The following is a 121,896-nucleotide window of genomic DNA, read 5'->3' on the forward strand; positions in this document are numbered from 1 at the left end:
CCAGGTTTCAGTGATGGCAAGAAGATTTAGAGAGTTGGAGATGAAGAGGTCATGGACAGAGGATAGTTTGTTACGGATGGACCTGGAATTCCAGAGGGCACATGAGAAAGGGAGGGTGGGAGCGGTGGAGATTCGTATGAGATTGTCTGGGTTAGTGGAGCGGGGGGGAGGGTGAGAGGAGGGGTAGTGAGAGTAGGGAGAGAGGGGGGGCTGGGGGAGAGGATAGGTATAGGAAAGGAGCGGGGCGGCATTGTACAGTGCAATATCAAAGATAATGGCAAAGACAATATGAAATATAAATTGCAATAAGAATAAGAATGCAGTAAAATACGATGCAGTAAAATTAAGATAAAGTGCAGATGGATGAAATAAATAAATGAAGATGAGATTAAATGAACTAAAAGCGAATAAAATTAAAATAAAAATAAAATAAAATAAAATAAGGTAATAAATTAAAATAATACTAAATAGTAATAAATAGGATAAAATAAAATTACAGTGCAAATAACATTAAAATAAAATACAGAACAATAGTATAAAATAGAATACAATACAATGCAATACCAGTTGTGGAAAACGGGAGAGTCCAGGTAGGAGAGTCCAGGTAGGAGCGTCCAGAGACCAGGGAAGGGGAGAGTCCAGAGATAGGTCGCTGTAGCCGTCCAGAGGGACCGGAGAACAGGAAACAGGCAGCGGGAGACACGGCAGGCAAGCAGGCCAGTAGCGGTGGACAGGAAGAAGACCAGGCAGCAGGAAGATGAGATAGCGGCAGACTAGGCGGCTGGAGTCCAGAGGAAATGGCCAGCAGCAGGCAGCAGGAAGATGAGATGGCGGCAGACTAGGCGGCTGGAGTCCAGAGGAAATGGCCGGAAGACCGGGCGGTGGAAGAAACAAGGACGTGGCCGGCAGCAGGAGGATGTGTGAGCAAATGAGGAATGCCACAGAACTAGTAGCCGTTAATGGAGCCAGGGATCCGAGCAGGGGAGCCTCCAAGCGGGACACAGCTGGCGGCGCCGAGACATCTGGAGCCAGGGATGGCAGAAGGCAGCAGACTGGAGGTGAGAAGCAAAGCAGGACGGGTGGTCGGAGGTCAGAGGTCGACGGCTGGACCGGAGGTAGGCCCAAGCTGCGGCCTGTAGTAGGTGGACGTGGCGGCGGCGGCGGCCGGGAGCAGAGTCAGTGATGAGCAGCTGGGCCAGGGCCGAAGCCGGACGGTGAGCCAGGTAGGAGCAGCGGGCCAGAGCAGAGGGCTCGATTAGGAGGCACCGCGGGAGGCAGCCGTTCAGAGGATCGCCGACGGGGCTGGAACCAGGAGTTAGTGGAGGTAAGTGAGGCGGGTGGAGGAGGGAAGGAAAACGGAGAGGCGCCGGGCTGCTCACGGGAAATCAGGAGCCAGGTGTAAGACCCCAGTGGAGCGCTCGCGTGGCACGTCCGTCCTCCTCCACAGCCGGATGTGTATCCAGTGTATATATATATATATATATATGTACAAATATATAATTATATATATATATATAATTGTAAAGCGCTACGGAATTTGCTGGCGCTATATAAATAAATGATGATGATGATGATATATATATATATATATATAACCAAGTATCGGGGGATGTTGGCATTACATTGAGGGACTTGAATTTGATTTTGGAAGCTGTACAAGTGTTGCTGGGCAATGGAGCAAACAGCTCATAGTCAAGTTGCTGGATAGTGACTGTGCAACACTCGGTGGCATTGAACCACTCCAAAATCATTTTGAGTAATTTCGAGGCAGATATAATTATAAAGCAACCTGAAATTTATTGTAAGATGTCCTGGAGGTTTTTCCATTTCCACAAAAAAGCCAGAATTTAATTTGTACATTCTTTTGTTTCCTAACAGGTAACATTTGTATTGGATACATGATGTCCAGTGCTTGAGGGATTTACTTTGCAAAATCAATTTAATTCAATTTATATAGATTATGTAGACTTGAGGACACAACATTTCTTAAACATTTAATTTTCTGCTGCATCAATTTAAAGTTTGAGCAGTGACAGGGTCTCGGGTAATGCATTCTGCTTCTTAATAAAGCAGGAAGTGAAGTATCAGACTTAGAGACAATAATATATTATCCTTGAAATTGACATTCCTGTCAACTCACTTTAATGTTTAAAGGTTCAAGGGCAAGAGAAAATAGCAAAGTGGCCAATGGGCAACCGTAAGCCTCTGAAGATCTGCAATGGGCTCTGACAGAAACACATTGTCACTCACCGGACCGTGAGTGCCTCTTCCCGGACATTTAGGAACCGTGGTCGTCCACCATCCTGAGGGTCTGCGCATGCGCAGCCCTTTTCTATACTTCAGTGTATACCCCTTTAACTCAATTGGCAGATCAGGCAACCTCCCTATATTAAGCACCTGTGGTCAACACCACGTGGCCTGATCTTGGAATCTCATTCCTCATGAGTCTCTGAAGGTGTTCCTGTATTCCTCGTGTATTCAGCGCTGCTGATTCCTGTGGTTTCCAAACCACTTCTATTCCTGTGGTTTCCATACCACTTCTACCATCAACTGTATCATCAGGACTGTTTGCTGATTCCTATCCGCTGCCTCCGTGCACTACAGTCTTCTAAACCACTTCTACCATCAACTGTATCATCATGACTGTTGCTGATTCCTATCCGCTGCCTCCGTGCACTACAGTCTTCTAAACCACTTCAACGTTATTGTATATCAATGTGACTGTTTGCTCATTGCTATCCGTTGTCTCCGTGCACTCCAGCTTTTACTTCACTCACCTGCTTCTCATCAAGTCTGTTTGCTGATTCCTATCCGCTGCCTCCGTGCACTACAGTCTCCTGCTTGCAACTCGCCTGTGTTCATCATCGTGACTGCCAGCTGACTACTATCCGCTGCCTCCGTGCACTACGGGCTCCTGCTTGCAACTCGCCTGTGTTCATCATCGTGACTGCCAGCTGACTACTATCCGCTGCCTCCGTGCACTACAGCCTCCTGCTTGCAACTCGCCTGTGTTCATCATCGTGACTGCCAGCTGACTACTATCCGCTGCCTCCGTGCACTACAGTCTCCTGCTTGCAACTCGCCTGTGTTCAACATCGTGACTGCCAGCTGATTACTATCCGCTGCCTCCGTGCACTACAGTCTCATCTCATCTTTGCTGTGACTTCCTCGAGACTGCCGCTTTCATTACCATCTGCTACACTTCGTGATCTACAGCTCCTGCCCTGCGCTGCACTCCTGTTTCCCATCGCTGTTGGTTCCTGTGGTTGCTACTGGTTACCTCCGTGAGCCGCTGAGTCCTGCCGCTGTGGTCAGCGCTATCGTCCATCTCCTGCTGATCCACTCTCCACGCCTTCACGTGTTCCACTGGCCTCTACCCTCCTGTCAGCATTGGATTTGTATTTCATCTACTACCCTCTGCTGGATCATCTCCATTCTCCTGGGTCCCCTATGAGTCCAGTTCCACGTGTTGCTGACTCCTGTGGATTCGTGTCCCTGTCGGTCTACTCACCTGTGCGCTGCACCTACTAGACCGCTGCCTCACCTATCCAGGGACTTCCTATCCAGTCGGTCTCCAGCCGCTCAGGTACCGCTGCAATCCCATCTGACTGCTACTGCTGAACCACGGTATGCATACTTCTCATTGACTGTGCTGTGTATTGCATATTTTGCTGGACTGTGTTTGGTTCTCTCTGGAGTCTGCTATCCGCTGAGTCTATTGCCATCATTGACTGTGTTATCATTGTGCTGGACTACTTCAAGAGACTTTCTAGATTGCAGACCTGCTCAGTCATTTATATCCATATATATATCTATATTGTGCATATTACTGTGGATCGTGTATAAGGTGCCTGTGTATATCCTGTGTTGCAGTCTTCCCCTGTGCACCTCCTCACATATATATTCAGTGGTACAACTTGCTGATGTCAGACCACTGATCCCTGTTTCCGGTATCACCTGTTCCATCATTCTCTCACATAGCAGTGGTACAACTTGCTACCGCAGACCACTGACTACCTGGATACCTCCACTTGGATTCCATTCCTTCACTCAGACAGCGGTGCAACTTGCTACCCGCAGACCGCTGACTCTCATCACCTCCTTGTTTCTGTTGGACATTCCTCCTCACTATAGCAGTGGTACAACTTGCTATCGCAGACCACTGACTACCTTCACGTGTCCTTGTCCATACAGTTCCTTGTGTATTATTACCTCATTATTACCAGTGTTGCTAGTCATAGACTTTCCTGAGCATCTCATCGGCCATCATTTCATGTTCCGTGATCACCCAGCTACCAGAGTACTCTATTACCATCCACATTGCTCTGGTAAGCCTACCATCTGGTGATCCCTGGGTAAAGACTCCTAGTGCCCGTGACAGTAAGATCAGGCCATGACAGACCCAGATACGGAACCTACAGCCAAAGAGATGCTGCGGCATCTGGTTACCCGTATTGAGCAACAGGAGGTTCGCCAACGGCATTTACTGCGGTGTTACCAGGCGTTAGCTTCCCAAAGAACGTCCGTGCAAGATGCCACAACTACTGTTGATGCTCCTGTGCCTTCCTCCGTTTCCCCAGTGCCATCCCAGGTGTTTACGGCTTCCACGCTTCACCTGCCTACTCCGTCAATATACGATGGAGACCCCAAAACTTGTAGGGGTTTTCTTACTCAATGCTCAGTTCATTTTGAGCTCCAGCCTCAAAATTTTTCTACCCATCGTTCCAGAGTGGCCTATCTTATTTCATTGTTTTCTGGACAAGCTCTCGCATGGGCTTCCCCTCTGTGGGAAAGAAACGATCCATTGTTACAGGATAGTGCCGAATTTATTTCCACGTTCCGAAGTGTATTCGATGAACCAGGTCGTGTTATTTCCGCTGCATCCAGCATTCTCCGTCTTCGCCAAGGATCTCGCACTGTGGCTCAGTACATCATTCAATTTAGGATCTTAGCCTCTGAACTTCAATGGAACACTGAAGCATTAATTGCCGCCTTCTGGCAGGGGCTTTCCGATAAAATTAAAAACGCACTGACTTCACAAGAACTACCCTCCTCTTTAGAAGATTTGATCTCTCTTTGCCATCGTGTAGACCTGAGGTTTCGTGAAAGAGAACCTGAGAAAACAACTTCGGTTAAAACACCTCTTCTCTCAAATCCTCAATTTCACCCAGCTTCATCTCCGGTGATACCCATGGAGATAGGTCGCTCCAAATTAACTTTAGAGGAGAGGGACCGAAGAATAAAGAATAGACTTTGTATCTATTGTGCCGATTCTACGCATATGCTCAATTCTTGTCCCAGGAAATGTCGGGCTCCAACCAATACTGGGGAGATAAGGTTAGGGTTCCTGGAGTCCTCTCCATCTTCTACGAAATTAAAAGCCTGCGCTTTTGATGTTACGATTTCCTTTGCTACCAAATCCTTTGAGTCACAGGCATTGATTGATTCTGGAGCAGCAGGAAATTTCATTTCTAAATCTCTAGTGAATCAATGGTCTCTACCAGTGATCACTTTAAAAACACCGATTACTGTGACTGCTATGGATGGATCACGTCTCATCAATGGTCTCATCACCCAGAGTACGTCTCCAGTAACGCTTCAGATTGGTGGGCTACACCATGAAAAGATTTCGTTTTTAATTCTTCCTGTTACGACAAGTCCGATTGTCTTAGGCCTTCCATGGCTTCAATGTCATTCTCCCCAGATTGACTGGCGCACTTCTCAAGTTACATCTTGGGGAGCTGAATGTCATCATCGTTGTCTCTCTCAAATGGTTTCATTCAAAAGACAGCATTCGTCTATTCCACCAGGTTCTCCTCCACAGGATCCTTCATCTACGGATCTGTGTGATAAGGTTCAGTCTGAACGCCTTCCTCTTCATCGGGCGTTCGGGACGTCATCGGACGTTGAAGATGGATCTCAGGAGTCATCTTCAAAAAGTCAAGTGCTGGTGGTTCACGGTCACCATCCGTCTTTTCCGGAATTTCCTGCCCTCCCTCCCACCCAAGTTCCTGCTGTGGAGACTGTTTGTCAGACCTTCAAAAATATCTGGTCTCAGGTCAAAACCTGTTTAAAGAAGACATCTAACAAATATAAGTCTTTTGCAGATAAGAAGAGGCGGGCTATTCCACCACTAAAAATTGGAGATCGTGTCTGGTTATCTACTAAAAACATTCGTTTGAAGGTCCCATCTATGAAATTCGCTCCTCGTTTTATTGGTCCATATAGGATCATTCAAGTAATCAATCCAGTATGTGTGAGACTTCTTCTTCCTAAGAATCTTCGGATTTCTAATGCCTTCCATGTGTCCTTACTCAAGCCTCTTATTATCAACCGTTTTTCAAAACCTCCCTCAGCTCCGCAGCCAGTTCAAGTTCATCAGGAGGAGGATTTCGAAATTACTGAGGTACTAGACGCAAAAGTTTCGCGAGGAGTACTTCGTTTCCTCGTTCATTGGAAGGGCTTTGGTCCTGAGGAGCGCTCTTGGATCAAAGCTGAAGATCTTAATGCTCCTGCCCTTTTGAAGAAGTTTTACTCCAAAAATCCGGACAAGCCCGGTTTCAGGCGTTCTGTGCCCACCTTTAAAAGGGGGGGTACTGTCACTCACCGGACCGTGAGTGCCTCTTCCCGGACATTTAGGAACCGTGGTCGTCCACCATCCTGAGGGTCTGCGCATGCGCAGCCCTTTTCTATACTTCAGTGTATACCCCTTTAACTCAATTGGCAGATCAGGCAACCTCCCTATATTAAGCACCTGTGGTCAACACCACGTGGCCTGATCTTGGAGTCTCATTCCTCATGAGTCTCTGAAGGTGTTCCTGTATTCCTCGTGTATTCAGCGCTGCTGATTCCTGTGGTTTCCAAACCACTTCTATTCCTGTGGTTTCCATACCACTTCTACCATCAACTGTATCATCAGGACTGTTTGCTGATTCCTATCCGCTGCCTCCGTGCACTACAGTCTTCTAAACCACTTCTACCATCAACTGTATCATCATGACTGTTGCTGATTCCTATCCGCTGCCTCCGTGCACTACAGTCTTCTAAACCACTTCAACGTTATTGTATATCAATGTGACTGTTTGCTCATTGCTATCCGTTGCCTCCGTGCACTCCAGCTTTTACTTCACTCACCTGCTTCTCATCAAGTCTGTTTGCTGATTCCTATCCGCTGCCTCCGTGCACTACAGTCTCCTGCTTGCAACTCGCCTGTGTTCATCATCGTGACTGCCAGCTGACTACTATCCGCTGCCTCCGTGCACTACGGGCTCCTGCTTGCAACTCGCCTGTGTTCATCATCGTGACTGCCAGCTGACTACTATCCGCTGCCTCCGTGCACTACAGCCTCCTGCTTGCAACTCGCCTGTGTTCATCATCGTGACTGCCAGCTGACTACTATCCGCTGCCTCCGTGCACTACAGTCTCCTGCTTGCAACTCGCCTGTGTTCAACATCGTGACTGCCAGCTGATTACTATCCGCTGCCTCCGTGCACTACAGTCTCATCTCATCTTTGCTGTGACTTCCTCGAGACTGCCGCTTTCATTACCATCTGCTACACTTCGTGATCTACAGCTCCTGCCCTGCGCTGCACTCCTGTTTCCCATCGCTGTTGGTTCCTGTGGTTGCTACTGGTTACCTCCGTGAGCCGCTGAGTCCTGCCGCTGTGGTCAGCGCTATCGTCCATCTCCTGCTGATCCACTCTCCACGCCTTCACGTGTTCCACTGGCCTCTACCCTCCTGTCAGCATTGGATTTGTATTTCATCTACTACCCTCTGCTGGATCATCTCCATTCTCCTGGGTCCCCTATGAGTCCAGTTCCACGTGTTGCTGACTCCTGTGGATTCGTGTCCCTGTCGGTCTACTCACCTGTGCGCTGCACCTACTAGACCGCTGCCTCACCTATCCAGGGACTTCCTATCCAGTCGGTCTCCAGCCGCTCAGGTACCGCTGCAATCCCATCTGACTGCTACTGCTGAACCACGGTATGCATACTTCTCATTGACTGTGCTGTGTATTGCATATTTTGCTGGACTGTGTTTGGTTCTCTCTGGAGTCTGCTATCCGCTGAGTCTATTGCCATCATTGACTGTGTTATCATTGTGCTGGACTACTTCAAGAGACTTTCTAGATTGCAGACCTGCTCAGTCATTTATATCCATATATATATCTATATTGTGCATATTACTGTGGATCGTGTATAAGGTGCCTGTGTATATCCTGTGTTGCAGTCTTCCCCTGTGCACCTCCTCACATATATATTCAGTGGTACAACTTGCTGATGTCAGACCACTGATCCCTGTTTCCGGTATCACCTGTTCCATCATTCTCTCACATAGCAGTGGTACAACTTGCTACCGCAGACCACTGACTACCTGGATACCTCCACTTGGATTCCATTCCTTCACTCAGACAGCGGTGCAACTTGCTACCCGCAGACCGCTGACTCTCATCACCTCCTTGTTTCTGTTGGACATTCCTCCTCACTATAGCAGTGGTACAACTTGCTATCGCAGACCACTGACTACCTTCACGTGTCCTTGTCCATACAGTTCCTTGTGTATTATTACCTCATTATTACCAGTGTTGCTAGTCATAGACTTTCCTGAGCATCTCATCGGCCATCATTTCATGTTCCGTGATCACCCAGCTACCAGAGTACTCTATTACCATCCACATTGCTCTGGTAAGCCTACCATCTGGTGATCCCTGGGTAAAGACTCCTAGTGCCCGTGACACACATTTTCCTACACTTGAGTCATTGGAGAGCAAGAAATCCCATTAAAAATGTATATCATTTTCTCAGGAAGGCCAAACCTTTTTAAAGTTTCAAACAAGTGATCCCAGATTAAAGATCAAAGGTATTTTCTACATCTAGAACGTACGTGCCTACTATCCTGGAATCCCGGAAGAGTAGGCAAACCTCCAAGATCCTAAAAAATGTCGAAATTCAAGGCATTGAATAGCGGGGGGAGGGGCTTAATTGCACCATTAAGCCTCCCCCTACTATTCAATACCTTGAATTGCTGTAATTTTAGTGGGGGCGGGGCTATAGTAATGCAATGAAGTCCCTATACACCTGAGATCCCGGAGTACAGATTTAAAAAGTAGGCAAGTATGATCTAGAGGCAAGATAAAACTGTGTCCAAGATCTTTAACATTAAAACCCTATATCTGTGCTCAAACCTCACTTCCCTATAGAGATTGGTGTAAGTAAGGTGGGACAGCCCGATAGGCTATACCACTTTCTTACTCAGACCCACACAAATTTTAATACTGAAAGTAGTCTAGTTAGAGCTTTCCAGCATTCTCTCCTGGGAGTTCTTTTTGAGCTCTTCAAGGAGACAATGTCACTGTAGTACTGTCAGGATTTGCCTGCAAGCTTATGCATTACATGCTGCTTTGCCTGGCAGCTCCTGCCTTTTGTCCTTATTATTGTATTGCAGCAGTACCTCTTATTACCAGAGGTGCTGCTATTGTGCCTTTCTTGTTTGCCTTAGGGGTTAACCTGTTCACCAATTATCCCATGCACCTGGGTGTGTTCTCATTTCCCCTATATATACTTGTCACTCCCAGCATTCATTGCTGGTTATTGATGTTACACTCTGTGGTCGCTTCCTCCTGCTGTGCTCCTGGGTTTATGCTGCTTGAGATCTCTACTTACATTCTGCTGACCTGTTTCATCTGTGAACCTGGTATTTACCTCTGCATTTCCCTGTACTTGCTGCCTGGAAACTTTCCACACCTCCTGTTTACCTGCAACTGCTGTATACCTGGTAATTACTGCAAGCTCATTATTACATCATCTATTCAGACTCTTCAGCAATAAACTTGAATGTTTTTTCACCTTATTCATGGCTCCTTATCTGTATTCCTGCATTGATTCGTGACAAGTACCAATATTTTTCAATTGATGCCCCAGAATGCAGTATATGCAGTTTATTCAATAGCGCAAATTATATTCGTGCTCCGATAGAGTATGTATAACCACATTCACTCTCTGAGCATAGTGGGAGGAGCATGGCCTGTGGAATAATCAGGACTGGATTATGGTATGGCGTGGCAGAGGTCAGTGGGGGTACGGGAGGCGTTACAGGAGGCTGATCATAAAGTGGGAATAGGGAGAGAAGCAATAAGAATAAGGCAGGAGAGAGGCAATAAGACATGGCAGGGGGCAAAAAGAATGTCAAAGAATGATGGAAGGGGGCAATGAGGATGGCAATGTCAGATATGACCGGTGGTAATCAGTGTCAGTGTGATATTAGGGAGACTGAGTCTGACTGTAATATGGAAAAGGGTATAACAAATATTAAATGGGGTTGGAATGTAATTAGAAGGCTAAGATCATTTAAAGTATGTCCCCTTTCTCTGCAATGCTGGGAAGCACAAAGTGTGAGCTGGCTGCAACAAACAGTGGTTTGTGCAGCATCACAAAAGAAAATGTAGGTTGCTGGAGGCAGACTAGCACTTGTTAAATACTAGACAGACCTTTTCCATTGGATGGTTACATCCTCTTCCATTGGATGGTCACACCCCAATCAAATCTTTGGAAACCTCCCCTTAGACAGCCTGCATTTGCCCCTGAATGGAGTTGTTTGGAAACATTGTCAATCCCTATTTTAGCTTTCATGTCTGGTTAGGTGTTATATCCTTTTCTAGTTAGAATTGGGGGGACTACAATTGGAAAATTTGCCAGTGAGAATTACATTTTTATTCAATGGTGATAGATTTTTTAGCCCCCTAGTGTGAGATACAATACTTACTATAAACATTAGGAGCATAATTATTGCAAATATCACAAACTTTGTTAACTTTGCATATCAACAATGAAATATGTGGCTTCCCTAACTGCTTCCAGGAAAGCATATAATATCAAATACCCTTGGCTGATTAGATATTTGCAGTAAATAGCAGGTGTTCAGGTATACCTAATAAAATGGACAGTGAATGTTTATATATTTAGATCAGTATAGATACATAAAATAGACAGAGTATTTATATATATATATATTTATACATAGATTCAAGTTTGTTTGTTTTTTATTATTTTTCTTAAGTTTTCAGCACCCTGTAGTTTGTTCACTGCTAATAATCTGAACATTAGCATTTTTCATGTATGTTTCTGTTAAAGCACTTTATAAATAAAAATAATCAGCCATTGTTTGTCTTCAATGGTCAATATAATAACATACCTTTACCTCTCAACTGTCCCGATTCCATCAGGATAGTCCTGATGTTATGGGACCATGTCCTGACATGAGGGACCGCTCGCTGGTACTTGCCACACCCACACACAGCTGGCCACACCTGCACATCACTGGCCACACCTTTGGTGGGATGGCACTTCTCACATTAGGGTCCAGAGGGGGGCAATCGAGGAAATTGTTCCCCCTAGCAGCAATCTTCATACCTTAAACTTGCTGCTGAGAGGTCCGATCATTGGGAAGAAAAGGGGCGAGGCCAGCCGGGCCAACCAAAGTAAACGAGGGGCGTAGCTACGTGACATCGCCCCTCCCCCCCAAAAAAAATTGTAGGTCCACCCCTGCCCCAGGCCATTGTGGCGCTATACTGGCCCTAACTCCGTTGATGAATAAGGGTCTAGGTCAGCTCTGCTCTAACAGACAATACACTGCAGGATACGTCCAATAGATATGTAGAATATAAAGTCATGCACAGAAAAAAAAATAATTCAATTAATGTGACCTGTTATAGTTATAAATGACAAAACATTAAAGCAATAAAAAAAAAATACATTTTTTTTCTCTCCATAAAATACATTTATTAGGCTGTTATTAATTTCTTCTGCACTTAAAATGCAGTTTTATAGTTGCTCCTGATTGCAAACACATGTTCTACCATGAATATGCAACCATCACCGCTAGTAATCGGCACTTACACCAGTCCTGTAGCTGGTGCAAGTGATATGACAGAAATACATGTACCTTTTAGATGCCCAATGCTTGAACCAGACGTTGCTGATTGCGCTCGAACCCTTACTGTACATTGACTACATGCATATCTCCATTTAACTCCCAGATCCGTCCTGGAAATTGTAGTCTGTAGTAGGGTCCTTTGCACTCAAGATTTATTTCTAGGCATGCGCAGAGCGACATGTATTGGCATTTATGTTCCCCAATGAATCAGGCCCTTTTTGTCTATTTTAGCAATATCCAAAATTCATCACACAGTAAGGTATTTTCTGGTTTGTGTCTAACTTAGTTATAACATCATTGTACCTAACTTAAATATTTGTCTCTCTCACTAACTGCCCAAAGTGTGTGGAAGCCCCAAAGGTGTCTCTTTAACAACTACCACAAACTGCCCCCAGCCGCAATGTGTCTGTTGGAGATGTGAGCCACACCAAAATCATCATCATCACACCACATATCACAGGCCCCTTTCCCCTTCATATAGTCATTGACATGTACAAACCCCACCACAGAGGAGAATGATTTGACACCATTGTATCAAAGCTTTAAAGGTTCCTGTGATATGATTCCTAGCGAATTCAGGAAGCAGCAACAGAAGTATAGAAACCAAGCATCTTTATTTAGGCAAAATATGCGAACAAGAATTCAGTTTGTTTAATATGCAGATTTTCAGGTAGCAGAATAAACAGGTATACTCCAATACACAAATATGAACAGGTGTAATGAATGGCAGGAATAGTCCACATAGCTACAGGTTCCAAGCAATGACAAATACAGTTTAAATACAGGAACAAATATATTGAGTTACACAATTGCCAGGATGCACGAGTCTCCAGACTAAGGAGGCAGGGAACAGGATTCCAGATTGCCAGAGGCATGAGGCACTCCAGGGAAACAGACAGATTAGCGGAGTCTAGTGACCAGGCAGAGGTCAGGGCAACAAGAGTTCAAGCAGAATGCAGTAGCCAGGCATAGGTCAGGGAAACAGGCAAACATGCAGGGTCCGGTAATCAGGCAAAGGGTCACAATGGAATATCAAACAGCAATAAAGCAGAACTGGAACAGGGATAAATAAGAGCCAAGCTGCAGCCAGGTATAAACGATGAACTGCACAGAGCACAGATTGAGGCAGGTATATGAAGCTGTGAGACAGGTGCAGTTCTAATCAGGTAAGGAGATTAACTCCTACAGGCAAGGTGTAAAGTTCAAGGGCAGAACAACAGCACTTCTGGTGGAACTGAGGTACTGCTGCCACATACAAAGTATAGGCAGAGTATATATGTAGAAATATAAGATAATCAAATATCAAAGGCTTTTGCAGTCAGAGAAATAGAGGATTCCAGTTGTGGTTGGACTCTCTCCACTGATGGTCAAACAGAGGTTTATTGAGTTTGCTAGGACTTACAGTTCAGAAACATGGCCCATTCCTGGGTCATTGACAACAGTGAAAAAAGTGTCTCACATTTCTTAAAGGAGGAAATGGCTCAGCTGGCTGGTAGCCAGGTTATTTAATTGCAGTGATAGAGGAGGCTCTTGTTTGAATCCCCTGTCTGGTTACGTTTTAGTACATTGAATGTTCCAGCAGGCTGATTGATAAAAGTATAAGTTAGCTTGGTTGACTAGTAATGAGTGGCTTCCTTTTTAGCACACTTCATGTTGCAACAGGTTTGATGAAATCCATGAGAAAAGTCTCTCAAACCTTCAACAAATGTTCTGGCTTTGTGGCCCAGTAGATAGCAGATCTGTTTAGAGTATAAATGGACTTCCTTGTTCGAATCCCCAGCCAGTTATCTTTTACAGATGTTTTGATTTTGCTCCAGGCCCCTTGATGGCATTGATTAAAGTCTCACTGCTGCTGACATCAGGTACTGGCTCAGTTGACTAGTAGCCAGATTGCTAATTGTGGTGGTGGAGGTCCCAGTTTCAATCCCCAAACAGACTTGATGGTCTATCCTATGTCATTAGCCTGCTCAGTGGGCTGGTTGTTGGGTTCTCTCCTGGTAGTGATGATGTGTTAACTTGTTTATCTAGCATTCTTTAATAAACTTGGCTGTTGTGCCCAAAAGTGACACAGACAATGTATGAAAGACAACTTTTTTTTTTTACATTATTACCTTTTCACTAGACTACTCTTTTCTCAAAACTGATAGGAACTCTTCCGTCAGTTGAGTACTTTACTGCTTGCCCACTAACTTATGCCCACAATGTGAATAAGACCACCCTTCAGGTAAGTCGGAAGGCTCTTCGCAATATCATGAACCAGCCAGGTCCAGCAACCAATGTACAATGGGCATCTGAACCAGGACCTCAGCCATCTAATGTCAGCAGAGCACCTGGCTACTAGTCATCTGAGCCAACATATAGTGTAAGCAAGCAGGGAGACTTTTCTCAATGTCTTCAACAAGTTAGGTGCAAAATCCAAGGTACAGAAGCTAAAGCTGTTTGTGGATTTGAACTAAGACTTCAATAATCTCTACAAGCAAAGAACCTGGTTACTAGTGCTATGAGCAATCTTAAGCATACATAAGTGATCTGCCTCAGTGTCATAAATCATTCTGATGCATTAGGCAAGGTCGTTAAGAGAAGACTGTCTTGGTGTTCAAACCACAGGCTCCACCATTAGCTGTGAACTGAGACTTCTGTAAATGTCACCAAGCATGTGCAGTATTCTAAGTACTAAAATAATACCTGTCTGCAGATTCAAAACTGGGGCTCTAACATCAGTGGCGGTGACCTGCTGGCCGGCTCATTGACTTGTCTTAATTTCACAAACCAGCCTGGTGGAACATTCGGTAGTAAGAGAGAACACACCTAGGTATTCAGGTAACAAGATCCACCATCACAGCCAAATGAGAACCTGGCTTCTAGATATCTCCTCCATCATAGCCATGTAAGTACTGGGCTTCTAGACAACTAAGCTAGCATTTGCCATCAGTGTTTCTGGATATTTCTCTCAATGTTATCAACCAGGTGCAACTTTCAAATACCTAAAAACGAAACCTGCCTTAGGACTCAAACCAAGAACTCTTCCATTGCTGTCAGTAGAGCACCAAGCCACTAATACACCAAACCCGCTTGTTTGTTATGTTAGTGCAGAGACTTTTGTCAAGGCCATCAATGAGCCTAGCTTCTCAATGTTATCAGAGACTAGTGCAACATCCAAGATACTAAAAGAAAGTTTACTTGCAAAATCAAACTAGAGCCTCTATTACTGTCTATGTATTCAGACCTGGACAGAGTTATCTTACTCCTTTCTGCTATTCAGCTAGTAGCTCTCCTATCCCCAGCAGAGATATGGCTGTGTCAGACACAGTTCACTGTTATAAAGAACAAGAGTACCCAATTATACGGGACCAGCCGGTACGAGATACAAATTCAACACCTTGAACTCTTTGGGCTAGATTTACTAAGCTGCAGGTTTGAAAAAGTGGGGATGTTGCCTATAGCAACCAATCAGATTCTAGCTGTCATTTTGTAGAAGGTACTGAATAAATGAAAGCTAGAATGTGATTGGTTGCTATTGGCAACATCCCCACTTTTTCAAACCCGCAGCTTAGTAAATCTAGCCCTTTGTCATGTTCCTCAAACAATTAAAGAACAATTTTTGCAGTGTGGCAGGGCTCATTATTCTACTGGAAGAGGCCATTGCTAACGGGCAATTCCGTTGCCATGAAGGGGTGTGATTGGTCTGCAACAATGTTTATGTAGGTGGTATGTGTCAAAGTAGCATCCACATGAATGTCATGACCCAAAGTTTCCCAGCAGAACATTGCCCAGAGAATAACACTGTCTCTGCTGGCTTGCCTTCTTCCCATACTGCATCCTGGTGCCATCTCTTCCCCATGTAAATGACACACTTGCACCGGGCCGTCCACATGATGCAAAAGAAAATGTGATTCATCAGACCAGGCCACCTACTTCCATAACTCCATGGCTGTCATAAGTTTCCTTTGCGCTCCAAGGTGAATTGGAAGCTGCTGTGTTCTCTGGTGTATGATCTGGTTCTGGGCATGCTCAGAGTAAATGTGCACATTATACACAATGAATCGCAAGTTGCACTCCTTGATGAATGAGACCCTATATGTTCAATGAGTATGATAAATATTGAGGGACGATGCAATATATGTGCTTAGATTATTGAACAGTTAATTGCCCTAAGAATAGTCAACAGGAACGTTTGTGGAAAGAAGGGTAAGGAAATCAGGGTTTTCAATTAAAATTAGTTTCTGCACCAGCTTGCGTAAGCAGAAGGGAAAATCAAAAAGCTGAGAAATGGTTTCAAGCGCTTGGAACAAGATAATGTTTTTTTCAGCATAAGATGACAAATTTATCCCTTAAGGTTATAACAATGTCTAAGGTTTATGCAAATGTTCTGAAAGTTGTATATAATGAAGACATGGGGCTAGATTTACTAAACTGCGGGTTTGAAAAAGTGGAGATGTTGCCTATAGCAACCAATCAGATTCTAGCTGTCATCTTGTAGAATGTACTAAATAAATGACAACTAGAATCTGATTGGTTGCTATAGGCAACACCTCCACTTTTTCAAATCCGCAGTTTAGTAAATCTAGCCCATGGGGTGAAAAAAGAGGTGGTTAACTTCATATAGAACTTCAATTTACATAATGTCCAGATTACTGCTTAGACTTTTTTTGCCAGGGAGAAAGAGTGAGAAGTCTAAAGCCCTTAGAGTAAGCAGTATGAGAGTGGGATAAAGCAAATCCCCATTACTCTGTTAGGTGACAAAGGATCTGATATATGTCATTAGAAAGGCTGCAACACTACATAATTAATAAGTCATAAATCACTGTAAAATCTAGTTAAATTGTAAGGTTAGAATAAATAATATATAGAGATTTAATCCCTGGAAGTCCCCAATGCCACGTGGACCCGCCTTCTACATTATGGTTGATCCATAGTGTAGGAGGCGGGTCCACCAGTCGTCCTATTGTTTTGCCACCGCAGATTGTAATGATCTGTATTCTCCCCTACTGTCCTCTTTCAGTGATCTCATCAAGTCTCGGCTAATCCCGCACCAGCGCACATTTGAAGAAGGGGAGGAAAGTAAGAAGTCCCGGCTTGCGCAGTGCCAGATGAATGAAGGTCAGAGTAAATAGTGAGGGCGCCACTCGAAAAACTTATTTCTTCATCACACAATACTGATACGGCATCTATAAATGCATTAAAGTTTTGCAAGAGGGGACTTTCTTGTTCCATGTGGCGTGGTGACAGGGACTCATCTTTAGGAAAAGAGATATTACTACATGCTATGCTACAATATGGCACTAGTCATGTCCTCTGTGGGCTGGCCCACTAGTCACACACTCAGGTGGCTGTCCACATCCCCTCTGGTGGGCCCCTACCATTGCATCCTCCTGTGGGCCCTTCATGTCCCAGTCCGACACTGGGTAGCATGCACTTGTGTCCTTGTGCATGCTGAATGCCACAATAATTTAATAAATAAATAAAAATTCCCTTACATATAATCATTAATGAAATTCATAATATAATTTGACCCCCGTCAGATAATTAATAATAATTTTTGCCTGCTAACAAGAAATCATGTTTACCCTCATAATTAAAACTTGTATTGTGCCTCCTGTTGTGTTAACATTGGCCTGCAGTGGAAAGTCGATGTATTTGCTAATCTCGCTCATTTAAATCATGTTGTTGATTCTTGTGATTTTCACAGCAGTCTTTCGGGCGAGTTTGCCTAAACACGCGTTGAACCTCTTGGTGGCAGACAAATGCATTGTATGGAATTTCAATTTTACTCTTTGGGAGACACACTTGACATATATATGGAAGCATGTGGAAGATTAAGAAAGTCACTCGGCATTAGAAGCCAATTTGACACATGCTACATCTGTACTCTTGAACAAGGGATGATCCTATTCACCCCACTCTGTCTAAAATATTCTATTTTGTTTGTCCCCCTTAAATTGTTCTGAAAAGCAGATGTCAAAATTTGGAAAATAGCAAAACACATCCAAGAGAAAGGTCCCTACATAAGTTCTCTCCCCTAACAGGACCCTCTAAAAGCCAGAATTTGAATAAAACGCTGCACAATGATTGCATAGCTTTAATTCTTATGTTGTAATAATTTCAGGTCAGTGTGGATTGCTGCTAGAATTTAATAATAATTCTCTACAACTGGTGATAAATCTATTTGACTTTTTAAGCTGTTCTAAAATCATAAAACATTTGAAAAATAAATAACGAAGGAAAGGCACAAAGTTGTTTTGTATATTTAATTTTTGAAGTCATGTTTGTGTTAAAACACTGTGCTGAAGAAAGTATTGGCACTAGGGATAATCTGATTATCAGAAAAATCAATCCGATGTGCACAAACAGTTCTACCGCAGCCTGATAAACTATTATTTATTTCTTTGTATGCAGTAATAATGACAGCAGTGAAACGGATGTGGGTGGATTGTTTTCAGTTACTGAATATGAAGAAGAACCCCTTCGTGGCTCTGGATCTGAATAAGATTCCTCAGGTCGGCAGCCATCTTTGTTGTGGGGAGAACGGTGTCTTCTGCTGGATTTGGTATTATGAAGTTGAAAGAGTTTTTCTCCTCTTTGCTTAACTGCTTGATTTTCTTCTTGTAAATTAACAAATGATCCATAGAATGTAAACTGCAAGAACAGAGAGGGACACCGTATAACTGAAACATTCCACAGAGATTAGTAATAACTCAGAGAAAAGAGGGGTCTTAGATTTGTCGACAGAGGTGCAAAGCTTGAAAATACCAGGATGTACTGTAAAAGAGAGCGTCAGTGGCAGATCATTTTCATACATACCTGAAAGGGTGAACACTATCCTACAGAGCTCACATTCTAAAGTTTAGCAAGTTGCAGAGATCATTTTTGGACATTCATATTTACCAGCTGTGCTCAGTGATGTACAATGTGCACATTCTGTACATATTTTATGTATATCTGTACTGTGATTTCTTACTGTGAATGCAAACCTTTCCCTGCAAAGTCACAGTTCCTCATTCACATGGGAAATTTCATACAAACTTTGTTTGAATTGCGGAATTGGTAGAATTGTTTATGACTGAGGTAAATCAGTGTACATTGATTTTATTCTCTATAATCAGTCAAGTTCTTACACTTGAAATTGAACACAATCTTATTTGTATACTCAGCCTGCTTCTCTGCAGCACAATTAAGCTGCATTTCTACTGTTATAAGCACCTGTGATTTTTGCAATGGTAAACTAGTACTTAACCAAAATGTAGTCAAAGGGGTATATTTACTAAACTGCGGGCTTGAAAAAGTGTAGATGTTACCTATAGCAACCAATCAGATTCTAGTTATCATTTATTTAGTACATTCTACAAAATGACAGCTAGAATCTGATTGGTTGCTCTAGGCAACATCCCACAGTTTAGTAAAATACCCCATAGAGAGAATCTAAACAATGGCTTTTTAGATTAAAATGACTTTAAAGGGATATTAAAAGTTGGTCATTTTTTTTAATCGTTAGAAAGTAAACTTTTGGTTATTGACCATCTTAAAGTTAAGTGAACTTACTCAAAGTCTTTCCCTCTCAGTTGCTGAATTGTTTCCTGGTCCATGTTGCGACACGGGATTATGTTGTCAGTCCACTTCAGGCTGTGCCCCTTGAGTTCTCCTGGAATAAATCCCCTGGTGCATTTCCCATTAATTTCTGAGTTCTGCATCACGGCCAGCGCTGGGATTGGCTGCTCAGGATAAGAATTGAATATGTGCAGGATTAATACCTTTCCGCTAGGTCTAGGCATGCCTATTATACATTCTTTATCAATCTGTAGGGCCTATGCACCTTTAAAGCTTGCAATTATTTCCTAAACAGGTAGATATTTAAATCACTGTTTTATTCTCTCATCTGTGTTAGAATAAGGCATAACCGCTACATATGTGCACACGTTATCTTGCAACTGAACACAGTTGCTTCTAAAGACACCGTACATAGAATTCTTTCAGGCTATGTCTGCTGTCCGAATTCATCACAGACTGGTATCTATATTAATAAAAGGCTAAGTCCCAAATGTTAGATGTGTATGCCAGAAGGGAATGGTTGAGCATATTCCTGACACCTATTGGCTGCTAGAAGGATTAAGCAACACTGTCATTCTTTTTCCATGTGTTCCCAAATAATTTCTCACTGTTGGTAATGCTGAATTAATAACCTTTGGCTGCTTAGGTCCAAATGACTTACAGTCCAAATCAACAAAATAAAGTTTTCAGGTTTTCAAATGTGAAACTGCCTCAGCTAACATGCCACAGGCAGCAAGACAATCTGACCCAAGCCTATCACTCCCTGTAACTTGTGTCAGCTGCAGTCCGCTCCCCTTCATTTCCCAGGCCACATTCAAAGCACAACTTGCGCTTCATACATATGATAATAAAAGGTGTGTCCACCTATACTTTAAAAAAAATGGTTGACCCACCTATAAGCTACAATGAAAAATGGTTTAACTGCATTTTGTTTGTAACGTAACTTTGTAAGTGTCCTGATTCTGAGACTAATGGTTCAAAGCCAGTGTATATTTTTAAACACACCTTTTTGAGGACTGTGCAATAAAAAGAGCAGTGTTCCCTCACTTTGTAGAAGTCAAAGCTGAATAAAAGTACATTTGCCAGCACGCAGTGGGGCACCAAGTGTCTGGTGCACATGCAAAGTGCAATCGCAACAGAAGACAGTCTTAAGGAAGTTCCTCACAACCTTACATTCCACATTGTTCGTTCAGATTTTTGTTGAGTTTCCAGAAACAGGTATTTCTGGAGAAGGAGAATCTAGTAAATGTTAATTTGCAAACTCTCCATGGAAATATCAAAAAATAATTTCACTAGTTTCAGGTAGTCGAAATTGCCTGAACACCAGTGAGCTAAGTGACTTTTCCCATTCATTTCAATGGACAATGCATTTGGATGGGTGCAGAAAGCCAATATAAGTAGTGCATTGTCAATCGAAGTGAATGAGAAAATGCTCTTGAAATATTTATTTTTAAAGGGTTAACAAAAAGAAAAAATTACTATAGTTGAACTTCAAGTCCCTGCTTTGTCAACTTGGGCAAGTTGGAACAATTGTATTGATTTACCGCTAATGCCATTGTTTTCAATGGTCCTGCAGATCAATACTTGCTCAGCCAACCATAAGTGGCCTGCATGTAAACATTGCTTGCAATTGGCTGAGCTTTTCCCATTAATTTCTATGGGAAATGCATTTCAATGGGCTTTCATAGACAATCATTGTCTATTCAAATGAAAAGGAAAAATGGTGATTTTGAGTTTAGTCGCCCAAATTTGCCTGAATTTAAAATAAATCAAATTTTAATAGATTGGAGAATTTTAGTAATTAATTAATTAATTAATTAATTGATGGCGATGTTTGGAGATTTTAATTTCTGTACAAGACTGCACATTAATAGCAGTTCTCCTTCCTACACCAAACATATGTGTGGACAACACCTTTACAATCACCAATGTTCCTTTTCAAAATCTAGCTGTGTATATCCTGAGGAAAGCAAAACAAACTCTGAGTGATGCAGCTGTTGGTTTATCTTCACTGCGGGAGAAAAATAAAAGGAGAAAAATCCTTCTTGACCTCTATATATATCAACTAGATGTAGTCCATGGAATAATCACCCCAATTATTCAATTTGTACATATAGCTAGAAATACAATTTAATGTTTAATAAGAGAAAAATAAGTTCCGTTCACATGTTGGTTATTTCCCTTTGTAAAACAAATTACATTAAAGTATCCCTTTCTGTGCTGATAGTGAAATAGTATTTCTTCCAGTCACAGTGGAAATCCCCTTGTCATCTGCATCACTCATATATTTATACATAATAAGGTGCCTTAGAATTGAAATTTCCCATGTGAAGGAACCCACTAACGTTTAACATTTCTTTATAAAGTAATTTCTTTATAAAGTAATTGCCCCACTTTTTTAATATTGATTGAATATTGCTTTCCTCTGAACCATCTCAACCTCTCCTGTGTCCTTTTTATAGACATGAGCCTAGAATGATACAACATATTTAAGATATGGTGTGACTAGTCATTTATACAGTGGAAAAATGATGTTTGCATCAAATGCATTTATCTAGCATTCCACAATTTTATTAAACATTGCTGCAGCTGCCTGGCACTGAGTGCAACATTCAGCTTACGTCTACTAATATTCTTACATCCTTCTTCATCATCAATTGCTGCCGACTTTGTCTCCAATTGATAAAATAACCAGAGCTTCTAAGGAGGAACTGAAGTTAAGAATGGCTTATAGCAAACTCGGTCGCAACTCATCCTCCTGGATAACCAGGCTGCAGTTGAATAAGTCAAGTCCAGTGTGGGCTCGTACAAAGCTTTGTGTGTAACTGCATACCATCTGGACAACCTGAACAATCAGCAGGTGTAGTAATATTCCCATCAAGGGTCTTCCCGAAGGTGTCCAACATATGTATCTCTATCCTAGTATCACACGCCATCCCAGTGTCTTCTCCACTGCACAGGGACAGATGCCTTCCTCCTGCCGGCAGGTTGTGCCCGTTGCTTAACAAAGGGAAGCAACTTCCTCCGACTGGCTGCTGCTGGGTTCTGTGCATGATTCTCCTCTCTCTGTTGGCGGTCAATCACATCACCTCAGATTCTGTTTTGGCTTCAGAATCTCTCTGGCTCTGACCTTTGGTTATCACTCTTTGGATTTTGATCTGCTACTATATACCCGTTTGGCCTTGACCTCGGATTGCCTGATCATACTACTCACCTACCTGCTTCCCCAACTACTGAGTCCGAGGACCGCAACTTGCACTTCCCACGCAGCAAAGCCCATGACTCCTTGTTGGGATCCCTGGTGAACACTGGGAGCGTGTTTGACTTTGCGCCTCTTTGCTCAGTTGCGCCAACTACTGGCAAGCAGCAACCATCTCTTTCTTAGCTCATGACACCTTGTAGTAGCAGAGGATTCAGACTTCATTATAGCATTAGTCCATCCGGCTTTGAGTCTTTATTAGCTTCGATTTGAAAAAACAGCAGATATTATCTGTAGGATCCACTATTACATACTCAAAGTAGATTGGCTAAGGCCCAAAATATCAAAACATAGAACTTCAGATGTGTCAGGACCTAGTGTGGTTCAGATTAATGCAACATTGCCAGCTTGAAATGCCTATAGCTTTTCTCTGGTTCATGGGGGTCAAAAATGAGTGTGGCTTTCCCTTTAGGCTTCAAGAAACACATGAAGGTCATCGAAACATCCTCCTGGAACTTAAAGATCTGGGGTCTTTCAGAAGTTGAAAACTGATTACTCCCCCACTGTGGGGGCCTTTTCCTATGCGATTAATGGACCACAGTACTTCAAAGTGGAAGATGGGTCTTTAATGACAACCTAAGTGATAACCCGCATAGGTTGTCATAATTATCCCCTAACCACAGAGGGAGCCGATACTCTCTTTCCCTCTGACTTGTTTGGAGGCTGGCATTCTCCCAGGCCTACATACACTAGATATATTCTGTCCAGAGCCGTAGCGAGGGTGGTGCGGGCGGTGCCGCCGCCCAGGGCGCAAAGTCTAGGGGGCGCCACGCCCCCCCCTGTTATTAAACAAGTCACAGCCCCAGGTACACATCTGGGGCTGATGCAGAGTCAGCGCCGCAGATCGCGATATAAGCAGTGCGGGGAGGTGGGAGGCGCCATGCTGCAGAGGCACTCCAGCCTCTATTGCCACCTTACAGTCAAAATACACTAAGGAGCTCCTGTGCAGTTCAACACAGGACGCTCCTACAAGAAGCCGATCTGCCCGCCCACTTTGTGTTGAGTGACAGCAAGCTGAAAGAGGCGCCCCTCCCCCGTGGTCAGCCCTTCAGCTTGTCCAGCACAGCAAGCTGCCTGCTACAAGTATCGTGACTGCTCAGCAGAGGACCCTCCGCCCCCTGGACAGCCCACAAGCTTCTGTTGCATTTTTCACCAGCCTGTACTCCAGCTATGTAGGTAAGTAATAATCAGCATGTGTTTCTTACCCTGTCTCTCTCTTTGTATTTGAATCTCTCTCTCTCTCCCCTTCCCCCTATCTCCCCCTCAGCCTGTGTGTGTGTGTGTCTCCCCCTCAGCCTGTGTGTGTGTGTGTGTGTGTGTGTGTGTGTGTGTGTGTGTGTGTGTGTCTCTCTCTCCCCATCAGCCTGTGTGTGTATGTCTCCCCCTCAGCCTGTGTCTCACCCCCCCCTGAGCCAGTGTGTGTCTCACCCCCCCCTGAGCCAGTGTGTGTCTCACCCCCCCCTGAGCCAGTGTGTGTCTCACCCCCCCCTGAGCCAGTGTGTGTCTCACCCCCCCCTGAGCCAGTGTGTGTCTCACCCCCCCCTGAGCCAGTGTGTGTCTCACCCCCCCCTGAGCCAGTGTGTGTCTCACCCCCCCCCCCCTGAGCCAGTGTGTGTCTCACCCCCCCCCCCCTGAGCCAGTGTGTGTCTCACCCCCCCCCCCCTGAGCCAGTGTGTGTCTCACCCCCCCCCCCCTGAGCCAGTGTGTGTCTCACCCCCCCCCCCTGAGCCAGTGTGTGTCTTACCCCCCCCCTGAGCCAGTGTGTGTCTCACCCCCCCCTGAGCCAGTGTGTCTCCTCTTTCCCCTTCCCCCCCCCCTCAGCCTGTGTGTCTCCTCTTTCCCCTCCCCCCCCCTCAGCCTGTGTGTCTCCTCTTTCCCCTTTCCCCCCCCCTCAGCCTGTGTGTCTCCTCTTTCCCCTTCCCCCCCCCTCCCTCAGCCTGTGTGTCTCCTCTTCCCCCTGCCCCCCCAGCCTGTGTGTCTCCTCTCCCCCCTGCCCCCCCCCCTCAGCCTGTGTGTATATTAATTTAACAGGAGTAGGACTATTCATTTATTGGTGACTATTAATTTAATGGGAATAAGGGTTATTAATTTATTGGTGGGGCTATTCTTATACTTGTGGGATGATTGTGGTGGTGGGGGCTATTAATTTAATTTATTACTGGGGATTTTGGGGTGTGTTTTCATTGAATGTGGAACAGAGTTGGTGTTGAATAGGGCCTATTTGTGAAATGGGAGTGCTCTTAATTTAATGTTGGTTGGTAAGACTGGAAATATGCCTTTTTTAATGTAATTTTGAGAAGGAGACCTGATTATAAAACATGGGTACTTTTATTTCATGTCAGGGCTGGTTAGAGGAAGGAGGCCTGGACTATTCACTTGTTGCTTTGCTTTCCTTTCCTTGTGGTGAATATTAAAAATATTTTTTCCAAACAGGGCCCCAGCAGGATCCGGACAAGCATCAAGTGAGCGGAAGATGACAGCAGCAGCTCCATGTGGTCATACTACAAGAACAGGTACGAGAAAGTTGTACAGGATTGGAGACCAGTCCAGTACTTGTAAAGTGCTAGGCGTATTCTCCCCCACACAGGGCGTAACGAGGGTGGTACAGGCGGTGCCGTTGCCCAGGGCGCAAGGCCAAGGGGGCGCAGCTGCCGCCCGGTACCTGACTCCATACCTTGAAGAGAGAGAGACTAACTTACAAGAGCTTGGTGCTTCTGCCCTTAAGTTCCGCAGTGGAACGCATGTGCGTTCCACCGACAGGAAGCTCGTCATTTGGAACGCAAGTTTGCATTCCACTGTGGGCAGAAGCACCAAGCTCTTCTTTCTCACAGACCCACAGACTGGATACTATAAAAGACTGAAAACACAGATGGACGTAAGAAAGACAAAGGAATATACTCGTAAATATAGATCGGCACGTACGAAACAGGGGATAGTCATTTTAAGTTGGAAACACACTTTGAATTTTTTTTCCTAAGTGCTTACTTTTCTTTAGTTATTTACTGTTATAATTGTACAATAATCCCACCGTTTCTCTTGCTGAGTGAGACCCCCGCCTTAATGCCAGATGCATTCTGTATAAAAAAAGAGAGAGGGGATCATTTTAATGGACACTCATGCAGTCTGAAAACAAAGATGGTCTCTTTGGATTTATAGCGCAAACCAACTACACAAATCCTTATTTTAACTACGCTAAAGTGATTTAATGTGGAGATGCCAAATATAAAGGCATCATTCAGTCTCTCTTGTTGCCCTTTATCCTTGTCTAGTTTTAAAAGAACACCTCAGTGTTTTGTTTTCAGTATTCACATCAGCGATAGCAAACCAGTATTTCATGATCTCTTTAAACTTGTTTTCAGCATCTTTGCTGCTTTATAAATTAACAATTGTAAAGGGCAACAGAACTCTATCTATCTATCTATCTCTCCCTCCCTCCCTCTCTCTCTCATCACTCCCTCTCATCACTCCCTGCCCCATTGGGGCTTACAGTCTACAATTCCTTAAGACACAGTTTTGCTGCTCTTATTTCAGTATTAAGTGCATAAAAATTAGAATACCTATTGCTATATATTTTTTGCATACTTTAAATGGTCGTATTATATATATATATATATATATATATATATATATATATATATATATATATATGAATTGTTTCAGTAAAGTGCTAGCCACACCCACACATTATGTTTGCCACTCCCACTTAGATGGGGGGCGCCGGTGCCTTGTCTCGCCCAGGGCACCAAGATGTCTAGTTACGGCACTGATTCTGTCTGAATAATGAGTGTTGAAAATGCTAATACTAAGACAACTCATGGTTGTCATTATATTAATGAATGCAGATACACTTAGGTGAATATGATAAGTTGTGTTATACAATTTCAAGTGTAAGTATACTCCACACTAGTGCTCCCAAACTTTGGAGTTGCTGTCTACCCCAGTGGCGGATCCAGGGGGGGGGAGGGATCGGGGCATTCGCCCCCCTAGCAGCAAAAAGCTAGGTCCCAGCCGCCGATTAAAATGGGAGGGGCGGGGCTAAGTGCGAGCGGGGGCGGGGCTAAATGTGGGCCAGCCAATCAGAGTGGTCCCAGCCGGCGACCACAATGGGAGGGGGCGGGGCCAGTCACGGGCAGAGGGCGGGGTTAACGCAGGCCAGCCAATCAGAGCAAAGGAGGGGCGCGATTATGCAAAATCGCCCCCCTCCCTAAACATAAAGTCTAGATCCGCCCCTGGTCTACCCACTACAAGGGTACCACTACACCCAAATGACATCAATATACTTTGCAGCATAGGCGTGCAGGTACAGACTCCCACACAAAACAAAGCATTCAAAAATAAAATCTTATAGGTTGCAGAAGAGAAAGGGCATCACTATAAAAGTAAACATTCAATGGCAAAAGGAATGTCCTTGCTGTATCATACACTTTTCCCCTTTATACGACAGTCCAAAGTCCAGCAATACAACAGTCATGTAAAAGTAATGTCTCTAGTCCTCTTCAAGTTGGAGAATTTCGAAAGTCACAAAATACACAAGAATCGAAGGTAAATGTATCAAGGTCCTATTTTTTTCAGCGTTTTAAAATCACGGGAAATCGGAGGTGATAACCCGCGATTTTAGTCCTAAACTCGCCAGATTAATTAAACTGCGATTTTTACTCTGATCTTAAAAATTGCTGGTCATCTCTGGCCATGTTGACATTTGTGGTTCTACAAGTGCCAGCATGTCTTGGCTGCCATGGGTATGCTGGTGCTTGTAGTTATACAAGCATCAGCATGCCCACACTGGGTATGGCTGGGACTTGTAGTTCCATAAAACAAAATGGCGTCTATTTGCTTTTTTAACTATATAATCGCCGTTAATTACCCTACACCCACCGCCCAGGGGTGTAGGAAGAGCCCTAGTGCTTTCAGCACTGGGCTGGTTATTCCTAGAGGGGGGACCCGATCATTTTTTCGGCGGACCCCACTCCCTAGGAAATCCAGCCCAGTGCTGAACAGCCTGGGGTTGGTTTGTCATTATGGCAGGGGGACCCCTGCTGCATGTCCCCCTGCTATAGTGCCACCCACCCCGGCTGGTTTTCCTAATGCTGGTTATGTGAAAATCGAGGGGACCCCACGCAAATTTTTTCCCTGGTTTTCACATAATCATCAGTAGGCTGGCAGCACAAGGGTTAATGGTGGCCCGGCGGGGGGACCCCACGCTTGTTTTTCGGAAAACTTGTATCTATTTTTAAACATTTGACAGCTCCTGTACCTCCGGCTCTATAGGCAGAACAGTGTAGCAGTGATGTGTTTAGTAAACACGCTGCTAGTAAGCAGCGTGTTGTATGTAGCGATTTTTAAAGCAAACTCAGGAGAGTTTGCTTAATCGCAGCTTCATACATTTGAGACTTGTATAGCTAGAGAGGCAAACAGGTGGAACTTTGATCTCTATCGATTTTGGAAATAGCGATTTTGACAGAAACACAACTTTGTCGGTTTTACATGAAATCTCAGCTTCATACATCAGCGACTTTCAACTCTCCCGAGAAAATCGCTGGATTTGCAAAATCGCACCTTGATAAATTTACACCATGGTGTATTAGTTAGTGGCAAAGATCAAATATATCTTTTACCAGTCCACTACTGGCTATGACCATGAATGGAATTCCTTAAAATCATATGATTTTTATATTGCTGGACTTTTGACTCCGTTTCTACCTTACAAGAGGCATAACTGTAAGTATGATACCGATATCCTTTTTTCACTGAATATTTAGTTTATAGTGATGCCCTTTCTCTTCTGCAACCTATAAGATTTTATTTAAGATTGCTTTGTTTGAGAGTGTGTGCCTGTACCCCTATGCTGCAAAGTATATGTTATGTAATTTACCTGTCTTTTTGAGTGTTAGCCCACAGATGTAATCTTAATAATTACCTTTAGCCTATAGAGATTGCATAGTTATAATCTACTGTGTCCATAGTAGCAACTGTTCTTTATTTACCTGTCATTTATGGCTTTTAACAGAAGCTGGCTCTCATGTAAGTTAACAATCAGTCAACCTCTCAAACACAAATGTGTTTTAAATGCGATCTTATTAGCTAATCCATGGTTATCATTATGTTAATGCAGATTCACGTAGCTGAGTTTGGGATGCTACACAGTTTATCTTGTCTGTTCCAAGACTTATACCCTTACCAGTCCAAAAACATACTAGTAGGCTAATTGGCTGCTATCAAATTGACCCTAGTCTCTCTCTCTCTCTCTCTGCCTGTCTGTGTATGTATGATAGGGAATTTAGACTTTAACAAAAACAGAGAAACATTGTGTCTTTAGACTGTAAGCTCCAATGGGACAGGGACTGATGTGAGTGTGTTCTCTGTACAGCGCTGTGGATTTGTTGGTGCTATATAAAGAGCTGCTACTGCAGCTGATGATGCCATCCAGTCCTCACTGTAGAGCCTGTAGCTGATAGAGAAATTGTCCCGGTGATACAGGAACCCAAATCAAATCTCTCTACGCGGTCAAGCCTGGACAAAGTGCTCTATAATTTAGGAGCCTGGCCAAAAAGAAGCCAACAATTGTGTGCAAGGCAATGCCAATAGGTGGGTATCATTATGCAATTGTCAATGCCTGATTTTTTCCTACATGAAGGTACATTTATACATTATGCAGCATACTTACATTCTAACTAACAATAAGCAACATACTTGATTTTTCTCCATTGGACTCTTGCTGCTCTGCTGCCATCCCCTTGTGCTGTTTTGCTGTGTTTTGTGTCTTACTCGATTATGGGTGTTCTGATCCACTATACTTTTCCATTGTTACATGAGACAATTTCTCTTGTCCATATCTTTTTTTTTTTTTAACTGTTAGATAAAAATTTCTGGCTATACATATGGAGCATCGCAGGGTGGTTTCTTTGTTTTTTTTTAGGTTATGTGTATGTTATTAGCTAGTATTCAGTTTTAGGATGTCTGATGTTATGTTTTGTTTTGTTTTCTTCTGTTGTTTTGTATTGTAAAACTTTCAATAAAAAATACATGATTTGAAAAAAAAGTAAGCCACATACAAATCTCCCAAAATGTTTTATATTGTAATATTTACACAAAGCAATGTACAGCATATACCATCCTTATGTCTCCTACATCCTTACGCCTTGCTGATGCTCTCTGCAGACGCATACAGTATGCCAGACTTCACCTCCCTCAGTATAACAGAGTGTACCACACACACAGTATAACAAGCCTGATGCCCCACAGCCACAGTATGCCAGACTTCACCTCCCTCAGTATAACAAAGTGTACCACACACACAGTATAACAAGCCTGATGCCCCACAGCCACAGTATGCCAGACTGCGCCTCCCTCAGTATAAGAGTGTACCACACACACAGTATAACAAGCCTGATGCCCCAAACCCACAGTATACCAGAATGTGCCTCCCTTAGTATAACAGAGTGTACCACACACATACACACACAGTATGATAAGCCCGATACCCCCACACCCACAGTATGCCAGACTGCGCCTCCCTCAGTATAACAGAGTGTACCACACACACAGTATAATAAGCCAGATGCCCCACACCCACAGTATGCCAGACTGCGCCTCCCTCAGTATAACAGAGTGTACCACACACACACACAGTATAACAAGCCAGATGCCCCACAACCACAGTATGCCAGACTGAGCCTCCCTCAGTATAACAGAGTGTACCACACACACACAGTATAACAAGCCTGATGCCCCACAACCACAGTATGCCAGACTGCGCCTCCCTCAGTATAACAGAGTGTACCACACACCACAGTATAACAAGCCTGATACCCCACAACCACAGTTTGCCAGACTGCGCCTCCCTCAGTATAACAGAGTGTACCACACACACACAGTATAACAAGCCAGATGCCCCACACCCACAGTATGCCAGACTGAGCCTCCCTCAGTATAACAGAGTGTACCACACACATACACACACAGTATGATAAGCCCGATACCCCCACACCCACAGTATGCCAGACTGCGCCTCCCTCAGTATAACAGAGTGTACCACACACACAGTATAACAAGCCTGATACCCCACAACCACAGTATGCCAGACTGCGCCTCCCTCAGTATAACAGAGTGTACCACACACACAGTATAACAAGCCTAATACCCCACAACCACAGTATGCCAGACTGCGCCTCCCTCAGTATAACAGAGTGTACCACACACACAGTATAACAAGCCTGATACCCCACAATCACAGTATGCCAGACTGCGCCTCCCTCAGTATAACAGAGTGTACCACACACACACAGTATAACAAGCCTGATACCCCACAACCACAGTATGCCAGACTGCGCCTCCCTCAGTATAACAGAGTGTACCACACACACACAGTATAACAAGCCAGATGCCCCACACCCAAAGTATGCCAGACTGCGCCTCCCTCAGTATAACAGAGTGTACCACACACACAGTATAACAAGCCTGATGCCCCACACCCACAGTATGCCAGACTGCGCCTCCCTCAGTATAACAGAGTGTGCCACACACACAGTATAACAAGCCAGATGCCCCACACCCACAGTATGCCAGACTGCGCCTCCCTCAGTATAACAGAGTGTACCACACACACAGTATAATAAGCCAGATGCCCCACACCCACAGTATGCCAGACTGAGCCTCCCTCAGTATAACAGAGTGTACCACACATATACACAGTATAACAAGCCAGATGTCCCACACCCACAGTATACCAGCATAATGACTCACACACAGTATCAAAGTATGCTATCAAACATTTAATGATAACCACGTCACCAGACGGTATGCCCCACCCCCACTCTATATGAGCTTGTATCACCCCCTCAACCCCACCCCTCCCCACATTATTATCAACCCCTACTCTTAACGCATCAGCCAGTAGCCTCTTGTGCGTATTCCTGGTGATTATAATTATCAGACACAGTGTAATAAGACACTCTGCTATAATGTTTAAACTTGTAGTCAACAGAAATCCTGATGACATTGAGACCAGGGTTTCCTCTTACCAGTGCAGTTCTAGCCAGAGTGATAGCACAGTGTCTCACTATATATGTGACTTGTAAGTGTGACTGTCACATTGAGACAGGAGCCAGATTTACTAAGAATCGAGTTTGGTGGTGGTTTAAAAACCACCGGAAAAATAACCAAAAAGCGGCGGTTTGACCAAACCGCCCTTTAGTAAATATAGCCCAGGGTGTATTCAGAAGATGGAGTCATAGAATGTAATCTGCTCTAATTGCCAGGTCTAGATTATTAGTTTCTATGGCAAATTGTATTTTTCCCTCTCTGCTCTAGGCAGATGATCATCTGATTAGCGATAGCAGCACGGAAATGCTACCAGGAGGTTTAATTTAAATATTCAGTTATTTAATGGTTACAATATTTCTCACCTTTAGGGATACACCAGCCTTTCGCAGACTCAGTTTGGCTCCTTTATCTTTTAACAGGCCTTGGAGTCTGCTCTGCTGGTTACTTGCATGAGGTCCCTGCGAGATCAGCTCTGTCTGCGGCAAACAGCGGTGGAATCGCATATCTGACTTATTGTCTACCGTCTGGAGCATAGCTTTCTGTTCTCCCTGCAAAATATCATCTGCAAGAAACATTACATCAGTTGAAGGATGACAACATAAATATACATGTCCTAGTTCTTTTCTTACATGCCCAGAGGAGAAATGAAGACATGCCTTCATCTTCACAGTCAATAACCTAATGAGGACAAAAGTGGTTGCAGAAAACAGAAGTCTTTATAGGTTTTTTTTTTACAGAAGGAGAGAGAAACCAGGAACAGGGAAAACACTAGGAAGGCTAGAAATCAGGTAGACATGGAGATAAGACTAGGGGGTAAATGTATCAAGCTGAGAGTTTTCCGGCGGGTTTGAAAAACCAATCAGATTCTAGCTTTCATTTATTTAGTACATTCTACAAAACGATAGCTTGAATCTGATTGGTTGCTATAGGCAACATCTCCACTTTTCAAACCCGCCGGAAAATTCTCACCTTGATACATTTAGCCCTAGATTGTAATCACAAATGCCTCCTGGTTGTCACTACTTCCTAGTGAATTGATAGCCTACCCCAATACATACTGGATCAGTCAACAAGGTCACTTGCTCCACAGTGTGTATGCGACTTGTTTAAATACACTAAAAATTATTGGGCATTAAAGATCACCCATCTAGATGTCATATATATGAAAGTAAAACACACCTGTCATATATTGAGTGTTGCCTTTAAACCCATTGCTGTTTTAAATTATGCCGGCAATTGCAATTTGCTAGAACCGCTACTTAATACATTAACCCCTGGTATGCTTTAAGATGACTTTTCTGCTGTGCAGTAAGGATGACAAAGCATAACTTTTTTGTACACCAGGATCTACAAATACACATTAAATGCAGATGATAGAAAGCAACAACGTCCTTTCTTACCTCTGCCAGTATAAGGCTGCATGCTCTTTATTATCTCTCGTTTGTGTACAGTTCTCCCCTCCAGTCATTTCACAGTTACTCCACAATCTCATAGATTTTATTCATTTGCACATTGATGCTCCAGGGAGGTTTAGCCACGGCTAAATATACCAGCTCAGCTGGGGAAATGATAGCTGTGTTTTTGGCTTAATCTTACACAGCACATTTAATTACATGAGAGCAGCAATAAGGCATATTGATTATATCACTCCTGCGGGAAGTTAGCTGTGGTTATATTTCTATCGAGTTATGAATGTAATTAGGTACTAGTTTCACAGCGGAAGTGAGGGATTTAAATTTACCTGTAATGTGGACAGTAACTGGGGCCGACAGAGAACACCTCTCCGGGGGATTCCCGTACAGGTCAAAGTCAATGAAACGCTCTGCCCAGCTCCAGCGGTCCCGGGAGAGGGTGGGCTGCAGGGTGTTCGCGTGAAGGATATTTTCCTTCCAGACCTTTAATAAAAACGTACATATGTATTTACTTTCTCAGACTGACCTTTCTGAAATCGAGGTGCAAGATGACATGTGTACTTTAAAACCTAATTAAACTTATACAGAAACTATGTGGCTGTCAACGCTGACCTTTCCGTTTTGCGGGTTTTAAGGAAATAACTTTTTATTGTTTTGATCTGACATTTTTTTTTTAGTCACAGGGAAGTAAAAATCTGTAAAGCATTTGTAAAGCATCATCTGTACTTGAGTTCCTAAAGCAACAGCATTTAGTGGCAGTTTGATATCACAATTAACTTTACAAGGGCAAAATTTGGATGGGTACGGTATGCGTCTGTCAGAAGTCGAAGGCGGTTCAGTTCGGATAGTTGGGGAAGGACAGTTATGGATGTCAGCAGCTGTCTTAAGATTTCTATGATGACTAGTTCATGTTTCAGCTCTCCACTACTCCATAATGTCTCTCCTAATTCCAACAGAACCACACTACAGAAATGCCATGGTCAATGGCCGTTTTATTATTTTTGGCTCATAATACTGCTGCCATACAAGAAGCCTGTGCACCATCAGACCTTATGTATCAAGTGTTTACACGCCTCTTTGATTGTAAGCTCTTTGGGTCTCTTACTTCTGAATTATGTTTTTGTATGTAATTTGTTTGTGTCATAATTCCCTCAAGCAGTGTAACATGTTATAAATAAAAGATAATAAAAATAATAATGATGGGCCTGATTCATTAAGGAACTTAAACTAAGAAGTTTCTTATTTAAGTCTCCTGGACAAAACCATGTTACAATGCAAGGGGTGCAAATTAGTTTTCTGTTTTGCACATAAGTTAAATACTGACTATTTTTTCATGTAGCACACAAATACTTGATAGCTTATTTGTACACTGAAATTTAAAGTTGATATCGGACATGCCCTCCCCAATTGTGTGCTACATGAGAAAAAACCCAGTATTTAACTTATATGCAAAATAGAAAACTAATTTGCACTCCTTGCATTGTAACATGGTTTAGTCCAGGAGACTTAAATAAGAAACTTCTTAATTTAAGTTCCTTAATGAGTCAGGCTCGATATGTGGAAATTATATATTTCTCCAAATCGATGTACATTCTTGGGGACACATCTCTGAGAAATTCTGCATCGGCCCCAAATATTTGACAAAAGGTGTAAGCAATCCTAATTTACATAGTTTGTCCTTGGTTGACCTGTGTTGGAATGTTACTGGCTAATTTGGATAATATATCTTGAAAATGATTGAGATTCAGCCTGAGGAGTTTCTGGACCATTTTGAGCCCTGTGTTCTTTGTATTTGTTTTAATTAAATGTAGCACAGGCATAGATTAGTACAACCAGACCAGTCTTCCCCAGTGATCTGGTAATATATTAAGTTAATACATTCTAGAACAGCATCTGAGAGCATATAACACAAAAAGTACAGAAGTAGCCTATGATAACACACTTTTGTTAGTTCCAGTATCCGGGAATCATCTGGCTTTTTGGGATGTTTGTTGGCATCAATGTTGCTTTTGAATCCTGGAAACAGGAATCCGCTTGGTGTCATCCATTCCTCTCTGGACTTTGCAGCATTGTTCTGCAATTCTTGTTTAATGTTTACTGGACTCACAGTAGCTGATTGGAAGTCTTGAGAATATGTGTATCGGTGGTTTGGTTTCTGTGAGGCACATTTAATTAAGAAACAAATTATAGAAATAATAGCCAATAGTTTGAGTAAAATCATCAAGATACACTATTTAAAATGTACCCATTGCCTATACATAGTGAAGGAAGCTGAATTGCAGGCTGAATATATATTCATGAAAATGGAGTCTATCAATTCTCTAGGAATTGATTCATGCCTCAGAGAGATCACTCATGCCTAGTTAATTCACAAGAGGCATTCTCATGTTTAACGAACCTGTCATCATCATCATTTATTATTCATAAAGTACAACAAATCTCTGCAGCCCTGGACTGTCAAGTACAACAAATCATAAAAAAACCCAAATCATACATACAAAGAGAACAAGAATATAAGAGCTTGAAAGAGAAGGTATGAACATCAGACAGAAGGTAGGGAGTACCATGCTCTAACAGCTTACAATAAACCACTATCCGGTGGGTTGGATAGGCTCTAGTGAAGAGGTGGGTTGATCCCTTGAAAGAATGAAGGATGGGAAAAGAATCAGGTTGGGCGGGGTAGAACTAAGGAGTTACATAATATGAAAGTAGAGAGAAATCTTGGAAGTGGGAGTGAGAGGTGGCAGTCAAGAGGAGGTGAGGTGCACATCAGAGACAGATCTAAGAGGGCACGATGGAGAGTATCTTGTGATGAGGGGGAGAGGTATGAGGGGGGAGGTGAAGGCCAGTAGCTTGTTTTAGAATCTGGAGGTAGTGGGCAGATTATAGGAGAGGGCCAAGAACTTTTTCAGTTCAAGGCACCCTTAGGGTCTCCAAAATTTTTTCAAGGCACCCTTAAGCCAAAATAATTACCAAGTAGTCCCCTGCCTTGCTTACCACTGGCCCTGGCCTAGGCACCCCTGTGAGATCTCCAAGGCACCCCAGGGAGCCTAGGTGCACAGTTTGGGAACCACTGGCTCAGGGCCTTAAAGAACAGACTGACACATAGTGGGAGTTGAGGGGAGGTTGTACGTCTAGTAGAGACACTGAAGGTGCGTTCAGAAAGGTAGGTGAACCAGGACAACACTGAGCCGCAAAGGCCAAGGGAGTGAAGTGTGATTTCACAAGCCGTATATCACTCTATACATCATGGGTGTACCGCTGCGAGTAGCACTGCTATCAACCCCCGTCAGCAGCAAGAGTCATGCATGGGGAAGCCTATTTAACAAGGATGCTTCTTCTGTTACCACCATCTCAGGATGGCAATAACAGAAGAAGTTCAATGAAACTTCTTGAATAAAGCATTTTTTCAATAGATAATATTTTTCAAATATATCATTACTTTTCATATTTTTATATATTTTTTAAGAATGTATTTAATTATTATTTCTTATTTAATAGTGGAACTGAAAGTCAGAGTCTGGGCTTTCAGTTGCACCGCACGAGCCGGCTAGTTACCGCTCCAGGCTAGTATCACTAAGCAAGCTGAGTATCACCCAGCTAATAAAGAGGTGATGTTCCAGGGGCACAGGACTACAAACGGCATCAGGGCAAGAGAGTGGTGCTATGGAAGGTGAGAGGGAGAGATCCATTGAGTGGGGGATGCTGTGAATAGTATCCTCATCTTTGGCATGTTCTGTTGTTGGAATGTGCTGAATATAAGGATATACTTCACAATAGGCGCATTATAATATTTTATAGTTTTCCTTTATTAAGCATATGCTCTGTAGAATATGTGTAAAGCTTGACCTACTGGGATCTCAAAATTAAAGACATTGTTTTTCATTAATTAGCATTGTATTTTGTGGGTAAAGCAATACATGACTGCATCTTCCTCCAGTGTCACTCATGTGCATGACAGTGAACCCAAAACACTATGTATAAAGCGATCTTATAGTGATAATGGGCAGAGTGCAGCAAAACTATTTGACCCCAAGAAACAGAATGGGGCCTGAATAATCAAGGACCGCAAAACGAACATAATGTAAATGTAAAAAAACGCACATACATTGGGCATACACACGTCTGTATTCAACAAGGAGCGCATGTAAAAATATGCCTGTCGATGAATAGTGGTCTAGGTCCGCTCTGCTCTAACAGACAATATACTGCAGGATACATCCAATACATTTGTGGCATATGAAGTCACAAAAGAACGCACAGTAAAATACATTTATTAGGATGTTATGAATGTCTGCTGTATATAAAAAGCATTTTTACAGTTGCTCCAAATTGCAAACACATGTTCTAGCATACATACACAGCTGCCACCACTAGTAATCAGCACTTACACCAGACCTATAGCTGGTGCAAGTGATACAACTGAAAAATACATACCTTAGAGATGCCCAAATCTTAAATAGGATGTTGCTTACTGTACACTGATTACATGCATATGTTCATTCCGGCCCTGCTTCGGTTCTGGACATGAACAGTGCAATTTTACACAAAATACAGCATGTATCGGCATTTACGTTCCTTGATGATTCATGCCCTATATGTTTATCCCGTGTTATATTAGTTTCTGTCTGAAGATTAATAACAGTCCCCAATCCCAGACTTGCTGATAAAATGACCCCAATTTGACCTAAATGTTTTCTAGTGTAAGAAAGTCAATAATCTTCTTCCTGTTCAATATTAGATTTCTTGGAACTTGTACAAAATAAAAACAATATAACAAAGACAGAAATATCTACCTATAAAGTCACTTGGTAAGTAACTAGCTATTGTCACGGGCACTAGGAGTCTTTGCCCAGGATATCACCAGATGATGTTCTTACCAGAGTAATATAGTTGGTACTATGGTCCTCTGGTAGCAGGGTGACAACGGAACAGGAGAATCAGCAGATGGTGAGAGAATGCTCAATGAAAGTCTATGACTAGCAGCAACTCGTAATGACTTAGATGTATGAACACGAGGAACCAGATGGACAAGTAAACGTGAGGAGAGTCAGTGGTCTGCGTACAGCAAGTTGTACCACTGCTATAGTGAGGAGGAATGTCCAGGAGTAGAGAGGAGGTAGTGAAAGTCAGTGGTCTGCGTATAGCAAGTTGTACCACTGTCTATAGTGAAGGAATGGGTTCCAGGTGCAAGTAGGTAACGGGGAAGTCAGTGGTCTGCGTACAGCAAGTTGTACCACTGCTTATGTGAGAGGATACTTGAAACTGGTGCCAATGGGAAACAGGAGTCAGTGGTCTGCGTTCAGCAAGTTGTACCACTGCTATATATATGTGAGGAGGGGCACGAGGAGATGAATGGAATACAGAGGATACACGGGCGGCACACGGAACTTGATCCCACGATGATAACCACAATACAATAATAACTGACAAGCGCTGCTTGAAGTATACAAAGTCACTATAGAGATCCAGGTAATAGGAAACAAAGTCAATAGTAACAATAGCTTCAGTAGATGGAAGACTCCGGAGATGAACACAACACAGTCCAGACGGATATGCAATACAATAGCAAAGTCAATGGAAAGTATGCATACCGCGGTTCAGGAGAGCAGGCTGTCAAGGAGAAGTGCAGGGATACCTGAACGGCTGAACGCCGGCAGGAGGAGAGACCACTGGAGGATGGAAGCGGTAATCAGGTTGGTGCAGTGCACAAAAGGTAACCGGTAATCAAAGGAGCAATACTCAGGAAGCAGTAGTAAGTAAAACTGGAAACATGATGAACACAGGAGAGTTGAGGCTGTCTGGTATCCGGCAGTAGTAGCGGAGGCAGCGGAGGGAAGGCACGCTGAACACGGGAGAGTAGAAGTGGTCTGGAATCCGGCAGTAGTAGCGAAGGCAGCGGAGGGGAGACACGCTGAACACAGGAGAGTAGAGATGGTCTGGAATCCGGCAGTAGTAACGGAGGCAGCGGAGAGCAGACACGCTGAACACAGGAGAGTTGAAGCGGTCTGGAATCCGGCAGCAGTAGCAGATAGGAATCAGCTGAGTGCAGACACGATGAACACAGGAGAGTTGAAGTGGTCTGGAAACCACAATCGTAGTAGACAGGAATCAGCTGGAGCTGAATACACGAGGAAACACAGGAACACCTTCAGAGGCTCATGGGGAATGAGACTCCAAGATCAGGCAACTAGGTAATGATCACAGGTGGTTTAAATAGGGAGGGTTGCCTGATCATCCAATTAATTAAAAGCAACAGGTACTGAAGGTTTCATAAGGGCTGCACATGCGCAGACCCTCAGGATGGCGGACGGCCACGGTTCCTGAACACAGGAGAAATGGCACTCACAGTCCGGTGAGTGACAGCTATAAACCACATGAATGATACATTAGGTGATGTCTGACAATATGTAGCCGCTACCAGACCTTATGACAAACACCCTTCATGTGAGACTGCCTAGACAGCCTCTCTGCCACAAGAAACCTAGCATGTAATTCTATGTATCTAACATAAAAATGTACAATACACAATATAGTTAGGAGGTGATTAGAGATACTTCTTTGGAAAACGTGTGGGTTTACTCACCTCAGCCATTTTCTGTCGTAAAATCTTTTGTGCCAGTTCTGTGGAATTGAATGTCTGAGCGCTGTAGTTGTGAATAGCCATCCCATCCACAGGAACAATCTCTACATACTCCACTTTGGGTTTTATCACCTTTATGCTCATCTGGTGAACTTGCCCAATGTTTTTCTGTATGTGAAACAGTTGTAATTAAAGCTTAGTGGGTCTAGAAACATGTAGAAGATACACAGTGGGCACCAAAACCCTTTAGAGTAATGCCATGCACACAGCGATACTGTAGCTGGAATTGGGCAACAGACCAGATTTTGCAGTGTGTGTAGCCTCAAACTATGATGCTAAATAATAACCTGATCAAAATCAACTGGAGGATGGACACAGAAAACCATTATCAGTCAAATGGGCTAATTTGGCCACTATATGGTGTAGGCAAATCGGACACCAGTTCTGTTGCTCGATGTGGCCATCTTTATATGGACAGAAATTATCCAGAAAAAAATAGCAAAATGGCACTCTTGGAGGCTGAAAAAGAGGGTACTGCAGCCTATTAACAGAATGCCTTACCAATGGTTTTACTTTGTGGTTACCTCTCACTAGGACTAAAAGTATAAAATATGTTCTCTATGACATTCTCAAAGGAAGAAACGTCTTAAAGGAAGACTCCATCAGCAGGGATTAACAACTACCATACTACAGGTTCAAGGCAGGCAAAGTAGAGGGTAAAGGATGATGTTGTGGGGGTCAGTGGCATGTGATGAGTAACGCCCACACCTAATGACTCACATTACACCATGTGCTGCCAACCCCCAAAACGTCAAATCCCTTCCTTTCAAATATCTATCTTGCGCAAAATAACACTGAGGATATTAAATCCTGATGAGTTCGCCTTTAGGTCAAGAAGGTTCTCATGCTCTTGACTAGTACAAGACCAACATTTCCACATGGAACCAGCAGATGCAAGATTAAATTCAAGGACTGGAACCCTGTCATTCAAGGATTATTCTCTGTAATGGATGGCTCTCCTTTAAATTTCAGCTCTGCTAAAACCTTATGCGTCCAGAGCACCTAAGAAGATGCAGTAGCGAAAACAATACAGAGCATTCGATTAACTACTACATGTCAGTGAGAAACTATTTGTAGTGTCAGAAATTCGCTCCCCCGGTCCTCCACTCACCTGAATGTAGTCTTTGTTCTTGCACCTCATGCTCATCCCCCATTTCCACTGAAAGTATTCTCCATTGAAATTATCTAGAGTGTTGTGCAAATGACATCTCTTGTCCTCCTTTTCTGTAATAATCAATTGTTTACTGAATGAGTCCTCAGTATCAGCCAACAAATCTCCAAGGTAACTCGGAACTCCAAATTCACGACTCAGAAGGTGAATCATTTCCACAGAGGGCAGCAGGTTGCTATGGATGATGTCTCGTAATTTTTTGGCAGTGCAGATATAGTCTAACCTGAAAAAATATTTTAATACATACACAAGCATCTTGGAGTTATACACACCATCCAAACAGTTACACCACTTATAGGAGATATCAACTAGATTGTGTAGACAGAAGTAAGCTACATTTCTTTGTATGTGTGTAGTAGCTGCCACTTGCTTTGTGTGTGAACACTCTGGATGTGAGGATGAAAGATAGCAGCATTTCTGGTAAGCTAGATGCTCTCAGTGTGGAAAGAAGCTGACTTCAGTTTACTCTCTGGAATGTATTTACCTGCGTGTGTGGGAAGATATCTACACCCTGCCCAGACACGGAAGCTGTGACTACTCTGAGTGTACTGACCACTGTAGCAGCCACAGAATAGTAATCAAGAGGGAGGTTCATCTACCTGGACAAAGCCTGAAAGCACAGCTGAGGAACCATATCCCTGATGTAGAGAAGTGGCTGATTCAATAAGGAGGAGAGAGGCTCACGCAGATGGACATGACACACCAAAACTCCAAGGTCTTTGTAAAGACGCTCGTGAAAAGCCATTTCCGAGTTGTACAGAACCTCCAGCTTTCCCTCATCTCCTGCTGGTCTGAAACAAATTGTTAAGATTTTAATTCGACTCTACAAATCTTTATTCCATTTTATATAACTGTACAGCTCTATAAATATTTGCATATCTGTTTTAGTATTTGTGCATTCCCTGTAAACCAAAGGACAGATACAAGTGAGACATTTACTCTACATCTACATCAAACATCTTACATTGATATTGCAGAGTGTTTATTTTCACCTGATTGGTACTGTTTCCCATAGTTCCTTGATAGCTCCTTGCTTCAATCCTTCTAAAATAAAGAGATGAATTGCTCCATCCATAATATGAATTCCAGTTAGGATATTCAGAATAGTGTCATCTTTCTGATCATCTGACAAACCAACTCTGGAGAGAGCATCCAAACTAATATTAACAGGGTTAGGATCCAGGCCAAGAGTTCGTGAGTTGATTTCTGTAATCTTCACAATAACATCATGTAACAATTGTTTGTTCTTGCAATCGAATATGTAGACAATGCGCCCAAAGGGACACTCATGAGTCTCAGCCTCTGAAGAAAGTGGCACTGATAGGTCTACTCTTATTTTAAGATGTGATTGGGCATCTAAATAATGTCCTACTGGAAGGGGAGAATCCTGGGGGCCATCAACTGATCCTATTAATCCAACTATTCTCCCATTTTTGCTATCAGAGTTATACCCAGTAGGATCTGGTCTCTCACAACTGTGAATAGGAACACAGACATTCAAGTACGTTGCACCATAGACCAGTTCAGATAAGTTTATCTTTGCAATCCCGTATGGATCCCACAACCTGTCCCTTTCCGTGAAGGGGTTGTGAACAGTACGTTTAGAAGTCACAAGACCAACATTACTTAGTTTTTCATCTTCAGGCTCCATACCAAAAAGTGACGGCTTACTGACAATCTCTTTTATTTTCTGGTCTCGATCATGTACCTCAATCTCTATTGGAGGGCCAAGAAGAACCTCACGCAGTTTGCCAGGACTTATGGTTCCTGCAAAAACAACATTGACATCCCTAAAGAAAACATGTGTTCCATGTGTCTGTTCATGCGTCTGGTGAAAAGGATGATCCTGGAATCTGTATCTGCAGTACACTGGCATACATTTCTCCTGGAAATATAGAGATATTTCACATTTACTGTTGTAGAAACTACATGTAAAATATTTCAATGTATTGTGAAAACAGAAAACAAAAGTATGATGCATGCATTACAATGGAATCTCTTTTCTAGGCTTGGTTACTTTTTTAACAGTGGTCCTCTGTCACTTTCCTCATTTACTGACCATCTTTCAGGTCTATACTCTCAAGAAATGCATACATTTATACTTTCACACATGCAAATATGAATATTGCTTTTATAATTAAATATAAAGTATATTAAAAGAAGTATAGCACTCAATACTGTGCAGGATGATGCCCCTTTACCAGTACCCATACATAGGGGTATTGTCACGATCTTACCTGTTCATGTTCCAGCACTGTCCCTCACTGACAGCACGCCAGTTGGAACTCAGAAGTATCAGCATCACCTGACCACAAGCCAGGAGGGGGGAATTCAAACCTGCTCTGACACTGTAGCAGTGTGAGAGCAACAAGTGTCTCAGCTTGTCTGATTTACTGTACTTGTTCGGCTCCTGTGCTCTTGCTTCCCCGAGTTGCTATCCTGTTCATTGACTGCTTGTGTACCAAACCCTGGCTCTGTCTCCATCTGCCTCCTGATTCTGCTATCCCGTTATCCGCCTGTGTACCATATCCCGGCTCTGTTCTGAAACTCCACCTTCCACCAGTACCTATTACTTCATTAACCATCCGTGTACCAATTCAGACTCATTTACTCTGACTACTGTCAGTTGCTTCCTTCCATCTCCTTCTGTGTCCATATCGTGTGCTACACCTAGTGGCAGGTCAGGGGACCGCAACATGCAGCTTCTTTTGGCAGCTAAGTCCATCCTGCCTTGCGGAAGTTCTTAATAAATACTGGGGAATCCGTTAGACTTCACACCCCTGGTCGGCCAGTGCCAATCTAGGTTAACACAAGGAATCCTACCACTCAGTCTGTTACAGGTATGTCTGTCTTATATAACTGAGGCTTACTAACCTCAGTTATATAAGGACGCTGCTGCATGCGCTCAAGCTTGGCGCACCCTTACTGTACATTGATTACATGCATACGCCCTAAAATCATAGGCTGTAGTAAGGGTCCCTTATGCTCAAAGATGAATTGGACATTGCTTCGTTGTATGGAATATGGTTTGTCTCTGGGCATGCACAGTGCAATTTTACGCAAAATACGGCATGGACCGGTATTTTTGTGCTTTAATGAATCAGCCCTATAACTAGAAAAGAGAAGGAGTAAAGGTGGGGAAATGAATTAGAGCAAGCTGGACATGTGCTCGTGGCACTATTAACAGGATCAGAACCAGTGATTGAGGTGCGAATGTAAAGGGAATGTCGAGACCAAGGGCATAGAGCACAAGGAGGGGGTGAAAAATATAGCTGGGCTGCAGAAGGCAAAGTAACGAGAGGAGGAGGACAGGGGAGAAGAGGGACCTGTTCGTGAGAGCTTACAATCTAAAGGAGAAGGGGAGGACAAACGGGGTTACAGATAGGGGCGAATCAGTGTAAGGGAACTAGAAATCAGATTGGAAGGGATGGAAGAAGAGTGAGTGAAAAAAAGAGGGGATGATGATTTAGAGTGAGGTACACTTTCTGTTAGTAAAAAAAGACACACAAAGAGAGGAGATAAAGGAAGTGGTTAAACAGCGGAATAGTAAGCTTTAATGAACAGGTGGGTTTTAAGGGAGCATTTAAAGCTTTGCAGGTTAGAGGATAGTCTGAATGGACGAGGGAGATCGTTCCAGAGGTGGGGGGCAACACATAAGAAATCTTGGATGCGGGAGTATTTCCTAGTAGAAAGAACAGACATATGGGTCAAGTGATTGGGGAGAACAACCCTAACATTTTGAATCTTACAAGTTCTTGTTAATCAATGTGACATCCAGGCTAGCCCTCTTATGGGCTGGGCAATATGCACAGTAGTTGTCTCATGGCCAACACTACCAGACACTGACAGAATGCTCTGTAGCACAATCACCATCTAGTATCCTGGGGGGCAAGAGGCCAAGGGACACCTGGACCTTTACACCCCATCTCAGTCAGAACCTATGAGACTGCAGTTCCTGCGCCACTGTGCATGCAATAAGGTACTACCCAAAATAATGAAGGAGTATTATAATAAAACATTTAATATAATTTTAACAGACTCATTCTTTCCAATTATAATCAAATTGCAACAATTTAATTTTATAATTTTCAATAGCATAATAAAATATTTTCATGATACTTCTCCCTTTGTAAATCAGTTTATGTATTGTCAGGTCATTATAGATCATCATATCAGTACTTCAGTATCAGACCAGAAACACATAACCTCTTTATTGATGAGTTATCAGGCATAACAAGCTAACATCACAAGTAATTATAATGAAACAAAAACAGTCACATACAGATCTTATGCAACTAATTAGGGAATGTTAGGGGCATGTAAGTAAATCTAGACTTGGCATGTTTGTATACTTAACAATAGATCTATTACCTGTAAAACACTGATTGGAGTTGGAGTTGTGGGGAGCGATGTAGCGGAGAGGATGCGAATAACCATTGGATTGAGATCCTGCCTCTGTTGTTCTGACAGCAAAGGGGAGTTTATGGCCAAAGTCATATAACAATCCAAAATTTTATCTGAGCACTTTTGTAGACGACCCGTGACTGACAAATCTCCTGAGAGGAAAGACAAAACAAAACACTGATCTACTTTTAATGTTATCAGAATATTTTTTGCTAACCCACAGTCCAAACTGGCATTTACAGTGATGCATACCCATTTTAATCAGCGCTGTCCATAATAATAAAAAAGTAAATAAAATAATGTCTAAAAACTTTTGTATTATTTTATCTATGTGAAATATCTCAATTTGGAAGAATCCAAATAGATATTAAATATTAAATCATGTTTTGTTAGCCAAAGTCCAGTTAGGCTCAACGATACCTTAATTATACAATTTTTTTCTGTAGCAGATTTTTATTATGCAATATGTAATGTTGTGTTAAATGTTCCATGTGGATTTCAATAAAACAAAGCTAATAAATACACAGTAAGCATATGTTGCAGTAGCTCTTAACTCTTGATCTTCCCACATTAAACCAGCTTACAATCCTTTGTTTTACAGAGTTGGGGGCATGTCACATCCCCAGGGCATGCCAATGCGCTTGGATGAACCCAGCTTACCTCCCCTCCATTAAAACAGCTTTGAACCGCTGCACGCACCAATGGCAGATATGCACAGCACCCACTGACCATGGTGAGCGGGGACAGTTCACCCTACATCCCGTGAATCAGGACAAATGTGTCAACTGGAGGGACAGTCTCCTCAAACTGTGCAATGTTTACACCTTTTCACATGATGTGTCATGTGAAAAGGTGTATACACTGCTTGTCTAACAAGAGAAGCATGGTCAGGCTGGGCTGGCGGGCAGGGGGTCATCTGCAACCCGGCCGGTCCCATAGTGAGCTACCTTGGGCTGGGTCACTGAGTCACCTGCATGTTTTTTCCTTTAAAATGTTCTTAATATGCTGATGAGTCGAGTCTTGCCCCCCCCCCCCCACACCCCCCAGGTTAAAATGCTCCAGCCCTCCTCTGAAGAGAAGGGTTTTGTATTTAGAATCTCATACATTTGTACCTCTGTTGTGGCCAATTTTTCAATTCAAAGTAACTTTAGTATTGCTGTGCTGGGAATGCTTTTGCAGTAGTTGTGTATTATGTAGATGAACTATGATATGCAATGGCGGGCGTGTAGGAATACCTTGAGACAGCTGTGTAGATACTTTATTTTATTAAGCATGCATAGTGTAGATAGAATAGTTAGTTTGTTAGTATAACACAGGTTAGAACTGTTATAACATTGGTTAAGTTATTTGTTAAATTTAGTTAGCAAATGACATTAGTGTTTAATTAGGTAAGGCATAGGTTAGTTAAGTTATATTAGAGTATAGTTTTAATAAAGGCTAAGGGCACGAGCTAGGCTGGCAATCAGTTGGTTAATGTTCCTTGAGGCCAGTGTTCCAAACTGTTGGGGAGTTACAGTTCCGTTTATCCGTTATTTTAGTCAGTTAAGATCTGGGCTCTCATGCTGTATAGCTCTGATCTGTTGACTTCATAATAAAATTGTGATGTACCATAATCCTGGTGTCAGTCGAAATATCAAAGTACCACAACTCCCAATATGTCTGTCCCCGGTAGTGGAACAGGGGGCGTGGCAGAGTCTCACCATGGGCGGCCCCAGAGGGATGGCTAGCGCTGTAAAGCACTAAGCTACTCATTACATACCTCCCTGCCCTCAACATTCCCACCCGCGGTACAAACATGTCCCTGGGCGGGACAGTGGGACAGAGCCCTAAAATCGGGACTGTCCTGCTGAAATCAGGACAGTTGGGAGGTATGACGCACCCATATAGTCATAGTGGGTACTGAGCATGCCAAAATAAAATAAATAAATAAATAAATACATTGATTTACTTATTATGTAAAAAAAACAGAGACATGTCTTTACTTACCTGCAATGAGTGGCATGAAACTAATGTCCAAAGACAAACACTTTCTTTCTCTTTGGAGCAAATGAGCAGTTGCGTCTTTTTCATGTTTTTCTGTTTCTGAATTTTTCCGGACTAGAGAAATAAAATAATAAATAAGTGATATGAAAACAACGTGAGGTTGAGCTTAAATGGCCTAAAAACAGACTCACATAATTTTGTGCCAAGATATTTCTTGTAAAGCTGCTTGTGTGGAGTAAGAGAGCAAACTTGTGCAATTATCTTTTCAGTTTTTAATAAAACAAATCACATAAATAACAACTGGATGTTTATAATGTATAAGTAAATGCTGCCTAAATGGCTCTAAGCCAATTCAAAGAGTTGCAGCGTGCGGTTAGGCAACGGGTCGGATATTCAAACATAGAGACCAAGGGATGTATTTATCTTAGGACGAAAACTTCTACAGGAGGTTAAAACGGGTGTTTCATGTTGTAGTATATAGTATATAGGTCTATGCTCCTACTTTCACGTTGGAGGGTTTGTTATGTTACAGAACATAATGCTCACACTTTGAAGACAACCTACCGGTTTTCTGACCTTTTGAAGATTGTGTGTCCACTTGGCGTTTTTGTAAATCAGCTTTCCCATCTTTATGGCTCCTCGACGATTTCTGCCTCTGTCCTGCTGGCAGGTTTTCTTTCCGATTCGCGGTAGATAAGTTAGTATTAGATATTTCTGACCTGTCCGAAAGAAAATAGAGGAACATTGGGTAAAGTGTAAACTCTTGAAAAGAAGCCCATGCATTGTGTCTTCTGTAGCTGGCGCTTGTTGTCATGAAGCTTTTCAAACAACAATAATATGTTCTATGCAGTCTTGGAATGCAGTAGTTTATTTCAACCATATTTAAGCTACTGTATATTCTGATCTCCAGGTCAGAAAAGCCTGAAAACAGCTCACTACAAGTCATGTGTGCAAACAGAATAAAACACAATCATGCATATAGATTTTTTGTAAAAATAAAATTATTATAGTACACAATAAACTTATTATATAAAAATAGAAGGGGTGATGATAATGACGCTGCTAAACACAGTGTTGTATATGGGTCAAAGCCCAGCAGGTAATTTTACTAAAGAGGCCCAATGATAACTCAATACTAAGTTGTATATATATAGTAACATCCTGCTTACAGGGACCTTTTTACCTAAAAGTCCCAGTCCGTGTGCCGTGATAATTGTTTTCCACCTATTAACATTTTAGAATGGAAATTGGGGGAAATTACCATTTATTTGAGTTAAAATATGTGTAAATGCTTTTTGTTACAAATTATAAAACAAAGATACAAAAAAATCAATAATTACAGGATGGATGCCATGTATCGGTCACAGTTCTTGTTTAATAGGTTTACCTGTGCTTTGCTTTTGGAAGGATATCGCCGAACAAAGCCGGCGAATCTTAGCAGTACTATCGACATGTTAACCCTTTGATAGATGGGGAGGAGCCATATCTACAGCGAAAACACCAGTTTTCATTGTATATACGGCTTTTTTCTTTTTGATAAATAGGCCCCTTAAAGAGGACCTGTCACCAGGTCCGATGATCTTATTTTTTTTATGTGCTAAACAGTATCTTGTGCACTATCAAAAAAGGGGTTCCCCTGGAACCTCTGAAGAGAGTATTTTGCAATCAAAAATATCAAAGGACCTTGTGACAAATCATCTTTAAAACATGTTCATGTAAGTGGCCCTGTTACTCTGTTACTATCACATTATAAGAAACATAAAATTTTGTAGCACTATGAAACCTCAGCTACCATATAACAATATAAGTACATACATGTGCAGTTAGAGGTCCAAGAGACCCAAAAATGAAAGTTTCAGCTATGTACCATGAAGGTAAAATACATTGTTCAGTGTTACCCTGTCATTTACATTGAAGCTCTGTTCAAAAGTAAAGTATTACCTCCCCACTCCACTAGAGGCCGCTCCAGCTCCTCTCAGATCTTTAGGACAGTGTTCTAATGAGATCTCATGCAAACCAAAAAAGCTGATTCTGCAGCCATTTACATTAATGTGATATCACTGGCCCTGCCCCTTGGTATAAATCAACCAATGCGCACAATGCATTTCTTAGTTAGATAACCAATTACCTTCTAACGCCACAACCTGCAGCCAAGTGATGGAAGAAAGGATGACAAACAAAAAATAAATAAAAATTGAATGTATATTCTGCTCATTAATATGCTATTTTTGCTATATATTAATGGAAATAGTGGCTTTACTTGATCTGTATACAATACTCTTTTGACGTATGAAAATAAAGTTACTTATATAGCATACTCCAAGTATACAGCAAAGTTTCTTGCACAGCAGTGCATCAACATGTATTACAGAGAAAGGTCCTTGTGGCATCCGTATTATGAACCACAAAATCTCACAAAAGAGCAACGTGATGAACGGGTGATTCCTACACTGCAAGTCTGCCATCAAGCCTGATGTTGTGCTAGGCCTTTTCAAAGCGGCATGGCCCTATATACTATGTCATATACTATTTATGACTAATATGAGTATACAGTTTGCCCATAGGCAATATAAATTTAATTAAAAAAAACATGAATGATATAATTGCGGGATATTATTAGAGTACTTTGTGGAAAAATAAATCTTTTGCTACAGTGCTAAATATACCTGCAATCAATTTTTCAATCCCATACAGACAGGTTTACATCAAAGGAGCCTGTAGACACAAAACACTTAGCCCCTAAACACCTTCACACTATGCTCTAGCTTTGTCAGTCCAAACATAAGGCAGAATAATCTAACAGTTTCTTACCCACTCAGAATTTTTTTTTCACTGAAAAAAATAGTTTCAGATATGTGCTACATAAAGACTAGAGATGCTCAGGCTCGGTTCCCAGAGAACTAAACACACCCGAACTTAGCAGATCTGAGTTCGGCTCGGTACTTTCACGCTCCCTCGGAAATTGAAAACGAGGCAAAACATCATTGTTAAGTCGTCGGATCTCGGATCTCGTGATTTTTGGATTCTATAAGTACTGCCCTCCACAGCCATCGAGTGCCATTTTACAGAGGGACTCAGAAGGGGTAGCACAGTTCTTGGTAGTGTGTAGAGCAGTTGGGCAGCGTCATAGTTAGAATAGAAAGAGGAGGGGTAGCAGTGTTCTTCAAAGTCTCCAGTGACATTCAGGAGAGCTCCATTGCTCCATTGCTAATTGTCATTGCTGAAATACAAATACTAGGGCTGTCAGGCTTGGTGTAAATCTACAGTCAAATTGTACTGTGTTATATAGGTAACACACAAAGAGGAGAGTTCCATTGATCCATTGCTAATTATACCACTTTTCTTTACTGCCACTGCTGTGTGCCAATGTGTCCTAGATGTGCTAAGAACTGCCATGTGTTTGAGTCATTGCTCTGTCGCTTAGCATCCAGCCAGGAGCTGCAGTCTTTGTCCGAAAGTGTATGAAAATAATATTGTGACCTGTGAGGTAGTCAAAATTGACTGCAAATGACTTGAAATTAGTGTTATTGAGGTTAATAAAAATGTAGGGGGAAAAAAAGGAGCAAAATTATGTGATTTTAGCATATTTTATGATACATCCACAGTATGCTCTCTCCGCACTGTGTCTGTGTCATAATGCATGCATGATGCTTTACAATCAATAACAATAGCAATTGTGTTGTTTTACCATATGGTGCTCAATGTTTTGGTTTAGGATTTTAATTTCCAGACACTCCTCTGTCACTGTGTTAATGTTAAATACAATGCGTGATATTAACTGAGCAGTCCAGGCAGTGCTGCGTACTCCTGACCATCACCACCCAACCCAGACACTACCCAACCCAGACACGGTAAGAAACGTAAAGGCTGTAGCGCAGCGGTGGCCAACCCGAGGCTCTCGAGCCGCATGCTGCTCTTTGAGCTTTAAGATGTGACTCCCGGCCAGGAGCATCACTGAAGCATGATGCCCAGGCGCCTGCAGGTTCATACCAGAAAACATTCAGCTGTTCAACTGACTGAGAACAGCTGCATCAAGTGATCTCCTCTGCACAACGCTGGGAGGCCGGAGTGTTGCAGCCAATTAGGAGGAGGTGTGGGATCCAGTGGCTAAGTGTGGTAAGTGTGAGAGTTCAGTAATAGGGCGTTTGTGATCTGATGGGCATGCTTGTCCACCCCTGCTGTAGTGTGTAACAAGGTAACTGAAAGGTACTGGAATGTCTTACAGGGGAAATTGTTCTGAAACATGATGGGTAAAATACTGGTAATGCTTCATAAGATGTCTTTATTAACACCAGACTGATCAGATTGTTAAGGTCTAAGAAATCTTAAAACTGCAACAAAAGATTCTCCTATGACATGTGCACTTCATATGGCCATTATCCTCACCATGCATCAAACGGGAGTAAAATAAAACAGATCTGCATTGTGAGAATGCTATTTTATGGCATGTTTCAATCTGCATGTGCTCTGCAGGTGAGGAAACATTACTGTGAATGTCTAAGTACCACATGAACGTTACTGAGTACAGTCTATTTGTTCTATATAAAAATACATTTGAACAAAACACAGGTTGACCAGGTTGTTGTTTCCAGTCTCCTCTAGGTTCCCCTTGAACAGAAAGGAGCTAATAACTCAACAATGACAATTCTACAAAACATGGAATCCTCAGTGTCGTGAACATAGAGAGCTTGCAGTTATTTATAAGGGATAATTCATAACTGCAGTGTAAATAGGTTGTATCAAATGAATCCATTGATAAGTTAGTATAACAGTTAAAGACGCAGAGTCGGATGTAAATGTGTTTGATGGCTTTGCACACACCAGTGTGAACAGATATAAATGTGCCCTGGGGGCAGTTCAAAGGACTCCCGGGGTGAGATCTAGACTATTTGTGACATGTGAATAGACTTTTAGGTACCGCTCAGCATGTGGTCTGGCTCAATGAGGCCATGGGCTAATATAGCCTATATGTAATACTGTATAGACAACAGGAATTCAGTTTTAAAATATGCCACCCTCTAGAACGGGGAGGTGCCATGTGCAAGCTAATTTTTAGGCATAAATCTGCAAATATGTTTGTGAATTACTTCCTAGAAATAGTGTGACATGGTTCTCTTAGAAGCTGTTAGATCAATGGGTTTTGTGTATGGTAAAATACCCAGAGGGGGCTGGTAGATAAGGGAAGCCCCTTATACCATTTATGGCAGGACGCAAATGTGAAAGCCTTTGAGGATATCTCTTGCAAGACAATGAAATCTAACACATGTTTGGGAGGCCCCAGACATGCCGACTGCAGGGACAGGGTTGTATGGTAATGACAGATTCAAGCTGAATAAGGTCACAGGAAGGGGGGCTGTGGGCCCTGTAGCTTGGTTTTAAAACTGTATTGAAAATGTAACTCGTGGTTCACTCTGAGGGAGTCATTTGATTGAAGAGGTTCCATTTTTTCTGCTTCTCCCAGCACCAGAAACTTGATTCTAAGTGAGGTATCAATTCTGTGTTTTATCCTTTTTATTTTATAAGAAACAATTGCACTATATTTGTATGTCTTTTATTATCTTTTTATCTTAAGCATTGTGGATGTATTTTCCATATTAAATTACACTTAAGTTCTAGGGGTAAATGTATCAATATGCGGGTTCTTCAACACCCGCGTGTTCAGCCTCTTCCGCGATTAAATTTCAAGCGGCGCTGCATTGTAAAGGGTTAACTTCCCTTTACAATGCAGCGCCACTTGAAATTTAATCGCGGAAGAGGCTGAACACGCGGGTGTTGAAGAACCCGCATATTGATACATTTACCCCCTAGTCTCTGTGTTCTTACGAATTCACGCGACAGTTTGGTCCAGATGCTACCTAATTGAAACTGTGCAAACCTTGTGGTTTATGTGACCTCTGATTAAAGTAAATTGTGTTAGATTAATGCTAGGGAGAACCGAAGGCTTCCTAAATAAGAGTGTCAGCTCTTGTCCGAAAAAACCTTGGTGGTGGTAATTAGTAACGCAAAGCTAGTGTGTGGCATAGATAGGGAAGGATTTAATCTTTTTAGACAGACCAGGTGGTTGTTGTTTGGTTAACCCTGTGTCACATATGTATTACGCAGACTCAGGTGAGTGCTGTTCGTGACACTCAACATTAAAAACGGTTTACTTGACAATAAACCATTATCCATCTGAACATTTTCTGTTAGACAAACCAACCGTCATCTGCATCTATTGCTCACTTTTGGTATGCCTATTATTTACATTTAGCATCTATTTTTATATTCCCATGCAATTTACAAAAATTACCAAATAGTCCTTTCAAAGGGCACCTGTATTGCTACATAAAATTACACTGGTATTTTTAAAACATCAAAAGATGTGTCTAGATGACTGTGCATTTTAAACCTACTAAGGAAATGTCTTTTCATCCCTCTCCTAATTATAGTGCCAGATAGGTCCCCTTTGTTTGTACACTATTAGAAACCACGCTGAGTTGTCTCCTTCATCTCTTTTGCATAAAATGCCACTATTGAGTAAAACTGATTAAAAAGAAAAACCAGTAAACTATTAAGCCTATCTGGATTATATAAAGACATACAACTAGTTCCTGATGTAGTTTTGAAAAAGAAAATATTAAACTACAGTAATAGGTAACAGAGGCAGCAGCATTGGGTGGAGAGTGAATTGGGGGGCATAGTTTCATCACTCCCCACACAGAGTCGTAACTTAAAATTTTAGCGCCTCAGTGGCGCACGCAGGGGGGGTTTCTGAGTCTCCAGAAACACCCCCCCCACGCGCTATCTAAGTGGCCACCATAGTGGCACTGTCCTATACAGCAGCCGCGGTGCTGTCAAGGAAGCGTCCGCGGCGGTGCTGTATTGTATACAGCACCGACGCGGACGCTTCTTTGACAGCGCCGCGGCTGCTGTATAGGACAGCGCTGCCGAAACGGAGCTGCTACGCATGCACAGCAGCTCTCTCTCGTGTTTTTTTTTGTTTGTTTTTTTTGGGGGTCAGGGGGGGAAACCCCCCCCCCCCCCCTGACAATCCTGCGTGCGCCCCTGCGCCTGGGGAGAGAAAGAAAAAGGCTAGCCCTCAATTTTAATCCAATGAAATTAAAATATTCATAAACTGCGCCTCCTTCATCGTTGCGCCCTGGGAGATCGCCCTTATCACACAGCTCTAGTTCCCTCCCTGTTGCCAAATGTGGCAAGAGAACTGCTAGCCGGGTCAATTGCCTGTTTTTGCTTCCTCTATTAGATTTATTTATGACTTCCAGAATAAAGAGAATGATAAAACGAGAGCCACACCAAAATACGGAACAGCTTGGTAAATTTATGTTAGGTGCCCTCTGCTATTACTCATTGACAACTTAATAGGCAATATTTATTAAAGAGCAAAGTCGTTTAGGAACCTCTCATGAGGGGATAGTGCGCGCTGTACCGGCAATTCAAGTACAGAAATCTTCGCTTGCACCTGTAGTGTGAGCAAAGATTTGTGAAGATTTGAACTAGGAACATCCCGCGGAGGACTTAGCTCTTAATTAAATCTGCCCCAAAGTGTACAATCTGCGTTTTAGTAAATATTCACAAGCTAGGCTTGGTTTGTCAACATTACCCACAATTTGACCGATGCACCAATTAATATCGTCTTTGGGGGCAGAGGACGTGTCCTAAAATGTCACCATGTAAGTCTATTTAGTCACATCTAAGAAGGGTATACAGTAGGACATGTGAATACTAGTTTCACTTACAATAGCCAGTATGAAATATTTACAGAAATTTTAGCTTGAATGTAAAGGTTTCCAGTGATTAATGACAATTTCTAATTGCTGGATAATTCACTCACAAGCATTAGTAGTCACATGTGACTGCATCATGTCACTTATATGTGTCAAGGATCTACAAGCAAAACATTCCAATAGATGACACAGAACTGTGCTCGGAATAATGTTCCCAGTGAACACCTGGGGGTAAATGTATCATAGTCCGGTTTTTGCATCCAGCGCGAGATCAGCGAGTTGACAGCTAAAATTTAAAGCGGCGCTGGCTTGTAAAGGTAAACTTGCCTTTACAAGCCAGTGCCGCTTTAAATTCTAGCTGTCAACTCGCCGATCTCGCGCGGGATGCAAAAACCGGACTATGATACATATACCCCCTACACTTACTTCTTACACTTTTTACAAATTAAAATAATTGTATGTATATTTGGGTAAACCTAATTTCTCTGCATGTTTGTATTAGCTACCGCCCCAGGGAAAATACCAGTTATTGGTCTGTATTAAATAAGTTAATATTTAAGAAAAAGAATACCCTTTCCTCCTATTCTGCAGAGAGACAAGTGGACATGTCTTAAGCTGGGTACACACCTATGCAATTATCGTGCAGATCACACGATTCACAACTGTTTGTTCAGATATTGTAAGAGTGTGTAGGCATCTGTTGATTTGGTTTTCTAAATTCATAAAAATCACGATCAACGATGGAACGATTTTGGGAAATGTGGAATTGTGTATGTAATCATGACCAGCAGTGTAGGCAGATCTCTACATCCTCCCATTCCTGGTTACAGGACTTTTTTCGGGCTGCACCCACTTATGGAATTCTCTCCCTCACACACTAAGACTCTCGCCTGGTCTACAAACTTTCAAGCGTTCTCTGAAAACCCACCTCTTCAGACAAGCTTATAATATTCCTCAACCACCCTATTAACCTCACTACATTACCCTATTACCATCTGTTACACAATTTCACACAAAACAACTACCCCCTGATGAACACTATTGTGTGACAGGATCATTTAGCTTATGAGTCACTTTTACCTTTGCAGTCTGGCTGGGCCGAAATTGAAAATGTAGACTTAACCTCATGTATCAAACTCCCATTGTCCTATAGATTGTAAGCTTGCGAGCAGGACCTTCTCACCTCTTTGTCTGTTTTACCCAGTTTGTTTATTAGTTTACTGTGTTTGTCCCCAATTGTAAAGTGCTACGGAATATGTTGGAGCTATATAAATAAATGATGATGATGATGATCTCTATAGTGTGTGCAGAGTCACCATTTTTTCAGCAGATGGTTATGAGAGATAAAGATCACAGATCTGACGGTAAATCGTGTAGGTGTGTACACATGAATGGGCATGCCCATCGGGACTTTCATTGGCCGGTGAAATCCTTAGAAACATTGCATAGGTGTGTACCCAGCTTAACACAGCAAAATGGTCTCAATCATGCATCTTGCTCTGCTAAGGTGAAATAAGATGATTCATTTTTAATGGTGACATGCTGTGGCCAAATTATCGTGCTAAAAATTAGAATAATATCAGTGATTAAATAAGTTATAACTCTTTTATAAATTATTCAAAATTAATATAGTCTTTACAAGTTTCCCTTGTCATCCTTGAACTCATAATACAAAGCTAATAAAGAAGAGGTTACTCTCTACGGAACAGATGGGAAAGGTGAAACCATCCATGACCTAATAAAGGCAGGGTAATAAATATTCATTGTGGGTAGCACAGCCATAACCTATATCTCATTATGACACGTTACCATGTTCTTTAATGTCTGTCACCACATCCATATTATTGGGATGAATGAAATAGATGTTCTAGAGATAGCGCACATTGTAGGGAGATTTCAGTAAATAAAATAGCCACCAACAAATCAGCAAATTCACTTTCAACTTAATCCCTGCTAGCAAACCATGGTTTACTAATAAAAATAGACATGTCTATCAAGATTCTGGTGCACAGTTTTGATGTTATAATGTTGGTGATCAATTGACCTAACACAGTCTATAAATCTGACTCTACGTCATCATACATAACACTTTTGGTTAATAACGGTTATTGGCTCTAGAAATGGTGCTGGAATCGTATCACAGGGCAGGTATGGAATCTCTCCACGGTTGTAACGATGGAGAAGAACATAATTGTTCTAGTGATGGAGCAAAGATAGAATCACAGTGGCTCTATTCTTGAGAAAGAGAGGGGGACGGAACCAGAGTCACCGTTTTATCGATGGCAAGAATGATCCCTAAATCCTGCCACTGTGGGGTTTAAAAAAGTAAGATGAGGAAATGGGGACAAATAATCATAAACAGCACAACAAATAAACAAAATGTGTACATAAATATATATATATATATATATATATATATATATATATATATATATAAATAATATATTAAGAGACAGTAATTAACACTGTGTGGGTGTCTGTGTGGCTAGTAAACTTGTAATATTGATGTAACATTGATGTAATATCAATGTGCATTATTGAGTTTTACTGCTTTGTGGCCATAATGAGAGTTGTAAGAGACAAGCTTACATGACAAATATGTTCTACAAGACCCCTGGATATATGGCTGTGGTCCTGCCATTGGCTGAACCACACAGCCATTGTTCTAGTGATTAAACATGTTGTGAAATCCGTTACCGTTTCACTGGATTTTCCTTCGCAGGACTTGACAAGGCAGGATCTGGGAATCTGACAGATGGGAACGTTTCACTCCTTGCACATTTTAATGCTGTTGAAATGGAACACAAACAGTTTTATTATATACACCTTGTAATAATGTATATTAATGTTTCAGTTTAACAGAATAAAATATTGCTTTACCCAATTCTTAAGATGAGTACACACATGCACATGCAGATCTTGTCAACTCTTTCAGCAAACCAAAACAGCTTAACATTGCAATATGAACAGCCACATAAATGACTTGTATGATAAAAATCCAAACACATCAGACTGGATGGGAGAACAGAAAATCTGCTTTGCAGATGGCCCTCATCAGCCTGTGTGTGAGGTCACTGGCCAACCAAGAAGTACAGGGGCCCTATGTAATACAGTCATTAGGGCCAAATGCCCAGACAACCAGGTGGTATATTTTGAAAAAGGTGGAGATGTTGCCTATAGCAACCAATCAGATTCTAGTTATCATTTATTTAGTACATTTTACAAAATGATGGCTAGAATCTGATTGTTCCATGTGCTGCCCTTTTAAGGAATCATCGCATCACATTGAGTGTATTTCCCAAAGCATAATACTGAAAATCCCCACTACACATTTTCTGCACCCAGATGACATCATGGGATATATTTACTAAACTGTGGGTATGAAAAAAGTGGAGATGTTGCCTATAGCAACCAATCAGATTGTAGCTGTTATTTTGTAGAATGTATTAAATAAATGACAGCTAGAATCTGATTAGTTGCTATAGGCAACATCTCCACTTTTTCAAACCCGCAGTTCAGTAGATATACCCCCAGATGTGGTTATCTTTGGTGTTTGGCCATAAATCTGTTAATTTTACAATCATCTCAACCAACTAGATTTGCGTGTATGTAGAATGTTTTAAAATGAATATACCCAGGGTTATATTACCTTACAGTGTGGAAATGGTAAGTGTTGGCCAGACTTTCATGTAATAAATGAATAAGTTTGCACTGACTGTTGGACATAATTTAATTAAATAATAATTTAAAAAAGGACACTAAGCCACAAACCACAAAAATTGCCATTAAGAATAAAAAAGTAATAAAATTATATGTTTCAGCACAGTAATATGGTTTATCTACTTGCGGTGTAGTAACAAGATGACAGAGAGAGAAGGAAACTGATTATTATCATTATTATTATTATTATTATTATTATTATCATGTCACTCATTATTACAACCACTTGATCCATCCCCAATGATTCATAAAGTTCATGCTTAAGGAGGATGGGGAGTTAATAAAGCTTCAGTGTAAGAGCTATTCACATTCAGAGACAAACCTATTTTATAGTCGTGTATGTCTAATACACACCCTTCCCACACCTACCTTTACATTTCAAGTTACATGTAGCTATCAGGGGCAAACATAGGATTTGTAGAGGGGGGTTTACACACCATGCCACCAGTGGGCGTGGTCAGCATGCATAGGGGCGTGGCTATAATTTTAGCCAGTGCTTGGCTGCTCTCCAACTCTTCCTATCCCCATAATATACATGGGCAATGCTGCGTGCACTACTGTTAGGTCAAGCAGAGCTGTGTGAAGCGGGAGCAGGGTCCAGCTACCTCAGTTATACAGTGCCCCAGCCTTGGAGGGGGGTTTCCAGGCACTAGGAACCCCCCCCCCCCCCCCCCCGCCCCCCGCCCCCCTCCTTGGTTTGCCTATGGCTATAATATCCTGGAAATGTCTTTGCAATCAGCAAGCTTTTTGCTGCTTGTCATGTATACAAGCATGATCTTCTATTTGCACTAGCAGTTTGAGTTCCCTGAAGTCAAGTTACTGACACAAGGCTGATGGGGTGGGGGGGGGGGGATGGGGAGGCTCAAACTATCAGTGTAAATAGCAGCTTTCACTCACAGTTCGAATCCCCATGATAACCAACAGGATGCTTAAATATTATCTTAGCCAGTTACAGCTATTCATCAGTAAGAGATAGGCATAGGGGGCTGTATTACAAAGAAAGACTAGTTAGGGTTTGGGAATAACATAACATTTTAGAAATAGTTAGCTTTTAAATGAAACAAAAATTCATATTTTAAAAACAATTTGTAAGGCTAACTCTACCTTCAAAGGCTATGGGGTATATTTACTAAACTGTGAGGGTGAAAAAGTGGAGATGTTGCCTATAGCAACCAATCAGATTCTAGTTATCATTTTGTAGAATAAATTAATAAATAAAATAAATTAATTAGAGCTAGAATCTGATTGTTTGCTATAGGCAACACCTCCACTTTTTCAAACTCACAGTTTAGTAAATATACCCCTATGAATTAGCCTGGGCAATGCAGACAGCATCACATTTTTTGTTGTTTAACTGATTGCTTATCTGTAAAGGATATATTAAAAGCAAGTAAAGGAACTTTTGGAGAATAATATATATAAAATATTGTATTATTGGGATTAATAATATATCTAAAATAAAGACATTTGTTATACTTAAAAACAATTTCATTAAAACCTAAACTTGAACATCAGTTCTGGTTTCAGTCCATCCCATGGTCCCCCAAATCTTATGCCAATCCAAGCCTTCTCTCTTCTCTGCTACTAAAGCTGGCCTATTTCAAAACATATAGCGATGTTGTCTATGCCCCTCGCATGAAAGGGAAGTTCACAGAGAAGAGCGGTAAACACCACCAATGCCTGTATGAAACAGACAACATCAGAGAGCTTGCTGCTTGTTACAGCTCTGCACACTCACACCCCCTAGGCTGTGCGCATCGCCAGCATTTGACAGGTTTCCGCACTTCCTCTTGGCAGTCCTGCCTATGACCAAAAGTACCGCTTAGGACAACTTCTTCACACTGCTCTGTGTCTCTGTTGGAATCTGACATTTGTGACTGGTAAGCGACCGACACTCCATTGTGACATTACACAGTAGATCTAATTCTTGCAGTGCCCAAAATTATTGTGCACCATATAGATCTATTATGTTGCATTATTTGGGGGTTCAAAAATAATTTGTGATTTATTTGAGGAATTTAGGGGGCTTCATATTATGTGGCACACTCTAGAGTTGCTGAAAGAATGTTTAATGGAAGAGGAGGAGGGGCCTATGTGACTGTCAATACTCAGGGCCCTTGTTCCAGGATCCAAAGCCGATGTTCTGCAGCCTGTTAGGGGCTGTCGGACTCATTTGTCTCCATTTCCCTCTCCACATTACAATTAAATCAAGAAGTATAACTATACGCCATAGTACCCCGGGGGTAAGAGAGCTCAGCTGAAGCATGAGGCCCTGTGGTGTACCCTGTATACCAGCCCCCAAAGACAGCGTTGGCACCATCCTCGTCCATCTGTTTCTGTTAACAGTATAACACTTGGCTTCAGGTTGCTATCAACCCTACTTAAAAACTAGATGCAGAGAGATATTCAGCCGATGCAGAATGTGTGCAATAACTTCACTGACCCTAGTTAAATACACCAGGTAGCTGAAGGCCAGATATTTTGTGACTAACCTGCAGATTCTTAAGCAACAGGAATTATGTGTAAAGACTGCAAATTTGTTGGCACTTTCAACAAATTGTTGATGTCCCAGCAAGCATAACTGACATGCTAAGCTTTATCATTTACACTTTTTGTCCTATATTATATCCCCTTTGTATACTGCCTAAAGTTGGCCACATGCACCAATACTAAAAAACTGATGTTCCTGAAAATGATCCAATTAATATCAATCAGAACATTTTTAATTAAAGTTATTGGTAATACTCCTCTGTGCTATGGATGCTAATCACAAGGTACACTTGTCACCAGGTCCAGTACACTTTGCTCAATACACATTGCCAAACAAGGTCACAACATTCAATATATATTTTAGAACTGTTCCTAGATCTCAGGCAAGATCACTAGAGAGCAACCACTGAACCGTTTACTCTGTGTGAGTAAAGCACAACGTGACATGTTACCAAAACAGTTGTCTGTGTATATTCCTGACATAGATTCACTAATCTGCAGCACAAATTAGTTTTGGGATATTACTCAACATTTCTCACATCTACTGAGAAAAGTGATTGATGGTTCTGTTTGAAAATCTGGGTTTACTTGAAATGTTTCTCGCTGGCTCTTAATATCATCAGTGGTCCGTAAAGAAACACGTTGACATGATTGATTACTGAGCATCTGAAAATGTGAAGACAAGTAACATTTAGGAGAAGTCTGCAGCGTTACATTTAAATAACAGGACGGCCCCATGCTAATTGTAGTGCAAAGAGTCATTTCATTTTTACATATTGCTCTGGTTCAGCACTGGATTTATTTAAACAGAAGATATAACTTGTAAAAGACATAAAGCAGTAACAAAATCTAATTACAAGATAAATACATTATCGATGGGATTTAAATATGATTATGATTAATAATTATCTAGCCTGATCAAATGTACTGCATTGCTAATGCTGGCCATATTACAATCCAAGCTGATTGGTGAGAAATTTGGTCACATGTCTGTACAGACAAACAGCATAAAACAGAAAATGTTTCATTAGTCCAATCAGGGGTGGAACAGTGCATCACTGGGCTCAAATTCGGGTAGGGGCCTGGTGTTGCGTTTCTTGACAGCTGACCCCCAGCTCTCCGCTCCTCCCCCACTCTCTTCAAAATATAGAGCAGAGCACGAAGCCTCTTCTGAGCAAGCACAGTCCAATGCTCAGACTGGGCTCCACAGGCAAGTGTGGGGCCTAGGAGGGGGTCACGACCTGGCATTGCTAAGTCCCTCTCACCTCTGGGCCCCCATAGCCACCAATGCATCCTTATTTTTACGTCACTGAATCCAATGAAATTATAAATGCAATGGACACTGGCAGCGCCGGTGCTAGGGTTCACGGCGCCCTAGGCAAAAGTTCGCCCCCTCCCCACCGCAAACACACTATTCTGGAAGGGGAGGGGGGCGCCGGGAAAGAACTTTAAACTTTATTCACACTGTCTGTCTGACAAACAGTGTGATACTTCACCGATGCGCCGCGGACACTGAAAAACAGCGGCGGCACCCCGCCGCCGCTGCAACCCTCTCCTGAGCCGCTGACTAGATTAGAAAATCTAGTCAGCGGCGCCCTGTAGGTCCCGGCGCCCTAGGCAACTGCCTAAGGTTGCCTAATGGGAGCGCCAGGCCTGGACACTGGCTGCACACGCTACGCCAGAATGATCTCAGAAACTGTCCATAGGGGAAGGGCTAACAATCATCCATATAAACCCAGACACATATGAATTACACATGCTGCATGATGGCTCTACTGTAACTCACATGCATGCTGCATTCTTGCAGATATTACCATGCAAGCATGAAATATACATCTGAACTAATAGCAGTCATGCAGCTTGTGTAGTGCTGGTCACACATGAATATCGGCTTATTAGTTGTGAGGCTAAACAATAAACCAATCAAAATTGATCTGATCGTTATAGAGTATATTGTTAAATGCAGTCAGAAGATAATTGCAGATCACAACTTTTGTCCTGTGTCCAGCCATCTTTATACCACAGTTATAAGCCCAAGTCATCCTGGAAACAAACCTTTCGCCAGATGGGTTATTGGCATGTGGTCAGATTGGACATTAGTCCTGTCTCCTGGGATTTGCACAGAGCTGCAGGATTGACCTGTGTGGCCAGCTTTAGTCAATATGTATGTAAGTTTACACAGCTGGGGGTAAATGTATCAAGTTGAGAGTTTTCCAGCGAGTTTGAAAAGTGGAGATGTTGCCTAGAGCAACCAATCGGATTCTAGCTGTCATTTTGTAGAATGTACTAAATAAATGATAGCTAGAATCTGATTGGTTTTTCAAACCCGCCGGAAAACTCTCAGCTTGATACATTTACCCCCTGGTCTGGTAACCTTACGATACTGATCATCAAAACCTGATTTTCTGACATGTCAGGTACAATCCAATATGGTACAATCTGATTGGATTTTTTTTTGTTTAGCATATTAGAAGAACCCACTGTAAAATTGTTAGTCAATCTGGTTAAATTGACCAAGTAAAGTCTTACCAGTTGTAGGCAACTTAAGTTCTGAAACAAGCAATGCTATATTAATGGTGGGCATACGCATTAATCTGATCTGTAAACTACATGGCCACTCACCACACATGAAGAGCCAGATTGCACAGATCCATCTAGATTGCAATGAGCCAATATAAACAAAGTGTAATAGAGATTAGCTGCACACAACAATCCACTATTTCAGGGTTGACCTCACACACAATATTTGGGGTCATCTCCCAGCCTAATTTTCCATTCTGCCAGATCATGTCTAATTTTAATTGCTTGAGGGTGTCACAGATTGTACAATGGTTGCTCAATTTGGTCGTCACAAACTAACCAAGCAAAATAGTACTGTTGCTTTATAAAAAAAATCACCTTAAATGAAGTAAAATGACACTAAAATCCTCCCTTTAAAATGAAAATCAGAAAAAGGGGACATAAATTTGATTTGTTTACTTGGTTATATCCCCTTTGTTCATGTGCCCAGGTTTTCAGAAATCACACATCATATTTCGAGTGAGTATTTACCACGTTTTACTGTATGTTTTAGAAATACTCAAAGGTAAATTTGATTTGAATCTTACTCCTCTGCATATTTGGGCTTAATAATTACACCAGGAATTCCAATTTTGCCTGGACATCATAAAATAAAATGTCACCCACAACGGAACAGTGCCTCTACAGGCCATAATATGGAACAGCAAACTATGTGCCTTACTTTACCAAGGGCGTATCTGTGTTTTAAATAGGAAGATGTAAATTTAAGAATATGTATTAGTACAAATTAATTGTGAACACTAACTACTAAAAATAGATTCACTGGGCAGAAATAATGTAGACAAGAAATGCAACCATATTTCTGCACATGTATTCAGTTCAACCATTTCCATAAGTGTTTTGGATTCCCATTTTAAAATCATTCTTCCTGTCTAATGCAGACTCATGCACTATGGGCCTGAGTCATTAAGAAGAGCAAAGCAAAAAAAAGAGTAAGGGGTATATTTACTAAAATGCGGGATTGAAAAAGTGGAGATGTTGCCTATAGCAACCAATCAGGTTCTAGTTATCATGTATTTAGTACATTCTACAAAATGACAGCTAGAATCTGATTGGTGGCTATAGGCAACATCTCCACTTTTCAAACCCGCATTTTGGTAAATATCTCCTGGATAAACCATGTTACAAAGCAAGGAGTGCAAATTAGTTAATTATTTTTCACATAAGGAAAATACTGTCTTTTTTGTCATGTAGCACACAAATATTTTATAGCTTTATTATTTACACTGAAATTTAAAGTTGATCTAGGACATGCCCTACCCCAACTATAAATCTGTCCCAACATTTTAAATTTACCTCCCCCTCCAATGCAACATGGTTTTGCCCAGGTTCAAAGTTACTCATTTTTTATGCTTTACTTCCTTAATGACTCAGGCCCTATATCATATTTGCCAACACTCCCGGAATGTCAGGGAGACTTCTGGGTGTGTCTCCCTGGTGACTATGGCAGCCTCTTGCATCTGCCCACTTCCTAGTGAAGTGGGAAGAATTAGATCTAAAATGCAGCGATTCTCAGGGAATTGCTGCATTTGGCCCCGTCCCAGCCGTAAAATGGGGCGGGGCCATAAAATTTGCGCCATTATGTCACAGGGCAGAGCCAAACTTATACGATTTTCTGAGGCCCGCCCCCCGAACACCCACCTCCCGCCAGCAGGTCCCAAACGCCAACTATAAGAAGTTGGCAAGTATACCCTATATGTGTGCCATAAAAATGGTGCAATTATGCATTGGCCTTTACACATTGGCAACAGTAAGCCATTCCCTTAGGCATAACTTTATTTATAAACAATTTGCTCCCAGTGTGCAACAGTTTATACCCTGTACTTTAAGTCCATTGTATTTTTTATGAACGTGCACAACTGGGTTTTATTGGTCATTAGTTGAAAATTATATTTCTAAAGACAATGACTTAGAAATTTGTACACACTTTACTCATTCATTTGTGAAATATATAAGGTAAAAGGGCATTAAAAATTGTAATTTTGGAATATTTGATGACATTTACCTATACTTCTAAGAACATATTTTATTGTAATGTATGGAACAGAATAGTTGTAAAGTACCAGAAAACTCTTTCTATAGGTTTCTGAAATCAGCATTAACTCATTGAATAACCTTGTGGCTGGTGTACTTTTAATGTCATGAAAACGTCACTGCACAGAGCAGGATACAATGCATTCGGAAGGTCAGCATCTGCAAAGCCTTTTCTCAGCTTATGTGAAAGAAATGTGCTATATTATATCTTCTGTTGCATTTGCTGTCTCTGAAATGCATTACAAAAATGTGCTGGCCTAGCAGAGATAAGGAATATGGTAATAAAATGATGTTTGAATATTCTCCTATCTTACATGTGTTGGTCATGACATTTTCTATATCTTCTGCAATACAACTGAATTATAACTTGGAACTCAAGGGACTTAATCTAAAACTGAGTCACAAAATAAATCAGTTCCCAAGTCACATGTACGGTCAGATACATCTACAGTATGTCCAAGGGCAGGCTGGGCTGGGGGGCAGGGGGCATATGCTTAATGGGCTACCTTGGCTGGGTCACTGGGCCACCTGCATTTTTTTCTTTTTAAAATAGGCTGCTGAGTCGAGTCTTGCCCCCGGGCTAAAATTTGCCTGCCCTCCCTTGAGTATGGCAGAAGTTTGTTGTCAACTATTACCTCCATTTTGTTTCTGTATTGTCAGCAGATGAATTTAAAAGTTGTGAAATAGAGGATACACAACACATAGCAGATACAAAGCAATGAAAATACAAAATTTATGTACAAGTATAATCCCCTGTCACTGTGTGTATTGTGCATAGTTGCCGACTTTGTGACTCTGTCCTGCGGGAGGATAGGTCACGTGATAGGAGGGGGCGTGGTGACCTCTTTGTGTCACCATAGCCACATGCCCCCACTATAAAATGCCTAAATTCACCGCACTGAATATTGGGGCGGGGCTTAATGACGCATTTAAGCCCCACCCCGATATTCAATGCCGTGAATTTGGGCATTTTTCAGGATCCGCAAGGGTTGCCTACTCTTCCGGGAGTCCAGGAGTACTCCCCAAAATTCGGGAGCCTCCCGGGAATTGCGGGAGAGTAGGCCAGTATGGTATTGTGGGGTGCAAATGTTACTCAGTGCACCTTCATCCCAAACCCTGGCTAGCTGATGGGCATGGGTTTGAATGACCAGGTGTTTCTTTGTAAATAGTGGTACACAGGTGATGTCACTGTGTGGTGCAGTGCAACAAAAGTCACAATTATTTGTCAGCCAGACCATCTCTATCACAAACTGAACTCTTTATTTACACTCCTCTTCCTCCAGCACAATAACCATAATGGTTGCAGCAACAAAGAAATATATATACAGCTCCTTACTCTCTCCAGCACAGTTCTTAATGAGCAATATGAATACGGTTTCAAGTACATCTCCTTACTCCTCCTGCACACATCTTACACTGCTGGTGTTATCACAGTACATACCAGGTTATCCTGGTAACAGTAGTTCCACAACTACTCACAGTGCAGTCTCTGTTTACAGTACACACCTGCAGGAATCACAGGGTAACTTACCTCCAACACACACTTAGAGCTCTGACCCTCTTTCTGTGTAGCTCACAGCTCTGCAAGCTGGGGTAAAATTCCTTAGGATTAAACCCTCTAGTGTTCTCTCTGCCCCTCTCTGGGTTTCCCACAACTGCTCCTCTTTGCTACAACCCTTCTCTCCAGAGGTCTCTGCTCTGGGGACTCTCACCCTACTCAGGGCACACATTCCTTGCCCTGGCGCAGTCACCGCACTCGCACTCCCAGGCAATCCCGTGGGAGCCTGGGAGGTCCCCAGCTGCTCACATCATCTCTCTTCTCTCCCTGTCTGTCTTTCCTCCCCCTGTCCTCCTACTTTCTCCTCCTTCTCTTTTCATCTTGGAAGCCGAAACCCTAGAGATAGGAAGGAGGTCCCTGGTGATGGGGGGTACGCAATGGACATCATGAGGCGCCAATTTTGATTAGTCCTAAACGGATTAAGTGAAAGGCCATCCCCACATGCGGGGCCAACGTATTGGAGGCACCAAATGACCAAAACAAAAGCCATCAAAAGGGTTGGGTGTATGGTAGCTGCCATTAAAGGACATTGTCTGAGTCCAAACAATTAAAGAAACAGAGAGTGTCAGCACCCTGGGAGAGGGTTCATGGCCAGATGCCATGTGGGACTATTATATGACATGTGGGACTAGTATAGCTGTGCCCTGAATGAGGAAAATATTGTGAGTGGCAGCAGCATGGATGGACCCTGCAGTGAGTGACGCTGCATTTAGGGAGGAAGAGCCCCAGTTGGAGAGTCCCTCTGAAAGTGCCCCCATACTGTGAGTGGGTTAGAGAAGGGTGGTTATAGTGAGAAGCAGCTTGGAGAGACCCTACAGTAGGGGAGAAAACTCTACCAACATCAGCAGTGTCACTGTAAGATGGAGAATCCCTGGAAATTGGGATGGTGTTATGGAGCAGCCTAGTGTAACCCCACTGAGGGTGGAGCAGACCACAAGCATTGAGGACACAGGAGAAGGATATTGGGATGGGTGAGAAAAGAACTCTGTGAGAAAACATTTTGTTTGCTTGCAAACATGAGAAGTAGGGAAAGGCTGGATAATGTGCGCAGTTGTGGAACTACTGGTCCCAGCAGGGCTACTGTTATGTAACCTACTTACTCTAAGATTGCTATAATAAAGTACTGTGCAGGAGGACTGAGGAGATTGAAATATACGTAATTAGAAGAAGTAGTTGACTGCACCAAGTGTACCATTCACAAAACCTCCTCAACTTATATGTATCCCTCTTACACCTACTCAGTGTAATTTTCTAATGAGGAGGGGTGCACCCGATCATAACAATTACCGTAGTAACTTTTAATTGTCCAAGAGGAGGAGAAGAAATGACCATGTGGGGCACTCATGAATGGGTATAAACATATGTATTTATATTATATTGATATGTTGATATCATTAAAAACAATCTTTATTAGATATCGTGTTAAGAACATTGGTCTAGTAGCGAAATATTAAAAGTAGTGATTGAAAACAAACATTGAATTGAATGAAAAATCAGTTAAGTCAAAGTCGCAGCTAGACAATCGAGTATTGTCTATCTTAACTGATTTTTCATTCAATTCAATATTTGTTTTCAATCACTACTTTTAATATTTCGCTACTAGACCAATGTTCTTAACACGATATCTAATAAAGATTGTTTTTAATGATATCAACATATCAATATAATATAAATACATATGTTTATACCCATTCATGAGTGCCCCACATGGTCATTTCTTCTCCTCCTCTTGGACAATTAAAAGTTAGAGATTGAAATATAGCATTACCAACTTGCTGGAGGAGTTTGGCACTTGTATGTTTGCACACCATTGCTGTCAATAAAAGGCATATGTCTGATATCTTAACCTCTTATCACCTCTTCCTTTTATTCAACTATTACCTTAAAGTAACTACATGAGACTTGAGTGTGGCAAAAATTAAATAATTTATTTACTATGGTGGAGGAGAATAAGGCAGTCAGTCCGACGCGTGCCAGGCAAAACCCAACTGTCCTAGCATATCCTTAGGACTTTCCATCTGGGGCGCCAACAACCCCTGGGTTCAAGTGGAGGACAAACCAAAACAACCCGGGCACACATATCTACCAGGACGGGGCACCACGTCCTGATTCTACCGAACCCGCCCAACCTCTAGGCTATACAGAAAGCAACCACAGAGCAACCCACAGGGGCGGTACCTGAAACCGAGACTAATAGCCGATTCACTCGAAGAGAGGCGGGTTCATCATGCCCAATACCGTAAATGTGCGCCCACACAACCACTGGCCGTCGACTGACTGCTTTTTCCGGCCAAAACTCCATCCATCTTCGCGGACAGCCATGTCTGCCGCCATAGACTGATACCCATCCTGAACAATATCCAGCCGACTCCACATGTTCTCAGGAACCAAACGAATCAGGGAGGGTGGGCGGGCAACGTCCAGATCTGCAAGGCTGAATAATACTCCGCCCATCTAACTTATAACCTCTGAAACCGCTCCCCTATGACACCGGATGGGCGTACCACCAATAGTTAACCCTTACCTCCAGAGAATAACTCAGTTAAGAATATAGCACAGCTTTTATTAGCCTTCGCTCCTATGCAGATCTCAGTTCTTATTATAATGACGGAGTAGAAGGAGTGTAATGTTTCTTCATTTGAACTGAGTTGGCCTGGTGCTCAATTTTATAACCACCTTGCACTGTACACTAGGGGCCACTCCACTCTACTTTGTGTATTCTGGTTTGTGGTTGCCCATACCAAGCAGCTAGCTGGAGCAAAGGACCGCATATTGTCATGAGACCAGAGGAACCTTCACAGCTGCATTGCATCCAAGAGACTCAGTGCAGAACTTCTCTAGTAGCATTTAGCATCACACATCACTTGCTGCACATTGTGCATCTCTATCTTTTAACTGGCCATCAGTGTGTGTCACTATACCTGCGGAGGGCGCCACCTGTGTGTGTCCGGCTCTGATGACAGCTAAGGGATTATTCAGCTTTTAAAAGCATTCGTAATTCTATAGCGCCCATTTTCACTTTTCAGATTTCAATTGTTGATTTTCAATATCCTTGATGAAAAATATTCTCTCTACAATCTAAATATTTATAATACTCAAGAAATTAAAGTAAAGAATGTTACCGATTTACAAGCTGAATTTTTCACTTTATTTTTTGTTCTATAGGTTTTCTGTTGAGCTATTTAAAACAGAGACCATGTTTATTTACCTTTATAAATGTAATGTGAACTGAAGCTATAGGGAAACAAAACAAAAAAAACGTTCATAGACTTCAACACAATAGTGACACCTAGTGGACAAATTATTATGGGAAATGACCCAACAGCCTCTTTTTCTTCACCTTGCTTTAGCCTATGATGAAACCATTTCTCAGACATGACAGTACTATTGTTTATAAAGCAAAATATGCACCAAGAGTTAGCAAATGGTGAACAGTTATGGAAGCTGTTGTTCATAGACTGTAACATGCAGGTATGGAATTATTAAAATCCTCCAATGTATTAAAAAAATGAAATTACTTGAACCTTGTGTGAGATGATATTTTCAAGGATTAGTCCACCCCCTTCCCCATTTCATGTGACCATATTCACAAGATCTGTTGCTGGCTATGGCAGTGTGCTGGGGGAAAAAATGTTGTGTGTATGTTCCTTGCAGGATAACCCCACCCTTTCAGCACCTGTTATGGCCTATAAATTGATTTGAGCAACTTCCACTTTTGTACATATTCACAAGATGTTGTACTGTGCAAAATAGCAATAGTCAATCTGATGGTCTCTGGATGCAGATGTACTACAATACCAGCAAGATACTGTACAGGAGTCTGGAAACAATAAACCATTTGTACACTTACCCTGAGTATTGGGATCTTCCTGATACACAATATCTCCATTTTTCTGAAGAATAAAACTTCGTTGGGGCAGATTATCTGCAAAAAGTTTTCTCTGTTTCAGAATCAACTGCTTCACTGCAGCAGACAAGAGAAAAAAAGAATACAAACAATGGGCTTTCACTGTGTGCTCAACTGCCCTGCCTGCACACAGACACATAGATCAGGACAGCTGACTACAGATGTAGCCAAGACAACAAGAACACTCCAAGTATCCATGCCCTCTAAATGGTGGTTGGGCAAAGTCCTAATGGCAAATATAGATTAAACTCTACAATATTAGTGTTCTGAGAGAGCTCAATAAAAGAGTCACACAGCACAATTTGTACCATAGGGAACATAAAAAGAAATTCTATTTTTGGCTTGATACACAGTTCTTTTATCATATAGTTGTCCATTGATTTACAAATAGTATGGTGGTCCACCTATGTGATGATGATGATGCAGGTAAGGGAGGAGCAATTTTAACATTATATACTGAATACATTATTTGAAACCTTTCACATTTACAATCTAATTATTTCACAGTCATCATAATCATTATCATTTATTTATATAGTGCCAACATATTCCGTAGCGCTTTACAATTGGGGACAAACATAGTAAACTAATAAACAAACTGGGTAAAACAGACAAAGAGGTGATAAGGCCCTGCTCGCAAGCTTACAATCTATGGGACAATGGGAGTTTGACACATGAGGTTAAGTCTACATTTTGCATTTCGGCCAAGCCAGACTGCAAAGGTAAAAGTGACTCATAAGCTAAGCTAAATGATCCTGTTACACAACAATGTTGGTCAAGGGGTAGTTGTCTTGTGGGAAATTGTGATAAAGAATCAATGTGGGGAACAAAGACATAACATAGGTGTGAGTCAATGATTACACCTAGGCAGCGAGCTTGTGGGGTGGGATTTATGGTCTTGTTATCAACAGTGATAGAAATGTCAGGTATGCTCTTGTTGGTGGCTGGGAATATTATTAACTCTGTTTTAGAAAGATTATGTGCTAGATTTACTAAACTGCGGGTTTGAAAAAGCGTAGATGTTGCCTATGGCAACCAATCAGATTCTAGCTTTCATTTATTTAATGCATTCTACAAAATGACATCTAGAATCTGATTGGTTGCTATAGGCAACAACTCCACTTTTCAAACCCGCAGTTTAGTAAATATACCCCTATGTTTGAGTTGGCGAGAGGACATCCAAGATGAAATGGCAGACAGACAGTCAGTTACATGGGACAACACAGATGTCGAGAGATCAGGAGAGGATAGATAAATTTGGGTATCATCCACATAGAGATGATACTGAAATCCAAAGGAACTTATTAGATTTCGAAGAGAAGCGGTATAGATAGAGAACAGCAGAGGACCTAGCACTGAGCCTTGCGGTACTCCAACTGATAAAGGAAGCGGAGCAGAGGTGGCCTCAGAGAAATTAACAGTGAAAGAGTGATTAGAAAGGTAGGATGAGAACCAGGATAGAACAGTGTCTTGAAGACCTAGGGATTGCAGCGTTTGTATGAGAAGGGAGTAGTAAACGGTGTCGAATGCAGCCGAGAGATTCAGGAGAATTAGGAGAGAGTAATGGCGTTTAGTTTTAGCAGTGATCAGATCATTGACAACCTTAGTCAACGTAGTCTCTGTGGAGTGTTGAGAGTGAAAGCCAGACCGAAGAGGATCCAACAGGTTGTTTTCGGAAAGGAAGCGTGTGAGGCGACTGTAGGCAAGTCTCTCTAGAAACTTGGAGGGGTACAGGAGTTGAGAGATGGGACGGTTATTTGAGAGAAAGTTTGGGTCGGAATCTTGTTTTATTAGAATAGGAGTAATCACTGCATGCTTGTATAGTGATGGAAAGATGGCAGTAGAGGGTGAGAGATTACAGATTTGAGTTAGAGGTGAAATGAGCACAGAAGACAGGGATCTACCAATTTGCGAGGGAATAGGATCAAGAGGACAGGGGGTAGAGTAGGAGGATAAGAAGAGAGTAGAAATTTCCTCTTCATTTGTGGGGTCAAATGAAGAGAGGGTGTCAGAGGGTAGTGGGAAGGAATTGAGCTGATTGCTTGTCGAGGCAGAGGATACCATTTTTAGTCTGATTGTATCAATCTTGTCCTTGAAGTAGGAAGCAAGATCCTGGGCACTGATAGTAGACGGAGGGTTTGGGGTGGGAGGATTTAGAAGAGATTTAAATGTGTTAAAAAGGCGTTTGGGGTTAGAAGCCTGAGCATAGATAAGAGATTGGAAGTATGTTTGTTTTGCAGTGTCCAGAGCATTTCGATAGGAGCGGTAGATAGAAGTATATGTGAGGAAGTCATTAGAGGTGCGAGATTTACGCCAGTAACGTTCTGCTTTACGGGAAAGTTTTTGAAGATTTTGCAATGCTGTAGATTAAACAAATAAAAGAAAATTGCTTCTATGCAAACTGCATATTTAAAACAATAGCTTCCAAGAGCTACTATTATAGGGCTCAGTTTTAAAACATTCTTTATCGTCTGGCCTTCCTTTGATTCCATGCAATACAGTCCTGAGTGACTTAACATTGGAAGTAGCTGGAAAGTGAGATAGAGCTTTACCTTCCCCTTGTTTCACCTGCAACACTCGAAACGCTTTTGGCCGATCAAATCTGGCTTTTGCTGAAACTCTGTCCTTTGTATCCCATATTTTCAAGTGTATCCGATGCGTTAACGCTTTCAATAAAACTTCTTTTGTGACACGGAGATCAACACTGTAGCTCCATGACAGCCATGTTTTGTCATTTTCCACCCATGGTTTTAACAACTGAAAATGAAATGTTTAACAGAAACAAGGGGATTTGTGGTGCAAGACATTTCGGAATCACACAATGTATAAGCTGCATCTTCCTAAAATATTCTCATATGACCCATAGTAAATAATCATAGCCAATTTTATAAGATATATTGTCCTCCATCTCCACCGGCAAACACACAACTTTGGAGGCTGGGATTCTATCATTGAACTATGTTTAACAAAAATCTAACACTCTAAGGGGTATATTTACTAAAGTGCGGGTTTGGAAAAGTGGAGATGTTGCCTATAGCAACCAATCAGATTCTAGCTTTCATTTATTTAGTGCATTCTACAAAATGACAGATAGAATCTGATTGGTTGCTATAGGCAACATCTCCACTTTTTCAAACCCACAGTTCAGTAAATATATCCCTAAGACATTATATATAGATATACACACATAGCCTGCTAAACATTGGTGTCCAAGTGGTATTATGTAATAAATAAAGCAGTCAAACAAACTTGGCAGGATCTATTTTAAGCTTTGGGCATCTCTAAGGTGTGTGTTTTTCAGTTGTAACACTTGCACAAGCTTCATGGCAGGTGTAAGTGCCGATTTTAGTGATTACGACTGTGTATGTATGTATTTTATGTCCAGTACACTTTAATAGCATGCTGATGAATGTGTTTTATGAGGAAAAAAAATATTTAAAAACACAATTTTGTAATGATTTTTCATGAATAACTATATTATTAACAGGTGACAATAATTGGATATTTTTTTCTCTCTGATGGGACTTTATATTGAATATAGGTATTGTACGTATTGTTGTGGAAGCCAACCTGATTGACACAACATTGACTGTTTATGGTTAATATTGTGTCAATTAAGAAATACAATATTGTTATATTTTATGTCTTCTCTGATGGGACTTTATATTTAATATATGTATTGTACGTATCTTGCAGTGTGTTGTGTCCGTCTGCATACGGCAAGTGCCATTTTGGTAGATGTTACCTACACCCGTGTTCTCCAGATTCGCTTGTAGTTGAATATGGATGTGCGTATGTCCGATTTATGTCCTTTTTTAGAAAAAAATGCACATTAGTTTTACGGGCCTTAATGAATCAGGCCCCAGCTGAGCATCTCTCTGTATATTACCAAATGCCTGTAACATAATCCTTAAAACCACCTTGAAAACAAAATTCTATCTCAGTTAGATCACAAAAGTTGCAATAGTCAACTCACCCGAGACTCGTGCTCCATGTACAGCTTGGCCACAATCCCAAACAAGACAACGTCTACTTTAGTGGGTTCTGTGTCCTCGGGGAGCAACAAGTATTCAAAGTGAAAATATTGCTGTGCTTTCGGAGCCTCGATCGTCTTGTTGTGGTTCTTATGGCCGGTCTTTCCTTTGTGAGCAGGGCTGGATTCATCATCTTCTACACACATATATTTATATATATATATATATATATATATATATATATATATATATATATATATATAAAAAGAAAAAGAAGGACATTTTTCCTGTAAATTACTTATTCTTCAACTGTTGTGGTATAAATAGTATTTTAGGTAGAATCAATTAAAACTGTAAGTTTAACCCCCAAAAAATTAAAACAGAGACATCAATGTCCAAGAAGTGAGTTTGGGATAGAGACGATGTCCACCCTGACAATTGTTAAACTTAACTCTGGTCAGCAGAATGGTTGTGGCTCCTCTATTGGGGTTCATCTTTAGTGTACAACTAACAGCAGAATCTTTTATTCTGTATGTATTATTATTACCTGTAGAATTAAGAAGAGGATGTGACCATCTAAAGGAATGGCAATACACTACTGAACGGGAATTGTAGCCGTCGTGTCAGGTGTCTCCATCCCATGACAAATTCCTGTTACCCTTGTAAATTCCGTCTTCAGTCCAAGAATTAGGCCATCACCGTTCTCTTCAGCAGGGAGGGGAAGAGTTTGAGGCAAAAATATGCAGGAGTAGTTTACTTTTAATAAAACAAAGGTACCAAAGGGAGCTTTGCTCAGATGTTACTACATGTAATGCAATTTATGGCTTTACTGAATACTTTATCATTCGTGCTTCAGCATGTGTCCTTTTGCCAAAGCCTTTATATCATCTAGGGGGGCTTTTTTTATTTTCTTGCCCTTGGATATCAAGTAGCATAAAACTTTCACCTTACAGTGTGTCTCCATTATTGACTGAGTTATATCAGGAGGTAGCCATTTTTCTGAAGACAAAAATGCTCTGCGGCCTATGTAAATAACTCATTGACTTCTGCATTGGAGACAAATTTGTTTGTGAAAATTGAGTTAGGCAAGCAGTGGGGAGAAGAGCAGTTATGACATTCCGTCCTATACCGGACCACTTTGCCCACTGGATACAGTTATGTCCAAAGCAGAGATGAGCTGTCTCATACACAATGGCAACGGAGAAAAAAAATTCTGCCATGATATTGATATACCGGCTTTTATGGGCACACAGAAAGAACCAAGTACGATAAAGCAATGTATTTTATATAAGTGGATGCCTTACAGTGGTGTCAGACCAGAGGTTTTCAAACAGCAGAATGACTGATTGCTAGGGAAAAAAGCTCTTCCATATTTCAAAGCGCTTGAATGCTGCTTGAAAAGTTCTACACAGGATCTAAGCAGCTGTTTAATCACTCTTGTGGCAAATGAATAAGAAATAACCAGCTTATATATAGCACATTTCTACATTAGTGGTTTTGCTGCTGATCCAAAATACTGCTTGCAACTTTTTAAACAGCTGTCAGAGCAGGAAATCTGCTTCACGTGACACTCTCTAGGCAAAACCCATTCATTTCAATACGATAATGTCTTAAAAAAATGGACTGTAGGAAAAAGCACAGCAGAAAAAGCTCTTCTGTGACAAAGAGATAGATGGCTGCAGATTCACTATTAAATGCTTTTGCAATTCAAGTTTCAGACTGATTGTAGTGAACAAGGAGGAATTACAGTTAAAAGGATTAACAAATAACATAACTGTGGGGAAGAAAGCATAATCATAATTGTATTGTAAATATTGTATATCAGATGAATCCATTTATAATTGAGCTACTTTGTAAGGTAAGATGTAAAATGTGAGGACAGTACATGTGTTTACTCTGTGGCTCTGCACACCCTGGTGTTACAAGTTAACAGCATCACCTTTAGGGGAAGCTAAGCAGCTTCAAACTCCCCCCTGGGGTGAGCTATAGCCTGGCATAAGGAGTGTTGTTTGACACCTAAAGAGACTTTAGGGAACCATTTCCCAGCAGGGGTCTTACACAAGGAGACAAGGGCTTTGTGACCATGGTTTGCTATATTTTATATAGGCAAAAATAATTCCATTTCCAAAATACCACACACAATCAATATAATTAGGTATCAGACACATATTCATAAATAGGTTGAGGAAAGGCATCCCATACATTGAATAATGCTGTCTGTCAAGCAGGGAAGGAGAGGAAATCAGTATAAGCTCAGCTAATACACTGGACCTTTGCTTTTTGGTATCTATAAATTTGAAAATTTGTACTGGATTTAGTAATAATGACAATGGATCTGTGTGACACTCCCCAGGAAAGCTATGTTAGAGCTTAGCATTGGGTATTAAACGGAAATGTAAATTGTGGTTGTAAAGCGGTATCACAGGCTCCCCCTGGAGACCACATCCCAGTAGAAGGTGGAAAAAGTGTCTGTTAAAAGATGAAGCCACTTATATAGATATTGTCAGACTTTTGGAAAAACCATCAACATTAGTAAGTTGTTCATCTTCCAAGCCAATTTCCCTTGGCGCAGTTTATACAACTCGTATGTAAGTTTATATTCTTTGTCATTTTTATTTTTAAATCTTTTTTGTTGTATATTTTATCATCTTTATTAATTGTTTTTATTACATGTAAGCATTGAACTTTTTGTATATAAAATCTAAAAATGTAATAAGTGCTGCCCTTATTGCTCTAAACAAATTCACTGTCAGTTTAGAAGAGATTGATTTTTGGCTGTGTTAATGATTTAAATACCAGTGTGGGAAGTGTTAACTTTTCTTGCTATAAGAGCGAAGAGTGTGTGCAATTGAGTTATTAAGTCATAGGTTTGCTACAGGCCTTATAAGTAGCTGGTGGCAGTTGGAGAGAGTTGTGAAAGTATGCGCCTATTTTGAGAAAGGGGCCAGTGAGATCTGTAGCCTAAGGGATAGGCGAGAGTGAGATTGAGACTGGAATCCTGCGTGCTCCCTTCCAAGTCACGAGTGTGCAAAGTGTGGTTTGTGACAGGATGGTGGCTTAGTGGTTAGCACCTGTGCCTCACAGCACTGGGGTCATGAGTTTGATTCCCGACCATGGCCTTATCTGTGTGGAGTTTGTATGTTCTCCCCGGGTTTGCGTAGGTTTCCTCCCACACTCCAAAAACATACAGGTAAGTTAATTGGCTGCTATTAAATTGCCCTTAGTCTCTCCTGGTTTGTGTGTGTGTAATTTAGGGGATTAGATTGTAAACTCCAATGGGGCAGGGACTGATGGGAATGAGTTCTCTGTACAGCGCTGCGGAATTAGTTGCACTATATAAATAGATGATGATGATGATGAGGTAAAGGTGGTCAGCAGTGGTGTCCTGACAAAATAGATGTGATATATTGTGGGACTGTTTGAATATATGATAAGATATTAGACTAGGACGCCAGCAGAGGCAGCTATCCTTGACACTGATAAACAAATAAATAAAACTTAATGGAATTATTTTTCCATGTCCTTACAATGTTTGCATTTTGGGTTTATTTTTGTGCATTCATGCTACATCACATATGTCATGTATTTTTAGTATTTAGATTTAGTACATGTTATTGACCATCTACTCTCCACCAGCCAGTCCCATTTGATTACACTGAAGCAAGGAGGAAGTTTGATAACTGGTCAATATGTACAATCCAATTACAGTAAATGTAAACATTAGTCAAATTTACCATTATATTCAAGGCTCAGACCTCAGACCCCCTTTACAACATCCGGTAAGAATTTATGTATGTTTGTGAAAAGCAAACATTGTAGCAATTACTTTTCTATCTTTCCAAGTATATGTAGGGACTGTTATTATGATTTCTTTACTTACACTTAGATTGCTGCTGAATCTCGCCCCTGTTATTTGCACATTGCACTGGTGTGAGGCTATGCCAGTGGATCCCAAACGTTTTCAGTTCAAGGCACCCTTAGGGTCTCCACAATTTTTTAAGGCACCCCTAAGTCAAAATAATTACCAATGAGTCCCCTGCCTTGTTTACCCTGGGCCTGGCCGAGCCACCCCTATGAGATCACTGAGGCACCCCAGGAGCCACGGCACACAGTTTGGGAACCACTGGGCTATGCCAACAGTAAAGGGAGGCGAGGCATGTATGATGTATCTTTAGAGATTCGTGTATATATATATATATATATATATATATATATATATATATATATATATATAAAATGTTTTATTATTGCTATTGTTTCAGACAAAGCAGGAACAATGTAGGCTGTTCAGGGTTAGGTATGGGAAAAGACTGAGCTGTAATCTGTCAACTAATTATCCGTTGTCACATAACATCTGAAGGTGTGAGGGTAGTGTAGCAGCATAGAGGCATGACATAGAAAGAGCATGATATGTCAGATTGTGTATTTAATAGTATTTATATGGTTATATTATTACTATATTATATTAAATATATAGTTGCCTTGCTGTGTCAGAGAGCCCCAGGGCAGTTGTTCCAGTGAATATGCTGCATTAACTAGACTGATGGATATTTTGGTTTCCCATTAGTAAGACAATAAAAATATAAGGTTTCTGACATTATAATTTAATACCTGCTATATAAATGTGTTATGGTCCTAAATTTACAAAGCATTTATAGTATATGGGTATGTCATTGTTTAACAATGATGTACTAATGCATGCCCCTGTTAGCATTTACTGGTAGCAGAGTCATGGTGATGCATGTTAAACATAAACATATAGTAAACTTGTATTGATTTATGCACAGGTTGAGACACAATAGGTTTGTGTTTTTGTCTTTCAATTGACAATGTTTTTATTTTTATCTCTGTAACAATCAATAAATAGGGACTAAAATCTGTGTAGCAAAACAAAAAATGTAAAAAAGATTTTATTTAATTCAGAATCTACAAAAGTTTACAGACATCTTGCCCTGTATCAAACTACGTTTGGATGACATTCCAAATATTTTTTTTTTTATCTAAAAATTTTGAAAAAACGGCAGTGCCAAAAGTCTTGTAGTCAGGAGCTGCTGCGCTATACAAGGAAGAATCTCTGATTATTATACCATGAGATCTGAGATTTCTGTGTGACTTCATCTTTTAGTGAACAGGCAAATACCTTTTAGGCTTCTCCCTGTCACCCCTACATCACCAAAGCTATGACTGGAAAAGTCACATTATAGAGAATTAGGGCTATATTTACTAAGAATCGAGTTTGGTGACAGTGTGAAACCGCCACACATCACCGGCTGTTAGTGGTCCAAACTGCCGTATTTACTGTAAGGCGGTTTGTGGCTGTGATTTAAAATGGATGTCGATGTTTGGGGGATTGAAAAAGCTAAACTGCTGGCGGTCTGGTTGAAACCACCATCCAAAAGACAGGACAGGACAGTTTTAATACTTGCTTCTGAATGGCTTGATAGCTCAAACATGCTATTTGAACTATTTTACCATTCAGAACATAAGAAAAGCACCATTGACATTTAAATTATTTGGACAATCATTTTTTATTGATTAAGGGGCAAAATTTATTTAATATTAACTTATGGGGGAAAATTATTTTTCATTATATTAAGGGGACAAAATTATTTAATCATTATATTATTCGGGCACTATATAATGCCAAATTGTGCAACATACATAATTATATTCACCATTAACAATCAGTTAATATTATTATATATTCACATTTCCTTTCCACCATAATATAATGATATAATAATGTCCCCTTAAAAAATTATTAAAAAAAAAATATAATATTAAATTCATTTTGCCCCTTAATAAATAACGATTGCCCAAAACATTTAAATGTCAATGGTTCTCTCTGTTCTATGTTCTAAATGGCAAAATAGCTCAAACAGCAGGCAGTTTGCACAATCTCGCCACTCACAACCACCTCTTGTACTTTGGCCATTTGGATGGCGGTTTTGTGGCGGTTTTCCAAACCCCAGCTTAGTAAATCCAGTGGTTTGTATGTTTATCATTGTTAAGATCGGGATGGCGATTTGTAAAGTGGGGGGGTTTGAAAAATGTAAATTCTGGCCGTTTTAATGGTGGTTTGGGCTTTAGTAATTCTGGCGGATTCAAAACCGCCGGAAAAATAGCCAAAAACCGGCGGTTTGACAAAACCGCCCTTTGGTAAATGTAGCTCTTAGTATCCTTAACTAGCACCAGTTATTCTACTTATGGGTGGCCCTGATGCTTTTAAAACCGTACTATGGGTAGCCTGGTAGCCTCCGGGAGATCCAGGGAGGGGTAAAGAGGTGGGTATGTGTGGGGGTGGGGCTCAGTGAATCGCATCATTTTGGCCCTGCCACCGGCCATGAAATGGCAAAATTCACGACATTACATAATGTGGGAGGAGCTTGATGGGTTTGTGTCATTAAGCCCGGCCCTCAAGATCTGAGAGGTTGCCTACTCTTCTGGGGTTCGGGAGGACTCCCTGAAATTCAGGAGCCTCCTGGAAATTCCAGCAGAGTAGACAAGTATGTTTAAAACTTAACACAAAAATCCAGGTATTTCTTATTTCTACACTGCTTACTTCAAGTGTACAATTAAACAAAATGGAGATGCACACACACAGACACTACAGTCTCCAAAAACAGGAACTATGTAAATGACTTAGGACTGAAGTATACTACAGAAAATATATTATCAAAGTCTTAGTGTAAACAGGGGACCAAACTCTATACATAAATGTATGACTTTTGTGAAAGATATTTAGCCAATCAGCACACAGATCTCCACTGTGGCCTGACTTCCAGGCTTTCCAACTTTAACTTTCTGACATCATATTACCACACCATTAATTGCTATGTCAGTTATGTCACTGGAATCAGCATTACCTTTCTTAGGTATTGATGGGATGGCAAAAGCGATTGTGACTGTGCAAGTCACTGTGTGAGATGCATCCTGCAATTCTTCACTTGAGTCTTCATCTGCCTTGTCACAAGAGCGCTCTTCCCCATTCTGTGCTTCATCTGTATCAGGAGAGGAGCAGCCAGTCCCATAATCAGATACATCATCATTTTGGGATAACATTGTTCTTTGTGGGGACCTAGATTTGGTGTCTGCAGTAACCCCACTGTCATAGTCTTCAGCTTCTGCTTGGTTAATGTCCCCAGAAATAAGGTCCTGGAACATTTCTGCTCCTGTAAACACAGTCAGAGCCTTCTACCTTGTAGGCTCACCAAGTAATCCAGATCAAAGGAACTTAGATCCAATCAAAAACACCAATCATATCTTTACAAGTCTAAAAAAAGAAAAACATAGATTATTTTTTTAATTTAATTATTCAAAATAAGCAATAAAGTAACAGACTGCTAGATGTGCAGGGCCAGGTATGTAGGAACCAGGGGGGCAGAAGGGGCTCTTGGCCCCCATGATTTCTGTTGGGTGGGCAAAGATTGTGTTTTGTCCCCCTATGAACGTCTACAGAAAAGCATTCATGCTGCTTTCTGAAGTCAAAATAGCTAATACTACTAATAGTCTAAACTTGTGAAATTTTTTGAAATGATAGATTGTCTTAGAATAACTACCAAATGTTCTTTAATATAGATTGCCTTAGTATAGATTTAAAACAGATTGATTGATTTGTTGATTTAAAAAACTCTAAGTGTTGCATTTCATAAACATTTAAAAAATAAGCTTTATTGATGATGAACTACTATTCACTTTACGTTTATCCTGAATTTCATGCAGTGCATCCAGTAACAAACATGAGATATAGCAATATAAATGTATAGCACAGACCATAACCAGTAAGAGAGTGACTATAGATTTATAAATACTCCCAATCAAATGAGGCTGATGAAGCTGTCAACGAAATCTGAATATAAACTAGGTTAAAGACTATGAAAGATTTACATTTTTAAGATGAACAATTGAATTTATCTATATCTATATTATCTATATTTCTAACACCTATTGTACTAATTGGTAATTAATATTTATAATAATATTTATTTATTAATGTATAAATACATTTTTGGCCAACCCCTGAAACACTGACAAAAATTAACACAGGAGTCTTTGTATATCTACAGTCCCTGTTGCAACTGTTGTAAAGCGAGATACCAAATGCAAGAAAAAGGGGCTCCAAGCCCTGTAGTAGTCCTTGGCCATTTGCCCCCCACCCTCCCCATGAAAATTTTCGTTCCTACGCCCCTGTGCCGGGCAGTAACGTATTTCAGTCAGACATACCACTGATAAAGTCCAAGAGATAGGGGCAATCACATGGATTTTCTTTTCATCCTCTTTCTGCACTTAGTATCCACTGTGTGTGCAGAGGGTTCAGAACACAGAACCGAATGTTGCTCACATGTGCACTAATAACTCACCTGAAGAAGTGCTTAAAAAAAACTCCAGTATCGTTAATGCTTTTGAGCAAACCCCTTCATTGTACCATGTGACCTAACCTCAGAACACTCAAACTGAGTCTGGATAGTTAAGCGAGATTATGTAGGTTTTCAAGACTCAGCTATTGAATGAGCAGTAGAACAGACCGTATGCATACACAATGTTGGGAGAATAGCTTGTGCTAGTGTGCACCACTGTATGTAATCTGTGAACCGCAGAGGTCTCAGTGGAGTAGTCCATCTGTGAAACCACCCTGTTTCAGTGTTCAGTGTTCTCCCCAGCATCTATATCCCCGGTGCTCCACCCAGCTGTTTTTATTTTCCACCCGGCTCTTGGAGCCCAACAGAGTCCTATTATAATAGAATAAACCATTGTTTCTCCTATTAGAACAGGCACCATGTGAACACTACAGACAGCAGTGTGTGTTAGACCACTGACCACCAGTCTGACCAGTCCTGGCACCTGTGGGTAATAACCTCCAACATTTTTCAATATTATTGCAAAGCATTACACTGCCACCACCCGGCTGCTTCTTAATGCCACCCGGCTAGCAAAATTTTCTGGGGAGAACACTGTATTTACAGTACTATTTGCTAAGGCCTTATTTCCATATATGCTTGTACTTCATACTTTATAACCAACACTGATTTGGAACTGTAAAAAAACACAAATAAAGAGAGGGAAGTAGTGCAAGAAAAATGCCTCTGTTGTAGGATACACTGCTCCTAGCATCAACGTATGGTAATGATAGTCTTTTTTTTTACTGGGCATCCCAATAAGCAGAAAGTTGGGATTTAGACGGGGAGATTCGCTAACAGCGTGTTGCATCTGAAATTAAAGAGGGGTTGACTGGGCAACTGGAAAATAGGTTTTTGGCATCACCCATTCCAAAATAATCATCTGATGTACTTATACCCATTAATTTAACAATTTAGTTAATAGTGGCTTCATAAAATAGTTATTGTTGAAATACGAACAATAACTTAATTACACCTAGGTTAAAGTGGGTTGAAACGGAACCTTTCTAAATAAAATGGATTATCAGCCATTTGACATACTTGTTAAAAAAACATGTCCCTTCATAAAGGGATTAGGTAAAAGCCGGAACTCGCTGTGCTGCATTTATTATAACAATCATTTTAAACTCTATTTAGGAACATAATAACGGGAATAGATAATCAGTCAGAAATATTTAAGCTAGTTAGCTAGAACAGTATGTTATATCATCAACTATTATAACAACTATTACCGGCTAACTTGGTAGAATCTACGGGGGTTCACTTATAATAGGGTAGAGTCAGTGGCACTGGATCTATTGGACTCTCTATACAATAGCCTTGAATAATGGGTCAGATAATTCAGTGCCGATTTAACTATAGATACTGTGAGAAGGTGAACTTACTATATGGCTATACTAGAGACCAATTAAGAAAATCCTATCTGACTATTATTTTTTTAAAAAACACACTCTGTAAGGATATTAATCCTTAACCATCTGCTTCTATTTAGTGATAATATAATTACCCCATATATAAAGGGTTTATTACTTTATTTACTAATACAATATAAATGTAGTTTATAGATGGTTGCTATAAATTATTCAGGAATGCATGATATTTTATTTTAACCTTATTAAGTAATAATTTATATAATAGTGACAATACGATATGTTGCGACATGTAACAAATCATAATATATGAAAAATACACAGCAAGGCTGGTGGCAGTGCTACCATGTAAACATCCTGTTTTCACTTTATTTTCACTATCACTTATTCGGTTTTAATGTTTCGCTACCATTTTTGCTCAAGCAGTTTGGGAATCCTTGTTCCTCCTTTTATTTTATCCTTCAACAATAATAAAGATATAGTTTTAATGGTTATTATTTACTCTATCATTGAGTGCCCATGAGTGCCATGAGTCATGTGTTCTTACTTTCTGTTCTTATAGCAAAAGCTGGAACTACTGGAATTCTGGAACGCCGTAATGATCCAGTTTCCTACAGCGCCCTCTGCTGCTTGCTGTCTTGAGTGAAGCCGCTGTATTTTCCCTCCCTGCATACTGCAGTTTGCTCTGCTACACAGACATGTGCTCTGTACTGTGTGTTTTATAGTATATATATGTGTATATATATATATATATATATATATATATATATTCATGTCTCCTATCTTTGGCACAGCTACTCCACATGTTGTATTGCTCATGTATCTCTCTGGAGTTCAGAGTATCCAAACCATCCATACCAACTGCCGGAATGGACGTCCATGTACCTTAGCTATCCATTCCGAGTGCTGAAATGGATGTCCGTGTACCTTAAGCATCCATTCCGGATGCCGGAAAAAGGTTTTGTTTATATTAATCATTTATTCCGGATGCCAGAATGAATGTCCGTGTACCTTAGCCATCCATTTCGGGAGCTGGAATAGGGTTTGTATATTAATCATCCATTCTGTCTGACATATGCTGCAAAGTCATTTCAATTAGAGTGCTGGGAGGATATACTTTTGTAACAAATACCAAAATCAGAAATATATCACTTTTTTTAGTACTAGCTGGCATGCGGATATTGCAGGGTTACCAAAACATAAACACAGCAATCAAATACATAATCATTACATAGATGTGTGCAGCAATGTAATGCTTAAGAAACCAAGACACTGCAGTTTTTGAAAATTAATGGGTCACGTAGTGTTGAATGCAAAAAGTGTATCTTATGCTTTGAAGAATGTAGACTAAGCTACTCAGAGCCCCACTTCTGGCCCCACTGCGACTTGTAGTGCACCAGAGAAAAATATAAATAGAAATGCACAAGAGAAAAAATATTTTATTGTAAATAAACACACCTGGACACAACCCTCCTTACCCTTCTTTATTTATTCTCACCTAGATCCATCCTAGCATCTTCACCCTAAACCCATAGATCCAAGGGGACCTTCTTATTAAACCTATAATCCACATGCAGGTCAAAAAAAAACAACCATGAACAGACTACGCAAACATCCAAGACCATAGTCTTGGTCTGCTAAGCATTTAATCGTTGCACATATCTATGTAATTAGCTTTGCACATTATTTCTGTGTTTATATTGTGTTAACCCTATCCCTCCAGCTAGTACTAAGTAACAGTGATATATTTCAGATATTGGCCATTTGTTACAAAAGCAGTTCCTCCCAACACTCTAATTGAAATTACTTTGCCACAAATGTCAGATATAATGGATGGTTAATATACACAAAACCCTATTCCGGAACCCAGATTGGAAGATTAAGGTACTCCGAGTCCCATTGCAGCTTCTGGAATAGAAGGCAGTTGGGCCCCGTTTCGGAACATGGAAAGGGTGGTTAAGTAACTCAGACCTCCATTCTGGAAGCCGGAATGGATGCTTAAGGTACTCAGACCTCCATTCCGGCACCCAGAAAGAATGTCTAGGGTACTCAGACCTCCATTCCGGCACCTGGAAAAGATGCTTAATGTGCTCAGACCTCCATTCCGGCACCCAGAAAGAATGTCTAGGGTACTCACATCTCCATTCCAGCACCTGGAAAATATGCTTAATGTAGTCAGACCTCCATTTCGGGAGCCGGAATGGATGCTTAATGTAGTCAGACCTCCATTCCGGATGCTTAATGTAGTCAGACCTCCATTCTGGATGATTAATGTAGTCAGACCTCCATTCCGGCAACCAGAATGCATGGTTAAGATACTCGGACATCCATTCCGGCACCTGGAATGGGTGGCTAAGGTACTCAGATCTCCATTACGGTACCCAGAATGGATTGCTAAGGTACTCTGGACCACATTCCCTCTGCCGGAATGGATGGCTAAGGTCCTCAGACACCCATTCCAGCACCCGGAATAGATGGTTAAGGTACTCGCAGACCCATTCCTCCATACAAGATGTTTGGTTAAGTAGTTCAGATCCCCATTCTGACCCCTGGAATGGTTATGTTTTCCTTCATAAAAATAAATATTTGCTTAAACTGAAACAATTTACTATTTGGGATAGCAGCTGTCAGTGTTAAGGACACAATTATTTTCATACCCGTCAACCTGACTCTTTATCACAGGGTGCCAAAACGTCTGTTTGTCTTTTTTACAATTTTATAATTGCAATAACATGGGCAAAATGTGCTCATTTTTAGACACCAGAAAATTAAATTTCAATGGAACTATTTCAATTGCCTGTTGCATAAATTACCCCAAACCCCCATTGTTTATATACACCCAGGGATGGATTTAATATCAGGAAACAGTCTGAACTTCTGCAAAAATCTCTGAATGCAGATTTCACCTGAAGTCTCTATATTGATACAACTGCACATGTGTGGAGTTACTTAAATAAAAGTCCACAGTAATTTGGTGGCAATCATCCTTACCTGCTCCCGATTTCTCCATGTAAGAAACTTTTTTCGTGTCTCTTCTTCCAGCACAGCTACTCCCTGTTATGGATATGCCCAGCGTGTCCAGTGTGTGCTGAGAGATCAGCAGTGGTTACTAAGCACCAGACAACTTGGGCTGTACAAGCTGAGGATACAATACACAAAGTTTGGAGGGTCTCCATGGTGACGCTTAGTCTCAGTGAGAGTGATCCTGAGGAATGAAATACTCTGTTGTCACTGACAGGTGACTGTAGGAGAGAGAGAGCATTAATAGAGTCGTGGGAGGGTCACAGGTTAAAAAAAAACCCTGTCACAGAACCTAATGTGAAAAGTGTCCCCTTTTTTTTACCATTTATTATCTGATAATTAGTTTATTAAAGTCTAGAGCTCTGCTGCAAAGTTTTAACAATTTAACAGAGAGATATAAAGACATTTTGTGAAGATTTCTTCTTTCTTTTGACACAAATAATTTACATACCTGGTTATACTATCGTGAGGACCTGAAGATTTTTTCTCATAGTATGATGAGTACAATCCACATGTGAAAATGCACATTAATGTTATGTGTTTGTGCATGTGTCATATGAGGTTGACATGCAGTTGATATGCACTAATATACATCCAGAATGTAACAAATCACCGGGGTTTCCCGTTTGTGCACTACATGTAGAAACTGCATTGAAAAGAATGAACTATTGAAATTAATTGGAGAAGCTCTGTCAAGTTGACTACTGATTTACACCTTGTTAAAGTAAATAAGCTTCATGTGTCAGCTGAAACTCCGCTTAAACCTGTAGATTATCATTTACTCTCTTGGGTTCTGTATATCTTACAGTGAACTAGAAAGCATCTAACCCGAACCAGCTGGATTACCCCTTGTTGCATCTCTACTGATTTTTGTGTGATAGGTATGATTTGTATAATTGCACTAAAACTATTGTGATTGATTGGTCTATATTATCTGCTGCTGCAGCATTTAGTGTAATGGTCTAATTAACTTGTAGCAACTGGTTGTCTCCTAAAGTATTTGTCCAGTGAAATCCTTTTCACTGAAGCACAGTACCTAAATTTAAATTGGGATATATTTATTCAGTGACCTATGTGTTATGTCAGTTTATGTTTGCATATTATTGAACCAAGATTCCTAAAATATTATTTATTTTGTGACATGTTGAATAACATTGCATGTTGATGGTATAGTGCTGTTACTTTTCTACACTACTGCTACTTATCTGCTGCTGCTTATGCCACAAGCAAAGAGAATAAACCCACAAGTTTATGCAGTTTCAGCCCTGTGTTCCTTGTTTTATTCCAACACTACTGGGGGTACCTTTGCCTCTCTGTCATACCACTGGGCCTGTAGAATCTTTCTTTACACTACTTTTGTGGTGCCAACTGTCTGCCGCTTTACAGTAGGTTATTTTTTTAATTAAATTATTCAAACTAAGCAATAAAGTACCAGACTACTAGATGTGCGGGGCAGTAACATATTTCAGTCAGACATACCACTGATAAAGTCCAAGAGACAGGGGCAAATATATGGATTTTATGCATTTTCATCCTTTAATGCACATTTCAGCAGTACTGTTTTTTGGTGGCCATTTTGAATATGCCTGAATGAAAGGACCACACATAGTAACAGAAATCCATTATCTCTTTCTGCACTTAGGGGTATATTTACTAAACAGCGGGTTTGAAAAAGTGGAGATGTTGCCTATTGCAACCAATCAGATTCTATCTGTCATTTTGTAGAGTGCACTAAATACATGACAGCTAGAATCTGATTGGTTGCTATAGGCAACATCTCCACTTTTTCAAACCCGTAGTTTAGTAAATCTAGCCCTTAGTATCCACTGTGTGTGCAAATGGTTCAGAACACAGAACAGAGTACGGCTCACAAGTGCACTCATGTGAAAAAGTGCTTAAAAGAACTCCAGTCTCCTTAATGCATTGGTGCAAACCCCTTCATTGTACCATGTGACCTGACCTCAAAACTCCCAAACTCAATCTGGATAATTAAGTGAGATTATGTAGGTTGTCAGGATTGAGCTGATTGGATGAGCAGTAGAACAGGCCGTATGCATACATCCTGTTAAGAGAATAGATTGTGCTAGTCTGTACCAGTGTAATCTGTGAACCGCAGAGGTCTCAGTGGAGTAATCCCTCTATGAAACCACCCAGTTAATATTTACAGTAGTGTTTGCTAAGGCCTTATTTCCATTTATGTTTGTACTTTATACTTTATAACCAACACCTTTTTGGAACTGTACCAAACTTTAAAAACCACACATAAAGGGAGGGAAGTGGTGCAGGAAAAATGTCTCTGTTTTAGGATACACTGCTCCCAGCATCAACATATGATGATAGTCTTTTTTTTACTGGGCATCTTAATGATGCAGAAAGTTGGGATTTAGGCGGCGAGATTTGCAGACAGCAGTTTGCATCTGAAATTAGAGAGGGGTTGACTGGGCAACTGGAAAATCAACCATTGCAAAATAATAATCTGCTGTAATAATCCGCCACTGGTACGCATGGCATTGAAAGTGTGTGTTGAAGGTTGCTGGGGATTGTGCTCAGAATTCTTAATATTTGGAGTAAGAATCAGAACTCTACTAGTGTACTGTGATATTACATCTTCCCACTGCTGGTCATTCTCTTAGTCACAGAGAACTCTGGAATAGGAATGAAAATAAATAAATGGAAGGTAGGGTGCAAGCAGGGGATGGCTCTGCTGGGGGGCAGGAGGACATCTGGCCCCTGGGCTGGACCCATAGAAGGCTACCTTGCGCTGGGTCACTCGGCTACCTGCATTTTATTTTCCTTTAAAATGTTCCTAATAGGTGTCAGGCTCCGTCCGTGTGCTTTCGCTTCCACATAGGGACGGGCGCCTGCCTCCGTGGATGCGCTCATGTCTGGTTTCTTGGCAACCAGACGCATAACCTCCGGCCACACGCTGGACGGCTATGCTAATGCGCGTACCGTTGCTAGGCAACAGGACGCTATTCCTGGTCTTGGCGGCGGTGATTCATGTCACCACCACCGGTAATTACGTTCTTTCCTTCCTCTATTTATACACGACTCTGGCACTTCCTGTGTCTTGATATCCTGTTGCTCCTGTGTATTGACGTCGGTGGTATCCTGACCTGCTCAAGGTTCTCCCTTCTGGTTTTGCTGATATATATCCCTGTGATTGACTTTGGCTATATGACTAAGTTTGTGGATCTTCCTTCGGCACCTTTTCTGCCAGCACGGTTTGACCCGGATTGCCTAAGTTTGTGGATCTCCCTTCGGTACCTTTCTGCCTGCACGGCTGTTTACTCTCTTTGAGGACCGTGACTTGCGTGTTTCCCGAGGGTCCCTGGCGAAGACCAGAGGCACGTTAAACTCCGCACCTCTCTGTAGAGTTGCGCCAAAACCAGCAAGAAATCCTCCAGCTTCTATAATAAACATAGGCAGCTGATCCAAATCTCACCCCCCCACGCTAAAATTTAACAGTCAGCCTCTGAACGCAAGGTAAGGAAAGTCCTGTAGGTTGTCCAATACAGCCCTTAGTGATGAGCTCTATTAAATGTAACAGAGATAAATAAATAACCACAGCCCTGTCCCTTCTATTCTGTCCCCTTATATACAATTAGCTGCTGTTAGGAAATAAGTAGTTTTCCCCACCACCTCTAGTATACATCTGTCTAATAACTATTAAATGTAACAGTATAACAAATAATATTCAGCTTATTCGATGTAAAACAGAAGCAGAGCAGTTCAGAGCAATATCTTTGTTCAGGCCAATTTGCCATTTAGATTATGAATGCATTATTCAGGATACATAAGTTTGCAATTCTTAGATATATGCATGTATAAAATAGACACTTTTAAAGTTTTCATTTCAATTAGAAGTCCCCAAGCCAAAAGATAATATGTATCAAGTTTCAAAGCAATGTTGTAATAATCCCAATAAATAGTCAAATGCTGTTAGGAACCCCTCCAGCCGGCACAACACAACCCGGAATCTACTCTGCCAGTCAGGTGTTCACTGGAGCCCCTGATGGTGGGGACAGACTGGGCCGCAGACTGACAGAGGGTCGTGAAGTGCGTACCAGCTGGGGAGAACCCAGGCAAGAGGAGTCAGGTCCACGCAGAGGTCAAGGGCCGGCAGCAGACAAGAGTATTGATGAACAAGCTGAGGTCAGGGGTCACAGGCAAATAGCAGAACGGTTAAACAGGCCAGAGATCAGGGTCACAGGAAACACGAGCAAGGTCCAAATCAAAGCCAAGGGTCATACACGGGGAGTCAAATAGCGATAACAGGATACAGGACAGGAACTAGCAGGTTAGCAGACTGGAACACAGGAGCTATAACCGGCAATGAGGCAGCAGACCTCATTGCCTTAAATACCCAGCTGAACCAATCACAGGTTGAACACACTCCTGCAGGTTAATAAAGCAGTCACTAACAGAGCCAATCAGGGCTTGCCCCTGGCCTGCACAGTTGCAGGCTAATGCCTGTAATTGCCTCCTATAATCTGCCCATATTAATTAGCCCACAGGCTGTAGAACGCTGCGCCCGGCCTCCTCCTATTGCCGGGCCGCAGCTCTGAAGCGTCTACTGGTTGCCCCGGCAACGGCCGGGTTATGGCCGGAAATGACGTCCCGGTCGTCATGGCGACGGCCGGGACGCGGGTGAGTAAGTCGCGGCGGCTGGGCACCGCCGTGGCTCGTAACAGTACCCCCCCCCCTTGAGGAGGGGTCGAGGGACCCCGACATCCTGGTTTTCTAGGGAATTTTTTGAAGAACTCCTTCAGTTTCTTTGGGGCATGGAGTTGTCTCCGCGGAACCCAAGATCTCTCTTCCAATCCGCGATTCCTCCATTGTCTGAGCAAATGCACCTGTCCTTGAACTTTTTTAGAATCAAGGACCTTTTGAATCACAAATTTTTGTGGTTCACTGGAACCTCTCCCAGGCACACTTGAAGACTGGGTTTGACCAGGAAATAGTACCGGTTTCCACAGAGAACAATGAAATGTGTTGGGAATTCTCAATGAGGCCGGAATTTTTAACCTAAATGCGACGGGGTTCACCTGTTTGATGATAGGAAACGGCCCGATGAACTTAGGGCCCAACTTCTTGCAAGGCTGTCTGAGCCTGATATTTTTTGTAGACAGCCACACCTTCTGGCCAACCTTAAGGGAGCAGGTGGTACGATGTCGGTCCGAATTTTTTTTTGCCACAAGTGAGGCTTGTCTCAATGATGAGTGAACTTTCTTCCAGATAACTCTGAGATCTCTTGCAGTGGAGCGGATCTCCTGGATACCAACGGACTGGAGTGAATACAGGGAGTTAGATCTGGGGTGAAAACCATAATTGCAGAAGAACGGAGAGATTTTTGTAGCTGAGTGACAGGAATTATTACAGGCGAATTCCGCCCAGGGTAACAGGGAAGACCAATTATCGTGGAACTCCGATGTGTAACATCACAAAAATTTTTCTAGGGACTGGTTAACCCTTTCAGTTTGCCCATTTGACTGAGGGTGGTAGGCGGATGATAAACTGACCTTGATTCCGAGAAGGGTACAGAAGGACCTCCAGAATTGTGCTATAAACTGAGAACCCCGATCAGAGACGATGTCAGTAGGGAGTCCATGGAGCCTGAAAATATGTTGAATGAATAAGAGAGCCAAATCCCGAGCAGAAGGTAGTTTGGTTAACGGAATGAAGTGTGACATTTTGCTGAACCGGTCTACCACGACCCAAATCGTGTTGTGTCCTGCAGAAGGTGGTAGATCCACTACAAAGTCCATAGACAGATGAGTCCATGGTTTCGCAGGAGGGGCCAAAGGAACTAATTGGCCTACTGGACGGATCCTAGGCACTTTGTTTCTAGCACAAATCTCACATGAGAGGACATGCCTCTTGACGTCGGCAGACATGGATGGCCACCAGACCGTGCGGGAAAGGATTTCTAGCGTCTTGTAAATTCCAGGGTGCCCAGCAGCCCTACTGCAATGTGCTTCCACAAGAACCGCCTTTCTTACGTGGACTGGAACAAAAAGTCGTTGCTCCGGAGTAGCATCTGGGGCTAATTTCTGGAATCTCTGCAGTGTGACATTCAGATCTTGGGTTAACCCAGCATGGATTATGGAAGGAGGAATAATAGACTCTGGGTTAGTAACTGGAACATGGTGTGCCATGAAACTCCTGGACAGGGCATCTGCCCGGACATTCTTGGAACCTGGTCTGTAGGTGATCAGGAAATTGAACCGGGTAAAAAATAATGCCCAGCGGGCCTGTCTAGGGTTTAAGCGCTTGGCTGACTGTATATATTGCAAGTTCTTGTGGTCGGTAATGACAGAGATCTGATGCGAAGCACCCTCCAACCAATGCCGCCACTCCTCGAAGGCCCACTTGATTGCCAATAGTTCTCTATTACCGACGTCGTAGTTGGCTTCTGCTGAAGAGAACTGACGGGAGAAATAGGCACATGGGTGTAGACGATTAGTATGAGGATCCTTCTGTGATAGAATGGCGCCGGCCCCGACGTCCGAGGCATCGACCTCTAGAACAAATGCTTTAGCTGGATCTGGATGTTTAAGGATCTCAGCTGAGATAAAGGCCATTTTCAGACTTTTGAATGAGGCTACTGCTTGAGACGACCAATTAGTTGGGTCCATTCCTTTACGGGTCAAAGCCACAATGGGAGCCACAATGTCAGCGAAGTTGTGAATGAACCTTCGATAATAATTGGAGAAGCCCAGAAACCTCTGTACTGCCTTTAGATTGTTGGGTTGTACCCAATCCACAATAGCCTGGACCTTTGTTGAATCCATATAAAATCCCTCAGAAGAGATTACGTAACCTAAAAAGGATACCTTCTGCACCTCAAACTCACACTTTTCCAGCTTGGCGTAGAGATGGTTTTCCCGCAATTTTTGTAAGACTTGTTTGACGTGAGTCTGATGTGCGAGTAAAGATTTGGAATAGATGAGGATATCATCTAAATAGACGACCACAAAACCACCCAGGAAATCTCGGAGGACCTCGTTGATCAAGTCCTGGAACACTGCAGGCGCATTGCTGAGGCCAAACGGCATGACCAGATACTCGTAGTGGCCAGAGTGCGTATTGAACGCCGTCTTCCACTCATCTCCTTCTTTGATACGGATGAGATTATATGCTCCGCGAAGGTCGATTTTAGTGAAGACAGTAGCCCCTCTTAGCTGATCAAACAATACCGAGATGAGCGGAAGGGGATAGGTGTTCTTGACTGTGATATGATTCAATCCCCGGTAGTCAATACAAGGTCTTAACCCTCCATCTTTTTTTGATACAAAGAAGCATCCTGCTCCTACGGGAGACTTAGATGGCCTGATGAAGCCTCTCTCCAGGTTTTCGTCGATATACTCCTGCATGGATTTTGTTTCTGGAGCAGAAAGGGAATACAAACGCCCCTTAGGTAACTTGGAACCAGGAATAAGTTCGATGGCACAGTCAAAGTCACGATGTGGCGGTAAGGTATCAGCAGCCTTCTTGGAGAACACGTCCCAGAAGTCATGATACTGTGAGGGATGCCGCTCCGGAATAGGCTGAATCATACTCAGAGACAGTGACAAACAAGACTGTGTACAATAAGTACTCCACTTGACAATCTCTCCTTTTACCCAGTCTATGACAGGGTTATGACAGGAAAGCCATGGGTGGCCCAAGATCATAGGAACCGACGAACAATCGATCAGGAAGAAGGTGATTGACTCAGAATGGAGAGCTCCGATCTTCAACTGTAGTGGCGGGGTCTCCCAGGAAATCTTGCCACCAGGCAACGGACCTCCGTCTAAGCCACAGACAGTAATGGCAGAGTTGAGTTTTACCATCGGAATTCCGGCAGAGCGGGCAAACCCAATATCAAGGAAGTTGCCTGCAGCTCCGCTATCAATGAAGGCCGACAGGTCCACAGAGCGAGCCCGGAAGGTGAGCTGTGCAGGGATTAATACAGCATTTTTCAGGGAGATAATTTGCAGACCTAGGTGAACTTTCCCCTCATTCCCTAGGCATGGTCTTTTCCCGACTTATTTGGGCAAGAACGGGAGAAGTGGCCTTTTATGCCACAGTATAGGCATAGACCTTGCGAACGTCTCCTGTCTCTCTCTTCAGAAGAGAGACGATATGCTCCTAATTGCATAGGCTCCTCACCATCCTGGGAAACAGGGACGAAGGCGGATGGAGGTGATGATGTTTCCTTTTCAGTTTTCCGCTCCTTATATCTCCTGTCAATTTTAATGGAGAGGTGCATCAGATCCTCCAGAGAACTAGGAGACGGGTATTGCACCAAAGAATCTTTAATCTGTTCAGATAGGCCGAGATGGAACTGACTTCGTAAGGCAGGGTCGTTCCATCCACTATCAGGTGACCATCTACGGAATTCAGCACAGTATTCTTCTGCCGACCGTCGGCCTTGTTTCAAGGACCGTAGACGAGCTTCCGCGGAGGCCACTCGATCCGGGTCATCATACAGTAGACCCAGTGCCTCGAAGAAGGAGTCTACGGACTGCATGGCCGGACTGGTCTGCGGCAAAGAAAACGCCCAGGACTGGGGGTCACCCTGTAGAAGGGAAATAATAATCCCAACTCTTTGCTGCTCTGAACCGGAGGAGCGGGGTCTCATCCGAAAATAGAGTTTGCAGCTCTCCCTGAAGTTCCGAAACAGGGTTCTATTTCCGGAGAACCGATCTGGTAAGTTCATTTTGGGTTCACAGATGGGACCTGGAGTCGGTTGTGAAGCTTTTGTGGCTTCTTCTTGAACAGACATACGCTCAGCCAATCCCTGCATCATCTGATACAAGGACTCAACGTGGCCTGCTAGGGTTTGTGCCGGAGACGGTGTGGATCCACTTGTATCCATTCTAACCTTGTCTCCGTGAGTGGGCCGGTTATAATGTTAGGAACTCCTCCAGCCGGCACAACACAACCCGGAATCTACTCTGCCAGTCAGGTGTTCACTGGAGCCCCTGATGGTGGGGACAGACTGGGCCGCAGACTGACAGAGGGTCGTGAAGTGCGTACCAGCTGGGGAGAACCCAGGCAAGAGGAGTCAGGTCCACGCAGAGGTCAAGGGCCGGCAGCAGACAAGAGTATTGATGAACAAGCTGAGGTCAGGGGTCACAGGCAAATAGCAGAACGGGTAAACAGGCCAGAGATCAGGGTCACAGGAAACACGAGCAAGGTCCAAATCAAAGCCAAGGGTCATACACGGGGAGTCAAATAGCGATAACAGGATACAGGACAGGAACTAGCAGGTTAGCAGACTGGAACACAGGAGCTATAACCGGCAATGAGGCAGCAGACCTCATTGCCTTAAATACCCAGCTGAACCAATCACAGGTTGAACACACTCCTGCAGGTTAATAAAGCAGTCACTAACAGAGCCAATCAGGGCTTGCCCCTGGCCTGCACAGTTGCAGGCTAATGCCTGTAATTGCCTCCTATAATCTGCCCATATTAATTAGCCCACAGGCTGTAGAACGCTGCGCCCGGCCTCCTCCTATTGCCGGGCCGCAGCTCTGAAGCGTCTACTGGTTGCCCCGGCAACGGCCGGGTTATGGCCGGAAATGACGTCCCGGTCGTCATGGCGACGGCCGGGACGCGGGTGAGTGAGTCGCGGCGGCTGGGCACCGCCGTGGCTCGTAACAAATGCACTTACTGTTGTCTAACAGTGTGTTAGGTCAATGTGAACAGTCCTTCTACTCCATAATCTATAGTTCTATATAGTGTCTTTTACTTTTCCCATAATTTTCCTCCAGTCACACATCCTATATAAAGATCATTTCTGTTTCGTGCAAGAAATATAGAAGATACATACATGACCAAAAGTATCAGACAATATATTATAAAAACAAAGTCAATCAGTCTATTCACACATAGGCTGAAAAGAACACGCTGTAAGAACGCTTGCCTGTCCTCGTTCCAGCGATGTCAGCCGCACTTCCGAGTTCGCGGTGAGGAGGTCACGTGACTCCCCGTCGGATCTCATCATGTGACCCTGTGGCGGGAAATTTGAAATAAAAGGGAGGATCTGACATCATACCTGTGTCAGATCAACAGGTTAGTCCTCCTGACTCTGCCATTGTGTCTCCTACGCTCTGTTGCTATTATTCTGGTGTTCCTGTCTTGGCTCCCTGGTTAGCTGCCTCTGTGAATCCTGTGTACTGCTGCCATCTGACCTGTGTACCGAACCGGCTTGTATACCAGACCACTCTCCTGTCAAATCCCGTGTACCGCTGACATCTGACCTATGTACCGAACCGGCTTGTATACCAGACTACTCTCCTGTCAAATCCTGTGTACTGCTGGCATCTGACCTGTGTACCGAACCGGCTTGTATACCAGACCACTCTCCTGTCAAATCTCGTGTACTGCTGCCATCTGACCTGTGTACCGAACCGGCTTGTATACCAGACCACTCTCCTGTCAAATCCTGTGTACCGCTGACATCTGACCTGTGTACCGAACCGGCTTGTATACCAGACTACTCTCTTGTCAAATCCTGTGTACCGCTGGCATCTGACCTGTGTACTGAACCGGCTTGTATACCAGACTACTCTCCTGTCTTATCCTGTGTACCGTTGCCATCTGACCTGTGTACCGAACGGCTTGTATACCAGACCACTCTCTTGTCAAATCCTGTGTATCGCTGCCATCTGACCTGTGTACTGAACCGGCTTGTATACCAGACCACTCTCTTGTCAAATCCTGTGTACCGCTGCCATCTGACCTGTGTACTGAACCGGCTTGTATACCAGACCACTCTCTTGTCAAATCCTGTGTACCGCTGCCATCTGACCTGTGTACCGAACCGGCTTGTATACCAGACCACTCTCCTGTCAAATCTCGTGTACTGCTGCCATCTGACCTGTGTACCGAACCGGCTTGTATACCAGACCACTCTCCTGTCAATTCCTGTGTACCGCTGACATCTGACCTGTGTAGCGAACCGGCTTGTATACCAGACTACTCTCTTGTCAAATCCTGTGTACCGCTGGCATCTGACCTGTGTACTGAACCGGCTTGTATACCAGACTACTCTCCTGTCTTATCCTGTGTACCGTTGCCATCTGACCTGTGTACCGAACCGGCTTGTATACCAGACCACTCTCTTGTCAAATCCTGTGTACCGCTGCCATCTGACCTGTGTACTGAACGGCTTGTATACCAGACCACTCTCTTGTCAAATCCTGTGTACCGCTGCCATCTGACCTGTGTACCGACTGGCTTGTATCCAGACACTTTACCTGCTCTGCTCAGACTGACGTCTACTGCCTTTCTTTGAATACCCCAGCACCCTCAAGGCACCTTAATACTACTTCTATTGTATTGTCAGTTTCTCCCATTCCGCTCACGTCTAGGGACCAAACCAAGGGCCACGACCTGCAGTTCCCTTGCAACCAAGTCCATCCCACCTTGCGGTGGTTCTTGGTGAAAACCAGGGGGCTGTTAGACTACTCACCTTGCTATGTCTGCACAAATCTAGACTGAGTGTATCCTGAGTGTGACACACGCATATCAAGCGAGGCTGCCTGGGTTACCCTTCCTGTATTCTGCAGTCATAGACTTGATGTTGCCGGAGTCCTAATCCTCCTCCTTGTGTTGCCTCCATTCCTGTTCTCCAGTAGTATTGATGCACCAAGGTGCCAAAGTTGTTTGGACAGTCCATTTTGATTTGTGAGTGAGTGTATGTCCTTAAGCTTTTCATTGTCACGACCCCATTTAATTTGCAGTGACACATGCACATTGTCCTGATTCCCCAACTTACAAACTTTGGAGGTATGGAAAGGGTAAATATTTAGAATGCACAACATAGCCAAACAAAGTATATACTGTGCACATCAGACCAAACTGTCCAGTATAGTCTAATATTCAACACATACAGTCCCAAAACCCTCCAGCTACATCAGTGTGACAGTTCCATATCACCATAAAGTTAAATAATCCCACCATGTATACTTATAATGTCTCTATACAGCCTATAATTCCACCATATAGTGAAATAATCAGGGCTATATTTAGCGCTCCGCACCTGACTCTGTGTGGCCCGAGCACTATGGACTGCAAGAGTAGAGGCAGGTCTTGAGCCCATTAATTAGTTGGCGTTATCATATTAATCCTTGAAAAGAAAAAACAAGTTAAATAAACTACTTATTTGCAGTTGAAATTAATTATTAGACACTTCAATAATTATACAAGCTAAACTTTTGTACACTAACATATATTCAAACATGGGCCTAATTGCTGACCATTTCAAGCAACTAATTGTACAAAACTTGTTTCTTTTGTATAAGAAGGAACCAGATGGATCAAATAATTAGCACATATCGCCCCAGTAGAAGGGACTTGATACTCTCACCTGCCAAATGCGGGGGTCCCCATCGGCGTTGGGCGCCATGCCCGTCCGATGGCGGCTGCCATCTTGGTTCCGGGTCTGCGCATACGCAGACCCATCCTGTCATTTAGAACTTCTCCCTTCTGCTCTCATTCGTCCAGCCTGTCTTTACCTCACTATTTAAGGCACCTGGGCTAACACTAAGTTGCCTGTTCTTTGTTTGTCAGCCCTGACTGTGTGAAGAGGTGGCTCCCTGGTTCCAGCCTACCTGTTCCTGTATTTCTGCATGTCTGACTCAGCTCTGTTCATTCCTGGATATCAGCTCACAGAGTTTACCATCCTTTCCAGCATCTCGGCTCTACTGTTCAGTGGGATTATTCTCCGGATCTCAGCTCACAAAGCTCTTCTACTTTGTTCCTGTATTCCTGCATGACAAACTCAGGAACCATATTCCCTGCCGTGAATTGTGACAATAATTTACTATAAACGCACCATTTCATCTTTTCATTTGAATAAAAATCATATAGTATGACAACCACACGTTTTAAGCAAATAACAAACTTAGGGACAGATTCAATTCGCCGCGAGGTGCCGCTGAACATTGCCTCAATGTTTAGATCACCTATGTATAGCTATTATGTTAAGAAATTTCCGCCTATTCTTCTGTCTATCTCTTTGGGAAGCTGGGAAAAATTAGCAGAAATTTCTGTAAAAACGCTGACGCTGTGTGTCTCCACAGACTGTCCCGGAGACACAGTGCGTCACCTTGCGCTGAATTGAATATGCCTCTTATAATACCCCAAATAAAATTTCCTTTAAAACATTGTTAATATTGCTGTCTAGTCTGCATACTTTCTCAACTTCCTGAGTATATATGCAGGCCAATGTCCACAAAGGTTAAATTATCAAAGCATGAAAATATATTTATAATATTATTAAAATGGTAAGCACAATTATTTATCAGTAATTGTGGCCATCCTGAAGAGCAGTTCCAAATAATTTTGCTGCGTATAGAAATGGAGAGTTAATCGCCATGGTGTCATACCCTATTTTTATAGATGTTTATTTGCAAATTATAGTGGCTTGATATTTTATTAGTATATTTTTTTTTTCATTATTTTGCTTATGTATATGTTAAACATTTATTTTTCTAGAGAAAAAGTGTCTTGATTAATGTTATTCAAACATTTGTGGTCTGTTTGCTATTAGTTGTCAAAACTCTAAATTATTATATAGATTGTTACTTTGGTAAAGTATTACATTTTACAGTTGTAGTGCAATATTCTATGAATGAATGATGCGGCCATATTGAGTAGTATGCGATGTGACAGACCGCACAGGCTGCATGCATTGCATTACCACTGGACCACCAGGTGGCCAAGCCCGCCCCTGGTTCCTCTGTATTATCATTATACCATAGGTTCGCATTACTTTCCATGGTCTTTACTTTATTATTTTCATGTGAAATTATATAAGCATTTTATTGTATTGTATATTTGTATACCATCGTTACTACTACTCCAGTATTAGAGGGTGACCAGGTACTGATCATAATAATAAAGATTTCTAAAGATCCTTCATTAAATTAACACTTCAAGACAGCATTCGTTAAACAATTCATAGTACTTCTCTTCGTTTCATTAAAAATTGCTATTATCTGCCTAGTGGTATGGTGCAACTTCTCCCCCACATTCAACACCAGCGTCTCATCTTTAGCATAGTAGGGTCCTCTTCCTAGGTAGGCAGCTGTGGCCAGGACGATCATCCCAATTGTGGGACTGTAATGAGAAAAATGGCAAGCGTTTCCATTTGTGTCTTGCCTATGGTGCCTTATATATAGTATGCTTTGGAATTTTTCTTGTTTTTTTGGTGTATTTTCATGCCTACTTTTGGCACTATTTTTCCAAAATGGGCATAACAGTGGTGTAGTCTTCATCAGTTCTTTTATAATATGAATTTTTGCTTGGTGGCCATTTAATTTATGGGATATTTTGCAATCCATATTGGTGCATCAACATCATCATTGACAAGGACAGCCCTCAGGACACCACACTGCCAATCAGTGTAGCAATTGTTGAAAAGCTTAATTCGGTCACAATCATGCCAGCAGCTAGGCTCAATAAAAGGAGCTCCTGCTTATGATTGGGTGCATGGATAGACACCTTGGCATTGAGGTACCTGTCACAAGGGATATGATTAAAAACAGCACCTATAAAGCTGCCAAATGGTGAATTTGTCACCTGTTGGCTACCAGACACTCCGTCAAGCAGATCCAACATCAGTGGAGCGATCTTAGTCGGAGACAGCCCGAGCTCCTCACTAAGTGACTAAGCTGAAGAGGAAGATTAGGAGGCGTAAGTAAGCAGTTCATTTTCATGAGAACAATTGTTTGTTCTAGAGTACGTCAAATAGGTCAGAATCCTAGAGGACTCTGGAATGTTGTAGTTAAAATAATGTGTGAGTGTTATTCCTCAACCCCATCCCTAAAAGAGAAATAAATGCTATGTTATTGGTATTGTTAAGATCAAGATTAAAATTGTAAGCACAATAATTACTATGAAAACAATTACGCTATTAGAATTATTTATAGTGATTAATTTATTATGGCCATCCCCTTATAAAGTTTGCTTAAGGTTTAATGTAAGCTGTGTAAGCAAAATATACTGAATGTGCACAATGTGAAGTGTGTAGTAAAGCAGTACATTATTTATTAATTTACTTTCTTTAATAGACCTCAGAGATGTAAGTCTGCATTAAAGCTACTTGTTATCTAATAAAAGCCAAGCAAAAAACACACTATTTTGCTTGCCTGTTTCGCAGAGCAGGGCACAAAGTGCACTGTACAGCTGGCCCAGGTCCTGGCGGAGGAAGGCTGACATTAGAAGGACCAACATGAGGAGCTGCCGAAGGAGGTTAGGAGCTTAGAGGTGAGGAGCCAGAGGAGGAGAAGGAGGCAAAGGCCATTGTGGTGGCTGGCCAATCAAAGGCCATTGTGGTGGCTGGCCAATCAAAGGTAATTGTGGTGGCTGGCCAAATCAAGGGAGATCGTGGATAAAGGCAAACAAATGTAGCATCTTATCCTATTTGAAAACTATGTTTATGTAGACATTACATTGCCATAGATGACTCAATGTTGGCCAAGCCAAATGATTGTGTAGGAGTAACTTCAGAGAGTATGTAGGTGTTTGCATTAATTGATCTTTATTATCTATTCTCCTTTTTGGCCAAATTTTTTTTATGTTAAAAATAAATATCTATTGCTTCCAGAAATAAGTCTGGAATAAATGCAAGTACATAGACAATTAATGCATAAATAATAATGTAGAAATAATAATGTTCCAAATTAACCCCTAGAGTTTCTAATAGAGATGTGCTGTGTTAATGTCACATATATGTATTAATGTAGAGTTTGAATAATGAGTGTACTCAATACTATACACACATGTAAGTTGGGTCGATTTAGGTAAAAATAAATTTGATGTACGTCTGCCATAAACATGGCGCATATGCTACTAAGGTGTAGCTGGCAAATCTCAGTATATGGATGTAAATATGTTTTTTTTGCACTAGGTGTAAACTTGGCCCAAATGCTGCCCATGCCGAGCCAGACAACTTGCAATGCCCACTGCTCAACATATGGACAAGAAAATACGATTTTTGATTGCACTGTATTTTAGCATATATTATGAAAATTTGTATACAACTCAGCATCAGGCCCAGAGTAGAGTCACACACAATGACTAGGGAAGAACAAACTATTATCCTATTAAGCAGCTCCATAATGCCAACATACAATATAGTCTCATAATGCCACATATGCATCATTATGCCACCATGTTTTTGAATCATTCCTCTATACACTTGCAGGACTGAGGGAGGTTATGTTGTCTGCGTACAGACTTAGCCTGAATTTTTCTGGCCGAAAGAAGATAGAAGTTGATTTAGTCAGCTCAGTGACATCAATATCATAGGTAAATTTATGTGGCGTAAGGGTTCACCTTTGTTCCTATGAGTCTCCTGAAAATTTTCCCAAAAATTCCAGAAAACAACTACAAGCCATTTTAAATCAAGATCTTTCAGCAAAACTCATTCCTAATCAGGCTCAGGCTCTGCCAAATGCTACTTCCCCCGCCAATGTCGGGTTAAGTATTTAAACACTTAACCTGCGGGGTCCCGACATTGCCAAAACAAGCTTTTGGTTGACCAACTCACGCCAAAGTCTTCCCCATCTGGTCAGTCCTAACAGCTTAACATATATTGGAACTAACATGGAACTAACATTCCCTGTTTTTAATATAGAACAGTATTTAGCACAGCATTAATTATGTGTTTGGAGAGTGCACAGTATCCCTGTTTTTCTGTCTATACAATGTGGGCAACCCCCTCTTGCACCCCAGTCTGTACATGGTGAGTGCAGAGGATCTATGTCTGTTTTTGAGTTTACAGAAAATGTCCAGTTAACATGGCGCCTCCACCTTTATGTTGTATCATTCATATGATTGTCACTAAATCATATAAAATAACATAATTGTTTTTCCTCAGAATAGCTCAGTATGGACAAAGGATTGGAAGTTAATTGTTGGCTGACTCTGTAAATTATGTCATTATAATTGGTTCTCTTGCCTTGGAATGAAATGTGTCACTGGAGAATCATAGTAAGAAATGCCCCTATAATTGTGTAATAAAGGCATTTTCATTTCAGAACAATTCAATTAAGCACAGTGTAAAATAAACCTCAGAAAGGTAAACAGCCATAGATATATTGAGTAATATAACCTCTTTATCCCATTACACACCATTATAGCAGACTCATCAAGCTCTTTGTGGAAACTGAATGGTGCTGGATTTTTAGCACCTCAGCGGTATAAATGGCTGTGTCCATATAGCATTTGGTAACTGATAAACTGCTATAGACATTATACAATTTAAATGTTGAAGGAAATGACTACGCTTTATAAGGTATAACTGTTCTCTTTTCATCTTTAATTGCATGTACTTCTTATGTTAGACATTCATTTGTCACCTCTGGCATCTTAGTTAATTATTTAATTTGATATTTCTTGGATGCTGTCATTATATAAATTTGCAGCTCAGCTCATTCCTCTCTATGTTGTATATCGCAGAGCTCATTTCTCTATCTGATTGCATACCTTGGGGTTCACTCCTATCCAGGGCCAGATTTCCCACTAGGCAACCTAGGCAATTGCCTAGGGCCCAGCGGTCCCCAGAGGGCCCTCCCAGGGCTGGCGGTGAAACTACCCTTTAAAAATGGACCGCTACTTATGGGCCAGTGCTATGTGCTTGCCCCCCCCCAGGCTAAAGTCTGCCAGCCAACCCCTGAATAGTGGTATATGTTATGCTAAAAAACTATAGTGCTATGGATTTTTTCAGGGAAGGGGCCCCAAACCAGTATCTTGCCTTGGGCCCCATGAGGTCTAAATCCGGCTCTGCTTCTATCCATGCTGTAATGTCTAGGAGCTCACGTTTCTAAAACTGTATCATCTCAGAGCTTATCTCTCTCCATATTGTATGTCTCAGAGCTTATCTCTCTGATTATATATCTCTGGGGTTAGTTGTCCATTTTCATCCTGTATAGTCGCAGAGCTCATGTTTTTATTTTTAATGTTTATTTACCAGCATACTCTGCAGTGCTTTACAACTGGAACCATATCTCTATTATCTGCTTATTGTATGGTTACAGGGTCATTTTTCTGTTTGCATATCTTTTAGCTCTATGTTTTATCTGATTATAGATCATGGAGTTAATTTCTCTTCGCTGATTATATATCACTTATCTGGTTATATATCTCAGATCACATTTTACTATCTGATGTAGAATCTCAACCACCAGAAAACCACATAGTTGCCTACTCTCCTGGAATGTCCGGGAGACTCACGAATACCTGGGGATCCTCCCGGACTCCTGGGAGAGCAGGTAAACCTCCTGGTTACTGGCAATGTCTTTAGTTGAGTGGTTGGGGGCGGGGTTTATGATGTAATGTCTGCGTCATCGTGGCTCCACCCCCCTGCTGTTATAGGCTTAGAAAGATTATGACAGGTTAGGGGTCGGGGCCACTATGACGCAATTCACCGAGATTCCGATATGTGGCGTGATTGGGGAAGGACAAGGAACCGTTAAGGTCAAAATCCGCATGCAAAACTTGCTAAATTATGCAGCCAAATGTGGAACCAGGTGAAGATCTTGTGGAGCAGTTTTTGAAATATCGTCTGTACGGTAAAACCTAATTTCATGAATTTTTACACTCACTAAATTTGTGCTGAACACCAAAAAATTAAACCAAGAGCTATTTTATGCCTTTAAAAGTGACAAATGGGTATTGTTAGCTGGTCTATCTAAATTCATTAGTCTTGGTCAGTAGAGCAAATTCAATAAATGAAATGCTTTGATCTGCTTATCTATTTTTCTTAAATTTGTGTAAACAGATATAAGAGTACAATTCAGTTAATAACTGCAGCTTACTGGAGAGTTTCTATTATTTTATTTTATGATATTTGTTGTGTAGGATACAGAAGCAATCAATTAGATATGCACAAAGGCACATGCACAGTTTAAATTTGTTTTACACAAAATGATAAAATGTAATGCTTTTTCCTATGAGACATTGCAAATAAATATTTTCTATTAAAGGGATGACATAAGTGATAGCAGAGGGATGAAGGAGAGAGAGAAGAAAATGGAAAAAAACGAGGCGGTGGAAGGATGTGCGTCTGGTTCTACAGTTTAGTTAAGAGTTGAATAAAGTGACAGTCAAATGTAAAATCGAGTATTTCTGTCTTTCCTGATACAGTTAAGGAGTCCATACCTTTTGTAAATGTCACTGTGCTTAGTTTGAGGTGCACAGGTTATGCCACGCACCTCCTTCTCAAGCCCTGGCTAGCTCATGGGCATGGGTGTAAATGACCAGGGGGTTCCTGCACATGCAGGTATTTCTTTGCAACAAGGTCTCTTTGTAAGTACTGGGACACAAGTGATGTCACTTTGTGGTGCTGTGTAATAAAAGTCAGAATAATTTGGACGACAGACCATCTCTAAATTTCAACAGAAACTATTTCTTTACACTCCTCTTCCCTTCAGCACATTCTTAAATTGTTGCAGCAATAAAGTAAATATGTACAGTTCATATATACATCTTCTGTATCCTCCTGCACAGGTCTTAATGTTATCTAGATGTTATATAAGACAGTTCACATGTCTCCTACACTCCAATACTTCACTGCAGTTCCCCTCTCCTGTCACGGGCACTAGGAGTCTTTACCCAGGGATCACCAGGTGATAGGCTTACCAGAGCAGTATAGATGGTAATATGGTACTCTGGTAGCAGGGTGATCACGGAACAGGAAATAGTAGATGATAGAGATGCTCAGGAAAGTCTATGACTAGCAGCACTGGTAATATGGATGTAGTAATACACGAGGAACTGTATGGACAAAGGACACGTGAGGGTAGTCAGTGGTCTGCGGTAGCAAGTTGTACCACTGCTATAGTGAGGAGGAATGTCCAACAGAAACGAGGAGGTGATGAGAGTCAGCGGTCTGCGGATAGCAAGTTGTACCGCTGTCTGAGTGAAGGAATGAAATCCAAGTGGAGGTATCCGGGGAGTCAGTGGTCTGCGTTAGCAAGTTGTACCACTGCTATGTGAGAGGATACTGGAACAGGTGACACAGGAAACAGGGATCAGTGGTCTGCCTCTAGCAAGTTGTACCACTGAATATATATGTGAGGAGGAGCACGGGGAGAGACTGCAATACAGGGGATACACGGGCACCTTAAACTTGATCCACAATAACATGCACAATATATTAATGACTGAACAGCACTGCAATAATAGAAAGTCACTTGAGGTAATCCGGCACAAGATAACACAGTCAATGATGGCAATAGTCTCAGCGGATAGTAAACTCCAGAGGAGAACAAACTCAGTCCAGCAAGATATGCAATACACCAGCACAGTCAATGAGAAGTATGCATACCGTGGTTCAGAAGCAGGCTGTTAGACAGGAGTGCAGAGATACCTGAACGGCTGGAGGCCGGCAGGATGCGAAGTCCCTGGAGGGGTGAAGCGGTAATCAAGTAGGTGCAGCGCACAGGTAGGTAGACCAGCAGGGGAACAAATACTCAGGAAGCAGTAGTATGTAGGACTGGACTCCTGGAGGACCCTGAAGAGTAGCGATGATCTAGATGAGATGAAAACAGTGAGGCGCAGATCCGATGCAGACTGGCGAGTAGAGACCAGCGGGAACACGAAGAAGCACGGAGAGCGGGTCAGCTGTTATAGGACGAGTAGAACTGAGAAGTAGCAGCAGCAGGACTCTGCAGATACACGGAGGTAGCGGATAGCAACCAGCAGGTGCAGCAACGATGAAACACGGGAGAGCAGAGCTGAGCTGGAACTGTTGAGCACGGAGAGTAGCGGATAGGAATCAGCTGTAGCAGTCTCGAGGAAACACGGGAGAGATGAGATGAGCTGAAGACTGAAGCGCACGGAGGCAGCGGATAGGAATCAGCCAAACAGTCACGATGAAACACAGGCGAGTTGAAGTAGATTGAAGACTGTAGTGCACGGAGGCAGCGGATAGGAATCAGCTAACAGTCATGATGGCACAAAGGTGAGTTGAAGTAGATTGAAGACTGTAGTGCACGGAGGCAGCGGATAGGAATCAGCTAACAGTCACGATGATACATAGCAGAGTTGAAGTGGCTTGAAGACTGTAGTGCACGGAGGCAGCGGATAGGAATCAGCTAACAGTCACGATGATACACAGCAGAGTTGAAGTGGCTTGAAGACTGTAGTGCACGGAGGCAGCGGATAGGAATCAGCTAACAGTCACGATGATACACAGGAGGGTTGAAGTGGTTAGGAAACCACAGGAGTAGAAGTGGTCTGGAAACCACAGGAGTAGAAGTGGTCTGGAAACCACAGGAATCAGCAGCGCTGAATACACGAGGAAACACAGGAACACCTTCAGAGGCTCATGGGGAATGAGACTCCAAGATCAGGCAACGTGGTATTGACCACAGGTGCTTAATATAGGGAGTGTTGCCTGATCTGCCAATTAAGTTAAAGGAACAGGTACTGAAGGGTTTGAAAGGGCTGCGCATGCGCAGACCCTCAGGATGGAGGACGACCACGGTTCCTAAATATACGGGAAGAAGCACTCACAGTCCGGTGAGTGACATCTCCTCTGCAGGGGTACTCACAACGATGCTGACCGGCAAACACTTCCTTTGAGCAGGCAGCTTCTCCTCAATGTAGTTCTGACACACGCTATGTAACTCTCAACTGCAGCTCACCCCTCCTCTGCGGGGATGATTTCACCCTTGGGTTCTGACACTTTTTAGTGTGTTCTCTCAGCCCCTGGGTTCTGACACTGCTGCCCAACTTTCCTCTCTTCTCTAATCCCTCTTGCTGCAGCCCTCTCTATAGAGTTTCTTCCATGCAAAATGTCCCCCTCGCTCTCTCATGGGTTCTCTTTAGTGTTATAGGGTTCTCCCCCACTCTGGGATTAAGGACTCCTCCCCTCTGTATATGCAGCCACAAAGCACTGACCCCCTTTTTCTTTTGGGCTCCTCCTCCTTATGTGGCTCCCCCATTTTTACTTAGGGTACAGTAGTGTTTGTCTCTAGGCGGCACCCACCACTCACCCACTCCTGGGTCAATGCCGGTGGAGCCTGGGAGCTCTTAGGTCCCGAGCTTTCACCCCACCTTTCTCTCTCTGTCTCTGCTCGCCCACTGTATCTCCTACTTTCACCTCCTTCTCTTTTAGCCCCTTTTCACAGCCCCTCCTTTCTTCTTCTCAGTCTCTAGCAGACTGGGCTGGGTTGTCACCATAGCATCTAGCCTGTGTCGCTTTTCACAAACACCTAACTCGGCCCCCAGGTGACCCCTGCCTGTAGTCACTGGAGTTCGTGGTTTGCTGAAACACCACTAGGAGATGTTACACAAAGTATTGAGTGTGTCTGCAGTGAAGCTCTCAGTTCTTCTACAGAGATAATCCTCCAAATCTTATTTTGAATATTCGTAATGGAAGGCACTCCTTTATTCCACATTTTAACTATGCAGTACCAGGTTACTGAACATAAACTGGAAATCAATTTAAAAATAATCTAATGCATTGTTTTGCGGTTCCTAAAGAGAGAGACAATCCAAGGATCAGGTGGTAGCCTAAATCAGAATCAAGCAAGGAGAATATAACTGTTACAACCACTGGCTTGTGTCTTCCTGGCTGGCAAGGCTGCAGTCCAGATGCACTGATGCCTGATGCTTTCAATGCTGTCCAAGCTCCACTTCTGCCTGATGGCAAGTTACTGCAGTAACAGCAGTAATTTATTTAAAATTACTTACTGATATAATAATATATATTATAATTTAAGCTATGACTTCTGTTTTTAGCCACATCATTCTATTACTGTGTAGCTGGTAGCCTTAAAAATACAGGTGTATTAATTTGGACGACAGACCATCTCTAAATTTCAACAGAAACTATTTATTTACACTCCTCTTCCCTTCAGCACATTCTTAAATTGTTGCAGCAATAAAGTAAATATGTACAGTTCATATATATATCTTCTGTATCCTCCTGCACAGGTCTTAATGTTATCTAGATGTTATATAAGACAGTTCACATGTCTCCTACACTCCAATACTTCACTGCAGTTCACCTCTCCTCTGCAGGGGTACTCACAACGATGCTGACAGGCAAACACTTCCTTTGAGCAGGCAGCTTCTCCTCAATGCAGTTCTGACACACGCTATGTAACTCTCAACTGCAGCTCACCCCTCTCACTGTAGGGAAGAAATGAAAGAGCCCTCGGCTACACCTGTATTTTTTGCAGAGCAATCAAAGCTAACTATGTGGAGAAAAATAGAAATCATAGCTTATGAATATGAAAATGACAAATTTTCTATTACCTGTACATTACACGACATACACTATATAAATTTGGATTTTTAAACACATGCACACCCAGTGCTGGAAGTGGGCTGCATGAGGACAAGTAAGAGGAATAGGAGAGAAGATGGTGCAGGGGGGTAGATGAGAGGGACAGGGGAGAAGGTGTCACAGAGGGGGTAGATGAGAGGGACAGGGGAGAGGGTGGCCCAGAGGGGATGGAAGATAAGAGGGACAGGGGAGAAGGTGGCACAATGGGGGGGGTGAGAGGGACAGGGGAGAAGGTGGCACAGGGGGGGTAGATGAGAGGGACAGGGGAGAGGGGAGAGGGTGGCACGGGGGGTAGATGAGAGGGACAGGGGAGAGAGTGGCACGGGGGGGGGGGGGTAGATGAGAGGGACAGGGGAGAAGGTGGCCCAGAGGGGGTAGATGAGAGGGACAGGGGAGAAGGTGGCCCAGAGGGGGTAGATGAGAGGGACAGGGGAGAAGGTGGCACAGGGGGTAGATGAGAGGGACAGGGGAGAAGGTGGCACAGGGGGGTAGATGAGAGGGACAAGAGAGAAGGTGGCACAGGGGGGTAGATGAGAGGGACAGGGGAGAAGGTCCTGCAAATCATCATCATCATCATCATTTATTTATATATAGCGCCACTGATTCCGCAGCGCTGTACAGAGAACCCATTCACATCAGTCCCTGCCCCATTGGAGCTTACAGTCTAAATTCTTTAACATTCACACACAGACAGACAGAGAGAGAGAGAGAGACTAGGGTCAATTTTGATAGCAGCCAATTAATCTACCAGTATGTTTTTGGAGTGTGGGAGGAAACTGGAGCACCCGGAGGAAACCCACGCAAACACGGGGAGAACATACTCCACACAGATAAGGCCATGGTCTGGAATTGATCTCATGACCCCAGTGCTGGGAGGCAGAAGTGCTAGCCACTTAGCCACCGTGCTGCTACTTTATGTCACTGACCGACAGTGTGATCATTGTTTTGCATAAGCCGGCAGCTGTTTCAATGTCCCGTCAGTGTCTGACACTGCCGGCACATTGAAACAGCTGCTGGCCACCGCAAAACAATGAAGAAAGTCTATTGTAGACTTTTGTCATTTTAAAAAACCTGTCTGCAGCGCCCTCCAGATCCCGGCACCCTGCGCAGCTGCCTAATGCTGCCTAATGGAAGCGCCAGGCCTGCCTGGTCCCATTGTTTGACCGCCGTGACTGAGCATTTCTCCATGATGCGGTGACTACCAGTCACTGAGGCTGGGAGCGCACAGCATGGTGACATCATCTCTGCGCAGCATGCTCTCAGTCTATCAGTGTCTAGGAGCTGCTGGATTGGGAGCATGTGTGATGAAAAGGCAGGGGGCATGTATGGTGAAGAGTGAGGGGGGGCAGGAATAGTGAAGAAGGTGGGGCATGTATGGGAGGAATGTGTGGTTGGGGAGGAGAATGTGTAGTGGAAGGGAAAAGTATGGTGAAGAGAGGATGTGCAGTAGAGAAGCACAGGAAGGCTGATAAAGGGACCCAGGGAGGGGGGATGTGTGCGTCTTGCAGCTCTCCACTGGGGTGTTATCATGGGAATGTAGATCAGTACAAACTGAGTGCCAAAGGCGCTGCTAAACTATTTTGAGGGAGTTTTATAGTACTTGTGGGAATCTAAGAGCATGTGGGACTTCTTTGGAGCATGTGGGAGGTCTGGGTGGCATGTGGTGATAATTTGAAGCAAGTGAAGGGTATGGGCAGCATGGTGGCTTAGTGGTTAGCATTTCTGCCCCCTAGCACTGGGGTCATGAGTTTGAATCCTGACCATGGCCTTATCTGTGTGGAGTTCGTATGTTTTCCCCTTGTTTGCATGGGTTTCCTCCTGGTCCTCCAGTTTCCTCCCATGTGGTGAAATGAGGTGTTAATATCACCCTAAACAGCCTGTCCCTCGTTTCTCACATAATGTGAATTATAGCAAGTACTTTCATAGCCCTTGCTTTTGTTCCCCAGCTTAACAGAGTACAGCTGCAGTGTCTAAATACATGTGGATAAGGGGATATTGTAGTTCATTGTAAATATGTATATTGGTTATTGTATATTGTTGATGTGGCAGTGAGGTTGTTATTCATTGTCCTTAAAGTGAAGCCAAGGGGGTTATGGGTAGGGATCAGGTTGCAAGATAATGAGGGGGAAGGCTAATCCATTGTTCTCACAAGACTACTTCAGATGTTTAGGCTACAATCTGAAGGGTGAGGTTCTGTGAAAGTACAGCTCATCTCCACTCCCCTCTCCAACCCCCCTAGTCCAGGATCCACCAATGTTTAACAAGGAGAGGCCCAGGGGTTTGCCCAGGGATGAAAAAGTACTGTGGAAAGTTGACCCTAGACATAAGGAGCCACTCCAGGGGGGAGGATATTCATTCTAGGATTTGATTCAAGGAAGGTGCATTGTAGCTAGTTTTGAGTTTTCGTTTCCTACCAATGGACTACAGTTGCAGCTAAGAAAAGACCTACGTGGGTCTTTCTAAGCTAGTGGTATAAGGGACAGATGATGTGGCAAACCTGCTTGACATTTATTTATTGTCTATACATAATAAGCTAGTGATTGTTTTTTTATTATAATAAATGTATTGCTTTACTTTCTAACTGCATTTGCCTGAGTGACTAATAAGAACCTTAGAAGGTACTGGGTAGGCTTCCCTGGCCTAGGAAGGCACTTGTGGATGGCCAGCCTGAGTGAAGTGGGTAGTATTGGGCCAGAAAACCCGGTATCGTCACATCTCACACTCCAAAATATCATACTAGTAGGTTAATTGACTGCTATTAAATTGACCTTAGTCTGTCCCAGTCTATCTCAGTATGTTAGAGAATTTAGACTGTAAGTTCCAAAGGGGCAGGGATTGGTGTGAATGAGTTCTCTGTACAGTGCTGCGGAATTAGTGGCACTATATAATAGTTAATGCAGACGGGGGGCATCTTTTGGATGAGTGATGAGTATGAGTCATGTTTAGGGTGTTTTTTCATTCTCAAAATTAATGAGTGGCCCTTTTGAAGATTGGATGTATTTATTATATACTGCATGATCTGTGTTGTGTATTGTGTTTACTTATTGCTCAGCTTTCCGTATTTCATGTACCATACATTTTCTGAACTGGCCCCAACATTCCAGGATCCAGGCAAGAAACCAGCAACAGGTTGTGAAATCTGCAAAAACAGGTAGAAGAGAACAACACAGTACACCAATACCCTTATCCTTAGCCCTCCTAATATTGTTTCCTAACCTCTTTTGCTCTCAATATTTTGGTCTTTTTCTCCCCTTATCCCTTGCTGTACTCTATTTCTCACCTTCCGCAATGTCCTGTCCATCCACTTGTTGTGTTTCTACCATACACCTACTTACCTCCTCCCTGTCATATTTACTCCTTATTCTCTCCAATCTAATCCTCTCTCCACAGACTTTCAAGAGAGTGAAAATCAGCTTGAGGCACAAAGAGTAGAGCCTAACTATCAATCTTCACATCAGTGAAAACTTTGTTTTCGCACAGCTGATGTTTGTTAGACAACAACTATTATTTTTTTTACTTAAAATTATCTCTACATTCTGGCCACTCCCCCTCCACTGGCGCACTTAGTACAGTAGGAGGGCGGCATTGCATGAACTTGTTCTAGGCCCCATAGTTCCTCGCTACACCTCTACGGCCACCGGGGCCAGGGAGGCTGCGGTCGCAGAGGGTGGGTCCTACCTGTTTAATTTGTACTGTTTTATTGTTTGTTCATCTGCAATTACTCAAGGCCTAAATGCCTTTCCTTTATGAAAGGTACCAGTGGGCAAGTCTACCTCATAGGCATTACATTGCCTACATCCGTACAACTTCAGTAGAATTGAAGGGAAGATTATTGTGACACTTTCTCCAGAGTTAGATACCAATCTTATTCCCTCTTAAACAATGTAAAACAATGAAGTTTGGTAGAGTAAACATTGCACATTAGTCTTTTCCATCCACTTATACTCCATTCATACTGCACCAAAATCCTGGGTTTTTCCCAGGGTCGAGCTCAAACGACCCGGGTCTTGGTGCAGTATGAATGGTACAAGTCAAAAATCCCGGGTCTAAAAACCCGGGTCTTCAACCCGGGATTTATCGAGTGGTAATTCCCGGGTCGGACCCGGGTTGCCTGCACTATGAATGGAAAAACCCGGGTTGCACAGAAAACAAGATTATTGGCTGTCTGCCTGTCAGTGAATCATGAAGAACTGTGGGGCATATCTCACAGTGATTCTACTGTGCTGTGTACATACATTTTTTGGAACTGAAGGTGACCTCTCAGTTTTCTTTATTCTTTATTAAAAGGGGAAAGAGTAAAATGTAGTAATTGGGTTTGGATTGTGAGAAAATTAAGAACATCAACCAGAATAGAGCTACAAGTACACTAAATTTGGAATATAAGTAGTATATAAAGGTCATCAACAATTAAAGGTCATTAAGCCAGTCCCTGCAGCTGTATAATGCTCATTCTTCAGCCACAGAGGGGTCACAAAGAAGAAAGCTCAATGTACATGTCAAGTTGCTGCCTCGTTTTATTACCATAGAGTAAAAATAAATTCTAAGCACCAATAGTTATTATCCCTGCACCTTTAAATCACAATATCTTGGTACACACCTTCTTACCATACCTTTTTGTAAATATTGTGCAGGAATCCGAATGATAAGTTCAGTCGCTGAGTGATGAAGAAAGGTACTTAGATCCCAAATACTATACACATTATTATATTGATTGCGTGAATCATCAGATCCCCAGATTATGAGACATATAAATGCTGTGTTCCAGCATTAACCAGTCACCTTTCAATGACATCACCATTTTTCAGCCAATGAAAACTGCTCTGGTGATGACTCCCACAAATTGCCAGGGCACAGACTTGTGCAGTATGAATGGGGTCAACCCGGGAAATTCCCGGGTCCGAGGTGCAGTATGAATGGTGTTTCTGAGCTGGGACGCTCCGAGACCCTGCAAAAACCCGGCTTCAAAAACCCGGGATATTGCCGGGGCGGCAGTATGAAAGTGGTATTACTTGTACCACTCATATTAGACATTATTACACTCTGTGCTGTGTTCCAATGATGATGGAAAACTTTCTGGGCAAAACAATGTCAAGAAAGCATTTGATCTAATATCTTGACCAGAGTGTTATGTCTTGAACTGTAGTAAACACTCACAGAGGTTAAATGATTTATAATACAGTTGACTCCCCTCTGCTCTTTTCGGACAGAGAAATGACAGATGGGCATTGAACAGTTCCACAAAGGACCAAATGCTGTGCCTCACATTGTTCCCCTGTCTATGTCATACAGCGAGCAGAGCTGGCATTAATAGCAAATGAAGTGGAAGAAGCAGGTGTTGCCGTAAAATTATACAGATGGGACAGTGATGCTGAATTATTTTTACACTTTTATCCTGGTGCAGAGAACCAGCTTGACAATGCCTTGTAGAAAACACACAGAAGTGAATTTTAGCAGATTGTATACATCATTTTCTCTATATCTTTTTTTTCTTCTAAATATATTTCAGCGTAACTCATCCATACATGTAGCACTAAACACATTATGTTAGTGCTGTTCCTGGTAATTGGTAAATGGATATCTTTTTTTATAATGATTAACTATTAATTAACAGAAAATTAATAGTCTTCAGCGAGAGAATAACTTCCCCATCTATAAATTTACCCTATCTGTGTGGAGTTTGTATGCTCTTACCATGTTTGTGTGTGTTTCCTCTGGGTGCTCCAGTTTCATCCCCCAGTCCCAACATATACTGGTAGGTAGGTTGAGCATTTGTATGGTTAAGCACGCTTTTATTCTCTATCAGAAGGACTACAGTGTATACTAATAAGTGGTTACACTTACTCTCAGGCCCTACAATTTTCTTTTTATATACACTTTTTTTTTTTTTTTTGTGTTTTTTTATATGCATATCATTTTTTATTTTTCATTGTGTCTGCAGACCTTGTTTTTATTCAGCTTTTGCAATATCATTGCTTATACATGTGTTTGTTTTTATAAATTTACCCATTTATCCTTTACATTTCTGTCTCTGCATTTCTATTTAAGACTAGCGCCGGGAGCTGTTGTTATATATTAATCTGTGGTTATTTGGAGAGATTTAGGGATCACCTCTCCTTGTTCCCCATTTGTCAGCTTATTCATTTAGGGTGAGCGCTGGTATATCTATTTAATACCTTGACCTTCACCAGCCAGATGAGTAGGCATCTTGAGCTGCACAGGCCAGATGAGTAGGCACCTTGAGCTGCACCAGCCAGATGAGTAGGCACCTTGAGCTGCACCAGCCAGATGTGTAGGCACCTTGAGCTGCATCAGTCAGATGAGTAGGCACACTTGATTTGCACCAGCCAGATGAGTAGGCACACTTGAGCTGCACCAACCAGATGAGTAGGCACACTTAAGATGCACCAGCCAGATGAGTAGGCACACTTGAGATGCACCAGACAGATGTATAGGCACATTTGAGATGCACCAGCCAGATGTATAGACACACTTGAAATGCACCAGCCAGATGTAAAGGCACACTTGAGATGCACCAGCCAGATGTATAGGCACACTTGAGATGCACCAGCCAGATGAGTAGGCACACTTGAGATGCACCAGCCAGATGTATAGGCACACTTGAGATGCACCAGCCAGATGAATAGGCACACTTGAGATGCACCAGCCAGATGAGTAGGCACACTTGCACACATAGAAGCACTGTAGTTGTGGGTTGGTTTCCAACCAGGATACTATCTATGTGGAGTGTGTTTGTTCGCTATGTGGGTCTCCTCTGAGTGCTGCAGCTTCTCCCCACACTCCAATAAAATACTTGCAGATTAATTGGCTTCTGATACAAACGTATTCCTTATATCACTGGGGTCCCAAACACAAAATATATTTCCTAGACTTTCAATGTATTTAACCTACAATTAATGGTAGGTAGGTCATTACTTTATATAAATTACCTGTAGGGTCTTATTTTTTTAAATATATCTATAGGAGCAATTTCTGTGCCCATGGTCTGTCCAACATTTATCATGAGCACCAATTTGTACTGAGGGCATCTCCCCCAATGTAAGCAATGATGACTAATCACTGATGCATCAAGCTGCGCTTAACAAGTGTATGAATGCACCTCAGCTCGTCGCACCATGGGCACATGAAAAGGTTTTATGTGAGGATGATAGATTCTCTGGGGTTCACTTATGAATAGGGACAAATCTGTATATGCAGAGCAAAGACGTTTCTTTTGCAAAGAATGTCTTTAGTGTGAGACCATACACGTATGTATGTGCCTATATGCATGTTTTATCAAACATGCACATTGATGTGTGACAAGATGGATTATGGATAGTTCTTGCATCAGATGAGGGGTGAACTTGAGTGTATTAGGATGTTCCATATGAAGTATGGGACAGTCTCAGTAAAACAGAGGTGTTATTGTTAGGCGCTATTTATCAGTATTAGCTAAATCGCAATTAGCTTCTCTAATCCTCTTGAATGTTAACTCTTAAAAATGTGTTCTTCTCTCCTCCTATCTCCTCACCCTCTTTGTTATGTTTCCTTTGCTTCTAGTTGTGTCTTCTTATGCAACTGCTTTATCTATAGTCTTTTGTATAGATTTGTAATGATTGTATTATTTCTCTTGTCCCTTACTTATCTATATTTTGTTCTGTTCATATCTTGTTGACTGTGCGGCACAGCGGATTCTGTGGTGCCCTATAATTAAAATATGATTAGGATGATTGCAGTGAAAAGAATCATTTTCTATCACCACTTACATCATTTATGTATATTGCATAGTTGTCAACATTGTATAATCTTTTTCAAAGACACTCTGCTGCTGAAGCAGTGTATCTAAGCTCATCCCCTGCCATACTGTCAACCTTGGAGCATTACGATCTCCATCATAGTTTAGAAATGTCATTGTAGCATGCTTTTTTTTTTTTTACGTTTTACATACTCCTCTTCAATAGACAGCCAAATATAAAGGCCAGAAAATAATAATAGACAGTAAGAAATGCAACTAAGAGGACAAAAAACTGTGCAGTTTGTCAATGTTGAAAAGCAAGGACTTTTTCAGGGACCAATATATAAACCTTGAGATTGTCCTGGAAATTAGGGACTGCTATCAACATTTGTAAGGCAATTCTCGCCCTATAACCTGTGGCCAAGATGTAAGAGCCTATAGCCTCAGTTTTGAATACATTTTACTGGTATTTTTTTTTATGCTAGCAAAATGCATGTAAATAGGTCTGACAATAGAAACTATTGTTTTTAGTATCACCATGCCCACTGGCGTTTTTACTAGTATTGCAGTATATTCTGTTTGAGTTTGTGGAACGCTTATTGTTCTATTTTTTATGTCTACCGTGTGTTAATGGATCGGGAAAGCCAAAAGTGAGCTCCAAGTGCTATTAACAAGCACATATCAAATATATCTGCTTTTGACATGCGTTTTTGCTAACGCAAAATAACCCAACAGCGGGTATTAAGTCTATGGGGCATATTCAATTAGCTTTCGGATTTGCGGTAACGCGCCGGAACAGCCGCGAAACGTAATACACGGTACCGCAATAACGTGGATTTTCGTTCGCAACCCTATGGGCTGCGTTAATGCGGTACCGTAATACCCGCAAGAACGCGCACTTTTCACGGTAACGTGCGTTACCGCCAATCCGAAAGCTAAGTGAATATGCCCCTATAAGTGTAACCTATGATAGGTGTTTGATTTTTTAGTAGCCGCTATTTATTGTATCTCTGCTTGTATGCAAGCTTGGACGGGAATAATATTGGGGATTCAGGCTGTGGGTGCTGTACGGGAACCGCTGTTGTGCAGTAGAAACAGATAGTGGATTGCACACTGCATAAAATAGTGTGTGAGCAGCAAACTTCTTATCACTTAATAGATAAAGTAATCAATTGTTCCAATACTGAGAATCTATGAAATGCATTTAGTTCTCATTTTGTAGTATGTGGCATATACTGACTGACTGCCCCTTGAATATCACATTATTAGTTGTGTGTGTTGTTGAAATAATTAAAACTAAATATTGTTTGTATATGTTACACGCACTTTAAACAATCAGCTACATTTTACAAGAAATTTTAATAAAAGACGCTCATGGTCTTATTTAGACTTGTATGGTTTTAAATACTTTGTGTGATCTGTGATCAAGTTTTGAAATGTATTATACATATGAATAAAAAAATTAAATATTAATAAAAGTTTTCATTTATGTACACACAAAACCCAAATATTTGATTTGTGACATTGAAGTGGGGGGGGGGGGGATTTATCAAACCTTCTAAAAAGGAAAAGTGGAGGTGTTACCCATAGCAACCAATCAGATTCTTGCTATCATTTTGTAGAATGTGCTAGATAAGTGATAGCTAGAACCTGATTATTATGGGCAACACTTACACTTTCCCTTTTTAGAGTATAACATACCCCAGGGTTTTTTATCTGTTCCCCTCTTTTGCACAAGGTTTATGCTTCTTCAATGTATTTATGCTGAATGGAAAAATAACAATATATATTATTGCTATTGGGTTGTTGGCACAGTGAAATGTTCTGTAGATTTGCAGAGGAAAAACAAATTTTATGCAAGTTGTTCGTCTAGAAATTCTAAATAGAAAAAGCAGGAGGTTATGGATGACATAAAAATAAATTAATGTGAGTATATATATAATGTGTATATATATATATATATATATATATATATATATATATATATATATATATATATATATATATACCGTATATACTCGAGTATAAGCCGAGTTTTTCAGCACATTTTTTATGCTGAAAAAGCCCTCCTCGGCTTATACTCGAGTGACTGACCTGTGTCTTCGATCTCTCGGCTGTTAACTTCCGCAGTGGAACGCATGTGCGTTCCACTGACAGGACTACACTTACTGAGCACAACATATTAGTCAGTCTAGAGTGACAAAGGTCTGTTTCTGCTCCCACCACTACTTCACAGTAAAGAAAGCTTGTGTGCTATTATGGTGTGCCATGAGGATGAAATAACCATTATTGATAACAAGGGGGACTCGTTCAATGCCTGTGCCCTTAGCTCCCAACCACAAGGGACAACCCGCTGTCTCCTCCCGGCTGGCATCAGTCACAGAACAATGCACCCAGCCTCCTCCCCCGTCCCGCTGCCAGCACTCACTGTAACACGCTCCTGCACTGTTACTCTTGACACAATTTAAATCCCCCCCAGGGTCGCTGCTATAGATGCCACTTCCGGGTCGTGCAGGCAGGGCCGGATTAACCCGAGGTCTAACTGGGCTATAGCCCAGGGTCCTCGGGCATCCAGGGGGCCCTTCAAAGTTTTCAGCAGCATTATTGATCAGTCCGGGGGCGCCCCCTGCCTGATCAATGCTGCTGAGCACAGTCAGTTCAGTCCTCCGTCCCCGGCGCTCAGTAATCTGTTTACTGAGG

General features: G+C 42.0%; 1 protein-coding gene and 1 long non-coding RNA gene across 3 annotated transcripts; one reads left to right on the top strand and one right to left on the bottom strand.

Annotated features, from left to right (window-relative positions):
- Positions 1–18,294: 18,294 nt before the first annotated feature.
- On the bottom strand, positions 18,295–88,338 carry CFAP92 (cilia and flagella associated protein 92 (putative)). The gene is made up of 18 exons (XM_075183137.1): positions 88,136–88,338; positions 82,245–82,651; positions 75,381–75,574; positions 73,957–74,161; positions 71,348–71,461; positions 57,813–57,903; positions 47,968–48,110; positions 47,395–47,505; positions 45,376–45,560; positions 41,997–42,889; positions 41,604–41,795; positions 40,945–41,227; positions 39,777–39,941; positions 35,133–35,345; positions 33,520–33,673; positions 32,141–32,340; positions 19,472–19,641; positions 18,295–18,568 (listed from the first exon to the last, which is right to left on the bottom strand). The coding sequence occupies exons 2-18, from the start codon at positions 82,540–82,542 to the stop codon at positions 18,373–18,375; spliced, it is 3,807 nt and encodes a 1,268-aa protein (XP_075039238.1). The 5' UTR covers positions 82,543–82,651; positions 88,136–88,338; the 3' UTR covers positions 18,295–18,372.
- Positions 88,339–106,577: 18,239 nt separating this feature from the next.
- On the top strand, positions 106,578–107,283 carry LOC142100157 (uncharacterized). Of its 2 annotated transcripts, none has more exons than XR_012678744.1 (2): positions 106,578–106,737; positions 107,152–107,283. It is a non-coding gene; the product is annotated as an uncharacterized LOC142100157 (long non-coding RNA). The 2 variants fall into 2 exon arrangements; XR_012678743.1 differs by having other exon boundaries at positions 106,578–106,695.
- Positions 107,284–121,896: the final 14,613 nt, after the last annotated feature.

The sequence above is a fragment of the Mixophyes fleayi genome, chromosome 8, assembly GCF_038048845.1.
Source record: "Mixophyes fleayi isolate aMixFle1 chromosome 8, aMixFle1.hap1, whole genome shotgun sequence".
Taxonomy (NCBI): domain Eukaryota; kingdom Metazoa; phylum Chordata; class Amphibia; order Anura; family Limnodynastidae; genus Mixophyes; species Mixophyes fleayi.

Excerpts from the sequence above, each read along its gene's own strand:
- CFAP92 (XM_075183137.1), bottom strand. The coding sequence starts at position 82,542 with ATGTTCCAGGACCTTATTTCTGGGGACATTAACCAAGCAGAAGCTGAA. Across the intron at positions 57,904-71,347 it reads GGAAGATCCCAATACTCAGG|CATTAAAATGTGCAAGGAGT; the intron begins GTAAGTGTACAA and ends CCATTTCAACAG. Across the intron at positions 45,561-47,394 it reads TTTCATGCCACTCATTGCAG|GAGATTTGTCAGTCACGGGT; the intron begins GTAAGTAAAGAC and ends CTTTCCTCTCAG.